Source organism: Centroberyx gerrardi, chromosome 6 (assembly GCF_048128805.1).
Source record: "Centroberyx gerrardi isolate f3 chromosome 6, fCenGer3.hap1.cur.20231027, whole genome shotgun sequence".
Classification (NCBI taxonomy): Eukaryota; Metazoa; Chordata; class Actinopteri; order Beryciformes; family Berycidae; genus Centroberyx; species Centroberyx gerrardi.
Window position 1 is genome coordinate 17,994,650 of NC_136002.1, and position 144,179 is coordinate 18,138,828.

A 144,179-nucleotide genomic window follows, 5' to 3' on the forward strand; every position below is an offset into this window, starting at 1 on the left:
CATCTCTCCACAGGGCTTTCCCTGAGGAATGCTGCTGACTGCGCCACCCATCCACACCACGCACTTTCCTACTGGTTGTGTTTTCCAGCTTCACTTCCTTTTAAGGCTCCAATAGTCACCATTGAATCCGGCCTGAAGTCATGGGTCGGCGTTGTCTTGTGTAGAAAAGGATCATGTTGCTTTATTTGTTAAATGGGTTATGATTTCTTATTAATAAGGCAGGCTGAGATTCCAATTTGGGCAACAAGCTCACAAGCTCAGTTCACAGCTGGAAGTTTAACTAAGAAATTTGCTTGACTCACTCTTTGAATTTAACAAAGACCATTGTACTGATTTGTACAGTATTCACCGCTTGTGGTGAAATGTTGGGTGAGGGAAACACATTTGTGCCAACATTCCTATAGAGGAATATCACTAAATGTATGTAGGTTACTGTTATTCCTATGATGTAGGGCAGGCCAAGGAATATTCTTAACATGAATAACTCACCCCAACGCCAGGATGAGAGAACTAATATTTGAACATGTGATATCACCAAGATGTAAAATCTGGAGCTGCTCCACAGAGAATGAATTGGGAGAGACGTTGAAGGAGAGCAGTAGGGACATAACGGTAGCTTTTCTGGGTCAGAATGGATAACACTACTACTGAATGAAGCCATTTTGGGTGCAAATATTCAAAATTATAAAATGATGCTCGATGCAACACCACTTAGCAAACACTTTGTAGTCTTTTCAGATGAGCTTTCGGTGCAAGACCTTCATCAGAAGTTGCGGGATAAATATTCAAACATTCACTGAGGCTGCAGAATTAGTCTGCAGCTCCAGATTTTACACTCTGATGACATCACCGGCTCGAGGCTCGGTTCACTGGTTTCTGGCTAAAACAAGGAAATAATATACATTCTTAAATTTTGTGCTATTCATTTGTTTCACCCATATGAAAGTGCCTCCATATGAGAATGCAGTATGTACTGTTCTCAGACTGAAAAGGCTTTCAAACCCCACTGTTATATGACACTGGATATCACATGTCAAACAGTGTATGTGTGTCTTGCATAATTTAGAAAAAGGTGGCAATCATGTTTAATGCAATGATATTCTTGACTACCACTATGAATTTGGCACTAGTGAACATGTGTTTTATTTGCCGGTGGCACCATAAACACACATTTTGACAATATGAGGTTGTGCTAGTGTATGAGCATGTATCTATTCTATTGTATGAAAACACCTGCCAGTCAATGGAATGAGAGATTTCTCTGCCATATGATAGTTTGTATTTGTTATCATTTGCTGCCATTTGTAATCAATTGTCTCCCATAGCCAGAATCAAGAGTTTGAGTCAGAAAAGACTGAATTAAATAAAATGGATAGTGACCGTTTTCTGTAACTGGTTACAATAAAGATAAACAATCAGAACTTATTTCTCAGTTGGATGCATGTTCAGACAATCACTCTGTGAATACAGGTCAGTCTAGCTATAGCCTGAAAATCAACATGCCATCACAGGCCAAAGGCTTGGTGCTTTGTCTTCGAGTTTGTCATAGGTCATAAGATTAAACATAGGAAAATTCCTCTTTCTTTCTGTGCGGCTATGTGGTTTCCAGGAGACATATGCTTTTAAAGTAGAAGTAAAACAATAGCAACCCTAAAAATTAACTTTGCAAAAGTGTTATGAGGTAAGATGTTTATTCTGCTTGTAGATTAGACACTTACAATACACATAGTCTTCCTAGATAAAAATAAGAATGTGAACAAATCTGAGGTGCAGCAAAAGACACTGAAGAGTCCATTAAGTGATCAAGTGATGCAAAGAGGACCAGATTGAGACTCAACACAAATCCTGTCCACTCATCCCCTGTCACTTTCCTCTCTCTCTCTCTTTCTTAATCTCCAGCCCACCATCCCCTCTGTCTGTCACGGGGCAACAGTTTGGATCGGCCAGATGTTTCAGCGTGATTGCAATAAGGGGGCACACAGTGAAAATCCAAATAATTACACTGGAGCGTGGGTGGCAGATGGGTGTCTCAGACTGCAGTATACTCCATATTATGAGGTTGGTGTGCCTGAAAAGAAGCAAAACTAGTTTCTCCACACAGATGGGGCGCTCATAAGATGTGGATAAGAACTTTTCTTTCAACAATTTTCAGGCATGATATGAAACAGGTGATCAGCGCTTGGCGGAGTTAAAAATCAGTTTCATGCAGAAAACAAAATGCCTTTGATATATCTGTGACATGGTGTTATTCAAAGAGGGTTTACTAGTCTGGACTGAGGAGAGGAATGGAGCTGGTAGATACTGAGTGTGTGGTACTATCTTTCAGACAGACATACCAAGTAATATATCATACAGTATATGTGAAATGGAAGCTACAGGAATGAGCAAACTTGAATTGACCAGTAGAAAATGGCAACAGAACATTTCCTCCTCCTAAATCTAAACTATGCAGAAAGAAATAATTGAAAGGCAACGACATATTCATGCTCAAGTGTTGGCACATGAATGATCTGCCTATATGGACCAAAAAGGGTAAAACTCCCTTGACATGACGAGCTGAGCCAAAATTGCTTGTTTTACGACTGCTCTAAAGTAAATAAGCAAACACTCGAGCCTGTGTGGGATTTCATGCAGCCCTCGGGGAATTCTCCATCCCGGTCCAGCCCCGAGTTTATCGGTATAACAAGCAATCCATCTATCTTGGTCCAGAAATAGTTTTGTGTGGCGAGTCTTGGTACCATTCTTGCATAACTATAGAATTACAGTGTGCTGCCTGCCTCCCGTGTCCCGTACGAAGAGCTGCTCAAACTGCCGGGGCTGTTTAGGGATTTTCGCTAGCAGGACGAAGTGTTCCCTCTCTGTCCCATATATATGATTTCTGCGCAGCCTTATGAAATTTGCAACGCTTATCCTCGGCTATCAGCTGACAGCTTACAAACCTGGATACATTGGGGCAGGCCTACTCCAGCAGTAATAATAAAATGTGATTAAAATGCACAGTGACGCTTTTTTTTTTAGGGGGGGTGCAGACAGTGTTGCTGCTCTGCAGCCTGGATGAATAAAAACAAAACACTGACTCTGCTTTGGTTTGGGCCAGTCCAGTCGAAATTAAATGTACCCCACTTGACGACTGGCAGCATCACTTGAGTAACATCCCATACGCAATGGCAGTACAGTACTCACCGTGGTTGAACATTGCGGACCGAAACCGGTTGTTGCTGGACGAATGTTCCATTTTTATTTTTTTTTTGCAAAGTTTTAGTCCGCGCCAAACGCAACCGACGCCTTCAGCCCGTCCTGGGTTTGCTGTATTCCTTTTAATGTCGTCTCCAACTCTGAACTGAACTGTGATCTGTGATGAATTTACGGCCAGCGCGTTGTGTTTGACCGGCCAGGCTCGTCTCACTGCGCTGCTGAGAGCGTTTAAACGACACACAGCCTCCTCCTGACAGACCGGTGACGTCACGAGACACCCATCCGCAGCAGCGTCGGAATGAAAACAATCGCACGTGGACGCGATGGGCAAGGGTCACGTGCACCTGCGAAATGCACCCCTTTCCGCGCGAAAATGAACAATGGAAATCGTCTGATTAGGGTGAGAAGGATGCTGCACAAATCACAGTAAAACTATCATGCAACTGTAAGTCACTATATACCATAGGAATATTTTAATGAAACCACAGGAGCTGAAGAATACCAAAAACTATTACTATCACTATTGAGTAGCTAACACAAACACATTGTAAATTTTTATAGGATTATTGTAGGAATATAATAACATTATGGTCAGGCATAAAACCCTCCTGCATTGAACAGGTGGCTAACATGCCATAATGTTTCTTCTTCTTCTTCTTCTTCTTCTTCTTCTTCTTCTTCTCATCATTATTATTATTATTATTATTATTATTATTATTATTATTATTATTATCATTAGTAGTAGTAGTAGTAGTAGTAGCCTAGTAGTAGTAGTAGCATCAACTCCAAAAACTTGGACTGTGTCCATTTTTTTTTTTTCAGCTACAGATTCCGTTCCAACTTCAAAATGTTCAGGTTTTTAGGAGATGTGCAGATGCATTTGACTTTTAGATACTTTTTAATACCTTTTTAAGATATTTCACTTTTATTCTTAATTTTTTCCCCATAGAAATGAATGGTAGAGATAGATAGTGACATCTGGTGGTCCAGTACTTACCGTTCCTTCACAGGGCAGCTGAAATTATGGCTTATTAATAGCCAGCCATGTATACATTAGTACTGCAACCGATGCTTCTGCCGGCATCTTGCCAACTGTCTTGTCCTGCTTGCTTGTCTTGCCTCTAGTATGTGTATTTGTCTTGTTCAGTGCATGCTATTGTCCGTGCTGATGTGTATGTGCTCTAGTGTCATATTGCTTTTACTGTAGGTGTGTTTGTTCTGTCCGACGCATGCTATAGTCTTATGTTATTGTGTCCGCCCTGCTTTAGTGTCTTGTACGCTATGCTTATATGTGCATTTGTTTTGTCTACATACCATTGTCTGCTAATCTGTCCTTTCTTGTTTTATTGTCTCTCTTGTGTCACTTAATTCTTTATCTCTGTAACACATGCATTTTAATTCTATCTTATTTGAAATTTTAGGCTGCCATTTAAACATCTGGCCAGGGACAGCAGATGAAAACTAGCCTTTCTGGCCAACTCTGGCTCATTTACAGTTTGACTGTTGATTGATGTGCATTGTCCCTGAAAAAATAAATCAATAAATAAACAAATAAATAAATATCTAACAGATTTCTAATGAATTCACCTTTGTGACTTTAACTTTTGAGCTGAAGCGAGCCAGTTCCTGCTGCTTTCATCTAGCCCACACATTTTCTCTGGGAAATGTACATTTCTAGCATGAACTCTTTGTTTCAGTTAATTCCTGGTGCAGTGGGCAGCCTAAGAGCCAGTGATGAAGCTGGATCACACTGTTCCCACACATTCACACTGTGTTCTCTTGACCAGAGTAAGTGCTACAATGCATCATGGTGGAGGAATATATAGTAGTGGTACCAAAACTTGTAACTGGTTATCATCCGTTACAATGGTACTCTGGCTTGTAAATAATGCTAAAGCGGTGCATCATCTGGCTCATTTGGTTGAACCAACTCTTCACCTGGGGTCGCTGTGGTGTGAGGACTGTCATTAGAAAGACGAGTATTACATGGATGATACCGTGTGATAGGGTGAACTCACTCCTAAATTGAAATATTCCTGTTTTCAGCTTTAGAAGATCCTTCCCAGCTGGTGGAAGAGATGCAATGAAGAGTGGTGGTGGTAAGATCCTATGCCACCTTTGTTCCCCCTTGCAGTGCAAAGCCAACTTGCATGGTCAGATTGCATTGTTCTGCAGAAGGTGGAGCTTTGCAGTTTAAGCCAGGATGAGGTTCAGCATTGATACTGTGAGCTTCTTAATTCTTAACAAGAAGTTTGTAATGTTACTTGATAATAATTATCTCAAAATAACGTGATTTAATTAAAATGCAGACCAATGTCAATGACCTGCTATCTGAACCTGTGCTGCTTTTGTTTGCAATGAATGAGAAGTAAACTCATAAAGACTCACAATGAGTGAGAAGTAAAAGACATCAGAATTAATTAAGAAACACTTCAAGTCTTGGTTTGTTTAAGGAGCAACAGTTTTATTTCAGCTGTGACAAAAAACAGTCGCCTCCTCAGATTCTAAATGTTCACGTTCAGGATTAAAGTGCAGAATTGTTTTCACAGCTTGTGTAAAAAAATTAAATAAGACAAAAAAAACAAAAAAGAAATACAATCCTAAAATATCAAAACTTACAATGGAGATCTGGAAAATATAAATATGATACAGAACAAGATGAAATCTCATAAAACATAATATCAGCAATGATATTCAATCCACTTGAATCAGGCTTGCACTTATGATACAAAAAAAAAGGAAATCAGTTCAAACGAACACGTTTTCGAGTCGTTGGCAAGGCTAGCTTACAACAAAGGCACAGCATTGTTCAGAGGTAACGATCCTTTGCAAAGAAGTGCTGCGGCAACATTCTCATCGATCATCAACACATCCACACAGACACGTCTAACATGCTAACATGGCTCAGACAGGAATGGAGACAGATACGGGGCAAAGCCGCTCGCGTACATGCCCACCGACAAACACATCAACCAGCATGGGCTCACTTTAGAGAAGGATAGTTTGCGTATCGGGTTGCATGCTCTTTTGAGTCTTTTACTATACTGTGATTGAAGAATACTGCTTTTCTATGATGTTGCTGCGTTAACTGAATAGTAGAGTAGCTCCAGAAAATTTACGGCCCTGAGCCAAAAGGGTATGATGAGGAGGTGGAAGGTGAGAGGAAAGGCCGGTATAAGTGCTCTATTTATAAGAGGGACCAACAGTGGTTGAAGCCTCTATGGACATCACATTGTGAAACCGAGCAGTCAGTCAGAAACAACACAGAACATCATTCACAAAGGACCAGTCTGTAGGCAGCAGGCAGAGCTGGGCCAGCACATCCTCTTGGTAGCAAAGACCAGAAAACCTTGTCTCTCAACATCTATTAAATTGGATGTGATGCTACTTTTAGTTGAGACGTTTTTTTGTTGAAGGCTTGAAAATGAAAATAAAGTCAATATTACCAAAGACGTATGATTTTAATTCAAACAAGCTCATATTTGTAGCATACAGTCGATGGTAAGATTGCAGAAATCGAGCAGTATTTACAAAGGTCCTGCCAAAATTGCATTTGCAATGTTTTGTAAAATGAACCACGGCCAAAAAATGAACCTAAACAAGACACATTTTCTGTAGCTTCACTAATCTCCACGTGGTCCAGTTTGTTATCAAGAGGATGTGTTTCCCAGAACCCATTTTTACAATTGAAAGGCTCTATCAGTGTCTTGCATTCATATATCAACCTGAACCAACATAATTTAATTCCTTATCACAAGTAGCCCAAGAGAGGAAAATAAAAAACATGGCTTCAACCAGCCATTTGGTAATATAGTGCAAATAAAAGTACTCAAATCTATACAAAAAGATTTCAGTGGTTATATATAAAAACAAATGCTGTGGTTTTTTTTTCTCATTTCCTTTTTCGCCTGTCTTTTTCCGTTTACTTTTTGTCTTTCATTCTTTGTTTTCTTATTTAAAAGTCACAATATTTAGAGACAAAAATAGCTTGGTTTAGTAGCAGAAGTAAATACGCCTAGCTAGTACACCATGCAGCTCAGAGTAGAAAATAAAACGAAAGAAGTTTAGAGACAGAAAATGAACATTAGAAGGTGCAAGAGAGAAATTTGACAGTGAAAGAGATCATTTCTGAGGAGTGCGAAAGCGCATATATAAGCAATGCACACAGACAGATATAAGGACAGACGTTTACAGCGATATTTACAGCACGCATTTACATGTAAACAAACGGGGTCGTCCACAGAAGGAGAGACAGATACAGTATGTGGACAGACACAATGAGGAGGTACCTGTTCCCATCGCCGCCACACCTGAACTACTGTACAGCATGTGAGACCAGAGCTAAAAACTCTCAAGTTGCGCATCATTAGACTTGATCATAATACGCGGATTTGGTTCAACAAGATCATGCTGAATGAAGTGATTCTCAACTATTCTGATGTGACAATCTAGATAGATAATCCGGCGTTACGATTGTGTTTGCTGAAACTCAAGTGATATAGTTGCTACACAGGTTACATGAGAACTCCAGCAGGACCAATTAAATGTTGAGAAATAAACAGACTTGGTGGAGGGAGAGATGCAACAGAGCATAACACTTACTGTATGTGAGCTCTACGGGTGAGCTTTAGGGCGCCAAGGTTACTGTTTCATCTCAAATACTTAAAGCCCCTAACCTGCCACCATGGTGACAAATGTCCAAAAAAAAAATGTTTGTCTGTGCCCTATTAACTGCAGTCAAACTTTTCCTCTCCTTAATTTCAACTGGTCAGCCAATAAAAATATGGCAATGTAGCATACGTATATAAAATATGTCTGTACATTTACAATATTTAAAACATTTACAATGTCACCAGCTATGTACATTGGTATGAGTTTGAATGCGTGAGATAACCACGTCAACAAGACTGAGATAAGGTTAACAGCTTGAAAGATTGGGAGACAATGTACCAAAGTTATGCAAAAGATGTGTACCTCAAAGTTAAGTCAGTGCTACACAATGTGAGGGAGAGGGGCAGTGCAGTAGACACAAGTAGACCTGTATTAACATTCTACTGTAAATGACCAAACGAGGTCACCGCATGACGGGGGGGGAGCGGGACACGATGAGCAGAGATATGACCTGACAGGATTATTTACAGTCATGCACGTTTAAGAAAGCTATTTAAAGCTTCAAAGGCTCTGCTTGACTATATTCTACAACTGGACAGTAAGTGGATCTCAACCTAAGTGTCTTGCACGCAAAACCAGCCCCTCTCCTTTGCATTTTTCACAAGTCGGAGTTTTGATATCCAAACCAAAAAACAAAATCAAACCAAAGTCACACACAGGAACACTTGCAAACACGCACTGTACAATGTACTCTGTAGAGACCCCAAGTGAGGAGGCTGAAGCTTTGTTTTATGCCTTGTTTTTCCCCCATGAATATACACCTTACAGTAAGTAATCTTGAATGGTATGAATGGTGAAATCCCATTGATGTTAAATCTACAATAGACACGATTCAGGGGTGGAGTCATGATTTCAAAGGTGGGTCTGATTGCATATGACCTGCTCCTGTTTAGCTTAGGGTGCAGCAGAATCAAGCTATGTTAGTGAATTGTCTCTTGATGTGACTTTGAATGTGTGTGCGCGTCTCGCACAGGTGGCTTTTCAGATCCACGTTTTCCCCCTGAGTCTACTCGTTAAGCCTGAGCCAGCCTGCGTCCGCTTGGGCACGGAAGGGAATTTACATTACACCTCCCCCTTAGGCAAAGCAATCCCAGCCACTGCACCGCCCGAGGTAGGTGGTTGCTGCGCTGCCCTTACCCATGACCGCTGTAACGCTTTCCGCCGCCCTTTGTGGGGTTCATTCTAACTTCCTACGCCTCCTGTCCCACCCAGCCTACTCTGGCTGTTCGGGGTGGGGGTGCAGGCCGTTCTCGGAGTGCGTGACGCTGTGGTTCCCCCAGAAGGCCTTGTGCAGCTGGTCCAGTTCGGACACCATGGGCAGGCCGATGTCCAGGTGCATCTTCAGGTTCTCTAGCCACTCTTCCAGTTTAGTGAAAGCAGGGCTGAGGATTAAGCAGACAGTTAGCGATCTTGGTTTCCTGATAGCTGGTTATTTGAGATTTTTGTTTTTGCTGACACACTAAAGCTGCTGTAGGTAAGTTTGGGAGGAAAGAGATCAAATCTCCATAAATTCAAACACAAGGAATGACATGCTTCCCACTCCTCCTGTCACTAGTGAGTGACAGGAGGAGTGATTGACAGGACGGAGTCAGACTTCTCCTCATTGGTCGGATGGGTTTCCACACATTTCATTTTGAAATGAGAATAGCAGAGGAATGGGGCAACCGCTGTTTCTGAGGTTCTGATATTATCCTGCTCGTCTTTGGCCACCAAACGAGGCAATTGATTTTTATTACTTCTAAATAATTGATAATCCATAAAAGTTACCTACGGCAGCTTTAAGCAACATTTAAAAGTGAAGCTGTTTAAGATGTCTGACCGTTTGTCTGCATCAAGATCACAGCACACGGCAGCCATGGGGAAGAAGGCGGGGGGACAGTCGGGGGGACAGAAGTGCTCCAGGAAGCCAGACACATTCAGTCCAAAGTCCACCGCCCGGGGGAGATAGTCTGGGTCGGCATTCACCCTGCCGATTATCTGGTGAGAAAGATAGGGGGCGGATGAAGAGAGAGAGAGAGGGAGAGAGAGAGAAAAGAGTTAATGATCCCTGTCTTAGGGAAGGGAGTCCCCTCTGTCCCTGTCACCAGCAGGGCCAATCTGTGGCGAACCGGCAGTGAGCCCACCAAGCTGAACCTGATCATTCCCAGCAGACCACAGCCACCGTGTGTCTGCCTGTCAGTAGCCACATGAAGAGAACCTTGCTTTTCCCCTCTCTCTAATCCTTGCCCTATTCTCTGGCTAATGGTGTCCATGTGGGGAATTCATATTCTGAGAGACTGAACCAAGCTGTTGAGCCCAAAGTGTGTTTAGGGTAGCCGGGGCCGAAGATTACCACACTTTGAACTTTGAAGGAGAAGTGGGGCTGGAGTTTCAGTTGGATTCTAAATACCTTTTACCGAGCTCAGGATGGGCCCTCCAGAAATACATATTATTTTGGAGCAGCAAGATTTTTTGGTCACACTTTAACACTTTTGTTAATACTCAACGTCCTATTAAGGGACTATATAATGTGTCAGTAAAATAGAGTTTCAGGTGATTCTCACAAAAGTAGTCTGTAGATATTCAATGTCTTGGTTAGGGTTAATCTTAGGGTTGGGGTCAAGGTTAGAAATACAGTCAACAAGTAAGGTTTGTGGGTTAAAAATGGGATTTAGAGTTAGGGTGAGGCTAAGGTCAGTTTTTTGGGTTACACAGTCTGTAGAGATGCAGCGGATTGGCAAGTGACACTTTGTTGAACATCTACTTTTTGTCATCGTTGATAATCAACACTGGACTATCCAAATAACCTCAACCAATGAATGGATACCTTCAAGCTTTAGAAGGACTTTTTATAGCAAATAAGGACACAAAACACTTCACAGAAGGTGACAAAAAAAATCTAGCATTTTTTTGGTTACACTAATCAAACAAAAAACATCTGTGTAATCCTAGAGGACTGTCTGGGGTATCATTTCCACGGAGAATTAGAGAGCGGGGGCCACTCACCTCGCAGAGCATGATGCCAAAGGAGAAGATATCCACTCTCTCATCATAGCTCTTCCCTGGGAAGTAAAAAGGACAAAATGAGGCTGTTGTTTACTTTGGCACGCAGATTGTATAAAAGGGTTCAAGAAAATGTAAGGAATGAATATTTTTGGGAGGTATGTCATGTATAGTCAACAACTACTGTGGAAGTGCACTTGAACTTAACCCCCAGTTGACTGTAGATTTTACTAGGTAGCTCCCAGGTGTGAATCAGTGTATCAGTGTAAATCAGTAGCTAGATATTACTGAAAAGAGCATGCAGACATCCCCTGGATGCCGGTCGTACCGTGGATCATCTCGGGAGCCATCCAGTAGGGGTTTCCCACCACTGTGTACCTCTTCCTGCGGTCGGGCTTCTTCAGGCCCGGCAGCTTGCCCTGCTGGGACAGCTTGTCCTGGTGCTTGTCTTCCACCATGAGCCGAGCCAACCCAAAGTCTGCCACCACCACTGTGTTGTTCTACATGCGGACAAATTAGACAGGCAGCCATGTCATAAAATGTAACTGTTGTGCTACAAAAAGACATTGTGCAGAGGAGCTTATTATACATTGAGAGAGGGAGAGAGAGAGAGAGAGAGAGAGAGAGAAAGAATGCAGTGAAAGAGAGAGGGGACAACCCTCTATATGCTTTGGCAACAAATGTATTTTACATGTCATGCCAAAAAAGCAAGTTTAAATTGAAATTGAACATTGAGAGAGGGAGATACAGAGAGAGAGAGAGAGAGAGAGAGAGACAGAATGTGAGCTAAAAGGAATAAAAGCACCAAGGGAATAGTAGTGTTCAGCTCCACCAATCTTCTGCCCCTAAACACAGGCTGCTTGAAGTTCAAGTCCAAGCTGCTCGTAGAAGAGCTCTATAATACAGACTTTTTGTTTCCATATGACATGTGTACAATACTCTCTCTGTTTTATTAAGCTAAGCTGGAAGTTTACACTACATGTTACTCATGTGGAGTGTGTTTTAAGAAGGCTTAGCCTGCTGTACCTAGCACTAACAAAGCTCTTCTGTGTGTTTGTGTTGCAGGAATCTCTCAGGTTGGCTCCGAACTGTCTTCACAACAGACAGGTGCAATGTGTTAATCCTCAAAGTACACACACAACATGCATGCACACACACACACACACACACACACACACCCTAGTTCTTACCTCTCGGACCAGACAGTTGTGTGAGTTCAGGTCTCGGTGGATTATGTTCATGGAATGCAGATATGACTGGATGACAGATAGATAGACAGATAGAGGAGGACAGAAAGTCAGGAAGAATAAAAAAGAAAAACAAGGTTTAAGTGGTAATCTTGAAGCCATGCCAAGAGGAACAATCTGGCTTTGTTTCATCTCATACACAAAAGCCTTGGGAGTAGCTAGCGCTGTAAATGCAGTAATCCAGTCATGTGCTACATTCATCATTGTACTCATATCAAAGGAGAACATTTAACCCATGGTCTAATCCTGCAGGAATTCATGCTGTGATTTCCATAGGGGGATGGAAAAGACTGCGCATGGGACGTGCGCCGGTGCTGTAGCTCACATACATGGCCACTAGAGGGAGATAGCAGTAAAGCTAATAGGAACCACTGCATTCACTACTGCACTCATCAAGGAATTTGACTCCCTGGAGACACTCGACAGGTGAAACTGTTTTGGATTACAGAAGCAACTACAATTCTTTGTACTTTTCCTTTTTGAACTCACCATGCCAGCAGCTATGTCCTTTGCAAAACTGACTCGCTGGTTCCAGGGATAGTTGCTGTCCTGTGAATAAAGTAGATCAGACTAGATTAGACTTCAGACTTCAGGGTCAGCCACTACTGCCGACTCATTACTATTAATTAAAACTTTATGGCAAACTAAAAAAGACTCCATCCGAGGCAATCCGAGACCAAACCGCTTACTGAAACCGTTAATCTTACCCCAAAAAAATTTAACAAGCATTACGAATACTGAGCAGAGAAACAACAAACACACACAGACACACAAATGTAGATACACTAACATAATGCCTGCAGGCACACACACACTTCCCCTCACCATTTTCTTGATGATTTCCCTCAAGGTGCCTCCCTTGATGTACTCTGCGATGAAGTTGAGTCTCTTGTCCTTGTAGAGGACTCCGATGAACTTGAGCACGTTGGGGTGCTCCAGGCAGCGCATCACCTTCACCTGGTGAAACAGCCACAGGCATTTTCACTATCACAGCATCTCAAAACAGGAATACTGGTCAAGGATCGTTTTAGCGCAGCGGATCTCAAGAGCTACACTGTGAAATGTGTCCTGTGAAATGAACTCAACTGTGCCTTGATTCTGTTATGAAAAATAAAGTCAATTATTCTACTTTCTTCATTAAAATTGTATTCAATAAGCCCTTTGGTAAACTTTTTCCTCTAAATTAATGAGATGCTCATTGTATTTGAAAGCGTTATCGTACCAATTTAAAATTCCATTAATCCGGATAGTCTCTGAATAATGTTGTTTGCCTTAAAAGTTTGATTCAGTGCTCCAGTCTATCCCACTTCTAGACTGAATATTCTCAGGTGAACTAAGGTCTTGCAGAATCACCTGCTGTATGACTTGAGGGCTTGAATATTAGTTCAGTTCCCATTGCTTTGGTGTTTGAATCAAAAAAATGTTTGATTCGTTCAACATTCACAACAGGATATTCTGGTCTCTTTTACAATTTTCTGCTTTATTTATTCTGATTTAAAAGTCAACAGAGGAACTATATGCGTGGTCCAGTGAAGTTTAAAGGAGGTGGATTGGGAGCGATGAAGTGTTGTATTTTTATTTCTGCAGAGCTGGAGGCTGAGCTACCCAGAAAGCGTGGTTAAAGAGGCTAGAAGGACTCGGTTTAGAGGACTACCCTGACACCTCGTAAAGAGCTTCCCTCCCTGAAGCTTGGACTGTGGAGGAGGAGGAGACTGGTCATCATTACACACACACAGACACACACACACACACCCTTAATTCCTTGCTTAAATCTAGCCCTTCAACAGAACCTTAGAGTCTGTGTGTGTGTTGAAATGTTTGGTGCGTTCTTGCCAAATCTTCATCAGCGATGCTATAGTGCTCCAACCAAGTTCACTACCATAACTGTTTTAACTTCACAGCAACATGTTAGACTTGGACCACCTACAAACAAACAGCCAGAGGGTGTAATAATCATGCTTATTATGGTCAGGGGTTTGTTTTATAGCTGTTTTTTTTTTTTTGACACCCCAATTACAAAGAAACGACTCCCTGTTCTAGTAACTAAATAAAAAAAACACTCACATACACACGCACACACACTGGAACAATTTTCCTGAACTTAAGACGTCTCAATTAGAGGGTTGTTAACTGGCTGAGTGAGACTCAACATCAAACAGCGAGTGCTGGCCACAGTGTCCATCCCAAAATAACATACAAGCCGAGGGGTGGGCGATCCCCTGAGGGAGTAATTCATGCCACTTAAAGGGTAATAATCCCCCCAAAACTCTTACAGAAGTCTATAACCTGGAGGTATGAGTCATGCCCTGCTATCTTCTTGACTTTATGAGAGGACAGGAGGCAAGTTAAAGCTTAGAGTGGAACATTTGAGATGAAGGGACTGCATTCACACTCCTTTTTTGCCCTAGATCAATGCTATTTTTCTTATATTTACTGTAACTTTCATTTATTCAGGGTAGAACACCGAGAGCACTTCCCTTTTTACAGAAATGCCCCACATTCACAGCGAGGAGCTGCTAAATTTAGCCTCATCTTCTGCTTTTGGTCAGAGACGAAGAGAATTATTCATTTACTTCCCCAGCCCAGATTTTCCCAGCTGGTCCATGAAACTGAAACCTGCAGCCTTCCAGCAACAAGCCTGCTTTATAAAGTTTAGACTACTGCCTGCTTTCACTGTAAGAGAAAGGCTGGTTTTGAACCATCAATAATATTTCACTTAAAGTTAGATTTGTAGGCAATGACATGGTTTATGAACATATTGCGGTTCGATCATCTTGTGATGAGAGTGCAAGACTCATCGATTTCAGATGTCAGTTTAACAAATGACTACTTTCTATTGCAGAGAAGAACACCGCAGAGATTTATTGTTTGTATTGATTCGGCCTCTGAACAGATCTGAGTACATTTTATATTCCCAGATAATACAAGCACTGGGCTTGTCTGTCTCCACTCACCTCTTTCAGGAAAGTCCTCTGTGTCTCGTCATCAAAGCGGATCAACTCCTTCATCACCATCACCTCCCCTGTCTCCCTGTGGGTCACCTGCGACAACACAAAACACAACATTATCCCACCTATGTCAGTGTGGAGGGCCAAAATCTTGAAAAGTCTGGGATGTGTTCAGAAAAGATGAAGTTTAATTTTCACTGTATCTTACACTCTATCCCACTTTCTCTCTCTCCCTCTGCCACAAAATTATCTCAATGCTGCCATCTTCTGGACATTATAAACATGACTCAATTGCTCATGTACATACAGGCTGGCATGCAAATGTGTTGGCAGCGCCTCTGTCTCCAGACTAACCTTGATGGCCTGTCCGAAGCAGCCCTTCCCCAGCACCTCTCCGTGGATGAGGTCAGAGGGGCGGAAGATGCGGTGCGTGCGGTTGGAGACGACGCGGAGCGACTCGGAGCGGTTGATGTCCTTCCTCTGAGAGAGAGGGGATGCCGCGTTACTGGAGCACGGCGACTTATCGATGCTGTAGCTCCGCCTGGGGGGTGAGAGGGGAGAAGGGCAGAGTGGCGAAAAGAGACAGAGAGAGAAAGAAAACAAGAGAGAGAGAGAGACAGGGAGGATACAGTGATGGAAGGGGTGAAAGAGAGGAGAGTAGGAGGAAAGTTAGAGATATCCTTTATCATTGGTAAGCAGGCATGTTGGCTGTCAAAGTGTCAAATATCTGCTGCTAGCATTGTCATAAAGCACCCGCCTCCTAATTAACACAATGTAAAGGGACAAATACCATGGGTGCATATCCAAATCAGCACATTCTGTACATATGTTACCTGTGTATCTGTAAAGTGAATATATTGACAAGCAGTATTGTTTTTTAAAACATACATCTACATGCCTTGACACTTTCTGTATGTATGTAGTCTGGTTTACAGTAAATTAGTCCACTGGAGTAACATCTGTGCCCAGTAGCTATAGTGTCATGATGACTGAAATGTCTCATTACAAAATGAGGTATCGACTCCTACTGCCTCTTATAAAATGCTTGTTGGCCTAAAAGCAACACTATATCTGTCTGTTTCTTACGTGATGATGCGGGAGCGCAGGCTGCTGATGTCGGGGTTGGGGGGCTGGGTGATGGGCAGGATGGGGCTGGGTCCCTCGGACAGAGGGGTGGACAGGGGCCCGTCCACCTGCTCCTCGGCCTCCAAAGAGCCCCCCTCCTGCCCCTGGCTGTGGGGGTCGTGCTCGATGGTGAGCTGGAGCAGCCGACTGGTCTCCTGGATCAGCAGATCAATCTGGACGAAGGGGAGGGGGTTAGAGGGGCTGGTCAGTCCAGAATTACAACAGCAGTGATCTCTGTTAAAGATAGTGAAATGGTCTAGTGGATGAAGTACATCAGAATGCTACACATCGCTTGGTTTGGATGAGTTACAGTAAATTCAGAATGAGATTCTACCCTCTGTCCCTGGATGGTGTGAGTACATATAAAGGATCGTTCTGCCCCAGGGAAATCTACTCTGGTTAGGTGGATATTCAACAATACAACATTGAAACGCTGCACATTGTTCAGTCGGGATGTGTTTAGAATGAGATTCCACCCCCAGGAGCCCAAAGACTGAGTTAGGATTGCTTAGGTCCTTCCAGATGGATGAACTTGTTACTCCTTTGTGATTTCCCTCTCACAAACAGATCCATTTCTTTCATCAACGGTTAATGGAATATCAACTTTTCTCTGCTCTGGTTCCCGATAACTCAGTTACTGTATAAACCACCATCCAATTATACTGCGAAAGCTACTATTGTCGCTCTACTTGTCGGAGCAACTGAAAAAAGGGATAACATGAAATGATAATCTTTCTTCACCAGGTACTTCATAATTACTATCTAACTGAAAAAACACTGGTTAGCGTTCTTAGTGTTTAGGGACCCTAACAAGCAGGTTTTTGGATAACTGAAGGATAAATGCTCACACTTTTTCCCCCTCAATAACATTCGAAACATCAAGGTATTCCTTTACACTTTGAAAGTCTAATATTTCTGACTGTAAAAATGTGACAGTGAATACCTCATCCAGAGGAACATTGTGAATGGGCGTCCCATTGATTTCCAGGATCCTATCTCCAACATGAATGGAATTCTTCACGTCGGGACTGATGCAGTCTGCGTCCACCCTGGATAAGGAACGACGATAACGATAAGGACTAAGCATTTCAGAACATATTCAGATACATTTTCAGCTCTTCAATTGGACACTAACATGGTATATGATGAGTTTTCAGTTCATTTAAATGACAGTAACTTCTATTTCTTATCATTTCCTTTTCCTTTCATTCTGTTCTGCATGAATTTTAAATAAATCATCCATCCCATCTATCGCCCTGACCTCCATTTTATTTAATCTTCCCTCCCACATCCTTTGTCCCCCACCCTTCATTTACTGATCTCTCATAATGTTTCCACTCTCCATCAACTTCCCAAAGGAGGCTTTTACCTTCCAGTTCCTCTTGAGCAGCTCTGTTCTCCATCATTCAATTTCAACATCAGCACCATCTGTCTGGCGCTATTCCACTCACACTCTTTGTCACTCACACACACACTACGATACATCTCACCCACAAAACACACAGGCAGATAGACTCACTGGGAGACCCTGACAGTGTGTCCATGTTCGGGGCTGCTGTAGCCGTTGGTGGGGCTGAGCGGCTGGTCGATGGCCACGGAGAAGCCCCGCCCCCTGCGCCCATTGTTGCCCTCGGCAGAGGCTGGGATGGACACCAGGGTGACGGTGTGAGGGATCCGCGAGCATGGCGAGTCCGGCAGTGACACCGGAGTCACGATAGTCTGGTAGTAACAGTGGCCGCTGGAGATGGAGGGATAGGAGAAAAAAGCAGGAGGGAGAAAAAGACAAGAGGGAAGGAAGGACAAAGAGGGAATAAGGAAGGAGAGAGAGAAGGAGACAGAAGAGAGACAGAGAGAGGAGGGAAGTTATAAGAAAGAGTTAGTCATGTACAGAAAATGGGAATCCTCGTGGGGTTTACGCCTGTGCAATAGTAATCAGAAGGGGAACTTACAGTTCTCATTACGACACTTTTCATAGCATCACATGCTGTTGAGAAGATATTGCTTTAGCTTGGGAAAACACTGAGGCGGTCATTGTGCAGAGGGGATGGTCAGAGAACAACGTTTGAGAAGCCAAAACATATTTCGTAAGTTTGGGTTATAAACAAGTCTCTTTCCCAAAAACTGGGAATTCAGTGAGGACTCATGAAATAGCTATCAAGTGATGCAAAACCAACACACCAGTGAGTGGCCCCTTTTTACAGGAGATATGTACTGAAACACACACTGCACAACAGTAATTTTCGTAATTGCCGATTTCCATTCATGCCGTCACCTGAAAAAAGCCAGCCTTGTAACACACAAATCTCTTAATAAATGCAGAGAGGCTTTTGAGTCGATCACTCATCACCCACTGAAAGTCAGCGAGAGGACAAAGCCGGCTCTGTATGTATCTCCATGTAGTGCAATTTGTACCAGTTTCACTTACTAGAGCCTGTTTCACATTGTACCCTCTGTTATTTAAGCCTGAAGCTAATGACAGGCACATTAACACAAGCCTGGAGCTGCACAAGCCAACAACAACCTGATTACTCCAAACAGAGACACAACAAGGCCTTTAAGCGACGAATGTTCTCAACTCGTTGCGATCATAATGTTCCCGGTCTGAATCTGCAGTTTGACTGCTATGGATATTAAAATTGAGAGTGAAACTGGTGCCAGGAGATTTGATATAACTGGTGTGCTACTGTAGATTTGCCTTGAGCAAGCCAATAAAATCCAAACAACTTTGTCTATGTCACCAACAGTAGAAGAATGTCGCTCCTTGGTAGCTGTGTGTGTGTATGTGGCTGGAAAATTCAGTATGTGAAGCATTCAGTGTGTGTGTGTGTGTTGCTGTGCGTGTCTGTCTGTGCATCCAAAATAGACTTCTGTGTCAAATTTCACAACATAACCTCGAACATCCGCAGCAACACTGTGGCTGAGGTGAGTTCTCTCTCTCTTTGGCCATGATTAGCTCTTGAAGGGACATTTTCACCACAGTTCGTCATGAAGGAGACAACCAGCCTTTGAAGCCAAAAATAAGCTGGATAAATTTAGGATTCTGTCAATCAATGACTGCTTTAGCTTCTTAGAAGTTTTTTAGCGGTTTTGGTTAAACATCAAAGGCATTTGAAGAGGATTAGATTGGAGCAGAGGTAGAAAAACTAAAACTGTAACAAGGAAAATTGGCTTGGGTAAATTGGGAGGACACAGCATCCCCACCACATACTCCAATGTTAAGGTTAAGCTACGTGTTGCATAACATATCACTGCTATAACATTAGGATACGAGGTAAATAGACAGAGGAATGCAACAAGATTTAGTATTTTACACTAAACACTGAGTATCATGTTTACAACCACTCCAGACATTTTACAGTCTATTTGCACGATCAATATTTTATTGTAATTTGTATTTAGTTGACTTTTGTATTCTCATATTCCCTTGTGTGAATGTGATTATTGTCTGCAGCGGCTACCAGGTCGAATTCCTGGTACATGTGTGTCCATGGGGGATAAATTAGATTTTGATTGATTATGATAACCTGGTGTGTGCGCTCTACATTTCCCTCTGTTGGCAACCTTGTATGATGTGGCGTTCGAGGCTCACCAGTAGAGTTTGGACCGCTCCACCAAGGCATATGTGTCCCCATCACCGATGAACGCCCTGCAGTTCAGACAGGTGAAGCACTCTGGGTGGTACTTCTGTTCCCCCGCGACCTGCCCAACACACAACACAGACAGAGGTAAATGGACAATCTGACATTGGCATCATAACACACACGTGCGGAAACCTGGACACATTATCATCCAACAAGTCTCATTTAGGAGCATTTACTGTAAACATTGCTGTGCCCTTTAAGATTGACGTAAACAACACTGCACTGACTGCTAATTCGATGTACTAGGTTGCTCAATGTTCTGATATACAGAGAAAAAAATAAACACAGCAGTGTGTGTGTTGTGACCGGAGCAACGAGCAACGTGATGCCAGATAGAACAAGTAGGGCGGGATCCGGTCATCAAGGGCAATGCTGAGTTACAAGCCGGGAGATTGAGTTTGCTGCTGCCAGATCCCTTCCAGGGCTTACGGCATTTCTGCAAGCAAGAGAGGGAATTGAGTTATGGCCAAAAAACAGAGCAGGCAATGACAAGATTAAGCACACCAGCGGATCTGGGGATGATGCTGCTACTGGAGATTTCAGCTCAGTGCTCCGGGTGTCCATCAGATAGACAGCAGATAACCTATAGGCTGCTAAAATGGTTATTTCATTAAAATCATCATTGCATCATCTACGGTGAATTGAGAATATTGGCCTCCCATTTTACTGTTCCTCATTAAATCTGTTTGTCCTTGCTAGTTGTGTTCTGATCGACTGAGGATCAATAAGCCGAAGTGGCCCGCACCTCCATCTGAGGTCGATACACGACCCTTTTTAACTCCTTCAGGTAATATTGTGCTTTTAATGCAAATGACCCGCCCACTCAACTGCTTAGCGACGACTCTGATTAAACAAGAGCCGTACAATCCTGGTCTTAACGGCTAGAGGTTGAGGAGGTCTTATTAAGTCCACCAGCGCCAGACTCTCCCAAGAGGACCGTGTTGTGGTCTCATTTTGTGCTTTGAGTGGCAGAAAAAATTGGAAAGGGTGGGGCGCATGACAGCATCTCTGAGCTGCAATGATCTGCAATTCTAATACAGTATGCAAACACGGAAGGGGGGGGGTCTAGGGCGGTGAAGGGGGGGTAGCAAGGGGGAGTGATGAACAAAGAATAATCAATGAAATATAAGGGGAAAACAAAGAAATGGACAAATCAAATTCTTCTTGTGCAGCCCCATAATTTAAAGAAAAAAGAAAACTCAGGAGATATAATTTTCTTTTACGAGACAAAGTTAAAAGATCTCATGATAGAGAAAATTCTGTGATCTTAAAAGCTTCACTCATTTTCATTTGGAAAAATACCCTGTTTTATAGGGAAACTGAAGCATGATGACTGTGGGGCAGAATGTGGACATGGAGCAGACTCAGCCACAGCTGTCAGCTGCAGCCTACAAAGTCAGTCTCATGGAAATTTAAAGCACAACTGCCATTCGCCCAAAGAGAGAAATGCTGCTTCTAAATGGTCAATAAAACTGATAAAACAAAAGCAAGAGGAAAAAGATCAAAGAATCAATAAAATCAATGTCTACAGCCATATGTCTGCCCCACCCTCCTGGGAGCGTTTCCTTGGAAACCACCAGAACACACAGACACGGAAACACATGCAGAGGGCCCTAAGGCTGCAGGGAGGACGACACTGTGCAAGCAAATTAATTAATGACTTTTTAAGTAATTCATTTGAGCAGCTCCTTCCAGCTAAATACAGAACCAAAATTCTTCATCTGTTAACAAGTGCCAGCACTTGGCGATGAGAGAGACGGAGTAAAACGACTTCCTGGAGGCAGCAGAGAGAAACAAGAATAGAGAGACTGGGCTCCAAACCAGAGAAAATCTTAACACAGTAAAAATGATTTTCTGCCCTCTTTTTCCTGTATGTGTTTTTGAGTGGGAAAAACAAAGAAAAAGAGAGACCCTGCCATATTGAATAGATAGAGTAAGGCTGTCTACTCTATCTGGAGTAGTAGATAGAGTAGACAGAGAGAGAATGAGAGGAGAAAAAAAGAGATGTAATGGCTTCGTAATGGGACGAGGAGCGAGGCAGATGAGCAGAAAAAAGCAGCCTTGGGGCTTATTAACTGACTCACTCTCTTTTTTTTGTCCTCCTAGTCGCCTTATTAGACGGGGTCATAAACAACAATTACTGCCTGACATCTTCATGACAGTTATGATCACAGGAGTGTGAAGACACCGCATCACGAAATAGGGAGGGCGGGTAGGAATGAGACTGTAAGGAGAGGTGAATTTAGAGTTTAAGTGTCTTAACTAAATAAGACATAACATTACTGTGGGGAAGAAAAGATCATTTGAACAAAGATTAAATACTAATACTTGATGTTTTGAGTTTTTCCAATTATAGCTTTTAGCAGTAGATTTGGTTGTAGGTAATTCTTGTGTCTCAGTTTTGGTTCTAGTGCAGGTTGTAGGCACTAAAACTGTTTTTATTTGGATGTTTTACTATGTAACTGCAATGTCCTAAAATTATACTGCATTATAACAGATATCAGAATTTTTTCATTTTCTCCAGGAGTAGTAGTAGTTTTCTAGCTGTGGCGGCCCACTATTGTGCGTGTGTGTGTGGAGGGGGGGTTGTGTGTGTGTGTGTGTGTGTGTGTGGAGGGGGGGTTGTGTGTGTGTGTGTGTGTGCCTGCCACTCAGGTGCGAACCCCCACAAATGGGAAAGACAGGAAGAAAGGACAGCTGGACGGAGACGAGGAGATAGTGGGGTGCTGCACAACCCGACACTGTGGCTGACATTTGCTTGCCCACAGGCATGCAAACACACACACAAACACACACACACACACACCCACACCCACACACACATACGCCCTCAATACAACCACATCTGACAGACAACAGCTGCTGCGCATGCACTCAGGACATAGCTACTTCCACTTCAAAGTGTAGAAATCGAAATAGATCGTAAGAGCGTGAGAAAAAAAAGAGATATAAAAAACAACAACTGTGCTATATGACTAACAAGATGACTCATCTCTCATTTCTATTGTAGTGACAAACCAAAACAAATGGACACACTATGTGGTCTCAAACCACCTGACTGCTTGACCAACTGTTTCCAAAAGAGAGAATCCAAAAACCCTGAAACGGCACGTACTTATGCACCACTGGTTCCTCTTTTTATCTTTGCTTGACGAAGGGGTGTGTGTGTGTGTGTGTGTGTGTGTGTGCCTATGTGTTAAAAGCCTGGGTGCATCTAATTCAGAGTATATTTTGTGTGGTGTCCACAGTCTCTCTCTCTCTCTTTCTTTCTCACCCCCTCTCCCTCCTTCTCTCTCTCTGTACAGTATGTGTGTGTTCATGCTTTCTTGTATTTACGCCTGTACTTGGGTGTGTGTGTGTTCATCATACTCATATGGGTGTGTGTGTGACTGTGTGTTAGCCGGTCATGTGGCCTCCTGGCCCTCTTTAGTGACAACAAACCAAATCATGAGTGCATGTTTCCCTCAGGGGAAGAGCGAAGGGGTCGATGGGATCCAGGAGCAACCAGGTGAAGCTGCCGTGCATGTGGGAACAGTGTGTCGTTTCGTTGCCGCGGGTAACCAGGGTCACATATTTAGTCTGACCCTAGATAGATGACTGTAACCTTCAGGGCTTTGGATATCACTCACAAGAGAGTAGAGAAAGGAAAAGCTCCTCCTGTGCTCGTGTGTGTTCACTGTATGCTGTCCAGATAAGCTGCACCACGCAACGTTTTCCCGACATGCATGCAGCAGTTGTGGGCCCCCAGCACTATGGCACAACTGTTTATAAAGGCAATAGATCCGGTATAAAAAGAGAAAAATCGTGCGCTTTTATTTTGAAGGAAAGATCGCCTTACTTTTGGTTAATAAATTATAATAAACGAATGCAGTGGTAGTGGTAACGGTAATGCTAGTTTCAGTTTCTATCACTTGGCAAGATGATAAGACATAATAGCAATGTTTACACTTCCTCTTGAGCTGATTAATTGATTCACCTCTAGAATAATGGTCAAAGTAATCAATTATTAAAATAATTGTTTGTTCCAGTTTGTTCTACAAATGTGCCAGAGATAGCAACAAGGCATCATTTTCACTTGTAATTTGCTAACAAACTAAAAACAATAACAAACTAAGCCAGGGGAATGCTTGTAAGAATAACATAAGCTTACTTCATCTTTAGGTCTATGTACTCTTTATAAAAACACAAAGAGGCTTTGAGTATGTAGGAAATGAGTAAAAGCTGTAAGATTAACATTTGCATAATGACTTATTTTCTCTGTTCAATCATGTGGCAGAGAAATGGCATTTCCTAGAAGCGGCTCTCATGATGTGCGAGTGAAAACTGTAAATGCTTTCACACTCATTTAGTGTTAATTCTGTTATGTATAAATGAGGAAAGACCCAAGGTGGAAAATTTGATTGTGCTGCACTTTAAGTTTTGCATTTTTAATGAAGGGGCTGATTTATGACTTATATGTGTATATCATTTATATATGTGTGTTAGTGTGTGTGTGTGTGTGTGTGTGTGTGTATGTGCGTGTGTGTGTCTTCAGGTTGACTGTGGAATGTAAACAGACCCTTTTAAGCCAATTGGGGGAATTTATGACGGTCTTCTACTGCACGCTCTCAGCTTCACTAAACAACATGTTGGTGGCAAGTCAGGGATTCTCCACAACGGATTTGACCCTCAGTAGCCTTGGTAAGAGCTGTGGTTGTTTCTTGTATCCTTTTGTATCCCACTTTGGGGTACTTTCCTGCATCGTTTGGGCACAATCACTTCTCTTAAAAAAAAGTAGGTAAATTGAAACCTGGACAACATTGTAAGTAGTCTAAACAGCAAATGTTTAGGGCAATAACTTCAAACGTGGAGACCTCAGCTGTAAATTCTGAGTTGTCTACAATGGAAATAACTCTAATCTTAATGTCACTATTAAAAATATAATTTGCTCTATAGCTAACCCATACGTGGGTTTGAACAGCAATTGTATTAACCTCAGTTTCCTCTGTTTACACCGTCTTTCACTGAAACGAATACATTCTAGGCCAAATGGCAATTGGCTAATATGAACCATATGAGAATAACTATGTGGATGTGTGTGTGTGCATTTGAACGCATGTGTGCATACGTGTCTTTATATGCAAAGAGCCAGAGGACTCACGGTGAACTCTACATGCTGCCTGACCCCTTACATCAGCCAGTCCCGTGTAAACACCAGCCAGAGCCTTCTGACTTCACTTAGGCCGGCTAAATGTGGAACGCTGACCTCACATCGACACCTTGATGTGATGAAGGAGCTGCTGCAGAGGGGGGCTTCCGATTGGCCTAACCAAATTATAGCAGATCTGGCTCTGCTTAACCTCATGTTTGATGCAATGAAGTTAACTCCAAGATTTCCGGAATGATAAAGCTGAAATTCATATGAAAAGTCTGTATGAGGTTAAGCTCGCAGGATCAACATGCAGCTAAAGATACTGTACATGTCAATAAAAACACACAACATTTACCTTTACCTGCATTTGAAGCAATACTATGAAGCAACACATGCATCAGGTATCTGATGCATCTGTCACTTCTAGGTCAGATTCCAAAAATGTGCAGGGGGGAATTCATAAAGTTCCAATGAGATTGATAAAAAAACATAGGCTATATGATCCAGACTGCACAATCCTACCAGACCCATAGAGATATAACTGTTATATCTCTATGACCACACCACACTTTGGCTTTTCGGAAGGCAAACAGGACTGACATAATCCTGAATGCCTAATACACACGTAGGCTTTCTGACTAGATGTCATTTCAGCTCTGGTTCATGAGGAACTCTTTTTAGAACCAGGGCAAATACAATTAGACTGAGAGACAGAAAGAGAAGACCAATAAACAGTAGACCACACTGAGGCTCGCTCAATGGAAACCCCCCTCTGCCACACGCAGTACAGTACCACAGTATATGCAGGCCTTCGCTAATGGATTCAGCCTCTTTCCTCCTATCTATCTTTCCTCCTATCTGTAGGCCCGGCATCCGGCTGAGGTAAAATGAGGCAACTATTCATAATGTGGACTGTACGTAATTGGTACTCAATCCTGTGCGGGACCACAGTTACATGGCAATTATCATCCATCTCTAAACAAACCCCTCTGACTCTAATCCTACTTTTATCTGGGACAGGACGCTCTCTAAAAATAGCACACGTGCCATGGCTCATCACTTTTTCATGACATGAACAGGCAAAAAAAAAAAAAAAAAAAAAAAAAAAAAAATCTAGAGCACCTTACAGAAAGAGAAGAACAAATCTGTAATTACTAGGCGACACACTGATCCAGTTTAAGAGGACACACACACACAACACAGCAGTACACACAGTATCATGCTCAAGCTCAATTTCAGTATTAAAGAGAGAAAGATGGGAAGCGTATATACGCAGCAACAGCCGGCAAACCCTCCTCTCAGCCACTTGAGACTGTCTGCCTGCCTGCCTGCCTGCTTCCTCGCCTGCTCGCTAGTTCCCCCTCGGTCTGTCATCCACACAAGTCCCAACAACCTAAAGCAGGAGTGAGCAGCCTTACCTTCTTATCCCTTTTCCACAGCCTGAGACAGCAGAAGCTCCAGAAAAACAAATCTCCCACCATGTCAGCGAGAGCCGGCTCCTCTCTGCCCCGCTCTAGTGCATTCTATACTGAGGCAGCCCCGCTGTCACAACAAAACACCGGCAGTAGCCAAGAGAGAGAGAGCGAGAGAGATGCAGGGGGAGGGATGGAGGGAGGGAAGGAGGGAGGGGAGTATGTGTGTGTGTGTGTGTGTGTATGACAGAGAGAGAGAGAGAGAGAGAGAGAGAGCAGCCCACGCCTTTGCAGCTGAGCTCATCTCTGAAACGATGTCACTGCTCTACTCCCTCCCACCCTCCTACCCTCCCTTCCTCTTTCTCTCTCTCTCCCTCTCCCTCTCTCTCGCTCATTTTTAGTATGACCTCATCGTTTCCTGTTTGGCCCAGCCCACCCATGCACACGCGCCTGTCGGCTGCTCTCTCTTGGTGTCTTCAGAAAATTCCCCACCCATCCTCCTCCTCCTCCTCCTCCTCCTCTTCTTATCTCCCATCCCCCTTCACCCTCTCCCCCTCAACACCCCCCCCCTCTTTCCAAGCCAGGTACAGTCATGGCCGACCGGCAATCACACTTTGAAAAACAAGTGAGAACTAGCACAGTGTTAGTTACAAGCTTGCCACATGGGAACGTATGGGTGAATAATGCAATATTGTTTTTCATTAGCTGTGTTGATGTTGTTATATATACAATGTTTATTTAATTTGTTGTTATGCTTAAAGCAAAACAAAGGCATGACAGCTTTATTTCAAGGAGTCTTTCAAAAATTAGTAGGCCAACAATATCAAATTACAGATATGAAGCAGAAGTAAAAAGAAAAAAAAACTGGTTGCTGTACACTGTAGCAGACAGTGTAACTTATATACTTGTGTACTTGTCATTCTCTCCTCTACAGCAAACCGTGGTTGATCATCATGAATAATTAAGAGATTTCTTCTTCAAGCTGAAGTTATGTCTTGTAATTGCTTCTAAAGGAAAGGCTTTAGACAAATTTCAAAAATCCTGTTAAATATTGGATTGGAAAATATTTACGTTTATCCAACTAATAGTTTATCCGACTAACTTTTGTGAATGCAGCTTCCAGTTGTAGAAGAGTGTAGTCAGTTCACACACACACACACACACACACACGCACGCAGAGATCAGAAAAATCTGAGCGCTACATGGTGCCAGATCCCTGGGTAGACACACCCCCAATAAAGAGACTTTGATGTAACTCCAGCTTTTGCAGTGTTTACTTGTGTATGTGTGTGTGTGTGTGTGTGTGTGTGTGTGTGTATATGCATGTGTGAGTACTGAGTATGTATATAATGAAGCACAATTCCAGCCACTATCCTATAGAACCAGGACCTACAACATCTACTTAGCGTCAGACCAAGACCTGTAAGATCTCACAAACCTCTAAGAATACGCCAAGAACTTACAAAGACTTACAATGGAGACACAGGCGTTTAATGTTAATGTTTCATGTTGCCGTAATGTCTTTCATTTAGGTGTAGTGTACAGGTCGCAATCACGCAGCGTTGGCTCAGAGTGTAAATCAGGACATCTGGCATGCTTGTGTGATCTTTATTAATAATATCCGGCTGACATATTAGCCATCATTCCTCCCTTCCTCCCTTGTACGCTCTCCCTTCCCTAGTTCTGTCTTCCCTGCTCCGTCACTCTCCTGCTATCTCTCCCCCTGTCTACAACTCAGTGCCGGAGGCCATCTGAGTGGGCAGATATTAATAGTCGGACAGATGCACTCGCTGCACCGCCTGTTGGTTCCTATATTAGAGCGGGCGAGACAGACTGCAGAGAAAGCTGGCTGGCAGGAAAAACCCGATTGAGTTACTGTAGGAGTTATGGGAGTTGCATCAGTAACTGGATGGTGATGCCCAAACCGATAAATCCACACAGGCAGCAGCCGGGCTGCAGCTTAACAAGCTAATGACACAGCAGCCTGGAAGTCCAGCAGTGGAGCTTAACTTAGCTGTAAAAGTGCAGGCTGTGTCTGAAAAAAGGTGACTATAATGTGATTACAATGAACAGCAATTGGTTGTAGTATGGTTGTATGGTTTATGGTGGAAAAAGTAATAGCAATAGTATGAGCAAGACAGCGAACAAGATAGAAAAATCTGACAATTGAGAGTTGTTCCCCTTATTCAAATGCACCATGTCTCGTGGCTGCGTTTCATTATGGACTAATGAGGCTACTGTTGGGTGAGAAAATTGGTCTCTCTACTTCTTCTAAGATGGATTTCTCCCTGTATGATTGTTGAATATAAGTGCAAAATAGTGAGTCTAGACAGAAGCCTTGATCTTCAATTCTGAGGGACTGACACCAAAATCTGACATTTACCTTTGATGTTTTAGATAGCTGAATATATTCTGCTATCACACTCCATTGCTGTGCTGGAAATGTGCATCTACATTTGACCAGTTATCTGCAGGAATAAACAAAATGGACCCAGAAATGCCCAGTACATTACCAATAGCTTTTTTTTTAACAGCGTTTCAGAGGGTGGATTTTTCTCAGAATCACTATCAGCAGAGAAAAAGTGGCGTCAGTGCAGCCTTATATGAGGTAGTGAGGAAAACAGCAAGATAGCCAAGTGGCTAAATCAAAACCATAGTCCAATTTAATTGAACATTACGCAATCAGGACAGAAGTGAAACCTCCCCTCCATGGGGGGATTTCACTCTTCAGATGCTGCTATGTTGGAAAGAGGAATTGGGAAAAGCTTGGTGAAAACACTTCAGCAAAAATTCCCTGACAGGTGGTTCCCACTCTAAATCTCATTGAAAAGCTAAAGTCTTCTAATGACAAGGTAAACAACAAAGTCTTACTTTTGTCAGTGTTGCCACATTGTTTCAATATTACTTGGACACTCAATTGCAGTGAATCAGTTCTCCATAAAGCATGAGTCAATCAGACACAGGCAGTTCTCTGGTTCAAGTGATTATGGGCAGCAGGGTGACATAGTGACTAAGAAGATCAACCTTTAACTGGAAGGAGCAAGTTCATGACAGCAAGCATCCATCCTGCTGAAGTGTCCTTGAGCAAGACAGTGAATCCCTGTGCTGCTCTGTAGCTGACCCTGACCTTTGACCTCCTTGTGGAGGCGCGGAAGGGGAGAGAGAACCTTCCCTTCAGAAATCAATAAAGTAGCACAAAAAAGAATATGCCGAACAAGTTCTTCCAGTGTTGCTCCTGACAGACAGTGCTTTGTTCAGACCAGACCAACCACTCTGTTCAACATTCACTGGAATGACGGGATCGAATCACCTCCGATGGCCAGCCTGCTGCTCCCTTTCCTGGGAAACTGAGGAGTAGGCTGTGTGGGTGTCGAGCTGATCAACATCTAGTCCTGTTGCTAAGACAACTCCATAGAGACAAACAGAAAGATGATAAAATCTGAGCAGCTACAGTATCTTTTCAAATACCTTGTCCCAGCACTTACTACACACTCGTCTGCCCTGCTTTAGCACGTAGACAAAACAATCATCAGACATTTACACAAACAGCTCCAGGCAGACTCCCACCCAAACAATGTGCTATCTCACACCCGTGGGAGTTGCTAAAACTATATTGTAGAACTGGGACTTTCCATTGGTTTGGTGGCTGACCAGTGTCATCATGAAACTGAAAAATATGTCCATTGCTCACTATTAATCTGCACACTTGTATTCATAAGAACCACGTTAAAGTCAAGCAGGCACTTGTGTATCTGAGCCTAAACCTGCTGTCTCTCACTGCTGGATTGCTCATGGTTTATCTACTTAACTACAACTTTGCATACACAATCTAAAATTAATATCTAGTACTGGAAACACCATGATATGGAAAATCTATTTGACACAAAGGCTCTTTCTGCAATGTCATTATTGAACTCATATGTCGCTCTGTATTCTCCTGTCATGTCCATGTTTCATTTATTTATTCAGTATTTTAATTCCCTTTTACTTATGCTTTCACTTCCTTTGTGTGTAACAAGGCACTTTTGTAAGACAACTTGCTCTCATCGTTCTGCTCACCCTGGATGAATAAAGGTTTGGAAGGTCATTACAGGATTAAAACTGCATACAGCAAACCGCATTCTGTCGTGTTTAAGATTTGACACTCCACCAACATCCAAGAACAAGAGGTTTGGGTTTTCAGAGCTGGTAAAGGTCGCTATGATGCCAGAGATCTTGAGGAATCATGAGGACTTGTGATTTCAGGGAAATCCTTGGATTTCACCTCCTACTGTTTGAGTATTTCTTGTAACAACAGACAAAACAGAAACATTTGGAAAGTCCCAGGGATTCAATGATAACATTTGTTTCAACTTGCCCAGTCAAACCAGAAGAAGGACTTCCATTTGCCTCTTGTATTCTCACTGGCACAGCAGGCAAAAATGAAAATAACCTTTTTATACATTTACGTAATTTAATACTATAAAATGTAAGATGCTTAAAGTTCTTAATATGCAGCAGCAAATGAGTAGAAAATAAACAACAAACAGTATAGAATTGATTGTGAATCCATTTGAAATGTTTGATTTTTAACAACTGTAAAATTACAAAATATGAATTGGAACTTGTTGTACTTACTGTATTCATGGATGAGCCGTGGATAACCTACTGATAGAAGCTTTTCTGTAAATGTAACCAGCAGTAACATGATAAATATAAACCAAAGAGCAAATTTATGTGCCCGGTAAGACTCTCTATCCATCTTGCCAAAATATTAATGGGAGGTTCAGTGCTGCTGGCTCTTGTTGTGGGCATGGAGTGTGTGTTTGCTGTAACTGTTGATTTAAAAAACATAAGCCAACTCGATCAGCCTTCCTGAGAAATCACTGACAAATGACACAACCAGTGAGGGTCTGATTCATCATTTTCAACCCAAGGAAACTGTTGCTTCCAAGAGGAAAGAAACAGCCTCTCTCTGACTTGTCGCTTTGCAATTCAAAGTAGTGGCTGCTATGTCCGCCCCACATAACTCTCTCACCCACTCGTTGACGTCCCATCTGATTGGCCAGAACGAGTACAGGAGAGAGTGGGCCAATGGCAGAGCAGAGAGGCAAAGATAACGGGCTTATCACCGGGTGAGAAACAGACAGACCAGAAACTTCTTTTCAGTCACTTTGTAATCAAATGGTCCAGATCAATCAGGCAATCCGTACTGTTGAACCCTTGTCCCATTACGGCTATTTGGCTATCGGCCCTAAGTTGTTTTAAGAAAAGCTGACTGAACCTAAACTGAATGTGGAAACGGATGGAATTATTTAGGATTCATCAGTCAGTAGGGGGGATGGATGGAAGGATGAGAGGAGAGAGAATCAATTACAGCAGTTACCTCAGTGTTCAGAACATAAATCAGCCTCAGCAGGGTAGTAAATAACTGAGTCACCCCTCTACCTGAATTACGACAAGTCTCCTTAAGGCTGAAAATGCTGACGAGAAGAGAAGCTACAGACTGAGACAAACTGAGACTGAGACAAACACAAGCACAAACAGCCCCCCCTTAATGCCCTTTAATGTAATTATATTTTGAGATATCACCTTCAACCTAGAGTGAAGCTTTTCTGTCCTGATGGAAGTGGTTACAGGACAATGGCCCCATCCCCTGGGCAGCAGCTGTTACTGAATAGTTTGTTAACCATGAAAATGATGTAAAACATATTTTATTACTATCTCAGTCACCAGATCGCAACCAAATTGAATATTTATGAGTTACTTTATACTTTATACATACATCAAATACATAGTGTTGCATCCTTTCAGTAGAGATCCAGATATTTGTATAATCTATCAAGAAGAGTAATGAAGCTGCACTGTCAGCTTGTTTTGGCCCACCGCCATATTAAGAAAATGTATGATGATGTTTCCTTTATTTTGAAAGCTATTTTGAAAGTCAACTATTATATTGTCGATATAATTGATGGCCTGAACGCAACATACTGTATTGTGTATACTGTACACACATCATTTTGGTCCATCACATCATGATATCATAAGCAAAACAACACAGTGACATAAAAACAGTTGTGAGCACACACTTAGATAAAGATTGTTACAAAATATGAAAAAAACAACAACAAAGCGAGGCTCCCATGGCGTCACTGCGCTTAGAGTGATGAAATCCCATGACAGGCAAAGATAATAATGAGAGGGTTGACCTAATCAATTCAACATTTCAGTCCGCAGACTCTGACTCATCACTGCATCACAGAGTGTTTTCACTGACTCTGACGGTGCTGTGGCGTTCGTGAGGCTGACAGATGAGAGCGTGTTGCCGTGCTAAACCGGACAGCTGTCAGGGCGGCCGTGCGCCTCGTGTCCTTTACAGGAAGCACAGAGACGCAGCAAGTCGACCTTGGTCTGTCTGTCTGTCTGCACCGTAATATGATTGGTCCGACCATCTTGGCAGTACAGCGTGACTGGCTGACCCCTCGCAAATTGACCGAAGTGTAACTGCAGAGACAGTCAATCAGTGTCTTTGCACTGTAAGGAGAGCAATAAATGGAAGGAGTAAAGAGGAGAGGAGAACGGGTGCAGCCAAGTCTGCAGCTAATTCACTTTAGAGTCTCCTATATGCCTCCATGCCTGTCTGCTTCATTACTGAGATTGCACTGCGGAGGGCAAGCTGGATGGATGCAGTGTGAATGACAAAAATACACACACATACACACACACACACACACACACGATTTCTGACAGATACCATGAAAGTGGCCATGACACATGCCCTGCAAGAGGCTGCTGGCTGCAATAGCTGACGAAGAGGCGAATGTGTATGAGCAGATACAGTAAGTGCAAGGGACTCAGCTTTTTACATTAACCAGGTCTCGGTTTTAAACCTCAACCTAATCTTAATTAATACATTAATCTATTTTATGGCAACATGAGACCATCAAACAGTAAACAACAATTTCCCTTGAGGGAACAGTTACATTACAGGCCTGCAGTGTTGGTGTGCAGAGTCATGGAAGAGCGATAACGCATATGAAAGCTCAGTGGGGCCGCTCCATTGTGAGGATACTGTAGGTCAAGGTCGGCATTAAAAAGGCTCGACTGAGTAGGTTACAATGAAGCAGAGATAATGAAAGAGGTAAATGTGACATTCTCATCCACTTCAGGCAATAAGACTCTTTTCATGCTCTAAGGTCTATAGGGGAAAGGCAAAGAAATCAAAATTGCCTGTAGGGAGAGAAAGACACACTTTCACATACACTGGTCAAATCAAAATGATTTATAGATGAGGAACAGTTGCCATTATGTTGATATTAACCAAAGGTTGCAGTGACTGGTATTGTATTGTAACACTGTAAAATTCTCATAACTCACTCTTGGGTGAATCCAGAGCTTAAACAGCTTGTCTCAGTAATAAGACAAGGTGCATAAAGCAAAGATGTTATCAAATATATTTGGGCTAATAAGATCAAGATGGCAGGTAATGGAGGAAGTAAGATAGTGTCTCGGTGTTTATAATCAAGGTAAAACCTTCAAAAGACATTACAGTTCAAAAGGGAATCTGCATTTCAATAAAATCCTGTAATAATAAAACCAGGAATGACCTATTATTTTAGCATAGTGGATACTCTCTCTCTGGCTTGTTCACTGGCCTAATTTGCAACACAAAAGGATGTATTTCCATTTTGATCTACCTGGCTCCCCTGAAGCAATGCATGCATAAGTTCATAAATATACATCCGGGAATTACAATATTTCTCATTGCATATAATTGACACATAAATAGAGATCCTTTAGGTGAAATCCCATTTCAAATGGCACACTTGAACTTTTCACACTGCTAACTAATGACACCTACTAAAATGCAAATTGCCGATTAGTGTTTTCTGTGGAAACTCAATTTCCCTGACATATAAGCTTCATGCAAATTAGACAGGCAGGGTAGTTTTCTACAATGTGAGCCTTACATATTTCCAAATCCACTTGGCATAGCTTTCATATCATCGGCTGCCATGGCTGATAATGCTAATTTTACCTCACTTGGCGCTGTGAACACAACAAACAAGTATTACCAAAAATATCTCTCCAAAGTGTACCAATGGTGAGTGAGCAGGGAGGAACATGTGCTCATCGCACTGCCATGCTACAGTATCATAAATTATACTGTACTATTGTACACTGATATGCACCCTGGCCACATTATTAGATACACCTCCCAGTTTATGCAGTTTGCTCCATCATGTGGCTGTAAACAACCAGCATGGAGACAGGTTTGAGAGTCTCAGTTACTGTTCAAATAAATGTTAAAATGGCCATGATAAGTGACTCTGAACATCAAACACATTAAGACATATTAAGATGACATATTATCATATTAAAACGACATATTAATCCTTTTCTTTATGCTTTCAAAGCACATGATAGCATCATTAATCAACAAATAGACAACTCCCCGTTGATCCCGGTATCCATTCCATTCTATAATGCAACACCACTTATCAGGAGAAGCCAAGTTGATTGTCTCTCCGCTCTCCATATCCGCTCTGCACCTGGCCCTCTCTGCTTTCCTGTATCACAACAACAGCCAGTGACTTTCACTGGTGGTCTGTAAGACGATCCGACAAAACTATCAAAGGCATCAGGGTCAGTTACAGGTCTGGAACAGATCCTATGTATGTTTACACAGACCTAGCAGTGAGGCTGGAAATGTATGGACTAAGGTGTGTGTGTGTGTGTGTGTGTGCGTGCGCATGTATGTGCGTGGTGTAAGGGACACAGCTGTAAGGTGTAACTCTAGGTTTGTCTGCAAACAAAGAGCCGGGGAGGCGAGGAGAGATGCGAGTGTACTTTGGCCCACAGAGGGATCCTCTTACCATGATGAGGCCGGTGGTGATGGGGTCGTTGCAGCCGTGGCACAGCTCCCCAAACTTGGCCCAGTAGTCCTTCTTGCAGAAGAGCCGGCCATCTTTTTCATAGTACCAGTGGGACAGAGAGGCACTGCACTCACAACACCTAACAGAGATGGAAAGAAATATACTGTATAAGTGCTTGTGTGGTTAATTAATTAGCATGTATCTGTGGGTCATTAAGGAAAGGAGAACATCATTAATCATTTAGATCAAATTTCAACATAATTGTCACATCCAAATCAGCAGCAGACAAACAAACAGAAACAAGAGCGTAAGCCAATAATAAGCAAATGATCCCCTGCTGTATAATATTATCCATAAACGTCACATATTTTAACATATTTTTTACTTTTGAGTGATACATGCGAAGTGTCTAGTGAAAGGAGCGTAAACAAAAAGCACAGTGCCAATAATGTCACTGGTATGCCACAAAATCAGCAAGTTAGACTAAACTTTGAAAGTGCACACCAGATGAAGTTGTTATTGTGTTGACACCACTAGACCATTATGTTGTATTGAAGCCCATAAAGCCATACTTTAATCCGAGTAATGACACCCTACAGGGCCCCAAATGATAGTTTTCCTTGTGATAATAAGTCCCTTTGTGGATCCACCAGACACCGCCCCCATGTAGGTGGCACAGGCAAATGAGATCACACCAAGACACGCAGCTATGACTCGGCCTTAGAAAAACACAGAGTAAGGGCAAAAGGGACGAGAGCTATGCAAAGACGTAATAATGTCGATGCAGCCTAAACATGACAGCCACTAAAACAACATGCTTTTTACTGTGGAGGGTGCGTATTCAGTCACACCCATGTGTTTGTGTGCGCATGTGGAATGCCATAAATAAACATTACATCAACCAATATCAATCTGTGTCAGATTGAATTAAAATAAAATTAAAAAGTCAGTTAAAATTGGACTGTCGTGGGGATTGAACATGTGTCCTTCTAGTCATTGAACAGTTCTTCCAACTAATAATAACTTTTATTTATATAGCACTTCTCTAAAAAATGGTTGACAAAGTGCTTTACAGACCAGCATAAAATCAAGATGATACAGTGGTAATAAAAAGCAGTAAATGGAAGCAATGACAACTGTAAGAAGTGTAAGAAGAAATCAGTGGTGATAAAACAACAGTAAATAGAGACAATGGGTACTGTAAGAACAGTAAAAAGAAGCAAAATTAAATAAAATAAATCAATAAAATCAAGTAAACTAGTCTGGGATGAGCCAATAACACATTTCCAAGTACTGAACTTTAAATACTGGCTGATCAACCATTCCAATCTATTTACTTTACTAAACAACACAGTCTGATTCTGGCCGATGCCATCCCAACAGCATCAGTATCATCATACATGATTATCTACATTGAGCTGTAATGTGTTATCAGTGGATTGTCTGTCAGCAGAGTTGGTGGCTGATAGCGAGCGTCTCCTGAAGCCCAGAGAAGAGCAGAGTGACGTCAGGCTGATAGACATCAGACGCTGACAGAGACAAGGAGTGAAGGGCAGACGACAAAGAGAGGGAGAGAGGAAGACGGTTGATATCACGACGCCGAGGGACAAGCGTAGGACAAACACACACACACACACACACACACTCCAAGTGCACACAAGACACACATTGGTCTGATATTCAAAACAACGATAAAAAGCGAGGGAGGGAAGGTCATTTCCTCTTCAGTGCCAGGAATGACCAGCGATAAGAACGATTCCACAGGCTGAGGCTATTCTTAATCACTTATCACACTGGCTCTTCTGCTCAACACCTCAAGCGGAAAAACACTCCACAATAAACAAGTGGCATCAGCTCAACTTCACTAAACTGTCTATAGGAAGACAGAAAATGTGTGTGTGTGTGTGTGTGTGTCTGGGTGTGTGTGTGTCTACACTTATAACTTGTTTGTAAACAAATTGTCTGTGGATACAGTATGTACAAGCATGCACATTTTCTCTGTGTGCGTCTATAACTTGAAATGTGCGCTTACCCCCCCTATGTGTGGTAAATATAATGTCTTCGGTACATTTGGGTATATTTGCTGTGTGTGTCTTGCTTATATGTGCTTGTGTGTGTCTGTTTGTAATCTGTCTAAATCTCTGTGTCTAACGGCCATGACTAAGTGAGTGTCTCTCCTCTCCTTCCCAGTGGATCCCCCCCCACCCCCACCCCCCCCATCAGCCAGCCGTCTGGCCGAGTCCCACTTCAGGGGCCGGCTTAAAAGGATGGGGAACATTTTCACTGTGGACAGAATAAAACAGAGTACAGGACTTAAAAGGAACAGTTCCCCCCACATCAATTGCCTCGTAAATGCCTGCTGTTTACCTTTTCAGACGATTTATATGTCTTTATCTCAGTATCGTGTTGAGCTTACCTCTTAGGTTCATCATTATTTGAATAGAGTACAAAGCAATTAAGAAAAATTCACACAAAGTATCCTATATCCACATGAACCTGGGGGAAACACTGCACACTCATGTGCAGTGGGGGGGGGGGGTTAAAAGGTGGATGTCTAAGAAGTACTGGCTATCAATCTTCATGTTTCCTGGAGGACAGCAGCTCTCCAGGGCAGGGAAAGGGAGGGAGAGAGAGGGACGAGACAGAGAGGAGGAGGCAGGTGCAGCTGGGATATTGGTAGAAAAAATAAATGGATGGGGTTTTGTGTTTGTAGCACTGGCCCAATTGTTGAGAGGACTAGTGCTTTAGACTGAGAAATCATGCGCATACTGCGACTGCAAGGGCTCAAACCAAGCCCAAAGTATGCGGTTATCATTTTTCCCACTCACTTTCCTCCCCGTCTTCACTTTAGAGTTTGAAAAATCATTAAAATGCTGAGAGAAGACAGTCTGCTCACTCTCTTGTAAAACACGGTTGTGGCTGGTTGTAACGTGCAAGACTCATGAGGCCGAATCCCCTCTCACAGGAATCTACAGGGGTAGAAATCTCCTTTGACTTTGCCTAAGGTCATGCACCTAGGTGAGCGTATACATACACAAGTACACACATACACAACCTAATACAGACGCATGCAGAAGTACACACACACACGCACACTCCCGAGCTCAGCATATTGTGCCACAGCCTGCTTCAGTATGCAGGGTGTTTGGGTGGGTGCTGGTGGGAGGGGAAGAGCTGGAAGTGGGTCAAGGCTATCAGAAGACGCCCGCAGCACCGAGCCAGTCGCCACTCAGCTGTCTTGGCTCTCTGCCTCTCAGTGACTGACTTGCACCGCTCACAGCCATCCTGCAAACCCCTGCTGGGACAAAGTCGTACCCGGGGCGGAGACGTGCAGACACACACACACACATAGATGTTCTTGCATGTGCATGTGTGTGTGGATGCACACCTTTGTTGCGCAGACACACGCTCCGAGGTTGAATTCCTTCATGGAAAATTCTCTCCTAGCAGAACTGGGAGTGGCAGCAGAATATTAAAGATATGAGTGAATACATTAGTAAGTCCCAGATGGAGACTCCACATTTCTAGCTGCAGGACAAGAATCTTATCGCAGAGGTACGGGAGAAAGACAGGGAGGGAGTCAGCGTTGCAGATCCAAGACGAAATGAGACGAAAACTACACCACCGCAAAAAAAAGGAATGCTTATTTTAAGAATGACTGTGGAAGTGTATATGTGTGTGTGTGTGTGTGTGTGTGTGTGTGTGTGTGTGCGTGTGTATCACTGCGCTTGTGTGTGCACAGGCAGGGACATGTAAGAGGATTAGCAATGTGAAAGACTCAGACAGGGTCTCTGCCCATTCTACTATGACGCTCCAAAAGCTGACTGGCTGAATAACTTAATATTTGGTAAACAGTTTGGTAAGCTCTGACACCTTACTGCGCAAAACAAAAATGATACAATAAAAAACAAATAAAAATGATGTTAAAAGGTATGAATAAGTACGAGTAAATTAAACATGACACATGATACTGGCAAAATTTGCACAAAATTTGCCCTTAGGAGAAGCAATCAATACCAACATGATGGTCAAGTTCAACAGAGAGAGAGAGAGAGAGAGAGAGAGAGAACGAGTGAGGGCGGGGCAGCAGAAGAGTAGGTGAAGAGAGTAAATCCAGAGAGGATAGATAAAGAGTAAATGACAAAAAAAATGGATAATCTAAGCTATGAAGGCCTACAAAACAAGGAAAGAGCAAAAGACAAAGAGATAAGAGCAGGATGCTCGTACATAAATAACTTCCATGAACAAGCAAGAGTGAGCAGGGCAGATTTGAGACACCATGAAATCCAGCTGTATCCCCCAAGGGCCAGGAAGCAACCAATGATAGTGAAAAGCAGACCGGGGGAGAGTGGGGTCAGTAAATGTGCAGCTCCTCTCACCGCCTGCTCCGATCCCTGATGGAATTAGCCCAAAGTGCCTGGGAGGGTAATAAATTCCTCTCTAGCCCCGTCCCGTCACCTTACGCCCTCCGGATCCACCACCCTTTGGCCCGGGCTGACCGCTGTGACATTTGCTCAGTGAAAGAAAACCATTTGTTCTTACGGATCTCAATGTGTGAATGGTGAAATCTTGAAATCATGTCCTGCCAGTCCTCAAGAGGATTTTAAAAGTCCTATTGAATCTACCTGAGTTGAAGGATTAGGATTATATATTCAAACTCAATCTTTTCCCTCAATTCCAGCTCTTTATTCATTAATATAAACAAAGGTGGGGGAGTGGGAGTGGTAATGTGAGAAGTACGTTTAAATTATGGGATGGCAGATGAATTATCCATGTGCTGCTCTTTGTGGATGTGCCGTTATTCATATTTATTATGCCCAGTGAGATTATCTCATTTGGGCCATTTCATGATGTAATATGTTTTAAACTACTGTGCATCCTATTTATCATGCGGACCGCTTGACTTGAGTCAATACCTGATGTGATTAACTGGTCCCAGGTTGAAATGCATGAGCTGATGATGAATGGAAAAGCAGCAGGTTTGAAAGGATGAATGGAATGAGGAAATTCCCTGAGGAGATTTGCTGCTGTGGAACGTGGAAATATAAACGTATTTGACAAGACATGAGTTACATGTGTATTGGGTATTAACAAATAAGAAAGAAAAATATCTGTCTTGTGTATTAATATAAGCACATACATATTCAGCACATGCACATACACAGCTGCACATGAAAAAAAGGAAAATAAAAGGAAAAAAACAACCAGCTATAAGATAATAATATAATAACTGGCAAAATTAAATGATATATTACCAGTTAAATGGAAGTTAATTCAAATTAGGTTAAGGGCCTGCAGGCGTACACACATACAAACACAAGCAAACAGGCAGACATGCAGACAGATGCATGCAAGTCATTTTTTATTGGAGCTAATTAGTGTAGTTTCCATTAGTGTAGATGTGGTCTGCTGGCCAAGCTAAGCTGACATGCAGGCCTTCGTGGTTTGATATGTCAGTTGCGTCCTTCTGGTTTGAAGCCCTCAAATCTGGATCTGTCCTGCAGCAGCTGAGCTGAGATGGGTACTGACATGACAAGCTGTCTATATTATTTTCTGCTATCTGTACAGTACATGTGCCCTTGAAAACACAGCAATATATGTCAAACTACTGTATCTAAACATGCAACTCTTTTATTTTAGTCATTATTTCTGTATTTAATCTGTGTATTCACAATGTAATTAACATCTCCTTTTCAAATGAGCCTTGGAGTGCTTTATAGTAGAGTAAAACATCCCAAATTCTACCCAGATTAACCTTGCTAACCATTCATTTCTGGTCAGCATTTTTACGGTGTGTGTGTGTGTGTGTGGGTGCACATGTGGCCACAGGTCAGTAAATGACGTGCAGGCAGACACTGCTACAGGAAGCAGAAGGTGTCAAAAGGAAACACTGTGTGTCCTCAGAGGGGTTTGGAGGAAGAGTGTTAAGGTGAGAGGAGCAGGATAACTACTAACTGACAGATGCAAAGATGAAAGATTTATCAAACACACACACACACACACACACACACTGATGAGTGTATCTCTTTATTAATTATTAAGGCTGTCATCCATCATTTGTGTCAGGCCCAGAAGGACATCCAATTCCCATCCATCTGCAAAGACAGCAGAAATACATTTGACCACCAGTGATCAATAAGCCAATACACCAGTCTCCCCTGCCTTCAATGACAATCAGGGGAATTAGACCACATTATCTAAGCTATTGGGCCTGATGGCAGCAAAACAAATGACATTGTTCATTTTGTGGGTCAACAAGTCTGTCGTAGTATATGAAATTGAAATTGGCTGCTGTTATTTTCAGGCTTTCTCACCGACCATGAGAAAACATGACCTCTGGGAAAGAGAAGGGGGTTGGGGGTTGTAGGAACAGACACACACACACACACACACACACACACACACACACACACACACAAGCTGAGGAAGCGGCAGACTGTCTGGGGGAGAGCCCCCTCTTCATGTTTCTTCTCCTTTCTAATGACTCCCCCCAGTGGAAGACACAAACAGAGGGGGATTCCTGGTCAGCGGCAAGCTTTCCATTCCTGATCATTTCCATGAGATCAAATGAGGATTTTCCCCGAGCAGACAGGAATTATATTTGTGCAAATAATGCAACCTATTAGACTGATTTGGTTGTACAAGAGATAAAGCAAGGTAAGCCTATAAACACACCCATCAACCCACACACACACACACACACACACACGCACACGGCGAGGACACATTCATCACATTCCGCCCCTTTTTGCACCCCCCATTTTTTCTTTCCATCTTCTCCACCCCCCCAACACACACACCACACACACACCACACACACACCACACAGAGCAAAGGAGAATTCCACGGCGATGATGTCACCCCTCTCGCAGAAAAAAGAAGCATTACCTCATTACCTCATGCTACCCACTAAGTCCCTCCCCATTGGGCGATTTCAAACTCCACCAGGAAATCCCTCAGCCAATGGGGCTGCCAGTTGGCCCCCTGTCTTTTCCCATGGCCTTGGCAAACGCAAGCTCAGCAAGACCGGCGTTGGCATTAACCCCTCAGGTGCTGTGTTGAGGTTTTTGCTGTTCTTGAAGCACAAAAACGCAGTAGGGGAAAGCAGGTTGTGCATTTTAAATGGTGGAAATATTTGTGCCAGCTATAGCCTTGGCTCTGAAATGGTTGCTGAACAATTGCTTCTGTCTGTGGGAGGCACTTTCTTTGTTTGTCGGCCCCTCGGTCCATTCAGCTCGGCATGGAGCAGGTAAACAGGAGCAGGCTAGCATTGGCAGACTGAGAGTGAATAGTGAGCGTGGCAGCAGTTCCCTTTGTGATTGCTAAGCCCCCTTGACCGACTGACTGTCAGCAACTCCCCGCACATTCAGTCTGGGGCCTTCTCACATGTTCCACTGTAGGAAAATGATAAGAGGGTTTCAATGACCTACGGTGCTCAGTGTGGAACCAATGGTGATTATGGTTCAGCATGATTCAGGAGAGATAGCAGTGCTGCGGTTCATTATCAGGCCAATGTCAGGCTATAATAGGGTATCTCTTTTAGAGAATAGAGCATTTCCCTAATTTTAAAATTAAACACCAAAGAGCCACAGATAACATGTGAGAAATAGAAGGATATTGGGTAATATGGAGGGCATGAAATTTAGCTCACCCAAGGTGAGTGATTTTGGTGGCAGGCCAGTCCAGAACAAGGACCACCAGTCCAGTCAAATTCCCATGCATGAATCCACATTTAGTTAAGGTGTCAGAAGTTTCAGCGCCTCTCATTTCATTTGTCATTTGCCTGTATTGTATTTCTTCAATTCCACCTTAAAATGACAGCCTATCAGAACTCTGCACTGTTGCCATAGTGCCAACGTTCAAAGCTGAAATGACATCATCACAGACAGGCAGGCAGATCTTTAGTTTGTTAGCTCACCAACAGAAGTATCTAGCTAACATAAACGACACCAGCAGCAGTAGTATACAAATGAACCTCATCCAAAAACGAAAGGTATCGTTTTTTGGCAAATGTATGAAGAAGATGTAAGAAACCATCCTTCAAAAATTACGAGTTTTATTAAGAGTGTTTGTTGAGAGCAGGAAGAGACTGACAGTCGGGACGCACTGATAAACTCACTATGTGGTGTTTAGCCTGCCGATATAATTTATGTAATATATTTAATATTGTAATATGTAAATAAATGTAATATAATGGATATAATTTTGAAGCATGGTTCACTTTGAGAAACTTGAACATTACATTACTTTCACTGAGCCAGCAATAATAAAATATGAAACACAAACTTTAGATTTTCATGTGTGTACATAACTTTCTTTTTTTCATGTCTGAAATGATCAAGGTCAAATATGTGAATGTGAAAGTGACAAATCCCACAAAAAAGAATGAAAAATGTGGGTGTTAATCTTCCTTTTTTTAATCACATGCAGGGTTTAAGTCTGGAGCTATCTATTCTGATAGGTGCAATAAAATTGAATTTTTGAAAGTGTGATTAAAGTACTGCAGTGTGTGCCAAAGGTGAGAGCTTGGGAGCGGGCGTTTAATCAAAACGCACCCACACACAAAGTGACTCCTCTTTCTCCTTTGTGAATGTTATCATTAGGAATGAACCTTGGAAGATTATGGTGGAGAGAACAATGAGTCCTTGGCAGAGAGTCACTGAAAAGCGTCGCTGTCTGAGTCTAAAAAAGGAATAATAATCTCAAATTTCAAAAATGACAGGCTTCACTCTGAGCTCTAAAGTAAAAAAGCATACAGGGGAAATTTTGGTTCAATATTGACAGGCAATGTTTGCTTCAACGCTGATTAAACAGCACTGGTTTCCTAGATAACCACTCTAAAATAACCCAACCCAAACACTGTCATCATGAAAATGTATTATTTAAGTGTTTATTATTTAATTCCACTTATAAGTAAGCCTACAATGCACTGAAACATATCTTCACCATTCAGCATTGCCATATTTCACACTCAAATCTCATTTGTATGAATGGTGAAGAATATCTACAGAGATAAGCATGATCTCATGACAACTTAAAAAACAAAAACTTTATAGAAAGTACATTTTGAGAGTCTGAAGTCGATCATTTTCTAGATGGAGCATAAAAATTTGATGCGTGCTCAAGGCAACAACATTCAGGTGAGAGAAACCGTAAAGCAGATAGGGAACAATATGAACTCGTGTTCAGCTGAGAGACAAACTGAGAGAAGAAAGAGAGGGAAGAGACAAAGAACAGACAGAAGAGAAGAGAAGAGGGGAGAAGCACCCCAGCCACCCCCCATTTAGACCCTCATTAGCCTACTCCACATTTGCCAAACACATCACAGCCACTGTAAACAGCTATTCATTAGCATGGGGCGCTCATCCAGGACTAAAATAAAACACGGTGCTGCTGAAAAGAGAAAATAAATGAATAAAGAGGGAGAGTTCACCCTGTCAAGATAATGTTCCACTCCTCTGATGAGACTGTTTACCCAGCAGTCAATAACCCAGTTCATACATAAACACACCTGTACTACATGTGACCCGGCCCTTAACCTACATCTGATGAATCACACTGTTCTCGGCAGCTGCTGTATGTCAAAAGAAAATATTGCACCATTCATAAAGCTCTGAACAGAGGCATGATGTGAAGTTTCATATCCTCGAGCTGAAATGCCTCAGCACATGAACATGTACCTGCTTTATATTCACATATCTGCTTCTTCAGTTTTTCATCTCCTTTCAGTTATATTATTGTTATATTTGTGGTGGTGGTATGGTTCCACTATTTCATACTGTATATATACTTATATTTTTATATTTCATTATGTTATACTTATGCATAGATACCAAATACACTTATACATTTGAGTAAGCTATTGTGTCAGCCATGTAATGTCCCAACTGTTTACATCCTGTTTACATTCTGTTTTATTACTTCATTGTTTTCTTTTTTTTTTTTTACTGTTTTCTTGCTTATTTTACACTCTCTTTGTGTGCTTATATTGTACTTGTCTTTTTTCCCTGATGAATCCTATTGCTTTTGCTGCTGCAACGACCTAATTTCCCAGCGGGGATCATTAAAGTTTTATAATCTTATTTTGTACCACATCCGTATTCTTAAAATGAGAATCAACTGCGATATCTTTTTGAGCAGTTTCAGAACCTCGTAACCTGAAAGCTGCCATTTCACCTGCCATGGAAAGAGCACTGGTACACGGAAAGGGAACTATTTTAAGCACTATTACACCTGCCAACAGGAGAAGCCAGACAGAGATGACTTGAAAATCACTAGCGTAAAAGTAGGAGAGCAGCAGCGTCTTTGTCAGTCTTAGGTTTAGGGGATGGTCCCTTTTTAATCCCATATAAGAGTTAGCATGAATTACGGCAGGTGAAGTCCAGAATGTTTGAGTCTTACTGTAAATGACACATTTTATTAAAAATCGACTCAAATGCAGTGACTGGAGGAATTCTAATGAGTTAAATCCTCCTCTGCGTCCTCACTGGCTTCTACACAGGCTTACGCTTCATTATAAAGACAACAACTACGACACAACAAGCATGACATATTCAGGAGAGATAATGTAAACATGACACTACATAAGACCCATCTTATCATTCAACCCCTCTGTTAAAGATAAAGATAAAATAAGAGAAGATGAAACTTTTTTCATCCCCGTGGAGAAATGAGGTTGCTGCAGCAGCGAAAGTAATGGGATTAAGCAGAGAGAGAGAAATGGATTACCAACATTTACTGTCCCAATTTACTTACAGTTGATACTTACAGATGTTACTAACAGTCCCAATAGCTTACTTAAATATGGATTATTAAATATTAAATGTGTTGTATATGCAGGTAGAAGTAGATTAGATTAGTATATATGAATATAAGTATAAACCTACAAAGTTATAAACATATTTGATATATATATACACTAGGTGTGTACCCATCGATCAGCCACCAATCGTAATAATAATTCAACTGCCCGATCAAAAAAAAATTACCAGCCAAATTGCAGCAGTCAGCAGAGTGTTAGTGGTGCAGCCATGTCGTCCATCTGGCACTGGCACTTCATTTCTGATGTTGTTTTGAATTTCACATGCAGCCTCTGATCATTGATTAGAACCAGTTCAATACACTGGACAGAAGGCAGAGCCAACGCTGCCGCAGTGAAGAACTTTTCATGAGCTACCAGTGGTGATAGGTGAGTAAGCACCTCAGTCTTCAAACACACACGAACATGTAATTACTATTTTTGGATAAAAGCTATGATTTAATTACACATGGATAGGTTGATATGTCATGTAGCCTATCAGAACAATCTGGTAAACACAGTGCTATGGTGGAATTTTACTATTTATGCATGCTGTGTACTTTTACATGATGAGCCGCTGCTTGGGTAAAATGCATACTTTCAATGGCCAATGTAATATAAATAAATATTAGTATGTACAAAGATACTGGCTATATATGTATAAATAGACTGTAAGTACAAGTATGTATAAGCACAATGTTATAAAAGTGTTCCAAAATATAAAAATATCAATATGTACACGGCATGAAAGACCTCCCCCTCTTTTCCACTGTCTTCTTAGGAATTATGGAAGACAAACCAGACATTATATGATAGGGACGACTAACAAGTTTCCCCTCTGACAGCCTGGCTGCGCTGGATAACATGCTTATCTGCTCCTGCACACACACACACACACACACAAACCAACAAAGAGTCAGCTTAGAGTCAGTGCTGCTGTCGGCTTACTACAGCCTTCATCCTGCCTGTTCATATAAACTGGTTCCCACTGCATTCCTCATGAGACATGAAAACCAAAGTTACATTTGAATTGCACACAAGCTTCACTACAAACTGCCACAGACTACAACCTCCACCCTGCAGTCAAGGGTAGGCCTGTAGTGTGTACACATGTAGAAATTTAAATTGTTATAGCTTATCATAGCTATATCATATCATTAATATTATCGTTTATCGTCTTTCAGTGAAATCATATTGTGATGTTATGGTGATTTTGGGATATCGAGCCATATAAAAACTGACAAAATGTACAGTAGGAAAATCATTTGAAAATTTCAGTTTTGTTTGACATCACACTTGACATTACCATTCAGTTCAATGGGATTGCTATTAATGAATGAATTTGATTATTTAACATATCGAGGGCTTGGAGCCATAGTGCGATTCTGCGTAAGTGCGATTTTGGGCGAATATGAGTATTATATATCAATTGAAAGATCTCAGTGAGATCTTTTCAGTACCAAAAGGACACAACTGAAATCATGACCCATAAGTTTTAATTAAACAAAAACTGAAAGCCGTAACAGTAAAAGTAGGGTTTTGTTTGCTGCCAAAAGGGCGTAACTGCACTTACGCCCTTTTGACACCAAACAAAACCACACTTTTGACACTGAACAAGCATTGTGGGTAGAGGATTCTAACAGCACTTAGGTCAACTCAAAATGCATGCTGACGTAAGTAATGCTAGCATGGCAGCATGATCACATCATTTTTAGTATCCTATTCATATCCTAATTAATATTCTAGGTCAATATTAGATGAATGTAAATATGTTAATATTCCCATTAAAAACTTAGGCCTATAGATTCAAAATGTTATTTTATAATGTTAGGAGTGTGAACTGGTCAAGAGGAGCTCTGATAGTAAGACTGCTGGTAGCTGAAGTTATCCCTCAGTGTTATGAGGAGTTTTACAGGTCTTTGAATGTGTCCCAGGACACATACAAAAATGTATTATACTAGGAAAAGAAAAAAAAGTAGTAGTTTAGAATCAAAAGTAGTTTCTTATGTCTATAGAGGTTTATTAAAAAGGTTTATTAAAAGTTTTTAACAGAAAAAATGTATCAATCAATTTGATATGTTCCATGTAGCCTACAATTTTAAAGGCCTTGGTGAAAGTTGCTGAGCATTACTTCAAGATAAAGATATTCATTCTGATCTTGTTTTATATTTCAGTGTTGATTGAAGTGTAATTGCTAGATTTGTATTAAAATGAATGTGCTTTACAATTGTTTACTTACATATGCCCATATTCTGCATGGCTGTATTGGGACAATGTTTGTGCCAAAAGGGTGTATTTCACTCTTTTGCCATTTTTAAAAAAGTTAACAAATATAATTCAACTTAAACTGTAGCAGTATTGTTTTTATGGTAATGCTCAATCTGATAACACAAAAAGTTAAAATATTGTGCTTAGTATGTGGTAATGGCAGCTGATCCAAGTTTGATCAAAATTTGTTTTGGCTCTCCTGTAAAATTTACTATAACGCACTTACGCCCCTTTGGCTCCAAGTCCTCGATATATATATCAATATCAAAAATATCCTTATGATTTTCGTGATATTGATTTCAACCATATAGCCCAGCCTTAGCTTACCATCTAAATGTAGGTTAGCTACTATTCAAGATTACAGGACAGTGACATTCAACAGCAGCGTAAAGCTGTACAGACGATGACTACATGAGACAGCAAAGCCAAAAGTCACATGCTAGACAGCAGAGATTGACACAGACTGCCTTGGAGGAGGGAAGTCATTTAGAAACTAGGGCTTTTCAGACATGAAATCCCCTGCGAATGTTATAGTAGACCTGATGCGTGCTACACCATCTATGGTTAGGGAAGTGATAAATGACTTGAAGAAGTAATCCAACCCACAGAGTGACACATCTGAATATACCGTTAGTTTATTTATATAGCCCTTTATCACAAGCATGTCTCAGAGGACTTTACAGAGAATATCTACAGTCCATCCTTCTGAGAGAGATATTAGTGGATAAATACTTGGAGGAAGGCATTGAGTTTAACACATGCGTTTAACACACCAAATTTATGCAGTCCTTGATGTCACTTTAAGAGCTTAAACCCACACATGTGAAAACACAAAGAAAGGGAAGTGAAACTCTAACTGCACTGAGAGTCGGTCAAACCACTTGACTGTGAGCATCCAAAAACAGAGAAGACCATCAGTGTCTGTGGTTTATGGGTGTTCAACTTCTCCATTGGCAAACAAGCAAACACCTCAAACTCTTGTTCAGTAACAAGTTGTTTTTGTCAAAAATGATTGCAACCATTTTGTTAAGTTCAACAGACTGCACACATCAAAGCAACAGGGTGGAACGATGCAAGTTCAGTTTGACTCTATGAAACTGAAAACGTCAACGCAGCCAGATCATTCTTACCCTACAATACAATGTAGCATCCAACCGCATAAATTCACCAGTCAACTTACTTTTTGTGTCGAAAGCGATTCCTGCAGCGTTGGTCCTTTCGCGACATGTCACCCGAGAGCGAGAGGGCCTTGTTGTGACAGCCAGGAAGCAGACTCATGTTAGCGGCACTGATGTTGAACCAGCGCAGCTCAGACCTCGACTGCTACACAGCCTCGCTGTCACAACCATGAATGCCACTCTCTCACTGCCCTTCCTCTCTTGTCTCTCTCTCTCTCTCACGGTGCAGCTGCACAGTGGGGTCACGCTTCTTTAGTAACTATTTCCTGTCCTCTGCCCTTCCTCTGGGAGCCGTCGTGACCCTGTGACATCACAGGCTCGCCTCTTCCCTCCTCCCGCCCCGCAGCAGCTCATTTCTCCTTTTTAACCTCATGCAGTCTCTCAGTGAGTTGTACGGAGCCGCCTCTCATCCTTGTAATGTACACTGCCCACTTCCTATGCTATCTGATACATTTTACGATGCTGGAAGCAGAAAAGCAAATTTTCCTATTATCTATTATCTATTAAACCCTTTTATCTCCCCTCAACTAATTCAATTTACCAACCTCCTCCTCACATCAACCGCTTCATTTGGGGTGGATGAGGCAGGGCTGTTCTCAGCCAATCAGGTGACAGTTTCAATTGAGACAGCATCTTCTCTTTTATCTAATAAGATGAGATCTTAAATGTAGATTGTGCCATTTTAAGTGTAGCCTCTTTTTTCAGAGCAAAAGGCATCTTCCCATTTAAGCTGTAACCTCTGCAGAATGAGACTGTATAAGAGGATGAAATACTGACAAGCCAACTGAGTCTGAATCTTCTGCACTTCTCTCTCTGTCTGTGTCAGCAACCAACCACTGAGTCTGATCCAAACATGCTGACGCAATCTGAAACACCTGTTTGTTCAAAATCTGCTTTTCTCTTAAAGAAGTTGGTGCTCACACAATGCATATGGTCAGAGACAAACGATGTAAAGTATGTTCAGCAATAAAAGAATTACGAATAATTGTAACTGACCTACAGCTCAATGCGTTGCATATTCCATTTACAATATCAGCATTTCCCTGAAACATTTATAGCAGAGGTGCAGCGCCCCTGCTGAATTCCTCCAACATCAGGAAAAAGGAATACTTTTTTTTTTTAATGAAACCTCAGACTCAGAGAAGCTCCAGAACAAAAGACACAGAGGCTCTAGTTCACCCAGGAATGACCGCGTTGTTCAGGTCAGGTTAATTGATCTCAAAAATTGAAACATGTCAGGTTCTGTCAGTTTCAGTTTACACATTACCAAAAATTTGATTGGTTACGGCTATCCATTACGTGTTACAATTTTTATCAAGGACGTGAGTCACAAAGTTAGTGGGGAAAACTAGGAAAAGTTAATTACGTTTTTTGCAGTCAAGATAAGTCCAGAATGGATCACTGGTGACTACAGCAGCAATCACTATAGATCAATATACTGTAGATCAATAAAGCAGGAGGGCGTATAAAACGGAACACAGTGAGCTGATTGTATTATTCAGAGGACGTTGTGCAGACTGTGCAGGACACACAGGCAGAGAGTAAAGCGAGGTGTGGCTGAGTCAGATAGGCAGGATGACTGAGGCGGCGTCTCGCTCATCCATCAGCTATGAACTCTCATCTGTATCAACTGCCACACATCAGTAAATAATCCCTGGCACACGGGCATCATGAATCCTCTGCCGGGGACGAACAACTTGTCTGTCTGTCTAACTCCCCTCCCTGGCAGGCAGCCTCTGTTACTAAGCAGAGTTCGGCTGCAGGTAGAAAACTGCTGAGTCACTGGGGCCCTTCATCTAGTCTGTTTCTGAGCCGAACTCCGCTGTACCACAGAACCAGGACGCCAAATTGGGTCCAGATGAGATTTAACTAATAGGGGCTCACTCACCTCATCAGCCAGGCAATGATTCAGTAACCTTCAGTATTGAGTAACGTTTTGTATGCTTGTATCTTTTGCTTTATCTGTTAGGACTTACACAGTGATCATCATTTTCAAAATGGTGCAAAAAACAACAGATGAGCAGAGGAGACGTATTTTCCTCAAAGCTGTGGCTGTAATGAGACAGAAATGTGTGAGAGGAGGAATCCCTTATCTTACTCTACATGAAGGCAGAGGAAAAGCTCTGGGCTTTGTGTCAGCTTGTCCTTCAGAAAGGACAATCTTGCCCAAACTGTATGCGCTTACACATACAGTGTTTGTCATGACAGCTGTGTATCTGTTGATTATGCATATTGCGAAGGTGTGAAACACATTCCCAACATTAGAAACCACTGTCTATTATCAGAAAGTATGTTTACAATCTACACATAATCGGTGTATGCATACTAGATGTAACCTATAGAGTGTACAAAGAGTGGTTGTCCAAGTGCTGACAAAGCAGCAGCATTTGCAGCCCTTTGGGGCAGCTGGTGGGACAGTGACAGTCAAGCGGAAATAGTTATACTGGGAACAGGACAGAGCTGCACTGTACTGCAGTGAGACTGCAGAGAGCAGAGGAGTAAAACTAATTACATATAGAAGAGATGACCATTAGTATGTACATGAACAGTGCACAGAGTTAAGCAGGGAAAAGGTATCTGACTCTTTATCCTGTTTCATCTACGTTCCTTTAGCTATTTTATTAATCTAACTACAGTAAAATGGAAATTAACTTGATGAAATTAAGGATATGTGTGATATTCAGTGAAATGAGAAACGGAAGATAAACGGATCAAAATATGATGTGCAAATGTGAAATTCTGGCCAGTGAATAAATAAAGCACTAGAACCTTATACTAATAAGCTTAACACTCTGATTGGTTTTGCACTCACATCTGCCGTTGTGTGGCGGCACGAATGTCAAGTGCTACTCTCATTTAATCCTCTGAAATCCATAACGAAGGAGGTGAAATTCACCCAGGAGCTCCTTGATGAGAGCTCTTCTTTTGGAGAGCCTGTAGTCTTAGTCCTCACAACCTGTTCAGAAAATCTGAAGCGCTGTTCTGTGCAGCTGGAAATTGAACAAGCCTCAGAGAAATATGACTCTGTTTTACACTGTAAAATTGATGGGAACATAAAACGTCTCTCTGAGGAGGCGAGAGGAGTTGGGGGGGGAAGAAGTTACAGTACCTTAGTAGTTTCAAATTGAAAACTCAATAAAGTGAAAGCACAGCATTGTGCGCTCACAAGCAGTGATAGGAAAGTGAGGATGTGCCGCTATAGTAGCTTTATTAGTATTGAATGTTAAAATCACACCAGGTTAAAGAAGGGTATTTGGGAAATTCCCCAATGTTAAAATGTCAGTGGAGTTGCAGTCATTGCTGTGATGTTTTTGCAAAGCACTTCCCATAGATCATTTGGCGATCACACACAGTTGCCAGTATAATTGTTTCCTTGGAATTTCTGTTGATGAAGTTTGGGTTTCTGTAGATGTCGCTTTTTTCTTTATCTGTTCAGCCATGGTGGCTGTTTCTGGTCTTGTTAACTACCCAGTTCTTCTTCTATCTGCTTCCAGTAATGTAAAACGCATCACTTCCCGTGCACCAGAGCATTTTTCCCAGGAAAGACCTTCCTGACCCATATTTAAAACAGCAAATGTAAAAAATGTTTTCAATAACTGGGCACAGGATGAATCACAATTGTGTTTTATCAGTTGACAATAGACAGTGGCAAAACTGACATTTATTTATACAAAAACGTCAGGGATTATTACTTCAAAATCCAATACCAAGAGAGTATGTAGCATGCCAGAGATCAAAGAAAAACATGTTCTGCTTTTTTCTCACACAGCAGGATTTTAGACCTCCATAATGTAAAAAAATAGATTATACATGTATTTTTAGTTTTACTTTTTGTTGAATGATGCAAAACTAATGGTCAAAGTCTAGTAGTAAAGTACTGTATCAGATCAGTACTCTGTATCAGCCACTGCTTTAGTAGTCAGTATCAGCAAAGAATAGACCTAAGTGGTCTGGCTACATCCCTAATGGGAAGAAAGTAGTCTGACTCTCTGTGGTGCTTTGAGGTCTCTAAAGTTGAGCTGTGGGACACACAGGCTCAGCCGCGAGCTGGAAGTCAGAACAAACAACCAATGGGAAAGCAGTTTTCAGTGAGAGCGCTGCAGCATTTTCCCATGAAGCCTATAGCACGCTGCTGCGGGTATTTTCCAAAGAACGCTGTGTTTTCTGTCCACCCCTGGGACTCTACCCCACAGCCTCCAAATAACACTCTCTGCACTTTCAATTTGTCATTTCCCCCTTGTTTTTCCATCTCCATTTCCATTTCATTGGAGTAATCTACCATTGCAGCAGCGAGCGCTGCAGTTGGGCCATTTTGTTTGAGGTTTTCTGTTTGGATTAAAGCTCCGTTCCCCAGTGCCACCAGTCTGGGGGTTGGGAGCACAGGCAATTTTCCACGGAAGTCTTGTCTGACTAGCAAAGCCATCTTAAATCCTCCTTTTCCATGACAATCCTTCCCTCGCCGAGGACTTGGATCAGGGTCAGAAAACGATTCCCCCTAAATTCTAGACACGGTGTGTTCTCAAGAGAAACGGTAGACAGAATGATGATTTCTCGGAGAAAAGAACAGTGTCTTTTCAGCAGCGATAATGGATCAAATGGCCTCAAATCTCAAAGGAGTCTGGAGGAGCTGGCACAGCGTTCGGGTTTGAATTAGAAGCACGCAGAGCTCTTTGACAGACATCCCACCTCATGACACTCTCAAAATATAACATACAGTTGTGCATGTATTCTCAGTGAGTGCACTGGAAAAATGCACAAAATCTGCATGCAAGCAAAAGATGTAAAATGTTCACACACACACATACACACATACACACAAAGAGAAATACATAAACTGCACACACTTAACAAAAGACACCCCACTGAGACCAACTGCAATCCTTGATCTACGCAGGAGCAGCCAGATGTGACTCGCTCCCTCATCTCTGGTCCATCTGTACTCTAGCGTACGACACACACACACACACACACACACACACACACACACACCATAAAACCGTCATGGACTCTCCCCTGTGCCCCAGATACCCTCCTCAGATTTCCTGCTCAGAGGTCCAGCCAGTGGAAATCATCAATGCCAGACGGAGCAGTGCGGCCAGTTTTCCACACTGCGATAGCCGATCTGCCAACCATCTCAGCTTAGGGAAAGTGAAGTGAAGCACCGGTGACGCTGCAGCAGACGCAGCTGGACAGCTCCTACCTCACAGAACTGAGGCAGGCCGGGATAAAGCAGGAGTAGACAAAAACAGCATCGACATCAACTGACATCGACTAAATCTGAGCTGATGTTGTCACTGGAGGATGCTTGCTGGAGAATTTTGAGCGTATGCGTTTGACATGGACTCATAAAAGAATCACGTAAAAACGGATGCAGTCAGCTAGTGTTCAGAGCAAAAGCAGGTTGATTTCCAGTGGAGCTGAATATGTCGTGAATAGAAGAAACGACAAAAAAAAACATTTCAGGAGAACTCCACCGCGAGAAGTTGTTTGATCTCCTGCTTGTGTTTCGGAAACAAGGTTAGTCCGCCGCAGGAAATAAGAGAGAGAGGGAGAACAGGCAGGAAAGAGAGAGAGGGTGGGGTGGGGTGGGGTGGGGTGGGGGGGATATTACATAACAGCACCACTAACAACAACAGCAGCAGCAACATCAACAACTCTGTCCCATTAATAATATCTGGAACAGTCTCGTAAAAACCTGGCCCCACTTTCAAAGCGCACGACTTTTCCTGGCTCATCCTAATAAGCTCGTCAGCGCTAATGGGAATTATCAGTTAATGTGTTTGCCGCCGCATTTCATCTGAAAACATGACGAGACAAACGGAAGCACAAGGACGCCTCTGAATGAGCGAGGGTACGGGTCGACGTTTTGAAAGAACATTATCTACTCATATTTTTGCATTTTAGCAAAGGGAAATTGCACCAAAACAACCTTTTGGTTTGATCTGTTTTTTTCGAGCGCGAGCTAAAAATCAAAATTTCCATTCAAGAATTTGACAGGGCGAGCTCTTCCTGGCATGGCAGATGCTACAGCGGATGTCTCAAATTGCATTTCGGTGCGCCAAGAGAATTGACGGCCATTAGCATGTCTGACCCATCTGTGAATCCATTCTCATTCATGGGCTCAGATGCATGATGCCATAAAATAGGAGGTGGCAGCCTCTATCGATGTGAAGAGTAAATGACCATATATATTTCTCTTCACGCCTCGACATATCCGGTTTTTATACATATAGCATGAACAGTAATAGCCACAAAAATGAGAAAAGGGCAGAATAGGCAGCTTTATAATCCGAGCCCTCCAGAGAAGATGCTAAGAGAATTGACAGAGAGCACTTTGGGAGATTTGAGCAATTGGATTTTAATTTGCACGGTTAAATGCCTCAATCTCTGGAAAAAATGTTTGGATTTTCTGGAACGGACGGAGAAAGAGAGACAGAAGTGACTGGCAGAGAGCAGACCAGACCACACATGATCATTGTGCATCATTATCACAGGTTTCAGTGTAGTGTAGAGTGCTTTCTGCCTCTCTCTACCACAATCAAGCTGTCGGAATGAACAAAATTAAAAAAAAACTTAAAAAGACCTTATTTAGTGAGAGTATTGTTTTCTGTTTTAGGCTCCCAAGAATCGTCTCGCTGGACTAGATTTGTGTTTACTTCTTAGAAGACAAGATACTGGTTTGGCTGAGGCAAAAAGGGTAAAAATCTGAATAGATTTCTTTCACAAAGAAACACATGCAATCTCACCACCCACACACATACGAAGTGGGAAGCAGTACAAACACACACACACACACACACACACACACACACACTTGGGCCATACAGTGTGTTACTGTGGTGAAACGGTGCAGTATATTCTATCATGAATTAGAAGAAATAGAGGACATTCTGTAAAAAGACACACACACAGTCTCCATAACGCACACTCTCCCTCTACAAACACACTCTTCTAATCACATCAATCTGTAGTTACGCTACAGTGAAAGACATCTACTGCACTCAACCTTCCTAACCTAATGTACAGAATAACCGGCCCAAGACTGAAACACTAACCTGCCTTTTCTCCTCCACACACAAAAGCCTTTCGGAAAGTAAAACCGAGCACCCTGACTGCCGTGTAAATGTTAATCATTCTGGCAACTACAGGTCCGCCGCTGGAGCTCGACCCGGGCCGGCTGCTGCCAGCAGAAGCTTTATCAGAGTAACTACAGTTGCTTTTGGTTGATTGAGAGGAGGGGTTCGGTTCCACTGAAACCCAAATTACTTTCACACTGAGTGGGAGAGGCGCTTTCCTACCTGTGTGCAATTAAACACAAGTCTATGAAAACAGCGCGACAGGACTTCAAAATCTCACCAAAGGAAAAAGAAATCTGAAAAAAGTCTTAAAGACAGTGAAGCAAAAGCCACATAATACCTTCAACATTCTCTGTGAGTTTTTCTGAAAGAGCTGTTGGTGCTGTGAGTCTCACATGACCGTTTCGTCCGATAAATAATGAAATATCACTAGTGTACTTACAGCTTCGCCCGCTGGGGAGTGTGATCTTGTACCAAGATTGGATGCAGACCTGAACATGTGAGCGTGGTGCGGCGCTGGGTGTTGGGCGCTCTACATGGATAAGGTGGCTGTCTGTCCTCACCTGAACTCACCTGTCCAGCACTACAGCCTGATCCGCTCTGCTCTACCCGCCATGATAAAACTGACCCAGCTCAGCATCAGCCCCAATACGTTACAGCTTCAATATGCAGATATTTTTACATTAAAATAATAAATAAATAGGATTTGATGCCTTTTCAGTATGTATCTGTGACCCTGTGTGTACATGCCTAAATCCCGAGGTTGCCTGAAATTGGCTTTTCAAATGATGTTCGGGATGTTTTTTGGGTGTCTACATTTTGCTGCGGGCCAGCCAGCGGTGAGCTATATGTGTGGCTATCAAGGGCAGGAAAATCATAGCAACAACTACAATGTCAGAAAGCGGTAAGAAACTAAAGAACAGCGAAGCTAAATGTGCAGCTGACAAGACCCGTTCAAAACACTCAGGTGAACATCGGCATTGCGCTTTCTTTCTTTTTTGAATTGCCCGCGTTTGCTTCTGTTCTCATGTTGTAATCATGCAATTGTCCCTTTTTCCATAAACGGTAGACAGAGGGAGGAGGAAGAGAAGGCAGCAGAGCAGATTCTCCTGTTACCTGAACATCAAAGAACATCAAAGAGACGGTTAAAATAAGGGTCTTTTTGAAGGAGGAGGAAGGAAAGTGCACACTCTCGCACTAACAAGTTCAAAGATCACCTTGACTTTGTGAAACTTCGCCCCCACTCAGTACCTTTAGCCTCCCACCTCTTCTCCACAGGGAGATTTTATCAAGACCACACGCAGTCTGAAATGTATGTTGGGTTGATATTAAGCAGCAGACTGGAATTCAAGGTTAATGATTCAAGGGAAGGTAACTAAAGCGAAGTGTGTCAACATACCACAGTAAGGAAAAGAGGCTGGATACAGCACAGGTACATGGTGATGTCAGGAGATTCAGTGTCCACCCAGGTAACAGGGTTTAGCGTGTAGCTTACACCTGAACCGCTCCTCCACTCTAACAGGGAGACTCGCTCCACCGCTGCCCTTTGAATGCAGCTGTGAACTTCTCAGCAACCGTTCATGAGTTTCACGTTTAAATGTTACAGGATTCCTCTGCAGTTGGTGAAAGGCGGCCTCATTTTCCAGATTGGCATCTCTCCCTTGTGAAATCGCTGTTGTTGTTTTTTTATTTTGTAGCTTCAGATAGAATAAAAAGTTTACATGTCCTACATTTTACTTATTTTACGTTACAGCGGAACGGCTTGAAGAAAAAACACAACCCAACTTCTCAGGTGAAAGTTTTGAGCTTGAAAAAGGGGAACTACTTCGTCACAAACTACTTTTTTTATTCACAAATAAAATGTATATTGTATGCTTCTATACTATTGTTTTATGCTTACACCATCGACCCATAACTCTCCTCCATGGATTATGTTACTACACATCTCTGAAGTTCGGATTTGATATCATGAATGGGATTGAATGGCGTCTACAAGGCAGAGAGCACCAGTTTCGTTTTAGCTAATTGTGTGATAACGGTGTGTAAACATCCACAGCCATTTTGTAAGGGAGAGACAGGCCAAGCTGGAAAATGAGGCTTAACTTTCACCAACACCAGAGGAATCTTTTAAGGCCAGTGAGTTTGTGGTTCACACTACCTGAAGCAGATGGTGTGCCAGTCGGTGTTGAGGGCCTGGAGGTACTGCTCATCATAGATCCTCTGTTTGCATCCCGCACAAACGGGCAAGCTTCCGCCAGCTGCAGGACACAGAGACAGAAGCAACACACACACACACACACACACACACACACACACACACACACACACACACACACACACACACAGACAAAGTCAGGGATGAGATAGAGGGCAAAGGACATATGTATACATTTTTGATTTGCATGGTTTTACAGTTAATGATGCAGGAAATCAACAACACTGCTCATGATGACAAGCAATAACAGATGATCTGTGTTTGCGTGTGTGTGTGTGTGTGTGTGTGTATGTGTGTGTGTGATGTGATCATTTTCCCACTCTGCTCCCTAGGCAAATCACCACCTCCAGCTGATAAGCTCAGCTGAGGCTCCAATAAGACCATAGATCTAGTGAGAGCAGACTGGTGAGCTTACACAAGCCACAGTGCTTCTAACAAACCTTTCACCAATACTGGCAGACTGGAAACAGACAGCATGAATATAAGCAACTTGTGACAATGAACCATTAGTCAACATTTTTAATTGGAGCATTACTCAGGCCGGAAAATTTGAGCCCAATCTGACCCAAACTAAGAAGTAATTCATTTTTGTGAGCCAAAACCCTACTAAAGCCCATAGTTTTGATAATAACTTCTACTTTTCAAATGTATTTCTGTATTTTTAGGCTGACCCGACCCAAACCCACTTGGTACAGTCAGGCTTGTCTTCTTTTAGCTCACTCCAGTATAAAGGTCTTTCTGAAGTGTTGCCGCCGCTGCCAGGAGAACGCACCAGGCTGTAGCTACGGTGTTGGCCAAATGTGCTAAACTGCAGCTATATAAACCATAACACCAGACGGCTAAAAATAGTTTCCAGGAAAATGACCCTCATTAGCTGTGGACCACGAAATCCCCCCGTTCTATAATGAGGAAAATGGTACTTATGATAGACGAAAATGAGGGATACTTTGAGGAAAAAGCAATTTGGCAGATCAGATTTTGGAACAATTTATTCTGCATTGCATTAAATGGAGAACACAAGTGTGTGTGTGTGTGTGTGTGTGTGTGTGTGTGTGTGTGTGTGTGTGTGTGTGTGCCGGTCATCAAGTGTGTGAACATTGGCTTAACTGTTAATGTAAATCTGTTCACTGGAAAGGAAGAGGCGGCGACAGCAAACACACAGCAGACATTATAGCCTACATACTGTAGTTATCATGATTTCTACAATTAATTTGCATAAGAACACATTACACCACCTCTTCACATCCACACTGACAGGTGGCGGTGCATCAGCTGGGATATTAAGTACCAAGAAACGGATCAGGAGTATAAAGATGGCGGTTTGATGTTATCACTCATCCCTCACTGTGGTGTAATCATGGTGTAAATGCAATTCATCCAAAGTAATCCTTTTCCATGCAAGCGGTTACACCACATAACGCCAGTGTGTCCAGTACAAGCCGGACTAATATCTGTAAGAGGAACAAGGAGCTAAAGATGGTTTTTTATTGCTACTTCCTCATGTACTTACTGCATTATTATGTACTACTTCCTCGCCCCGCTTCCCTGCAGTTTAAGTGTCCAGTGTGATCTGTCTGTCCCACACTGCAAAGCATCAACAGTCACTCTGCCAGTTCACAAACTGTCAGAAATACCAACTGGGCACTATGAGACAAGCCTGGGAAACTGAATAATGTTATTCCAGAGCCACTTTATGCACATAAATACATAAATTTCAACATTTTCAACATAAAATTGTTATTTTCTTCAACATGTAGGCCTAAATTGTGTTTTCGGATTGAAGTTATCAGCATGGGCCTTGACTTCAGATGTGTTGGCAGAGGTTTTGCATGGCTGGCTCATTTCTGTACTGCTTGGGCAGTCTTGCTGTAGTAGTTTTATTGATTGTATTGGCTAGAAGAAGGTCTGGTTTGTGCTAACGCCGTTCCTTTCTTCTACTCCCCTTCCCTCACTTCTCTTCTCCTTCCCCCTCCTCTCCTCTCCTAATCTTCCTTTTCTCTCCCTCTCCTCTTCATCTCCTCTCCCTCTCCTCTCTTCCCCTCTTCCTCTCCTCCTCATTAATGAAGCATTTCTCTCCCTGACAACTGTGCCCCCTCCTTACTGTCTGCAAGGGTCTCAGAGATTACATGCACACCCTAGTCACACACACACACACACACACAAACGTGCACAAACAAGCACACACACACACACCTACATTCTTACACACATATGTATGGATGCCCCACCCGCCCCCCTTCTCTCTCTCATCCAAAAACACATATTTGATACCTTGAACACCTTCCACCAGATGAGCTAAAGCCGCTGTAATGCAATGTGACTCATCACATAACCAGGTCCTCTGTTCAGCCTGAACCTGACTGACAGCTCTGCTGGCACCGTAATCCTACAGTCAGAGTGTTTCCCATGACGGCCTGTACTCAGGTCCGCCAGCAATGAAAGATAACATCACGCCTTGTGCTAGAATAACTTTACATAGTTATCAATCGACTGATACATGGTGATACATGTATATTAGGCCAAGACTAGTTACAGAGGAAATTCTACACTCAATGTAGAAAATATTAGGGACACAGTGACTCTTTTCATGAAGTCCACTGATGAGGGAATCCAGGTAAAAGCCATTATCCCTTATTGATTTCCCTTATTAAATCTATACCAATCACAAAGGAGGAGATGTAGATAAACAGAAGCAGACGAGTTAGAGAAGGATATTTAAGCTTTGAGATAATTCAGATGTGGATTGTGCAAAACGAGCTGCAACTCAATATCAGGACGACATCCCTAATATTTTGTACATTCAATATATATGACGAACTTTGTAGGGCCTTCAGCCAGCAGAGGGTTATATAGGGCAAGCCTGCTTGGCTGGGAAGCTGAGAAAATAACTTCAAGCTGCTCTTTATACCGGGCAGAGATATGGTGGTGATTTTCCATCAATCACCCCATTTAGTCCTTATTTTATTGCATTTCTACAATGGCCTACTAATAGGCAAAATATCTCCAACTTGTGAGTTTGTAAACGAACAGTTTCGTTAAGGGTGGCATGAGGATAAAATGCACACACTGCAAAACATGATGGGTGCATCAACTCGGAGAGAAAACATGGCTTCAGTTGCAGCAAAACAAGGACACAGCCTGGCGCTGCCTGCAGACACTCCGTTGTAACGCTATTTAATTTATTGCAGGCATCACACGTCACCCAAAGTAAAGCAGAAAGTGGAACGCATTTTATTTATGGCGATTTTCGGTCGAGCATCCTCTGTCCCCCCCAGCACCAAAAGGATGCTCTGCTGCTCGCTGCCTCTCCCGCCCCGCCGCCCGTGAAGGCAGCACGAGCCCGCAGCACCCACCGGGTTTCGGTTTCTATCAAAAAAATCACTTTACCTTCCTCCTCTCCCATGCGTTCGTCCTTCCAGGTGCAGCACAGCAGCATCAACCTCATTCACTCTCCGACACGGAGCTCTGTGAGAGAGCCGGCTGCCTCTGGTCGACAGATACCCGGTGTCCGGCCACCTCAGCCCGGCGGTCGTGTTGCTCGGTGCGTCGCTCCCGGCCCGCAGCTTCCTCCTGCCTGCCTCAGAGTTTATGCGGCGCTTCATTCAAGAGAGCTGCTGGCCAATGAAGCGCTGCAGCTGGTAGAGGAAGCTACGGGTTGGCCGACCAACAACCCTCCCTGGGAAATGCATGTTTTTTTGTTTTTTTTTTGTCCTCACGGCGCCTATAGCCCTGCAGATAACGCAGTGTGCCAGTGCGCCCACAAGAAGGGAGAACTGTAAACATTACAAGAGTGTAATAATATTACAATAACCGTGATAATTAACCTACATTCCTTAGCATCGGTCTTATTGTTGCTTTCTCATCCTTTTGAAAAAAATAAAAAATAGAGAAAAAATGTAAAGCAGCAGGAAGTCAAGAAAAGCGACCAACTTTAATGAAAAATCACTCCCTGTATTGACCTGAGTTTGTATATTTGTCTCTTATGGCACCACTATACTATTTCTAATATTCCCATGTTATTCCCATAGTTTTACTGTATGTACCGTATGTTTTGTATAGTAGCCTACTGACATTTATTATAGGATTATTAGTCCTATAGGGGCAATATAGTGCTACAGTTCTAAAGTGCTATAGGCATGAAGATAGGATTACAACTTTTGCTCATGGAAAAAATGCAAGCTAACTTCCACACTTCCAGTTTGTGGATCATGGGCCGGTGGTTTCTGTGGGCCCCGAGGTGTCACAGTTGGCCTCCAGTGGACATGATTTTAGCATGATTTTGTCATCATTGGCACAACGAGAGTTTATCTATTCATCATTTTGAGGTACTATATTTGGCACTGGTACTATACTGGTACTGGGGTACTTTGCCTTTGATAGTTCACAGTGGAGAGAGACAGGAAAGATTGGGAGAGAGAGAGGGAGAGAGAGAGAGACATGCAACAAAAGTCCCAAACTGGACTCAAACCCAGGACATTATGGCTACATGTGAAGCACCTCAGCCAACTCAGCCACCTGGACACCCTGATTGTTCTAATCAGCAGTCTGGACAGTTTATATCACCTTAGCTATGAGATGCACTTTATGAAAAGAAAAAGACAACAAATAAGGCAATCCCAAGTTCTTTAAAACATTTTATTTTGTTATGTAATGAAGCAAATAAAATGCCAGGATATCCGGGAACAAGTCACATGTGTGTCGTGGAAAAATAAAAAGTGCAAAACCCCACTGTTCCTCCTTATAAAAAAAGTTTTAAATAAAGATGAATAGTATCCCACGGCACAGAAGACAAGGTCTGACCCAGCGCGGCTCAAAGACAGTTCTTACACAGCACCGAGTAAAGGAACGTAAGTGAGCTAGAATCAAATTAGTACAAAATACAGTACACAATTACACAAAGAGATGGGGTCACTTGGTGACAAAGCTCATGAACCTTTGGTCAGAAAGTGTAGGAAAGCCGTTTTAAAAGCAACTCAAGTAAATAAAGAACAATGGGAGCTCATGTCTCACAGACAAGGGGCTAAACACATAGGCGCACCCATTAAACAAAGTTCTTATTCAGTATTACAGTTCTTAACAGTGATTAAATGCAAAAGCAAAGGAAAAACAAAACATCTTAAAATTGTTCTCATTTCTTGTTCACACATTTCCGTTAACAATAAAGCTATGATTCAAATAAAGAATGGTGCAGAAAACCTTGAATAATGATGAAATGACATGTTGCATAAATGTAAATAACTGCAGAGAACCTAAAATGAGACTAAACATTTGAAGCTGACTAAAGCACCCTGCCCTCGACTTTAGGACAGTGACACATAATTAATACATCAACATTTTGCAATTCATACATACATAATGTACATGCCAGAGCAGTATCTGAATGATTTGTCTTAGTTTTTAATCTGTGATATAATCTACTTGGAACTAAAAGCATAAAAATGACAATACTGCTTTTCCAAAGGATTTGGGCTTTATCCATTAGAATAAACATACTGCACTGAATGAAACACCTTTTAATTGTCTTCAGCATACCATACTTCAGAGCAGAAATCGCTCTTCATACATCACAAGTTTGGCAACACTAAAGGTAAAAACGCTGAGGAAAACTTGAACCGCATGGCAACTAGAATCGGCAACGTTACTGAGAGCAGATGGGTTGGCCGGAGCCACGATCCCCCGCTGCTTTTTGCCCATGCAGGCCTAAAAATAGCAGCAGAGAAGATAGGGAGCCAGGAGCAATTCTGGGAATGGCCAGAATTCATCAGTTCTGGGACAGGCGTCTACCGGCCCAAACCCTTTGACATGTCAGAAATGTGAAGACCGCCGGCTGATAAGCTCGGCACAGAGAGGAGATCGGTGCTGAAGAGGGAAGCACTGGACCACTAAGGACAGAGCGCCTCCCTGTTCACACAGACTCCTCAGGTCTTGCTTAATTAAAATGGGCAGGGCAACCTTTCACATTCTTGCCCCCCACAAGGTAGGCAGCCAACAGTACAGACAGTCTTTCGCACAACAGTACAACCATATGCCCAAATCACACACACACACACACAACACACACAACACATACTCGCATTGGGAACACAAATACACAAGTTATATTTTATGTATGCTGATACAGAGAGGGGAGAAACCTTGAATTGCCTGTAAAAGCTGATTAATTTGACCACATTTATGATTAAAGGCACTATCAATAACATAAGTCACATCAGAACGTGTACAAAATTCTGGGTCGGTGGGTTTTTGTATAAAAACAGACGTTGAAGTCAAGTAAGTATAAAACATCTTTACAGATTCTCTAATGGGGGATTTTTTTTCATATAAAATGTACATTCTAGATCATGCAGTAGCACCATGGTTTCTCGAGGTCACACTGTATCTCAAGAGATCCTCTACTTCCTCCTCCCACAGTATTTGCCCTGGCATCCAACAACAGCACCTGGAAGGAGGCCATCAAAATGAGAGTCTGAATTTAGTATTTTTGCAGTATACATGTAACAGGAATGATGCAAGTCCATAAACATATATGTGAACCTGCCCAAAACCCTTTTACCTCCTTTATGTGGGAATCTGCATCAACTCTGGGTTAGGTTTTTATTGCTCATCATGAATTCCCCAGTACTTTTTTTATGAAATTCTCTAAATGTTTTGCTTTAGTGGACCATCCCATAGACTGTGAGATGCTGATGTGTGTAAGTCTTCATACCTCTGTAGACTCCTCCCCCTGCGCCCCCGAGGAAACCCTGCAGTGGACCGTACTTGGCTGCTTTGGCTGCAAAACAAGACAAGAAAAAAGAAAGCAATACAAGCTATTTAGTTTAACCAAAAACGTGCTGCTGGTCTACAAATGTTTAATGACTTGTGGCGTTCCACAAGAGGTTTCCTTCCTATCCCATTACAGCTGAGTGAGCTTTACGACTAGTGGACATGTGGTGTTTGACCACAGCGTCCAGCCACCCAGCAGCGGCCGGCCCTCCCGGAGAAGCAGTTACACTAAAGACAGGGGGCCAATTGATATTCACTACCATTGCACCGGGCACAGATACTGTGAATCAAATTACAGATGGATTTATCGACATAGGTAGCAGGTACGGAACAACATGGGACACACGAGAGGTAAGTGAATGTTTGAGGCTGTTAATGTGGTCAGCGTTGTATAAATAAATGATGCATACTGATGTACTGGACAGGGATTGTAGCTTATCCCATAGAAAATTGGTGTAGCCAACAATATTCAATGCATCCGTTCTAATATTGTATATCCATTAACACTGTGTAAATAACTATAGATATAAAACTGAATTCTGACATTTATCTGTTGGTGAAATGCTGTCAGTTTATTCCCACAAAGTCAGACGTGCCAAGAAAAGGCAAAGCAAGTGGATTTTAATTAGTGGAACAATATGCTGACCTGAGTACTTTCTCCCTTGGCAATGTCATTACGCTGTGTGCCCCTAGCAACCATATGGACTTAAAGGGGAATGCCACCCATTTTAAGAATTCACATATGTTATTTCTGTGCCCCAGAACAGTTCAGTCAGTGTTTGTGAACTTGCGCCGCTCTTTCCTAAAGCTAGAAATCAGAGAGAGAAGCCTTGAATTTGTGGGATGTCACTGGGATGTAAAATTGGTTGTTGCTCCGTATACAATGAATGGAGCCATATGGTGCGAAGTTGAGCTGTCACACCAAAATGAAGTTTATATTCTAGCTATCAGGTATGAACCAGAATTTAAACCTCATTTGGGTACAAGAACTCACACAAAAATCTTACGGGTGAACAAAGTCAGCACCCCATTCACTGTCTATGGATCAGGGACAGATTTTACATCCCAGTGACATCACAAATTCAAGGATTAGCTCTCCAGTTTCTAGCTTTAGGAAAAAGTAGTGCATGTTCACAAGTATTGACTGAATTGTCCTGGAGCAACGGAATAACATTAATTCGTAAACTGGTTGGGTTTCCCCTTTAACTAGAAATAAATTAATTTGGGCAGGGAATGTCATATAAATGTGATAACCAACCACCTAGTTACATCCACAGGCTACATCAAAGGCCACTAAAAACCTCAGATACCTCAGATACTGTTAGAGATCAAACCAGGGAGTGTGGTTATCTAAGAAACCAGACGTGTTTTCCTTGAAATAATCCCACCGGCAATAATCTCCAATGTTCAGGAAGATGCAGATTATTATGCGCTCGACATAGTGGTTGCACTGTGCCATCTGCACTGACAAGCACACCCGGTACCACCCCACCCCACACCCCATCCCTTTCCAATCCCATCCAAATAATCTGACATGTGGCCGTCCTCTGCCAGTGAGCAACAGAATTTATGAAAGGGAGACTGAGAGGCAAATGAGTTGAGGTGCAGGGGACGTTCAGATGATTGAAACGGCTTTTTATTCCTTCTTAATGCGGTGTTAAGTTAAGAGTGTTTGGTACCTTGTTGAGGAGTCAGTGGGGCCGGGACATATCCACCTGGAGAACAGACACATCAGAGACAAGGAGAAATGAGAAAAGAGGTTTAAAGACGATGCCAAACAGACGAACGATCAAATGAGCCAACTTTGGATCTCTCACAGCAGTTGACATTTGAAAATGATAAGTTTTTTTCCTGAACGGGATGTGGTAAAGAAAAACTGCTGACATTAGAGTAGATCTCATGGGAGGCACTTTGTTCTCCAGCTACTGCTGTCGCATAGCTGCATGACCCAGAAATGCTCTCTTCTGTATTTAAATGACCAGATACCACACAGAAAATAGTGTTATTCTGTCTGAATTTTGCATGAAAAACATACAGACACACTCTCAGTTAGAGCACAGTAGAGAGAAAGAGCTTTTTGGCCACCGAAGCAGCTGAATCTGAATAAGGTGTGCTTGGACATAGATTACACAGCATAATTTTCTTTGTAATATTTATTTTGCAAATGACAGAAAGATTGTGTTTAACATCAATCTAATTTTAATTTGCTGCACTGTCTAATGTCATCCAATTAAAAGAGGCTCAGAGGAGTGAAATGCAGTCCATGGTCATTCAAACACAATTTAATTCCCAAGTGCAAAGCCAGCCTCAGATGTGTTATTACCAAGTCAGATGTGTTATTACCAAGTCAGATGTGTTATTACCAAGTCAGATGTGTTATTACCAAGTTGGGTGTGAGTAATTTGAAATCAAATGTTTTTATGTGTTAAACTTGAAAAGCCCTTAATTAGATTTTGCTTGTTTTAGTGAATATGAATCATTTCCCTTATAAACATGTGTAATCAGAATTGTATGTGTATTCAGGACCAAATTAATTAATATTATCAAAAATATTCAGGACTTTTCAAATTTAATCTGATATTAATAGCAGTGGCAGACATTATCTCTATGTCATTAGATTGTAAAAAGGTAATAATTCATATTTCTGCATGGGAACTTAAGATAAAACTAAACCTACATAGCGTAAGTGTGCAAAAGCTGGAGTTGCATTGTGTAAAGGTGAGAGTTACCGGCGTAAAGGGAAGGAGAGTGAGAGGGGGTCGAAGTCTCAATATGACTTAAAAAAACAGTAGGGCTAAAGAGCCATAAAATAAATTTTGAACATGTGGTTTCCTCATCCTCTACTGGATGTCAGGAATCTCAACAATAAATTGGGGAAGGTGGCACTTCCTTTCATTCTTCATCAGTTCCCCTCTCCCTTTCTTTTTGATGTTAGCTCTGTAGGGGAAGTGATGGGTCAGTTCGCCTGTCAATCCGTTACCTGGCTGTCGACAGTTGGGCATTAATCCGCCTCCTGATCCAGAAACAGGGATGAACAGTTTAAGAATCATCTGTGCTTTACTCCGAGCCTCTGGAGGCAGGTTTTAATGCCGGCTAACTACTAGACTCTAATGTTTGGCTTCTGGTAACAGTAAAAACAATTATGCCCAAATTAATGCCATGTAATGATGAACGATGATGGCTTGAAATCTCTTCAGTAACTACACTGAAATTAACATGGTAAATGGTACTCCTGTGAAGTGTATATTTTATATACTGTATATATAGAGTCATCAATCCATCCATCCATCCATCCATCCATTTTCTATACCTGCTTATTCCTATTCAGGGTCATGGGGGGCTGGAGCCAGTGGTAGATACAAGATTAAAATCATAGTACACAAAAATTTTAATTATGTCAATAATTCACTATCCATAGTGTGGTTTCTTCTTTTTCCCCATTTTGTCTTGAGAGAAACAGTCACACTCCAATTCCTCTCCTACCAGCCAACACCCTAACGTTCTTCTCTTCCCCTCCACCTCTCTATGATAAATGGCTCTATCCTGCCTCATTATGCTCCTTGCCACTGATTTATGGCACAATGGATGGTCCTCAAGGGTCACTTTACAGAATGGTGTTCACCACTGGACCCTGAGGGACTGACGATATTATGTTGCACATCTGGAATGGTTGAGTCCACAAGTCACTAGCTCATCAGCTAAGAAAATGTAACTAAATCTTTGTTAGAAAGTACACGTGTAAACATGTACTTGCAGAAACAAGTACATGCAGAAACCCACGGGGAGCATTACCTGCACCTGGGTAGGCCTGCTGTGGGTAACCTCCATAGCCAGGAACCACACCAGCACCTGGAAAATTAATGGACAATTAATGCAGAGACTCAACAAATCCATCAAAAAAAGAACAACATCACTGTGTAAACTGTTAACATGAGCCGGATCATGTAACAGAATAGTTACAGTGTTGAAATCAGCACAAAACAACTGAATGGAACTAGCAACTATTGCAATATAGCTGCATTAAGCCACAAGGTCTTGGTGAATATACAACCGGATAACACGTAGACTGATAATAAGTACAGTGAATATGCCAACCTAACCTTATTTACAAGAAGCTAATAGAGTTAGTTCTCCATTGGACAAACTACATTGGCAACGGAGGAAAGTTATGCCATCTGCGGTAGCATTTCACACAGGCAGTGTGACTGGCTCTGTTCCAGTGAATATCTCTCGGACCATTGGGAGAAGGATTAGGGCTACGAGGCTCTCTGACCAGCCTGCATCTGTGGGGCTGCGAGAGGAGGCTACAGGCTACAGGCTGCGGCTGCTGCTGCTGCACGAGTACGCTCATCCCTCACTGATGGGGAGAGGGAGAGGGAGAGGGAGAGGGGCAGGACCAGAAGCTGCACTGCTCAAAGTGAAAAGCCTGTACTGCTGAAATGAAATGTGTTACATATGGACCCACTATTGTGTAACAGTTTTTTTTTTCCTGATGAAAGCATGCCAATTGGCATCTTTGATAAGTTCAGAGGATATTATAGAGGGAGAAAGGGAGTGAAGAACATGGCACAAATCAACAAAGCATGCACTGGTCCTCCACCTGGTTGATAAACGCCGCCAGCTCCAAGACTGCCGTAGCCTGTTGGAATGCAAAGACAATAAATCAATCATAAGAATCTGTCTATTCATTAAATGTGCATAAATCATGATGATTTACCATACAATATGGACGACCTATAATCAGCTTTATACTTCTTTAGCTTCCTCAGCTTCTTACAGTGTTTATCACTCTAGATGGGGTGTTCAGGAACCCTAAAGTGCCATTGGCTCAGCTGAGGTCATTGTAACAACCTCATCCAACTTCCCCTGGTAGAATATTGCCGTTACGGGGCAGGGCCCTCCAGAGGATTATGCTATCTTCAAACAGTCACGCTTTGATGTTGTACTTGTTGTTATTAACAGTAATCAGTCTCCATAGGGAAATGTTGTGTGTTGCTGACTTCCTCCATTTGTAAAAGTCAGGTCTTAACAGTACTGTAATACTGGAGGGATCACTGTCTGTCTTTAATGGGGGATCAGGACTCATGAGATGGATTTTGTAAAATAGTCACACTGAAAGTAGAAACAAACATACAGATACAAACATACAATATAATATATTATTCTGCTATGTGGCTAATATGGCAGCATTTATAATGCTATTGTTAAGCCATCTCTACTAACACATGCAGTTTCACTCTGTGGCTTCTCAGGCTCTAAGAAACATTATGTATGTCTCACACTTATAAGGATACTTTGATATTCTGAATTTTAGTCTGTTAAATTTCTTCACCAGGGTCTTTATCACAGTAAGGGAAAATGCTTCCAAATCTGCACTTGATTAATACTAGATTAATACTAGATAAATAAAAACAGTTTACTAGATACAGTATTTAACATGCAACTTCCAATAAGATTAAAGGGGGAATCATGGTGGAATAGTTAGTAGGGAGGAACCAGGTTCAAGCCCCAAGCAAACATCCACTCTACCCTGCTGAAATGTCACATTATTATTGTTATGGCTATTATTGTCATTGGAGGGGTTTAGTCAAAAAACAAGACTAAAATTAAAAAATGTCTAGCTATCCGCCTACAGAAACACAATGCTGTGTGTGCTATCATAGCAGCCGGCCTGTTCCAGTACCTGGTTTGGGTGCTCCTGCAGCTCCCAGTCCAACTCCAGCAGGATACAACCCACCTGTCACAGCAGACAGAAGGCTGGCTTAGACATGCTGATAAAGAACTGATCCTGCAAATAAACAGCTACACCTACAGCCACTCATCTAAGGATTGTAGGCTGAGGAAAGAAAGACTACATGAAGTAAATCAGCCGAGTCACCCAGTAGGAAAATGGTTTCCCGTTCAGCAGATATTAATAGAACAGTCCTGTATGTCGAGTGTCTTTGAGGAGACTTGACAGTTCCTGCAGAGTGAATAGTGCTTCCATCTAAAACACCAATGTCTTCCTTTGCCAAAGTGCCCAGCTGGCATCTCATCCCTGGTCCTGTGCCCAGTACAGAAACTGCTATCAGCATGTTGGCCTTTTCCCTACAGAGGAAGTGCGGTACGATGGCATCTCCTGACCAACCGTCACTTTGAGCGCTAGGCAGAATTATTATTTATTTTTATTTTTTTAAGTCGGGGGAACATTGTGTATGAGTGCTGTCGGCCGCCTCCCCTCTCATACATACCCTGTCCATAACCTTGACCATACCGAATGTATCCGCCTGAATCATGATGACAGAGAAAAGCAGCTTTATTTTCTAACAAGTGACCTCATCTCCAGGGAATCAGTGACTGGCTCATTCAAAGGATGGTAATAATTAGAATAATAACATGCTAACAACCTCATAACAAAGTTCTGATGGTCACAAAATCTAGTTTAACAGAAATAAAAACAAAAACAAATTTAAAAAAAAAAAATCTGAAAAATGGAAATAAGGGGTTCAATTATACTTTATTAGGATCCTCATTAGCTAACACCTTAGTCTAGCCTTCCTGGGGTCAACAAAAAATTCAAATTTCACATGGTAACTGAAATTGTTTGTGTTACAGAAATGTGGGTGAGCTCCAGTATTCAAAGGGTAGATTAGAATACGAACCTGCTCCAGGTCCAGCTGCCAGCGGGATGCCTGCTCCTGCTCCGCCCGCAACTACAAAAGACACAACACAACAACATATGAGCCTACATGCGCTTTCACGTGTTATTTGGTGGGGTTGAATGAACCCTGGGTTGCTAACCCCCTTAGTTCACTTTGTTTGGGGAGGTGAGAACACCCCAATCAAACTCTGTAATAAGAAATCACATCTTGGTTTGTGAACCTTGGAGTTGTTTGTTTTCAGTGAGAATGCAGCTAAGCCAAAAACAGAAAAACAGCCAAGCAATCACACAGTTAATGAGGCTGACTGATCTGTTTTTGTTTTCTGAAGCTTATTTATGTTTTCTCGTGCTTTTCTGAGCGTCTTCATACTGTAGAGCATGTGTATCAAGAAAATCCCTTTTTGCATTTAGTTTGTTGGAAATAGACATATAATGTCATAGCATAATGCTTAAATAGAAATGACAAGCTTTGTTAACTTCACACATCTGACTTTGTCCAACAAATGACTGACAAGCTTTGTTTATTGCACACACAGACACACAGAATCCCCCCCCCCCACACACACACACACACACACACACAGACACACAGAATCACACAGACACACCTGGGGGCTTCAAAGGCTTAGCTCCAGGCAGCAGTCCAGCTCCAGCTCCAGTCCCAGTCCCAAGGCCTGCACCAGCACCGTAGGGAACTGAAGCACAGAAAGGATGGGAGTGATTTGGACAGTCATGCCTTCTAAACATTTACTCAATGGAGATATTACTCGGATTTAAAAAAGTCTTTAAGTGGCAGACAGTGTAGGACTCTTACTTGCGTAGCCTCCTCCATAGGGGTAATAGCCTGTTCCGACACCTGTCGTCATACAATGAACATTATTAGATAAGAGGGGTGGCTCTCAAAGTGAAGTCCCATTAAGTAGAAGATAACCCATGACGATAAGGAATGAAAATGTGGCTGTTCTGGTCAGAGGTTTCATTCTCTCCATTGTTATCTCCCCAACTACAATATACCGTAAGATTATGTTTTAAAACATATTAAAAACCAAAAGGCTCTTATGGGTCCTTGCCATGCAAAAGTTGACACACTGACCCCTATTACTATGGGTCTATTTTCTGATTCTGCTGACTAGTCTTTTATCCAGGCTGGAGCGTGGGTTGGATATAAAAGTATATATGAGTGACTGCCACTGAATTTGATATTTTAGGATCTACAGTATCAAAAACGCAACAACCTTTAGGCTTCTTATTGCATGCTTTCGTCCTATGCCATGTAACTGTCTTTCAATGCGTTTTAGGTATTGACAGAGATGACTGCAGGTCAGAGGTCATGGTAATGTACACAAAATAATCATATCATAACACAGTAATCACACATTATTTGTTCTCAGCACAAAGGACAACTGCAAGTCTGTGGATGTATGCTGAATTGTTTCCATTCAGAATGTGATAAAGGCCGCGTAGGTCTGCTTTTCTGCTCTCTATCTTTATTTTTTATATCAAATCCACGGTGAACTTCATCATGTATTCGACAAATTATGCTGACAAGCTGCACAATTACTGATGTACCTGCACCTGTATAAAAGTGCAAAATTGCCAAAATACACTAAAAATTGCAAACCTGTAGATGCACAAAACTGATGACTCTTCAGTCAAACCGGGGTATAATTAGGTAGAGAAATGCCTGATGCAGCTTTTCACTGAATATCAACCACTGGTATTATTGATTCAAGTTGCGCCATTAACTCAGTTGTCTAGACAGAATGTGAATAGAATGTGTATAGAATAGAATAGAATAGAACAGAATAGAACAGAATAGAATAGAATAGAATAGAATAGAATAGAATAGAATTGTATTGTCCATCCTAGGCTGGAAATTTGTTGTGCTAAAAAGTTACGGTCATCCATTCGCTTTTGCGGTCTGCCTATTATTTTTCCAGCTGTATTAATCCTGTTTAAGTTTCCAAACCAAACAGAGTGTTGAACACAAGGATGCTCTCCACCAGACTGACATAAAACTCTCTCTAGAACATCCTGGCTGCCGCAAAACCCCCCTGGTGAGATAAATATACCTGGGTATGTGAAAATAATAATATCAATAACACTGAATATGTTATTGATCTCCACTAAGACTATGAAATATTAATGACAACATAAGAACGTTTAGAATCTGAAAGGATGTGGTGTGTGTGTGTGTGTGTGTGTGCGTGCAATAGTGATTGTCTCATTCACAGAGTGAGAAATGAAAGTTATGGAAGTACAGATATTAGCTGACAAGAATTCTGTATTATAATTGCACTACATACTAGTCAGTTTAACTGTCTTGCAATCAAGCAAGTTGCAGTTTTGTCAGCCTGTAATTAAAACCTTTCAGGAAACATGGGGTTAGCATTATGCAAATTATATCTTCTAACAGGTAATCATAATTCATACAGAAACTGTGTTATTGCACCCTCTGTGGGTTGTTAAATGAGAGGACTGATGTTGCATGTAATTCCTGCTATTGATTCACTTGGATAAGGGATAGTCATTTTTGTAATCCATAACAACAGAATATTCAATATGTATATGGGCAATTGACTGAATGTTGACCTTTTGGTAGGGGATTGTGCAAGATCAAATGAATGTATGGTTAATGCATGTAGAAAATTTAGCAAGACCACAAGCAAACAACTGGAGATGTGGAGATTGTATCAAAACATGCAGTGATACGGTTGCCCTTTAAAGGCAGATACTAGCCATCCTCACCTGCTGGTAGGAAAGGTTTAGGTGCTTTGCCACCTGTGCCATCTCCAGCACCTGAAAACAGCAGTGTTGTGCCATCAGTATCATTACAGTCTCACAGACTGCAGTGGACACAAACAACTATAGTTGCTCTATTTATGTTTGTCCCCACCATGTGGCCAGATGATGTACTGTACTCTTTGAGGTTTCAATCATATAAAAGAGCTTTTGGGCTAAAAAAAAAAAAAAGTACAGTACTTGAATCAATAAAAAGTATACATTTTGGCCTACCTGTAGGCTGTTGCACTCCAGGTGCAACTAAATGAGAGAAGAAGGAAGATAGTTACATCAACTATCTAACATTCCATATAGCAAAATGTATAGAATTTGGTTCACTAATTAATGCAAATGAGCCAAAACATGGATGCAGCGACACAATAAAAGAGACCGTGCTTGATTTTAAAACAAAGAAAAGCAGTACAAGAAAACTCATAAGTGGTATTTACAAAGGGTTCCAAAGTAAAACCAATTGTGTACTGATAAATAACTCTGCAAAAACCTAAACACACTTTGCTAATCTGGAAAATTGGTGCTGAAAAGCAGTGTGGAAAAAACATTTTTGTTTTTGTTTGGAAAAACATTCTTAAGATCAGTACCAAGAGGTGACACTTACCAGGCTGACCTTGGCCTGTTGGACCAACTAAAAAAAAAGTGGTAAAAAAGAGTGGATCAGTTTCCTCAGTTGACCTCCAGCATTAAATGTGTTGACCAACAGAGACAATAATCTCAGTAAGAATAAATAAAATGCAGGCAGTACAAAAATGTATTCCTGTACAATATGGTAAATTATGCTTGATTAATAGTATAAAGCAATACACATACAATACACAACAGTAAATGAAAACTGCTCTTACCACCAGAAGGTACTCCTACACCTACCCCACCTAGAACACAAAAACACACAAACACACCTTGGGTTTTATACCATATCTAGTCTAAATAAAAATTATACAAAATTGTGAATGAATAACCATCCTTTGTAGGTTAAATGGGATGATGATAATATGAGAGAATGTTTGGCTACTTACCAACACTTGTTCCAGCTGTGAAATAAAAACAAGAATAATGAAGTTTAGAAAGCAATCCAAGTATATTTCATTGTGGTATACTGTAACTGTCATGAGCAATACTACAACAATTTATTGAAATCTGTTTCATATCTACTACTTACTGCTAGGTTGAACAACTCCAGCTCCAACTGTCAAAATAGTCAGTCATAAAAGTAAGTTAGAAAAGGCTGAGACATACTACAGTATTGAATGGAGTAAATGCAAAAAATATGAATTTATTTCTGAACTTACCGCCTGGTTTCACAGGTCCAACACAAGAGCACAGAGTGTAAGAAAGCAAAATTAGTCAGATTCTGCTACAGCAACATGCATTTGTATACACAGTTGCTATTGATGAAACTATAAAACAGCACTTAATTCTAAATATTGAAATGGACAGACATGAGGATAACAAACAGAAACAACATAGCCACACATAATACTCTCAGTATAATACAGAACAAACATAAAAGAAAACATAACAAAGAGAAAATCATGTCAAAAACAGCAGACGTACGAAACAACCATCTACTGAAAGGTAATATTCTAAAGCAGGGGCTTCACAGTACATACTGTATATAACTGCACTGTAGATCAAATCTCAATACAATTTCTATGTCACTTTCATGATAACAATGGTTTCAGTTACGTTAAATTTAAATACTGGAAATATTCCAAATAAAAATCCCCTGCTCTAGAACTTAAAGTAATGTAAGACTACAGCTAGTTCAAGAAAAGTGACTGAGTGCAAGCATTTACATGGTCAGATCTTTGCAAACACTGTCTAAGAGCGATTGAGGGAGGAAAGATTTCATTCCAGCATCAAACTATCACTACCTCTTGAATGACTATTCATAATGAATAAATTATGATTAGCAAGTATCCAGATTTTAGCTATGATGAGCATAAATGGGACATATCAAGTGCAGCAAGCTGTTAGTGAAAGGAAAAGGAATGTGCAAGGCAAATAGGGTCTAGAAAAAGAGAGAACCTGAGGCTGTAAGAGACAAAATATTTGGTGGGGCACAGACAGGCTATATCAACACCTTTTTGAGCATTGCATCACACTTGACATTTGAGGACTGCCTGTCTGAAATACAGCTGGCACGCTGAGATGTTCTTAAACTTTTATCTGATGGGGCACAAAAAAAAACCTTTGCAACAAATTTGATAAAGTGCTCTTGGCAGAAAATGCCAAATCCATTGGATGTTTATCAGTGTTAGGTGTTGTGAAATGCTGAAATAAGGAATTGAATAGTACCTGTACTTTTCCCTAAATTAAAGTGGAATAGTCCAAGATAGTCCAATCAATATTTGAGAAGATAAACAGCTCCCCTAAAGGCAGAAATCAGAGTGCCAAGACTCAAACCTGTAATTTCATTAAGATCCAAATCTGGTCCAAAGACAATAAATTGGAGAATGATTTTGTAGACCCACAGAATGCTTAGTTTTTATACCCAAATGAGCTTATATTCTATTGTAATGTTATCAATTTTCCAGAAAATATACCCTTATAAAATCTTGCTGGATCTATGAAAGGCCAGCGATTCATGTTCATTCATTCATGTTCACAAATACTGGTTGGGCTGTCCTACACTATTAGCATAACATGCTGTATACACAATTCTTAATTTGAGTTGTTTTCCCCTTTAAATGCCATAGATTTCACTTAAAGGTCAAAGGTTGTTCATGCAAACAACAAGTCTTACTGGGCTGTGGGACCTCGGGGGCCTTGCCAGTTGCGGCAATAGGCGTGGGCCCTGCCAAAAGACAACAGGTTCCAGTTTGATCCATTGTGCTTTAAACAGACATAGAGTGGGGGAAACTAGCATAGGCAGAAGCCATAAGGTGGACCTTGACACCGCCACAGCCGGGAGGCTATAAGCTAGAGGTGGTCAATAGCTGGCAGCACTAGCAGTACAGACAACATGTCAGTTTTGTGGGCAGGGAAAGGGAGAAGAAAAATGTAGAGGGGATATAAGAATGAGGGCACAGTACTGGTGCAGCGACCCCGAGGTGGAGTGCAATTGCCAGACAGTAGTGGAAATGGTGTGGCGGGTTAGCTGTCTATGTATTGCTGAGGTCCTGCTAGGGGTCTGCTGAAGAAGTCTGAATGGGCTTCTGAAGGTTAAAAGCAAACAAAATTATACTTTATGGTTTAATGTCTACTGCCACTGTTAGATAATACTGGGCTGTTGGGTATAAACTATATGCTGTACCTCAGTTGAACAATATCACCAACTAATCACCATCTAATTAAATTTTTGGCGGTACAAATCTCCTCCCACATAAGTTGCTAATGCAAAACTGTACTAATAAACATGTGTACAGTATATACCCTTGGAAATGGGAAGTATTGCTGAATACTTCAACTGTACCTGGGCTAGGAGTTCCAGCAGGAATTAGATCCTTTGCTGTAAAGAGCAATAAAAAGTTCACACACAGTCAAAATAAAACAGCACCAGCTAATCAGCAAGTAAAGAAACTCTACTCTACTAAGGCTTACCTGGTTTTACAGCTACAGGAACACCCGTGCCACCCGGTACCACAACAGCAGTACCATCTGGAAGACCGCTGACGCCTGTACCTGGTGTGGCGCCCGGCACTGGCACTCCTTCTCCTGTGATGCCTAATCCTACAGGGTTAGCAAATTTAATCCAATATTATGCTCCAAGAACATGCAGTATTTTACTTTCATTTTAATAAATTAGGTAAAGCCTAATGATATGTCAACTCTTAAACTTATTTTTGGGATGTGACTGGGACTGACAGACTCTTGTCTTCAACCACTGCAGTTAAATTAAGCAAATAACATCAAGCCCTTGCTCTTTGATTCTGAGGGACTGACACCAAAACATGACATTTACCACTGATGATTTAGATAGCTTTCTGAGATTAAACTCCATTGTAGCTGCGCTGCAAACATCTCAAAGTGACATCACGTCATCTACCTTTGGCTAGTTATCCGCAGGAATAAGAAAAATACATCACCAAACAACAAAATGGGCCCAGAAATGCAAGATACGTCGCCAACAGGTGTTTTTAACAGTGTTTAAGTGTTTTAGGATGGATTTTCCCTTTAAAGGTTATCAATATAACAGTTTCAGGGTTCTCCTTACCATATTTTGGTGGTTTCACACCCCCTGGATATCCTGCTTAAAAACAAAGCCTTATCAATAGTTTTATCATGACACCTTCCATGTCGAAGACATCATATAGTTTCTCAGTGAAATAATTAGTCCTTTACTGTCTTTTCATAGTACATACCTCCAACTCCTCCTGGTACAACAGGTCCTCCTGTTCCTCCCAGTCCTGCTCCTCCTGCAACTCCTGTAGTAATTAAATGAAGCAGGGATACACTCACAAAATATAAACACAGATAAGTGAATTTTTTTATTTTGAAATATTCAAAATTTGTACTAAACCAATCAGAATCATATTATGCACAACTGAATGTGTCTGAATGTTTGATATTTCTATGTTTAATGTGCATTTATTCATACTACCGTATTTAGCAGCTTTGGCAGCAGCAGAGTATCCTCCTGCTCCTCCCAGTCCTCCAGCTCCTCCCAGTCCTCCTGCTCCTCCCAGTCCTCCTGCTCCTCCTGCAACTCCTTCAATAAAATATTATATTTTCACTTGTGCACTCTAACCAGTGCTGTTAAACATTGGTAACACTTTATTTGGATAGTCCAATGTTGATACTCAACTAACTATGAGGTGACAAAAAGTAGATTATTAGACTATTAGACTATGTAACCCTAACCTTGATCCCATTTTTAACCCTAAACTCAACTCTAACCTGACTATTTCTTCTTCTTCTGACTTTTCTATTTCTAACATTAACCCCAACACTAAGATTAACCCTCGCCCAGACACTGAATATCTATAGAGTACTTTTCAATTTAATTATGTGTATCATTTTAAACTCAGTAGACTCTATAGTGACACATTATAATCACTTAATAGGAGGTTGAGTATCGACATTGGACTATCTAAATAAAGTGTGACCTAAACATTTATCAACTCAGATATACTTTGCATAAAAAAGAAACAGTGAAGATGTTTTTTCAATATTCCACCTGTTCTTAACTATCCTTGTCTTCATCTTAAGAGTATGCGATGTATGGTCCACAGAGCATTTGGATGATTCTGATCACAGTTGACGAAGTAATCCTAAAATAAATTCAGAAACTACTTAAAAAACTTCTTACCATACTTGGGCGGTTTGACTCCAGCACCAGTTCCATAACCTAACAAACAGAATGTTTGCAATTGAGAGTAGTATCTAACATTTACCATATAATGGAAAGTTACACAGCAAAAGTGCTTTACATTTACAAAGCATTTTTATAATTTTAATAATTTACCTCCATATCCACCTCCAGGTCCTACTCCCACCACAGCTGCAACATAACACCCCCGGAAGAAGTTAGATTAAAAAGTAATGATTCTCTCACACTAATAAAATCTCTCCTTGAAAGCACAGCTAAATCAAAAGCCTGGGAATAATGCTTACATCCATATCCAGGTAAGAGCCCAGGGCCTCTACCAGGAAATACACCTCCACCTACACCGCCACCTGGGACTACCCCTGCACCTGCAATGCAAAATAAATCATGTAAATACCTATAAACAGGTGAAATGCTCCAAAGCATTTTGGTCTACAATATCTTTTCCATAAAAAAATGTTCTTTGCAGCTACCGTATTTAGCAGCTTTGGCAGCAGCAGAGTATCCTCCACCTACTCCCCCTGGTACTCCACCAGGTACTCCTCCTCCTGTTCCTCCCAGTCCTGTTCCTAGGCCTGTTCCTAGGCCTGTTCCTAGGCCTGCTCCTGCAACTCCTGAAAGTCCCCATGAATGAAGAGAGGGGCACTCACTTCACTATAGAATTTTAAATACTTGACACTAGAGATATACCGACTGCTCATATGATTGTGTACCAATGCAAACTGAATGTTATGGAACCCATGACTCCAAATTGACTGAGGTTCAATTAAAGTCACAATGGAGAAGCATTTTGAGAGCATCTTGCTTCCATAATTTGGCATAATTCCAGTTGGAATTACATCAAATTGGAATTGGAACGTGGAGAGGGACTGTTCAAAAATGGCCAACAGTGTAAACTAATGGGACAGCCGTATCCGTCAGGGAGAGAAAGACAGTATTATATGATGGGAGGAGCAGAGGGGGGGATTGTTGGAAAATGTGTTATTGGTTGGAATTTTTATGTATGTCTACTGGAACATCATGAAATAACGACTAAAATACACATTTTCCAAAAAGGAAAGGTAATTGGGTTTTGTTATAAAAATACGAGAAAATATTTTTTTGTAAATTTTTGGCATCTATTGTTAAATAATGGAATTTGAATGAATACTATGAATGAATAAATGAATGAATGAATGAATGAATGAATGAATAAATACCACAATTTCATATACAGAGAGATATCCAAGAGAAGAGACTGTACCATATTTGGGTGGCTTAACTCCAGCCCCTCCGGCTACCCCACCTGGCACCCCTCCATATCCTCCACCAAGACCCCCAGGCACACCTAACAAGATGGTTTACAGAAAACATGAATCTAATGTTGCAAGCTGGTTTGCACAAATGTCTAAATAATGTGTATAATAATGTGTAATAGTTTGTAATATGTTTCTGGGAGAAGATGGAAAATGTACTGTACCATATTTGGGAGGCTTACCAGTTCCATAGCCTGGGACTATAAATGAGGAAAATGTATATGATCACATGCTGAAATCAGACATAACCCCTGCTACAATACGCTGCTATCTTCATAAACATTTATGTAAGCACTGAACATGTCTTCATCCTATAGCTACTACTTACTATGATATATATCATAAATTTAAGTTAAGGTTTATGCCCGCCTTACAGAGGTGCTCTCCTCTGTAAATAGAAGTGAGTAAACTGAGCTTGCTTGTACCCCCTTCCCCTCTCTACAAAATCCCTGCCCCTCTCAGGCATCTTCCTTGGCTTACCGCCTGGCCGTTGGTATCCTCCGCCTAGCACACCACCGGGCACTCCACCTGGGACTCCATAGCCACCCGCAGGCACCCCACCGCCAGCCCCGAGACCTGCAAACGAACACAACAGAATCAACAATAATCCACACATTATACTGAGACACAGACAGTTCAATGTGCAGACTGAACGTGTCAGATACTGTGTTTACTCTTATTACCGTATTTAGCAGCTTTGGCGGCAGGAGAGTATCCTCCAGGTCCGACTCCTCCTGGTACTCCACCAGGCACTCCTCCTGCTCCTCTCAGTCCCCCTTGTCCTAGGGCTAGTCCTGCACCTCCTGTTCCTATGTGGAGGACAGATACATTTGTTTACCTGGTACAGCTAGTAACATGAGAGTGGTGTGGTCAAATTAATCTGGCGTGACTCAGCTGATAGGGAATACGAGACTGAACAGGATTAGGAGACTTGACAGAACCAAAGGTGGTTGTGGGGGGTTTGTTGCGAGAACGATTAGCACTGCCACAAATACATACTATATATTATATCGGCAACAAAGATCAAACAAAAATTGATGAGTCCACAAAGTCAGCCACCTGTACATTATGAATGGAGCAGCTTGGTTCTCTACTTTTAAACTTTGAGTGAGTGCTGATCATGTTCACGATTACTGATTTAACTGTCCAAGGATCAAACAAATTCCAAATGAATCTGGTTTCAATGTGGACTTTCCCCTTAATTCTAATAGAATGTACCATACCATATTTAGCAGCTTTGGCTGCTGGTAAATATCCTCCTGCTCCAGGTACTACTCCTGATCCTGGTACTCCCCCTGTCCCAGCGACTCCTGTGGGGCAAAAGAGACATATAGGACCAGTGAACAAAGGCAGAGAGAAATTTCACTCAATGTGCAGAATCAATGCATCAGAAACTGTCTCTGTGTGCTCATCCCTACCGTATTTTGCAGCTTTGGCGGCAGCAGAGTATCCTCCAGTTCCTACTCCTCCCAGTCCTCCTGCTCCTCCCAGTCCTCCTGCTCCACCCAGTCCTCCTGCTCCACCCAGTCCTCCAGCTCCTAGGCCTGTTGCAAGTCCTGCTCCTATGGCCGGGGGAAGACAAGGTAATAGATAACATGTACAGAATGTGCAGATTTGGGTAGGTGCATTAGCTGTGTACCTTATCCAAAACTCCAAATAGAGGAATCATATGTGCAGTAAATGACAGTGTCTGTTCCGTCTGTTCTCATTATCACTATCAAAATCAGAACATATAGATGGAGACAGCATATGTACAGAAAAAAAAGTACACATACAGTATATGTACAGATTCATATGAATGTAAAGACATACTGTATGTTCAGATCAGTTTTAGGGCTCATAACCTAGGTAGTCCTAAAACTGTACATAACGTTAATACCAATTATTATTAATACCATATTTAGCAGCTTTGGCTGCTGGTGAATATCCCCCAGCCCCTGGTACTCCTGGAACTGGTATTCCTGCCCCTCCAGGCCCCACTCCAGCTCCCAGCACCCCCCCTGCCCCTGGGACTCCTGTAGAACAACCAGGTCAAAAGTGTCAATACAGTTGTAGAGCTTATACAGTGCATAAGGTAATATGAACTACTTATGTGGAAGCTTTACTTTTAAGCTAGTGATAGCATAAAGGTATAGATTATGTGAAAAAAACTTTGAAACATGCTTAGGCCTAGAAATATGCTTTCATGATGTGCAAAAACTTAAGTTCTCACCATATTTAGCGGCCTTGGCACCAGCTCCATAGCCTGTTGTAAAATATTTAAAGTTATGAAAGCATAAGATAGCATTCTGTTCCAACCGAAAACAAAAAACAGACACATCACAACATGAAAATATATATTTTTTTAATATAATAATAGGAGATGTCTTCTCAACAATGAGACTAATTATTATACCTCCTGGCACTTGCCCGGGATAGAGTCCTCCTGTTCCGGGTACAACACCTGGGACACCACCCACACCACCCACACCACCCAAACCTGGAACAGCTCCACCTATGTATCAGAGAAGAGACTTCAGTCAAACATAAATTGCATTTATGTTGCACAAATCATGTAACTTTTTTTTTGATGATGTGTGTGGTACCATATTTGGCAGCTTTAGCCTGAGCAGGTGAGATGCCTCCTGGCCCCACTCCTGCAGAAAGTGAAAAATGAGGACATTAGCACACCTATTTTGTGTTCTTTTATATGTTTCTACTCCACGCCACTATAGTATATTAGTAAAATGCCCACCAGTTCCAATGGGATACCCAGGCCGAGACCCAGGGCCACCTTTTCCTCCTGGAAGTCCAGTTCCGCCAGTACCAAAGCCTCCATACCCTGAAACATTGTGATGGGACACATGCAGTAATTAACTCTTGCATCCCTGTTGATGCTGTGGTTGTGCCAAATCAATGCAAAAAATGTGAACAACTGTTTGTACCAAAGGGAAGTTTGCCACCACCAGGTTTTTGACCATAGGCACCTGAGTAGAAAATTGAAAAAAAGGAAAAAAAACAACAACAACAACACTCAGTCTGGAATGATGAGACAGAATAATGGTTCTGTGAATACACCAACATGTGCACATGCACACATATACAAATACACAAACTACTTTAATGACATGTCTAAAGCAGCAGAGTCGATTAAATAACAGTTATCTGGTACATTGTTCATATTTCCAAGTACAATGTTATTATTTTGAATGACATCAATTTGAGTTGATTACTCCATTGCTCAAAGCTAACATTGAGGCCAGATTCCTTCAAAAAAAAAAAAATGAAACTAATTGCATACAATTACATTCAGCAGTACATGTTAACACATTAAAGGGGTTAGTGAGTGCAAGTAATAGTCAAGGTTTGAGCATAGTAGGTTATTGCTAGAGCAGGATTTGATGTTTGAGAACAGCTAGGTTTGCTGCTCACCAGATAGCACTGACTTTTTTTTTTTTTTTAAATAACCAAACTATCAGCATGCGGTATTGGCCATGTTTAGACGGTCATACTCACATTCAAATGTGCACCACGTTCTTTATTAGTACAGGTTTGCAAAGGTTTAAGTCAGAACAGCAAATTCAGCGATCATACGATTGTAATTACATGACCACATGAATAGTTCAACCCATATATGTATATGTATATGTATATGTATACAGTATACTGTATATGGTGGAGTGGAGGCCAAAGCAATCTTCATTCTGCAGGGTAGTACGCATGGCACCCTTCCCTGTAAGAAACACTTAAAATGATTAATTTTAATGATTAGGTTTTGTAAACCTGGTCTGCTTCTTATTAATGGAAATTTGCAGAACCCTGATCGGATTGGATGAGTTGGCAAGCTTACTACTTCATAGCAAGGTTTACTAGTCGCATTGCTATGTGATTCTTCTCTAAATTCTCTACAAAGCAGCCAATGGGGGCATAGTTCTGATTTTGAGGCCATCACAAACTGGATGAGTGGAACAAAATGAAATGAACAAATTTGTTCATCCTTTCTGGGGCCCCAAAAACAGATCTCCCTCCCCCATTGAAACATAATCAGTAATAAACCCACCATACACAACCTTAGGGGTGTACCCATAGATGTGCCCCTTGGTCAGGCCATAAGGCGAGTAAAACTTTCTGTACACTGGAGAAAAAAGAACTACAACACCAACAGCGGTCAAGAGTAGTGGGCATCAGGATATCAGTGAACACAAGGATGCACCACCTGGAATATGCAGTTATTGGCTAGATTCAGATCACATACCTTGCACTTTAGGTGATTTGAGAGGGTATCCATGGAACACTCCTGGCTGCATTGGTCCACCATACACACGGCCTCCTGCGTTACAAGTTCAGGAAAAAAACAAAAGTTTGAATCCTGATCAGCCAATACCAGCGATATACACAATAATACTAATGAATGTGTTTGTAATACTGCAATAATCATCAAGAAAGCTACCAGTTCCTGGTCCTGTCTGGCCTCCTCCTGGTACTGTGTAATAGAAATCATATCAGCCAATCAGACACAGATGAAGCAAGTTCACTGTTATTAATGCAGATTAATGCAGATACTACAAGTGCCATTCACAGGCATGTTCCTACACCTTTTCCAAAGTCAAATTCAAGCACTTTTCAAGCATATTCAAGGAGCATTTTCAAGCTTTTCCAGCACCTTCCAGTTGTGGTAAATTACATATTTATATACATATATATACTCAAAATGATTATTTCACTTCTTCATCACATTAAATCAGATGCTATTGTGCTATAAACAACCAAAATTATGTTTCGTGACAGCAATGCTGTAACGATTATGTAGCGACCATTAATAACAGAGATAGTATTAGTGGAAATAAACGGGATGTTAAGTATTGCTACTCCCCTGGCTCTCGCATTAAATTTAGAATGATATATTTGGGTTATCATGTTCTTCTTAAGTTTGTAACGCTCTTTTGTGAAGGTGTGTTTCTTATAGGAATATAATATTTGATTTAAAGGTCTGGAGCTGTAACCAATCAGTTGGTGAATATACGTCTCATGAAATAAAATAAGTGCTAATATGATGATTGGGGTGATCTCAGGTTGGGCTGGAGCTGCATTACGAACGAGGGGAGAGGGATTTAAAAAGAAGTGGGCATTTAGGAGGCAGGAGGGTCTACTGAAAGATAATATGGAGCATTATGGAGTACAACACCACCACTAACTATGACCTCAATCAGGGATGCAAACTCATGGAGAGTGGAAAAAGGTGACAGATACCAGCGCAGACACAAAACTACTCAGAAATCATTCACCTTAAGTGCCCTATTTTGGGATCAAAAAGGCAACTGTCACCTAAAGGTGACTAGTTTACATCCCTGCTCAATACTAAACGTATAATTGAATTAACACCTCTATGACAGTGTCAAAAAAACACTGAACATTATAGGCATCATAAAAGTAAACTTTATGGCTTTATGGATTGTAGTATAGTAGTAAGAGATCATGACAGGACAACAAAGGGGGAAATGAAGCAGAGTCTGTAACTTAGTTTACATTTCCAAACTACGTTACCGTTAACATTATTAACTATGTCATTTAAAGGTAATGTTAGCTGTTACGTTGCATATTCCATAAATGAACGTGCCGTAATTGACATGCAATACTAGTACTACCATATTGTTTCACCCTCGATCCCTCCCGAAAATCGACTATCATTTGTATTTTTCGTTTTCAAGCCAACATTCATTGAAACGGCAACCTCCCGACATGTCGTCTATTAGCCTCCCACTCACTTCACTGTCCCATCAGGGGGCACACATCAAAAAAGACTGACACACATGCGCAGAGTGGCAAGCGAGGCTCTTGCTGACAACCGGCTGTCTTAATTTTCTGCGAAAGGCAAAAGCAGTTACGCTCTCTCTCTCCGATTTATTTTATTTCTTTATCTATAAATCGAACTATTCAGTCAGATAGCGATTTATTATGAAAGTAATGCAATTAACGTTACAATTTCAAGCAGTTTCAAGCACTTTATTCAAAATCCAAGCACTTTTCAAACCTTGAAAACACCACATTAAAATTCAAGTGCTTTCAAGGATTTCCAGCACCCGTAGGAACCCTGCATTCAACAGCCATGAAAGAAATACCAGCCAACACTCATGAATGAAAAGCACTGAAATTATTTTAGATCTTACATGATTTGTGATTCAGGCCGGTTCCAATGGGCACCCCAGGCAGAACTCCACGACCACCAAACCCTAAAGGAGCCATAAGCATAAGGAAACAGCCGCAGTTAAACTACTGTACAGTATGAAAATTACAAAGACAGTCAATGGTTTGCACAACCGGAGGTAATTCACATATGGTGAAAGACTTATTGACAGAATGGTGACTGAGACCCTTCTGTGGAAGAGACACACCTTGTCCTGGCACCACGCCACCTTGGTAAAGTCCAGGCACACCGACACCTGCCACAGCCAATGAGAGGACAGCACTTCATTTTTGCATCTACAGTGTTTGTCAATGTAAGTGATATGTGGACATAAATCATTCAAATGCATGACAGTGATCTGCTATATCTAGGCACTCCTGTCTTCTGCATACCCTCTTCATAATAACCCGTGACTAGGACAATTCTGTGTGAATACTGATGAAAAAAATGCTTATTGCACCTACCCAATAGACTGTTAGTTGATTATTATTTTTGACTCTACACAAACCTGGCACTTTAGCAGCTTTCTTTGCGGCACCAGCAGCGCCCCCTCCTGGAAGACCTGTCTGTGGAATAACAGGCACTGAAAAAGAGATGTTTAAGTTAGAGTTAGCATGACAAACATAAACATGGGTTGGAGCTAACATCAGTCTAACTTTAAACAGACCACTCTGTAAAATGAAAAAGAAATTACAAAATGGGCAGAATGATGTGGTGTGTGTGTGTGTGTGTGTCTTGCCTCCAGCAGGCACTGCAGCTCCAGTCCCCGCCCCTCCAGGTCCTCCTCCAGCCCCTGTTCCCAAGCAAAGTGCTCAGATATATGTATATGAAAAGAATTTAAGACTTGAGGTTAAATACACGCTCAGTTAAACCACAGTCATGATCACGTCTGTGGATATCAGAATAATCAAAACCCTGCAGTGAGAGTACAGTATAGCTGTAGTTCCCATGACCACTAGAGGGCCCTGTGCCATTAGAAAGGAGTAATGCAGAGGTTTTGGCCCGTGCCAGACTTGACCTTGCACAGGGAGCCAGATCCCTCAGACTGACCAGTGCACTGAGACTAGCTAATCTGGCACCACTAGCCTGTCATCGGCCCCATGATCAAAAGCAACATGGCTGACTTTTAATCTAATCAGGAGAGACGGCCAGTATGCATGGCATTTGCCTTGCCTCATCAAATGCTTCATTTCTTTGGCGATCCCTTCGTGCAGGAAATGAGCTGTCAGTTTCACTTGTAGGGGAGCTTGGCAACTGGATAAAACACATTGGTTTATTTGTTTAACCTTCCTTTTCAATCTTAAATTCCATACTTTGCCGAACAGACGTTGCGCACTGCCTGTAAATATGTGGCCTGAGAGATTTGGTGGGGAAAATTCTGGCAAGAGAATGTTTTGTTTTAGCTGTGTTTTTTCAAATGAATGGGTTGTTATTTTGAGTGTCATGAAAAGTTTTGTCATTTGCCAACCAATACTTAAGAGTAGGCTCTCTGCCATGGTACAGTGTCTGGCCTTTTTTGACTTCATGCTTAATCAACCTGCCTAATTTAAAGTAAATCAAATGCACACACACAGCACATGCTTTGAGGTCATGCCGGGCTTTACTGAAGTTCAAGCTCCCCAAGGCTTGCAGGTACATGATAAAAATGTACATTTGCTTGCCAACCTGCGTTTTTCATGCCGAGTTAACATTAATGTGAAACATTCGTTTTGGCTTTCTCGTAACATACAAGCATGCAGATCTATCAAAGACTTAGAAGGCTTTGTGTCAGTATTCAGCACATTTCATTTTTTCTAGTCTGTCAACAAGCTGAGAATCAGCTTACCTCCTTGTGGTAGTTGAGGAACTCCTCCTGCACCTGTGAATAGGACAACCACTGTGAATACGACAACCAGAACATCTGACGCATAATATTCAACAGTATTTATGAAAATAGATGAGCAAGATTAAAAACATGACCCCCAAAGACCTTCATCAGAATAATCGTGTTTTCCCATGTTACTGTTTCTGCCCCACTTCCTTGGTGACACAGCAAAACATTTGCATGGTGTGACAATATACTTGAACCAAATGTTATGTAATATCTGGCCAGTTTAGAGTCCTGATCACTTACCTAGACCCGGCTGGAGACCACCACCATAGCCTGAGAGATACAACAGTGAACATAGTGGTGTCACAGTTATGTGGATGATATACTAATTACTGATTAAAATTTGCTTTTTTTTAAGAAGAGTGTGGTGTCCTACAGGCAGGCAACCTACTCCGTGAACTGAGAGAAATGATACAAATGCTAGTTGCTGACTGGTAAACTGGAATGATAAAAAAAAAAAAAAAAAAAAAACCATCTGAATTATGAGAGCACATTGTCTCAAATCTCAATCTAACTAAAACAAAAAATGAAGCTATGTGGCCCCATGAATGTCACATGGCCGAGTAATTGATTTGAAATTGAGCATTTGCTCATGTTTGTTTTTGAAACCACAACAGTAAGTTACTGGCAGTTACTCTACTGTGTTCTCCTTCAGTTGACTTTGTATGACACCTGCCTTTCAGGTAGAAAGGACTGGTCAGCACCTGGGGAGCCCCGTCCGCCCCTAGGGGTATTCTGACCCGTGGTGGCCTTCTTTCTTTCACTATTTAGCTCCTCAAGACTTGTGTGAAAGCGCCCACCTCTGGATGTTCTGAGGACTGCAACGGCTTAACTGTTGCCCTAGAAGAGGGATTTCAAACCATGTACCATTTAGGGCCGACGATTCACTCCACCAGGTGATTTCACTGATTAGTTCTTCCTCTTTGGCTAAAGCTGTGTTAATTATTAATTATTCAGCCTTTGTTGAGCGTTGTTGCCACTTCTTGGAATATCTCCATACTTGCAGCCAGAAGTTGATTCTTCCCTGCTGTCAGGTGAGTAGCAGCTGCACTTCCCTTACTAACTAGCTAACAGCACTATCTTGAATGAATAGTGCTGTTAGAGCCTCCTCAAGAATTCGTAAGTTGTTTTGATTCTCCTTTGTGATGTGACTGACCTCACTGGTTTTATCACACCAGCTGCTATGGCCTGCTGGTCAGTTTTCCCCACAAGGAACTTTCTCTATTCTCAGCATTAGCCAAAGAGCTTATAGGCTGGTCACTCTGCTCACTGGACCCGAAGTAAACAATACTAGTTGGCCCCCCCCGTCTGTCTGTCCATCTCTCTGTCCGGACAGACAGATTTGTGTAACAGATTTTTGTGATTTGTGTCTCACTCCGCCCTTCTCAGAGAACTGAGGTTATATTTGTAACAAGACATTATCTGCTATCTGCTGTACCTTTTTTGGCAGCCTTCTGTGCAGCTCCTGGGAAAAAGCCCCCTGCTCCTCCTCCATATCCTCCATATCCGCCATATCCTCCATATCCACCGTAACCACCTTAATGAGACAAAGGGGACAAGGATGAGCGACAGATAGTTGTACTGGCTTCTAGTGTAGTGTAAGTCTTTACTTGAGACATTTTACATCTTTGGTGTGAAACCTCAGCAGAATATGTAATGCCAGGAGGAGGGATGATTAATCCTACTGGCATTACATTGAAAATTGGGCACAGTAACCTAATGTCACACTTATGTTGGCACGCACCTCCCACTCCGGCTCCAGCTCCAACTCCAGGCTTCAAGTATCCACCTCCTCCTAGGCCTGCAGCTCCCAGGCCACCAGCCCCATGACCACCAACTCCCAGACTCCCATAGCCTGGATGGAAGAAGAAAAGGACAGACAGATAAAGAAGTAGAGAGAGAGAAAAAGAGAGTGAGGGAGAGAAAGAGAGTGAGAATTACTGTACACCGGACCATAAAAGGGGGCAAGAAGAATGAAAGCAAACAAAGATCCTTTCCTCAAGCCCTGTTTTTTCTTCATAGTGGCTATGATGAGTTACTAGTGCCTAATTCTAATTCCATCTTCAGATAAAATCACTCAGACATTTTCCAGGGCCTGTAAGAAGGTTACTGCATAGATACAGACAGATATGGTACAATCTCATGTAACAGCGACTAGGGCCCTGTCAAACTGCCGTAATGGCCTACAAGGTCACTACATCTATCATTTCTCTTCAACTTCTTGTACTACATAACTTCCATACCTACAATCATCCAAAATCTGACAGGATATTAGCATTAGTTTATGATTTGACATCAGAATATCATGATTATTTTATTTCTGGGCAGGAGAGACCTGTGAACGGCAACACATAGGAAAGAGGAGAAATTTTCACCAAGTTACGGCAAACTGAAGGTAGCAGATATGTGTGCTTACTTAAGATCCCTTTAAGTGAAAACACTCACATTTATGTTTCCAGTGCCAAGAACTGTACCTTGGCAATTGGGAAAAGAGCTGATCCTTACTGATTGGAAAACAAAACAGTCTACAAGGGTTGTCCAGCTGGTGATGCCATATTCTAAACACTGGAGGGAGCAATCTGTTCTTTCTGTGACCAGAGGCCCCGAGCTAATCTGTGGGCGGCAACAGCTTTTGGCATGTCGTCGGAATATCCACAAGAAGAAAAACGTCTCCTTCCCATATGGTAGTTACGCATGAATAAAGTCATATCCCAGCTTGGGTTTCTGCTTGCTGACAAGAACAAAGAATGCGGGAAGAAGAGGGGGAGAGGGAAGAAAGTGGGGAAAAGAGAGGAATGACGTGGAGTGCACTGTTCACCACCTGCATCTTTTTCAAAATCTTTCATGGATTGGAGGAGACTGAAAGATACTTACAATAAGAACTGCAAATGGAGATGTGGGGCCTGTTGTTACAGACAATGTTCAGGATAACATTCCTACAGTATTAAACCTAATTTGTGCTTTAATTCAGCTATAAATCACATGTTGAAGCATGTATATCCAAGAGCCAAAACATCATATACAATCATATGGCTTTATATTCAAAAACTACCTGCAGGTTTGAGTTGCCTAAATAGGGCTATCAGGGAATATATTCATATGGAGAATAAAATCTAATATTGACAGACAAAAGACTGGTGGCAGTGACAGTGTAATTTAGTTTTGTGTAGGAGCTTAAGAACGATTTTGATTGTATTTGTGTGTGTGTCATGCCACCAACCTGGCCAAAAGCACATTAAATTGCAGGTTTCAAATTTATAATGAACATTATCAGTTATAAAAACATACATGGGTTTGTGTATGTTTAGTGGATGGTATGAGCATCATCTAAAAAGCACCATAAGAACTGACAACAAACTGCTACCTTTCCTTTTCACCTATAAAGGTTAGCTATCATGAATATCCAAATACATTAAAACAGGTAAATTAATACATTGTGAAAATTGTAATTAGAGTATTGCCTAAGAATGATATGCCTATAAAACATAAAACAACAACATTCAATGTGGTGAAATACTTTTCTATGTATACTGTATATATGAGTGGAAGGATGAAGAATGAAGAATGAATAACACATAATGTGAAATGTTTTTCCAGTGAGGCAATATAGGCCAAGCGAGTAAAGGGGGGAATACTATTGCAAACTAGATTTATTTTTAAGTATCTCTATATCACTGCCAAAGCGATCCCTCCCTATCATAAAGGCTTAGCATACAGGACTTCATGGTTTGGAGTAGGTGGGGGAACATGTTCCTCAGAGATGTATTAGGAGAAGCTGTGAGTTGAAAAGGAGCCTCAATCTGAGGTAAACATATTGGAGTAATAAATATTCTTAAACCGAGTAGAAGTTCTAATTCAAAAGGCTGCCAACAAGCTAGTCCACTACAGAACTTGTTTTCATCAATACTTGTAAGCTCTGGGGTGAGAACAACTAAGCATGGGAAACAGGCTGAACAAGGGGAAGAGTGGAGAGAGAGAGAGAGGAGGGTGAGAGCCTGGAGACGGTCCAGCAGTCAGCAGGGTGCAGACAGTGATGCTGAGGAGCTGGAGGAATGTGCTGGGAGAGAGAGAGAAAAAGATGGAAGTGTGGGGTTTCGTGACCTAGTCAAAACAAATGTGGGCACTGGGCTTGCCAAGGCCTTGGCAAGCCCAGTGAGCATGCAATGCGAGCTCAGACGCTAAGCTAAACGTCCTTGCAATAATCCATCTCCTTCGAAGCTTTCAACCCGATTCTCCTCGATTGCTCAACCGTCCCCAGACACACCTCGAAGTAATAACAACAGCAATGACTTATAGTATAAATCAGACTGATCGAGGGCTTTTCCTTCTCCAGTGTTTCCAGCACTGACACAAGCAATCTGTCTCAATTGTTACCAATGTGCTGGACATACGATAAGAGTTTGTGTATTGATAAGGAAATTGGAATTGACACGAAATTGACAGGAAAAGGATAGTTACAAGATATATGAGACACTGCTGACGCCTCACACCCTTATAAACTGTAAGTCTCCAAATGTTTCTTTTTTTTCAAACTGGAGTAAGTCTGGTCTCCCCTTCCCGGGGAGACAGAAGATGATGGAATGTCTCATTGGCCAGTTTGAGGTGTGTGTGTGTGTGTGTTGGGAATGTACAGTATGTGTGTGTGAGAGAGAGATTATACTGTATGTGTGAATGAGAGCGAAACAGGGAGAGAGAGAGTGTAGACAGGCGGTACTGTGGAGAAGTTTAGCTTATCCATCCATCATCTGGCCCACCTGCGCTCACATGTGCATGACCCAACCTGGCTCTGGCAGGCGTGCTCAGGGTCGACCACCACCTGCCACTGTGAGCTCAACTCTCTGATCTGAGATCCTAAGACAAGTTGCAGACACCAAGAATTCAGCCTGAGATGCTGTGTGTGTGTATGTGTGTGTGTGTGTGTGTGTGTGTGTTTGACCATGAGTGTAGGCTTTGGGCAGACACCAGATTCAAAGGAAAAACTAAATTTTCTCTGGTTCCGACATCACTAGACATTGGGAAAATAAAAACGCTCACAAGTGAAAAACACTGCCTTGTAGGTCATGTGTTTTTCAGGGTGAAAGCGAGAGGACACATTAACAAATTCTGGACCTTTGCTGGTTTGGCATCTTTCCATTGATTGTATATTTGAGAGATGGCGGGTACAGCTTGTACAAAAGCTCAGTGTTTTAGTCATATTTACCCCGAACTCAGCTCAAACAAGCAGGCTTTTGTTTGAATACTATTATTACAGCATGTCAGCTCACACAAATAGATCTGTCTTAGCTCACACATTATTGGAAGTCTACACCAATGTTGTTTGTTGTAATGAACTGCACTCATGGAAACTCTGCACCATGACCTTGACAGCGAATCATCGCTTTTCTTTGGTGCTGCTCCCAGTATTTAGCCAATGGGCTTGCTGATTCCTGACAAGTTGGAGGCTTTCTGCACACCAGTGTAGTGGCTGTTTTTCTTGGTGACCCCCAAACCACAGTAGAAAGGCTGGGAGACTAATTGAAACCCCAACTGCCTTTGGACCTCAGACAGGGGAACACTGCAAAAGGTCAGATGCTCTGAATACAAGATAGAAGGGACAGAAACCCAATACTACACAAGAGGGAGAACCGAGGGCCAAGGAAATTGGAAGGTAACTGATGCAGTACTTTAATACATCATAGTTTCCCTCCATTTGGAATTCTAAAGAAGTGTGACACGAACATGGTTTTCCATTCAGACAAGACCACTAGCTTTCACAGCTGTGCAGTGACAAGTGTACCGGAAGGTCGGTGAGGTGAGATCTAGCACTGTGCGGCAGTGAGTAATTCAGCATCACAAACAACTGGAGTTATTCATTTGTGGTAGCTGGTTTGAGAATGATGTCAGTTTGGGTACAAGTGTAAATGCAAGTCTAGACGTTCTTTGACAAAGAACCAGTCTTCTTTTCAGAGAAATTAAAATGTGACGAGGGACAAATTGGACAAGCATGCAGTATTCATTGCCCACTACCAAGGAGTGTGCTTTGGTATTAAAACCGAAGACTGACATTGGGCTAAAACTGGCCAGACAATGTGGCTAGTTCTTTCAGTCACTAGTCATGTTCTCAAACTCAGGTCCAGTACAAGTGATGGATATGAGCCAGTGTGAACAGAAGGATCTGGTTTCAATCTCACCACTGAAACATCTTGCTCACTCTCCATTGGGGTTAGGTAAGGTAATCCTCTGTTTAAGAACCAGAGGAATACGAGACATTAATCAAAACAGTGTTTTCGGCTCTCGGATCCCTTCTCCCATTCTTTCCCTTTTTCTCCATCCCACTCTTTGTCTTTCTTTTTCTCTCTGCTTCCCCTCCAGTCAGTGTCAAAGGGGTTGCGCGCACCAGACCTGAGGTGTTAAAAGCAGCAAACAGAGGAAGCCAAACGTGAGGAGGGAAAGATGGATCCACTCTCTCCTTTCCATCTCCTCCCTTTTCCTCCCCCCCTCTCCGTTTCTCTCTACTTTGTGAACCAGCTGGGGTTGGGTGAAGGGTTTAATTTAAGAGAGCAAAGAATTCCATGGCAGGTTTCCACCGTAACCGACGGCAGACGCGCAGAAAGCAGACCTCGAATTTGGCGCTTTGGAATGTCCAGGAGATTTCTGGTACTTGTTTCTCACTGTCTTCTTAGTTCTAACTCATATTTAACCAGGCGAGTGGACTAAGAGCACACTTCTGTTTACAGCAAAGGCATAGGGGTCAAAGTCAATGTACAAAAATGACAGGAGCGTGATGTTATGTGGCCACGGAGGAATAATGAGTCTTGAGAGTCTTCAGTTGAACTAAAGTCACGTAGGGCTCACAGTATAAACTGTCTGATCAGCGTGTGCTGATGGGAAGTTGGGAGATGTATAGAGAATTGTTATGGAAAATGCTGTAATTATCTGTAATGTGATGGGAAACTCACATGATAACTTCATCTTGAAAGGCCCTCCAAAGGTCTCCAGAGAATCAGTGTTTTGCTGTGATTGACAGGTGGAATCTGTTCTTCGGCTGTGGTCCCATATAAATCTTCACTTTGAAAGCTAAGCCCATCATTATGTCCTTCACTGTCATGACACCAGATTTTTATCAGTATCAAATTATCACATTGTGGCAGTTCCAAGTTGGTGGATAGATTGCATTCTGATGAGGTAATGCAGGACAAGTAGGATGAAAGCAGGATGATGCGAGCTGCCGCAGTGATTCCAGATCGCGTGAGACAAGTGGACATACTGAAGTTCCCCTCGCCTCCCCTCCTCTCCCCTCTCCTGTGACCTCCCCTGCTCCTTGTCACTTCCAGGTTCTCTGTGCTGTCAGTCACGGGCACCCAGCTATGAGAAGCAGAACTAGTCACATGCTGGACTAATTAAGCATTCACAAAGTCACACCAATACACACAAACTCTCTCTCTTGCTGGCTGGTGTGAGCCAGCCAACTTTGGCGGCAAGCCTTTTATTGTTTTCCCTTTCCTTTTCCATGGAGTCATTGACACTATCAACGAGAGGTCCCAAAGCCTCAGCCCTCTTTGTTGCCAGATGACCCCAAGTGCACAACTATCAGAGCTCCTACAGACAGGCAGAGGAAGGCTCTGAGATTCTCTCTTTATGTATCTGCTTTTGGGACAGAGTCCAGGCCAACATTAGTGGAATGAAACAGGTATGTTGGTCTGATTACTCACAGTTGGTCTGGGTGGTCATTTTCACTTTTAGAGGGGATACAATGCAATCATACAAAAAAATCAGATAAGCTGTTCTGTTTTGTTCTGTGGTTGGCACTTGCACTGAAGAAGAGTCTTCAGTGAACTTGGGAGCATCCCAGAAAAAAAGACACACTCAGTCATCACTACACACACTTTGACACACGTACTCTGAGGGGGTGAGCGGCTCTTACGAATGGCTCCAAATTAAGTGCAACTGCAAAACGAGCCATTGCACGCATTTGGACTATAGCACTGCCACCATGCCAAACCAGGCTGCCCTGCCCAGTGACGTCTATGAGTGTCTGCCTTCACCAGCCTCAGTGCTTGTGAGTCCTTCACCATGGCACAACTCCACCAACACATGCCTTATTACACACACTTCTGTGCAAAGAACCTTACTGCTGTTCCTAGTTGTGCTCATTCATATACCATGCATTACAACATATCCACTGAGCTTGTGATGACGTCGATGTTTATGCTGAAACTCATATGGAGCAGAACACGCCATGCTATCAGTTTTCAAGCTGACCACACAGTTTTCACTCTTCCTTTTTTCTGTCAGAGAGGTTCTGCTATTCTTTTTTATCCACTTCTAAAGGAATGCCACAGTTGCTCTGCCAACACTGAGCCCTGCAATGTCTACAGAGTATACCTTGACCCACAGCTCATACCGTGTGCTCAGCCTGGCACACACTTTCACAGCATGCATAAACATGTAAACAAGTAGGCATGCACAGACACACACACTGCAAGCATTATATGTAAACGTGAAAGTACATACAGCAACCAAATCCTCATGGTCTATATACACACACCTACCACAAACAATTCCTAATTTCTGACCAGTATTTATTATGTCTTGAGAAGATCAGTGGTGCAGATCATGCATAGGGCGAGAAAAACAGTCAATAAAAGGAGCCCATGGCCATGGTATGTAAAGTTGGCCAAGTGTGTTTCCTCTCCCAGATGGTCCACATATGCATCTCACTGCCATTCCACTGAATACTTTTCTGACAAGTCAGGGTTGAGAAAAGAGACCAGCATTAGACAGGTCGGCTCGCCTCGACACATCAAGGTTAGGTTCATTGAGTCAGCCTCAAAAGCATTTTCCGAGTTCCTCTGTCATTACGCAGACGATGATCATAGTGCAGCCATCTGAGGCATCTCACTATGGCAAACACATGGGATGCTCCACTGAAGTGGGAGAGATGAACTGTGTCAGTGCTTTGGCTGTGGAAATGCTGTTTAACAAATTGCATATCAAGGTATTGCTGCATGGGCTAAAAGGCCAGGACAGCAGGTAAGGTGTGGAAGTGCTCCAATGCACCGACACAGCAGATCATCAACTTATATGCCCTTGTTAATTCATTCAGTCTGGTATAGAGTTAGCCTGGTTCCAGACTCCTGAATTGCACCCCACTCACTTTTCAGATTTTGTCATGCGATTCAGAGTCTGGTGTTGCTCTTGTCAACGGCTTGTTCTCACTCTGAGAAACAATCGAGCCAATCAGCGGGTGGGACTAAAGTTTGAACCGTTTGTGCAACGGTTTTTCATTGTCGATTCAGCAGAATCGATTTGTTGAAATCACCCCCTTCACCAACATATTGTCTTTGCAAAACCAATATTTTTGTCAAAGTCGACCAACATTCTTGGTAAAGTTAGTAAATACCCTGGCTAACCATGGATGTAGTGGCTAACTGGTTGCCCAGCATCAGTGTCGACTGAAAAACGTCAGAGTGGCCGGATACGTCAGTGACTGATTTAGGGGAAAATAAACCGCCCCACACAGAAAATGGCTAACTACAAGGCAATCTCAGGCTGAATAATGGAGTGGTAACGAACTGGCCATTCAGTCTGAATATCAGGCTAGTATTGCATCTTAACATCTTATTTTTCTCAAAACGGGAAAAAATATGCCAGCGGGGTGAGGTAATTTCACTTGTTTCAAGAATTTTCTTTAATCAAGTGACTTTATTTTGATACTAATAGAGTGATCCACCTTATTTCAAAATAAAAAAAATCTTGAAATAGGTGAAACTACATTGGAAAGAGACTCAATAGAGAGAAGTCAATGCTACAATAAATTACATTAAGGTGGTCATCTTTTGCAGTGACTAGCTCAAGGGATGGTGCATTTTCCTGTGCCCAAGACAACAGGATGTAAAAAGCAATACATTATTATTATTACTATTTTTTCACATTTTGAACACATTTCTGCAGCTAAGAATTACATATCTAATGATCTACTGTAAATGTAGGCCTCAGCTTCAGCATTAACTCTGAAAACAGCACTGCCAGGCTTACTCATGTCCAGCCACAAATCTAAAAGATGAATTCTGACCTATGAGACCTTTCAGTCCACCTCTACCAATAACTGTAACAAGGTCGCTCCAGGGTTGATCTGTCTTCATGGACGCTTAGGGAAATAAGAGCGAGAGATTTCTCCATCGCTGTATAAACATCACTTAGGCCCCGCTGCCAGATGGACAAGGAGAGTGCTCCATGCTCCAGACCTACTGGCAAACGGAGCAGGGGAGAGGTTGTGGGAGCATGCCAGGGGATGGCTCATCAACTCACACGGCGAACATCAAAAAAATAACTTATAGTGGTGAGAACATGGTCACCAGAAGACAACCGCTCAAACATGACACTGAGCAGGCTGCCACAGCACGGGAAACTGTGGTTGACCAATAGTAAAAACATTGGTTTATTGTGGGAAAGTTACAAACCGTACCGTATGGCTTTGGTGACGGATTTGACACCATTCAACAACTAATGAACCTCTTATCTTATCATGCTCTACCTCTTATCGTTTCAATTAAAGTGGTGGCAATGCTAAATGTGGTGTGAGCTGTAATTCTTCAGATGATTTAATGAGATTCTTGAAGAAGCTGATAATAATTTCTGGTGACGCTGACTGATGAGAAATGAGAAAATAACAGACATATGTAATGACAACAAACAAGATGTGTGTGGGGTGTGCGTATGGTGGGGATATGTGCGTATGGTGGGGGGGGGGGGTCTGCAGTGTCTTTGGGTTCCAGTGATTCACAGCTTGGCACCATGCCAGGCATAGGACAGATTAAGGGGAGGAGAGGATATAGGTGGGTGAGAATAGGGGAAAATGCCATCTTTCACATAGTTCTCTTGTGTCTGAACGATTTATGGTGTGTGTGTGTGCGTGCGTCTGTATATGTGGTGATGGCGGTGGCGGGGGATATGTCTCTAAACCAATGCCAGGATACACATAAATAAAACACTTGTAATAACATACATATGAAGATCGTAAACATATTTGCATACACTCAAACGCTCATGCACATTCACATGCTTCCCTGTCTCTGACGGCTCAGAGGACAGGTCTGAGCTCCAGTAATGAAAAGCATATGTGTTCCAGCAGACAAAGCCTCCTCCTAGCTCATCTTCTCTTGGCTAACCGCTCTCATCTTCACCTCAATCTATCAGTCTCCTCTCTCTCTCTCTGCGCAAGATCTCCAAGTGTGTGTGTTGCGCGAGTGAGTGTGTATATATGTTTTATGCCTGTGTGTATGTGTGTTGGTGTATGCGTGTGTGCTGCATAGACACATATATGTATGCCAGAGTTATCGTTCCTTTCCATCCTCCTCGCTTCACCTTCTCTCCTCTCTACCGCCCCCCCCCCTTCTCCGTTCCATCTTTCCATTTCTGCGCCATTCCTCCGCTCACTCCTCTTCCTGTTGTGAAGCCTGCAAGTGCACTCAGCACGTCTTCAAACAAAGACCCTGATATATAACAGAAGATAAACCAGCCTCAGGTATATTGGTGGGCTGTGCTTTCTAAATCCCAGGAAGATGCACAAAGTCTTACATTCAACATGATCGCATTGTTGTAATCAAAAAAATGTGGTTATGAATAGTCTAAGGGTGGTGAAATAGCAAGCGTTTTCTTGGTCAGCGTAGATGAGCAATACTCCCAGCAACAGCCACAGAGTCGGACATAGGGTCAAAAAGTGATTCAAGTGTTGGCAAAAAGCTGTGACAACTCCTTGGATACTCTTGCCTGCTAAAACGGTCATCCTGTGGCGCACTGCCTTGTAGAAAATAAACTCAACTATTTATTATGATTATTTATGACCTAGTGGGCCACTTTAGTGACTGCAGCTATTTCATATATCTACTGTATGATATCTATAACCTATGAAGGGAGATGCTATAAGAAATTGCGCCCAATGCCTTATTTCTCATGTAATTCCTCATAGGTCTTAGACTGATGTAGTGTTATGTGACATTGCTACAGTCAATACTCAGACAGACAGACAGAAAGGCAAGCAGACAGCCTATTCTCTTTGTATCATCTTCAATTTCTGTTGCCCTCAGAGAGATAACTGGTAAGCCAAGTGTGGACACATGGATATCCCACCCAGACACATCCTTCCCCAACCTAAAACAGACTATTGTACTGGTACAATGGAATTACAGCAACAGCTAAAACAGTAACCTCTATGTTTCTTGTTAACCGCCTCCACACTAACTGTTAGTGACAAGAGGCTAGTCTGAAAAAGCCTGTCTAGTTTTGGCAATCACACTATGTCTGAGGATTGAATCCACCTTTGCTTGAGGGAACACAGGGAAGGAGACAGAGTCCAACAGCTGTTCAGAACGAGAAATTTCCCTTTTTCCAGCTTCCAGTGTCTTGTCAAAGCTGGATGCTGACAGGATTCACAATTAGTGTAACATTTACAAGGTCTTGCATGAGCAACGCTGCAATTCACTGCAGTCACGCCACTCACATCGCCAGCTGCTGTTCTCCATTACAGGCCAGGCAAGGTATATCTGTGGAATGCAATGACATTACTCGGCACCCACATGAGAGTGAATAACAAGTTGTGTGTGTGTGTGTGTTGGGGGTGTTACAGGTGTTTGCACGTGTCTTTAGCAACAGGATCCGCCTTTACATATTGAAGGTTAATAGAGAGAGGTCGACCATTTCCTATATGCTTGTAGCATATAATTTCATTTGGCAAGTTTTCTGCACCACAAGCCAAACACTGACTAACTGATGGATTCAACCTGCCATTGTGTGAAACCTACAGTACATTTATACAGTAATGGAAACTCCATACTTATATGTAGAAAGTCTCTCAAAATCCAAATCTGAATTGTTCCAGGCAGCTGATGGAATGGAAATCTTTCATCTGAAAAGTCACCTTTGATGGAAACCTATAATCAGTGAAGACTAAATCCAATTACAGCCATGAAGGGGAACAAGTTTCAACCCCTTTGTGACTACCGGTCTCTCCTTCCATTTCAAAAGGCTGTGCAACCTTAGCCGACCCTAAACTGTTCATTCAGCGAGGCGTTAGAAGTTTTCCTTTCTTCCATACTGAGGTGGTGGTGTTAGAGTGCACTTATTTATACAGTTACAGGACCCACATTGCCCTGATTGCAAAAGGACAAGGAGCAGCTTGTAACAGCCTTTGCTTCCTTTTTTCTCACTAATCTAATTTCTGCCATGGCGGCCTGGTGAGAGAGAGGGAGAATTCAAGTGCATACAAAAGCCAGGGCATTGCTTCCCAAGAAATGCTCTGTTGATCCCAGCCAAAGTCAACTTCCATCTAATACTGGATATTAGGTCATTTTCACAAAATGGCTCTCTTGCAACTCAATGACTTGTTAGACAAGGGGGGGAAACCACTCAAGAGGGACCCTTCTGTAACCCGCTCCATCTCTTATCAGGACTATAAGACGATTACTTGGTTCCTTATCTTTCTCAACACATAGAGGTAGGCTGAGATTGTATCAGCAATGCTTATGGAAGTTAAATGATGGCTAAACATTGCTAATGCACCAATACAGTGCAGACTGAAATACAGCAAAGAAAAATATTTACCGTACAGTATCGGAGAAAAGGGCTGTGGTAAATTTCAACAAGGAGGTTTCCAGATATTGTAAGGGCCTAACATTACAATAACATTAATCAGTGCTCTGGCACCATTGTTTGGCAGGCGCTGATGGAAGTTTGCACTCTGCCAATCATCACTCCCTAATACAGTAGAGGTGTAGGAGTGGTGGAATCTCTGTATGGTCCCACCCAGTCAGGACGTCCCACAGCTGCCAAGCCAGTGTAAACCAACCATGACGAAAACACAGGGGTGATAAGGAGATGTTGGTGACAACCAATCAAAAGAGATTGTTGTTCCTTAGTTGTTGCCCTGCGTTTGTACAGGTCTCACCCTTCTGTTGGTATGTGAACTTAATGCATTCAATACACATTAACATACTTTATCTACCTCACAACAATACATTTTATTTCCTTCCTTCCTTCCAAAGCACTTCAATATTATTTGCTCAAAGGAATGCAGAGGAATTTCCCATGTTGTGAATAAAACGATATGTTTTGCTTCTATTACAGTATCACTTTGCAGCTATTACTGTATGATTACTGAGTGACTACATCTTTAAATTATTCAATAAACCTGGTAAAATAAAAAACACCAATATTATGGAAGCATTTGTTAACCCTTGTCATGAGAAAAGTTTTAGATGCTATTTTTTAATACCTACATTTATAAATCCTGCCCACTCCACTACTACTGTACAGCAGTTTCCTGAAATACGAATGCAAAAATGTTCTAACTTACCTGGTTTGGGGGCTTTTCCACCTGCTCCTGTTGAGTGAAAACAAACAGACAAACAATTAATAACTTATGTGAGGCTACGCCTTTGTCTTGCAATAGCAAAACACTTTTCATGCCAAATCTGATAAGATACAGATGACTTACAGGCATTGTGACTTTGGTGGAGCATTTTCACTTTTTAGCACACATGCCTCAATAGGAATTCCTAAAGAATCAATGACCAAAATTGGCCGACCTCAGGATCTGCAGTGTCCATCACTAATTTCCCCATCACCAATTTCCCCATCACTAATTTCCCCATCATTAATTTACATTTTGAAAATTTACTGTTTATATGTTACAGGCATGATTTTGCCCACAGGTTTCAAACACTGCAAAATAGACACCTAATTTTTCATTCTATTCCCAAAGCTGTACTTAGCATTATTGCCTGTTTTCAGTTATTAATATTAAGATCTGGGGAAAAAGACCTGAATACCGGTAAGGACAGCAGAGCCACAGGGCAGCTAATGCTGGTGGTTGATTGCTAAAATGAAAAATCGTTTCAAGTTTTTTATTTTCATACCTGTTCCCAGTCCTCCAATGCCTAAGCCACCAGTCCCAACACCTCCTGGCACCAAACCCCCTGGGCCCACACCACGTCCCCCTCCATAACCTCCTGCTGTCAGGGTCATACAGAGACAGGTGTGACCATTATCATCATCTTTATTAACATTGTCATTCATTTCAGATCATCTTTATCATCATTTAAAATCATTATTGTTATGATCATGATCATGATTATTGACCACTGAGCTTTTAAATGTGTGAGAGAAATGTGTAACAGACCTCACACCTCCACACCTCACACCTCATAATGTCTTCCAATAAACTGGCTTAATAACGGGGGTTGGCACTGAACACAATGTTTATTGCTACGGCAATATCCTTAGGATTTAACTAGTATTCTTAGCTTGTGGTGGTGTGACAACGTGGAAATGTCACCATATGTTCCTCACAGCTCTTACCAAAGTACGTCTGAGTGTCGACAGGGAACAAGTCTGAGCGCTAACCTTTGTTCTTCTTGTTAATGTAAAGGTTACACTGCTGTGCGCTCCCGACAGTGTTTAAACTTTAGTATGTATTTGGCACTCAGACTAACGTATTTCAACTTTCAACAACTAATAACTTTCAACTTTTATCATAAGTCCACCACATTTCAAACAGGTTTTCAATAGTGTCATCGCAACAGCATTACCAGTTCTTCCTGGAAGCGTCTGTTTAGCGCTGCTAGCTAAAAAAAAAAAAGGAGGCGCCCAGGGGATACAGGGTCAAACTTGTTCAGCAAAGGACATTGCCAGTTCCACCACCATGTAAAAACGGTTGGGAGTGTGCAGAGTACCGCCCCAGTCCTTCATGTTGTGCTTGGTGTATTGTAGCTACAGTGGAGTATGCATGCAGTGCCAAGTGTGTCTGCTATGAATGTGTGATATGACAAAGGCCAGACAGAATATCTGTCATTCAGTGGCTGTGCTTTAAAGCCAGTCGAGGCCGTTCAGACAAGATAATCTGGGCCTAGAAGGAGCAACAGCATTTTCACACTTTAATCATAGAACATTTGATTGACCATGAAGTCACCTTAGTCCATCCACAAATTTCCCTTTTCCCATTCCAAACTGTTGTCTGAATATTTCACAACATAGCAGATTACTACATAGAAAAACCTTTCTTAATATTTTTTCAAAGAAATGCTTTTCAGCTTCATTGACTTGCTAACAAATGGTAATAATTTCTCATATCCAAATCACTAAAGTATTGGTGCATGTGCTTTTTGGATGGACTGAAATGACTCCCAAGTTCATGATAAACCATACTGTAGGCTTCTTAAAAACCTGAACTACCTCTTTAAATGAGGAAAAAAATCATAAATCAAATGTCTGTTCTGCTCACCTGCAGCTTTAGCTGGTTTATAGCCTGCAGGGACTCCTCCAGCAGCCCCTTGTAAAACAACAATCATACAGAGCATAAGAGTTATGGTACATGTAGTGATGTAATGGACAGTTTTTTGTTTCAGCAGTTCCTCATTACACCAGCTGCCTTTCCTCTTACTTGCTGTAGGGGCACCAGGAGGACGTGTTGTGGCATCTTGTGCCGTTTGCTGATTACTGATTGTTTGTATGCTTGTCCATCGATTTTATTTCTTTATTTAATTAATGATTTCTAAAGGATAGCGGCCCACCCTCCTCAATTATGTTGTTAGTTGTTGTTGAGGGAATGGAAAGTGGACAGAGAGACGGTGTAGCATGATTGCACATACACAGGCCAGCACAACATGAGCCAAAAATCAAAACCACGCAGTTGCTGGTACATGGAGCTTTATGCACATTAGTAGACTGATCCAGCAAGGTTGCATTTCAATCCTGCTTATGAATTTGCTTTGTTGAAAAAGGTTAGGCTATGATGGGCCACAGCACCATATGAGGAGAATCAAAAGAGGAGTTTAGGTTTTGGGTTTTTGTGGGAGACAGACGAGTTACATGTAACTGAGCTGTTTTGGACCATTTGAAGCTCTAGCCTCACTGTCTGACCAGATGTCTGTGTTTCAACCATCCAGGCAGCTGTGAAATGCTTTGCATATTCTGTTTGATGACAAAACTTTGTCAAGTAAAGACCAATATTATTATATTTTTGCATTCGTATTTACATTTCCGTTACTTTGATGGGAAACGATTTTAGTTTCAGGATCGCATGCACTTAATTATTTTTATTTCATTGTAGTAATTTTTCATTTTTGTTCTGTCAACAGCAGTATTAATCGTAATGTTACATTTATTTAACAATAATAACTCTGGAAAAGACAAAACAGACTTTGTTTGTTGTGGCTGTGTTCTGAATTATTTTTGTTTAAACAGTATCCAGACAGACATTGGAGGCTGTGTTACCTGGAAAAAATCCAGTTCCTTGGCCGACACCTCCTGGTCCCACGCCTCCTGGTCCGACTCCAGCACCAGCTGGTACATACACACCTGGAACACACAGCAGAAATCATAAGAGATAGTTCTCTACCAACAAACACTTGGGCCACTGGCTAAAAATGTGGCCAACACTCCATAGACATCATTGATTTTTTTTTTTAATCACAACCCTCGTAATAGCGTTTCTCAACAATGACCCAATTCATTAGACAAACATTCCCCAACACATTCATCATCTGTGACCCAGACAGCAAACCTGAAATCTGTCCTTGGCATGCACCTCTGCCCAGGGTCATAGCAGTGATGGAGCGCACATTAAAACGTGAATACAACAGCTCCAGCACGACTCAAAGCAAAAAAAACCTTTATGAGCTTGATTAAGAGAAAATTCCAATTGTTTTCATTCTGATGAGGTATTGCAGTTGGAAACCTTCTTTCAGCTAACCGCAGCACTGTGGATCCCCCCCCCCCCCCCCCCCTTTCCCAATTTCTGGCTCCAACCCAGAGTAACTCCTGAGATGGTCGTTCTGGATCCCAGACACGGTGGCCTCATGTGTGCAAGGAACAACAACAGAAACAAAAGAAAGGGAGGATGAAAAAAACATGACTCCAGTTGTTCTGGGACAACTAACAGCTAAATCCAACGGGACCGGTGAGCTAAGGCCAAAATTACACAGTTGTATTTTTTCAAGGAAAAACCTGGTTTGTATCACTAAAAACACGACGCAATGGAGAGAAAGGGGACTGCAGGACCACAATGATTATGTTTAATGACTCTTACATGTGTTGGGAGGCCAATTAATTTAAACCACATGTCAAAGGCGTTCCTGTGTTTATTAGCGAGTGCTGTGTGAACGTTGCGCTGTGGTGTTCTGTCCACTGAGTGTGGCCATTAGGGGAAGAACATTACAAGGTATTACTGTCTGGTCTAGTTTGCTTGTACGCATGAAAAATGTCTTTAACACTGATTTGAGCTCATGGGAAAAGCAAAAACCCGAAAATCTATGCAGTATATTAAGTGCATATGCCTGCCTATTGCTCTATTGCATTGAGGAAGGCTTTGACCTTGCCACTAACAAGCGGTGACATGCAAAATGGGTTTGTGCCACCACAATAACATCAATATTCTGTCTATTGCACAGCTGGAGTTAAGCAAATGAGTAGTCAGGGCCAATCACCACAGGAAACCAGTCTGGTGTGAAATTCAGAAACATACTGTAAGAATCAACTGTTGGATGGGAAGTGGTGATATTGTAGTGTATATGGGAGAACCACAACGTTTGAGAACAAAAAAGGGGCGGGGGGGGGGGGGGGAGGGTGTTAGTGCACGCTAGAGCCAAACTGGCTCATGAAGAAATGGAACAAGGAACGCTAATAAGTTCACTCATGTCTTCATTTCGTGTGGAAAGTTAACATAAACTGTGAAAGTCTACACTGGAGAAACTAAAAGTGTTGATGCTCTGAGTAGCTTGAGTTGAGGTTAGCGAGGACAGCACTGTCATATTTACTTAGATCCGCTAAAATTGCACACCAAATCTGATTAGAACGAGGCAAAAATATTAGGTCTACCCAGTCTGTTTTTGTTTAAGAGGAAAACTCTTTTCTCAACCAACGAGGACTGGGCCAACAGCGATTAACAGAATAGGGTCATGTGCTATGGAGGAGACTCTCTCTTTTCGTGATTTACTGTAAATCACAGTGTTTGGAAGTGTAAATAAGGGGGTGTGCTTTATGTTTTGAGCAACAGTTTATGTTAAAGAGCATGGCAGCTGCGTCTTTGTTTAATAAATGACCTCATGTATGAACCCAAGGACAGATGAGTGCATTCTAACTGGTCCTAACTGAGATGGTCAGGGAGCTGGATGATGGGAGAGCCAATCAGGTTTCCTGAAGTTTGGCCTTGTGATAATGAGTTCTGAGTGAGAAGAAGAGAACTTGAAATCATGCAAGGCTCAAATAAAACAAAAAAAAAGCCCTGACCTGATTGAATGGTCAAAGAGTAATGTCCACAATTCTGTATTTCATTAGCAAAAACATAATTCAATGCAAATGTGAATGTGTGTGTGTGTGTGCCCATTAGCCCTGTAGATGCCATTGGTTGCATGGCAGAGCTCTCAGGTGCGGGCACCACACTACCAGGGTGGAGTGATTGTTCTCCACTCTGCTCCTTCATTTCACAATCAAAAGAAGGATTTCCTGTCTCGGCAGTGCGAGCGAGGCAGAGGGGAGTGTGTCTGCTCCAGTTTCCCTCTGGTCGGGATCCCATCACACTACTGTACCACATTCGCAGGGCAACACAGAGAGTGCACTGGGTTCACACAGCCCCGCCAAATAAGGCACATACTGACCTCTGCCAAGTGACCCGACCTGGCCTATAAATTCGAAGATTTCTTTCTGATTGTCCTAATTATCGTCATCATCATCATGCACTCGCGTTCCTCGTGAACTCATGGGAATGTGTTGGAATGTGTGTGAAGGGCAAAATTGGCTTGCAGAGCACAAGTGATCAGCCGAGGCAGAATTTATTTCACAGTTGACTGCAGTCAAGAGTTTGCTCTTTGAGTGTTCATGATATGATTAATGCCGGTGAATTTTAAGCCCTGGGAAAGAAGATCTGAACGTTTATTACTATGCAGTAACTCTTATTAGTAATTTGATGCTGCTGAAACAATGGCTGATGGAGGAGCAGGTAGAAAAGGTCAAATACAGCCTTACATGTACAAGCCCAACAAAACACAGGATGACAAGTTGGAGTTCTTTAAACCTACATTATATAACCTTTTCATGATAAAATACAGCCTTATTTTCAATCTAAGTAATGTGTTGCAACGTGAGAGGGATTTACGAACTGTTAAGATAGCCGATGTGACGAAGGGATGATGAGGAAGCGTCAATAAATTATTGCAGGTTACACACTAACATAATAAGCCCTCTTGCTATCATGTAAATAAAATGGCTGTGGGGAGTTGTGGGCTGAGGAAGAGTTATTTTCACTGCTGTGGAGTGGCAGCGTGCTCGCTAGGAAGTGGAAGTTTAGCCGGTTAGCTTGATACCCTTGGTTGCAGTTATAAACTTTCCAATACTCTGCTGTGCCTACTCCTTTGGCCAGAGAGCGAGAGAGAGATCGGTCCAGTTGGTCTTGAATGGGGTTTGACCACAGGACTTAAAAGTGCCTGGAGCGTCAAGCTACAAATGCAGCCAGTGTATCAACAGAATGTAAACAAGACAGACTGATATTTGAGTGATGGGGTCTGAGAGTGCCTTGAAATGTCTCTTAGCCAATCACATTGCAAGATTAGGACTGGCTGTTAAACAATTTACGTTAATACGTAATGAAGAAGGAAATCTTTATTTGCGTTTTGGACTGTATTACACGTGTTAGCACTGGAGTAACGCCGTCAGTGAAAACCTGAGATGAGGTTAGCGTAAAATTCCAGCCTCGGACACTGTTATTCTGTTATATATCATCAGTAATGTTCAATGCATTCCAGGAGTTATTTTATGATGAAATGTTGTCATTTATTTTGCCTCAACCTGCCTGGTCTACTTCTACTTCAGTTAGTGATTTCCTACATTTCCCAGAATGCCGTTCTACAACCCCCAGAGAACGGACCTGAACTTGTTACATTTCATTTGTGGGTTTTAGGTGGAGGGAACAATAGTGATTGCGTAGTAAGAGCAAGACAGCAAGTTTGTGGTTGAGAAAAATTGAAAAATTGAGAGCTGCACCCCTTACTCACAACGTAACATGTCTTACAGCTGCATTGCATTATGGACTATTAAGGCTACTATTGGTGGAGAAATTGGTGTCTCTTCCTCTTCTACAATGGATTTCTCCCTGTATAATTGTTGAACGTTGGTGTAAAATGGTGAGTCTGCACAGAAGCTCTTCCTCTTTGATTCTGAGGGACTGACACCAAAACTTCGCGTTTACCATTGATGCTTTCAATAGTTGAAAGTTTTTCTGCTATTAAGCTACACTGTTGACGCACTGGAAATATCTTGACATGACATCACATTGTCTATGTCTGGCCAATTATCGACAGGAATAAAAAAAATACAGTACTTAACAACAAAATGGAGAATGCAAGGTACATCACTAACAGCTGTTCTTTTCTTCTTTTTACCAATGTTTAAGTGTTTTAGGGTGGATTTTTCCTTTAATCATCCAATTACATGACAGCTTTCCTCCATATAGGAATACTGCTTCTTTTTTTCATAATCCGAAAAGGTAAAAAGACAATGCACTTGTAGAGAAATCACAGATTTCAGCTTCCAGTGGCTGGAAGTTTACATTTATACTGTATAAACACATGCAGCACCATAAAATGTATGAAAAGTCTTTGGCTCAGCTGTAAGAACTACATACTACATTCGTACCCAATGTGGGACCGTGTTTTGGTTTCTCCCTTTCCATTGTTTTAAATTTTGATAAGATCACGTAGTCCACCAGACACTAACTAACAGGTGGAAAGGGCGTATCCAACCTCCAGGATGTTTAGTTTTGTAGTATGTCATGTTTTGAGTGTTAGCCTGGAAAATAGGAAGTGACATATTTATCAACTGTTTAGCTAGCAAGAGAATTCATTTGATATTTTTGTCTGAGCATCAATACTGCAGATAGAGCCAACCCCAAAAAAACATCAAACAATCTAAGTACAAATAATACCTTGGTGGAAATTTTATACTGGCTCATAAGGCCCAATTTTATGGAGGAAAAGAGTTATTGAGCCCACAAATAAGGCCTTTTAATGACTGAATAGCAGACAAGTTATGGAATTTTAAGTCAGAAATTGTTCTGGTATTGAATCTAACCAAAGCCAATGACGGATTTTTCCCCTTGTACCTCCCATGTTAATGACACACGTTTTACAATTGCTGTTTGTGACTTGAAAGAGTGTCATTTTACAACAAGCTGGTGAGTAATATGACATTTTCACGACCCTGCACTGTGGGTGTTTAATAATTGGTCTGTTTTACTGAATAATTAAATGCCTGAGAGTTGATGGAACAATTTGCATGGTAGTCGTGCAAGACAAACTATATACACACGACTCACACACGCAACTGCACAAAGGCTAATTACTGTATTCCCCACCCTTCATTAAAGACTTAGAGAGCCATTACCATTCATGATTACACAGTACTGCACTCCTCATACTTTGCGGTAAGTCCTGAGAAAACTACATTGTAATGTGTTGTCACTGTTTCAACCACCTGCCGTTTACAGAATTCAGCACCAATGACTCCATCACTGTTAATAAAATGAAAAATGGTTTGGCTAACTAACAACTGTGCTGTGGTCAAACTCATTCAAACCACTGTCAATTACTGCTTTGCGTCAGATGTGAGAAGAGGAGGTTCTGTACTCCCTTTATGGAAAGGTCTCATACTGCAACGCAGACTAACTTGTTGCAGTAAAGCAAACCCTGTGGTTCCTGGCACCCTCACATCTCCTGTTATCAGACATGTGACAGCCGACCTAGTATTTGTCACCCCTTTCACACTGTATATTTTCCAGAGCATGTTGCAAGGAAATGAGGAAAGCACAAGGAGCATCTAAGGCAGTAAAAAGTGAAATGAGTAAATCCATCTGATGGTAAATCTCATTAACTCTCCCTCTCTCCCCCGCCTGTCCCTTCCTCCACCTGTCCTTCCCCAGAGCCAAGCCAAGGCCTGGGGCCTCAGCCCAAGCCTCTGCATCAGTGACACATCTGTGGAGCAGAGCGTCAGCCTGAGGTATTCACAGGCAAATAAACACACAACACACAGACAACCCTATTTTAAAGTGAGGGAAGACCTGATTCTAATCTTGTCGTTGTTCCATTGTCTGCCCTTGGGTGTCTTGGCTGAGGCCATCCCATTGGGAGCTGATAATGGATCACTACAGGATTAGGAAAGACATGCTTTTGAAACTGAAAAAAAGGATTTTTAACAGCTGTGGATTCCTCCTCTATAAGTATTTCAGATTTTGTATTGAGCATGACGAAAACATAAGTTACGGTCTACGGTTGCATATTTTGACTATTTTGATCGCATCATTCAGTAGGACAGACTCAGTTGAAGGACGAAGCAACTTCTCCAGAAACATCTAATAATTGCAATCTGAAAAATATTAGCTATTTACACTGTAAAGTTTCCACTTTATAGTTTGCTTTGCTCTTTTGGTGCTGTCCTATAAAGATGGTTATTCATCAGACGTGAAATTTCAGACCAAATACAAATAATCTGCTGTTTATAGTTTGCTTTGCTCTTTTGGTGCTGTCCTATAAAGATGGTTATCCATCAGACGTGAAACTTCAGACCAAATACAAATAATCTGCTGTATCTTATTACCTAAAATGGGATGAGCTGTTTTAATGAGACATATTACAGCCATCCAAGGCAAAGGCAAAAATGAAGTTTCATTCCAAAATTTGATATCCATCATTTGAAAAATGTGACACCTACTCAAACAAAATCAAGATCTTAGAACCTTTACTTACATTTTAGCGGCTTGAATCATCCTTAATTGTCAAATATTTAGTAATGGATATCAATAAACATTTATTTTTCAAAATGGAATGAAACCCCAAATATTGCAGCTCAGCATATGAATTGCGAGGAGGGACAGGACTGAATGAGGAATCATCAGTCATCTTTATTAACCTGATATGGGCATTTCCACATTTGCCTTTATCCTGGAAAGGATAAAAGCAGTTTGTATAATTGCCAGAGCACAAAGAATGCATAAAATCTGTGATTTCTCGTATGTGCAGAGGAACAAAAACCTTAAGATAGAACTGATCAGCCCACTCTGTAGACATTTTATATAGTGTATGTAGGAATGGGACATGACCCAAGGGTAATTCATATGCAGTGTAGTACTTATGGTGCTTCATTGGTTCAGACCTAAACTGATTGATGCCAAAGGCCTAATAAGCCATGTTTACCAAGGAAACATTTCTTTTGCGGGTATTGAAACTAATACAACACAGTGTATAACATTTTCATGCCAGAGGACTTTCATTAAATTGACGTAATGTGTTTTATCAGAATTTCCATTTTATCACCAGCTTTTCTAAAGTTCAGTTTAGTTATGGCTATAGCTGTGCTTTTGCAGTGATAAAAAATATACAACATATTTGTTTTTGTGCTCTTTTTTTTGTGCGCACAGTCCTTTTGTCATGAAAGAGTAATGGCACGAGTGCTTTTCATATGCTCCTCTTAATCATTCCAACTAAAGCAGAACACCTGACGTAGAGGGAAAAATAAAAAATGTCATTAGCCTGTCCCAAATAACAGGAAAAGATGCAGCTCCTTTACAATGCTTTATGATTGTAATAAAACTAAACCTGACAGGCCTCTTCAAATATCTCACAGATGGAACATTTTCATAAGAGCCACAGCTTGAGATCTCTTTTTCTAATTAAATACATTTCCTTGAGGATATACATACATTTACTCAAAGTAGACCAGGGAGAGCTTGGATAGTAGGCAGCGGTGGGTCAAGAAATGCAACAAGCTGAACACATTCCTGACAGGAGCCATTTCAGATTGTTGGCCCGGAGAGACTGCTCCTAACAGCTCACAGCCTGGTGAGGGCTGCTTGCAGAGTGGCTGGAATGAATCATCTGAGTTAATGTGCTTCTTTGTTGAACACTTGGCACTGGCTGATCACAGACCAAACATCTGACTGGGAGATGCTAGGACTGGCATCTACCCACAACCAAAAACTAAGAGCAAAACAAACTATGAACCGATATTTGCTCCTAGCCACGGAAAGGTCCTTTATGAGAAACCTGTGCCGTTTGAGTCATAAGCATGTTCAAGCACAAATCATGTCAGCCGTCTATTTATGAAGGAAATGGGTTGCATTAAACAGGCCATCTGTGTTACATAGATAGAGTACACATAGTAAAACGTGATGTGTGTATGCCTGGAGTTACACCCTAGACATTTCCAACACACTCTTTTTAAATTATGTGTCTATTAAAGCAACTCATCCATCCCAAAACTCTGGTCTGATTCTTACAAACACTTAACAATAATTACAGTGAAAATGGTGATTGGAAACTTGATAGCTAAAATGTTAGTAATCACTCCTGACTATGAGTTTTGATACAGTAAATGACTTCCCAGCCGGGCAACACGTTTTGATGTAAAACTGCAAAACATGGATCGATTGTCCAACCTGTTAATACTCTCCCAGCACACGTCAAAGTAAGACAAAAATATGGTGGAATAAAAGTTCTTTCGCAACCCCTGGTCGCCCGCTGCTAGTAACCCAGAGGCTCCAACTCAAGTCAGTACTGAATGAGGTCACCATAAAGCAAACTGCACCAAACCATTCAACATCAACAAATTAAAAAGCCTCTGTGGGTCCAGCATTGAAGAAGTCCTGATCCAATTACAGAACCTCTGTGTCTTCCTCAGGCAGTACTTTAAATGCCCTATTCCTTTAATTGCAGTGCAGTGCCGTTGAGCCATGAGACGCCAGGGTGTCACATTAATCCAGCTTGCTGTGGCTGGCACCAGACCTTGCCAAAAAAGGGATTAGGGCCAGAGGTGTTCACAACACACGCCACCAATAAACGCTGGAGCAGCACTCACTTCAAGACAATCAGATTGGGTATCTACCAGCAATAAGGGCCATGCTGCAATTCATCACTACTGTTGCCCGACAGCCAAGGCGTGCCATCCAATCCACAGTGATTTCATTTACCTTCAACTGCAGCCAGGGGAGTGTCACTGATGGGGAGAATTAATGTATTAAATTCCTCAGAAGTCTCGAGGCTGAACCTGGCCAAGGCCGAATGAGGCAAACTGGCTTCCAGCAGTACTAAAAAAATCACAACTTCTTTAATTCTTATGAGACTGTGAAGGAACAGAGCAGCTATTTTTCCTTTTTCATCTTCAACTGGCCTCTGCTTGTCAGAATTGTGCCATTAACCATGTCCGTCATAAAAACCAAACTGATGACTGGCACAAGTTCGCTAGTTGGTTGTTGAGGTTGTCTGGGGGAACACAACATACTGTACATGGAGGTGTGAAATAGGAGGGGAAACCTGATACACTCTTGGCATTTAATATGTAAAAAGCGAAGCTATTGTCATTGCATTACATATTTGATGGAGCCCAGAGAGAGCGACAGGGGAGCAAAGGGGCAGATGGCAGTTTACAAGCTGTTCACTATTCCATTTACACACTAGAAGCTATTAGGACGCTACAGAGTAAGAAATTCTGAGATCCAGCTTAAGGAAACGATTCAAAGAATTTTACCAACAGTTTGAAGAGCTTGTTAAGTTCTAGGCTTGGGTTTGATTGAGCTATCTAATGTAGCTCTCAAAAAAGAGGCCACTGAGCCCAAGCTGTCTCAACACAGATTTATTTTGATCAGAATAACATCCAACTCACTGTATCCGTCCGACAGATGTTGTTTGTTTGTAGAATGTAAGGAAAATGTGACTCCTTCATCGTACGAGGGGGAACCAACACACTCTACCTGCACATGGTTATAGGGTAACATGACAAGGGGCATATTTATTAACAAACTCCTTCCCAGATGTTCCCTCTAGGACCATAACTCATTTACACTTGTCGATGGAAAACAATCAGAAAGGCCTTGCAATCCAACCTGATCCCAAGGGTAAATTTTGCAAGCGGAAGCGGCATTTTCTGTGCCGAAACACTAAAAGGACGGATTGGGTGTTAATGAGGTTCATGTTACTCGCAGATAATTGACCTTTGAACCAAGCTGAGAGTAGGTTTTTCAACTTGTGCGCGGACACAGATGGAGCTGGTTTGAGCACCTCAGAAATGTTTGATATGGATGAGTTCAACATTCACTGGAGATCAAAGTTTTGCTCCTAAGCCAATATTGATATTTGTTGGCTCCTTTGCATGCTGTAAATTCTGTCTGAGCGCACCTCAAAATCTCAACTGAACTCTGATTGTTTCGGTCAACACAATGGACTGACCGTTAAGGCTGGCACAGAGAACTAGGGATAAATGTGCTGTGAGGGAGAAAAGAGCAAAAGCAATTTTTATATTTGCAAATCTATGACCTGACAGAGCCAGAATCCTTGGATCTAAAAGGCCCTGGACAGGTTTAATATACATTCAAAATGTTCAGGTGCTGAACAGACACATAAGTCAGGCACATAAGTCAAGAGGGACTTTAAAAGCATAATGTTATCTATTTCATGAAGCTTTCAGTGCAGTCTCCATATGGTAGGTGTCTATCTGCAATGTCTAATTTTTTCCATTAGTATTACAACTATGCTTAGACTTTGTCAACATCATCAAATCAGACCAAACCAAACAAGATAGCAAAAGTAAGACTATATATGGGCAAGGTATTCTTGTCAGGAATCTAGCAAGGACTGGGGTCTAACCATGACTCAATCTGATGCTTTTGAAAGGATGCTTGAACACTATCAGATGGGAACAAATGCATCAGTGAGCCAAAGAGATAATACTTTTGAGCAAATACATACAGGTAAAAGAGTTAACTTGACTCTAGCAGACCCGGACCCAGATGCTAAACATGCTTTCCAGTCGAGGGCTGAACAGCTCAGACTCTCAGCCAAAAAGCAGACGAAGAACAAAATCAAAGCAACGCAGAAAGGAGAGAAAGAGCAAACTCACGGGCTGAATGAGAGTGGGAGGAAAGGCATGCTCACAACCTCTGTCTCTGAAACTGATAAGCCGTAATTACAAACTGCGCGTGAAACGAACCCCTAAAGTCTGTGTACTGTTGCTTCAAGGATTCTGGGCAGAACAGTCCTGTAGCCTCGAAAGAAGCCCTGGTCGAAGCTGTCAAGATGACACTCACACACACGCTCGGATCTATGCAGCTGTCCACCTGGGAGTTCATCAAGGGTAAATTTAAAGTATGTGGTGTAGCTGAGGGGAAAGAGGGAGCAGCTGGAGTCTTCTCTTCCTGACATGCTATAGGAAAGGGCCAGAGTGTTACATGAGCCCTTTACAGAGTCCCCACACTGTCTGCAGCACATAAACATACACTGTTTTGCAGGTGCATGTGTAAGATGACGACTACATTTTCTGTTGTTCCTCCTGCCTAATGAGAGCTTTCCACTGTGGCCAATACAAGCTCTATCTGAAAATATTTTCAAAAAAACATAAATCTGATTAACAGTTATAGAGGATCATATCAAATTAATGTGCTTGCTTGGTTTAGAACTGCTTATAACTTAACGCACAGTACTGTGGTGATTTATCAAATCGATTAAAAACACATACTGCATTGAGTTAGTACAGTATGAGATCATTTTGCAACCTCAAAAAGTAATCATTGTAAGACTCCTCAATATAAATCATTTTCAAAACTCAAAGAAGATTTAAATTATGTACACAATAAAGATTTGAATGAGAATGCCAGAGCTGAAATAAAGTTATGATGTACAGTTATCTGCTCTTCTGTGACAGTACTATTAAACACAACTACAATTTATAGCCTCTGGCCACAAAACCTGGACAGTATTGAACGTCAAATCCAATACAGTAGCAAGGAACTTTCTAATTGTCAATGTCAAGAGATAGTGAGCTGTTCATCAGTAATGTGATGGAACAGAATGTTATTTCGGCCTTAGAGTGAAATGGACAGTTTGTTTAATACATACCGCTACTCATGGATACTTGTGCAGAGGATAGACTAAACATTCGTTAATTATCATACCTGCTGCATGAGAGGTTTATACTAAGGCACTAATATATTAAAATCACACCATCACACAATCACACATCTCGCCAGAAGTACATTGAAATGTAATTACAGCATTCTTTTTTCAGGGGTTAGCTGGGATTAAGCCAAAGGAGGCAATAAAAAAATAAAACCATCTAAGTTATCTTTAAGCACATGATTTGTATTTTATGCAAATTCACAATGAGTTTCACCTGCAACTGAGGTCAATTCTAATAGGGTTTATATGTTATCTATAGGGTTTAACTTAATAAGGGCAAATAAGTAACAATACATACCAGGCACTGTTCTAATCACTGATTAGCTGTCACCAAAACATGCTTTACTGACTTTAAATTCTGTTTATGTCTGAGAGGGACAAAGAGAGGCATAGACAAAAAAAAACTGCACTTGTTCTAAGCCTGTGATTGATGCAGCAGAGATCTCAGCTCAGTTCACCTGAGGCACACACTTACCTCCTTGAAGTGAGGGCTGAATCAGAGCTACGAGGAAGAGTCCGCAGAAGAGCAACAGAACGTTTCTGTTAGCCATCTCGCTCCAAAATGCACCACCCCTCTCCTGATCAGCTGGTTTTATTCTCCTCTAGCTAATTACCACTAGCCCAAAGTCTTAAAGAGTGGAAAAAAAAGTGAAAAAAGGGAAAAGATATGGGACACGACGTAATTAAGAGAGGGCAAAGACTCTGGTTCAATGGATCACTTTGCTTTTTTTCCTCCCCTATGTCTGGTGTTGCTGTTTTTATTCTGGTCACTCCTGCCAACAGTGCAGACTCTGCTGCCAGCAAGGAAAGAGAGAGAGAGAGAGAGAAAGACAGAGAGACAGAGAGAGAGAGAGAGCGAGAAAGAGAGAGAGAGACCCCCCCTCCCTCTCATCCAGAAGGAATTGAACTGTCTGCCAAGCATTTGCATGGATACGGAGCGTACTTATCTTTCAGAGTCAAGAGACTGAGGAAGAGCAAACCACATACCCAGATAATTACCTGTTTTCCATGGCTCTCCTTTTTAGCTGGTCGGTTTTCAGCACATGCAGTAACATTATTTCTTGATGTCTTTTCTGAAGCAAGTGTTCCAGAAAACTTTGAGGCTGAGGGAAAAGAACACAGCAACTATCAGCATGTGTCCACGAAATATCAGAACAACATACAAAGTCGCCGGCTGCCTGAGTGGGCTGGAAATAGCAGTGCTGTCTGCCCGGCAGCCCACGTGTGAAAGCCAGTCAGAGTGGTTCTAGTAAAGCAATGAGAAAACTGTCGGCATCACAGGGAGATGACAGAGAGCAAAGAGCCCAAGAGGCATCAGCCTGCAGGTCTGTGCAGTCTCTAAGCCAGTTCATCAGGATAAATATTTAAACAGACAGGCATGACAATCTCCCCCTATTGTGTGTCTTGTAACAGGGATCAGTAATGGAGCAAGGGCCAACCTCAGTCCATTCTCAACTTTGGCATGGCCTGGATGGCTGCCTGTACTGGATAAGACTGACCCCTGGGTCGTCAATCTTCCTGCGAAGCAATATACTGATGTTTTCACCGCCAGCCTTACGTATGAGCTCTCAACAGTGAGGCAGCAGGATAGAGATCTGCACATTGTGCTTATGGCCAGAATTCCTCTTTTACGAGTTTCCAGTCAGATTTCAACATATTGTACAGACATTAAGAGAAAAATAATCGTCTCTTCTTTCCTGATAATACCTGTGAATAAGTGATCACTTGCATCACCTGACGACCACAGTAAACAGGCTGTTGGAGTTTGATTTCTTTAACAATAAACATTTTTGCCAGAGTACTATTACATTTTGTCAGGTGCCTTTTAATGCACCAAAGCATTTGTTGAAAAAAACAGTTAAACTAGCTAAGTAGTAAAGAAGCTAAGACTACAAAATACCTCACTGTGTCTTCCAAACTTGGGTTGTAAAGACTCCCCTTCATTTAGCTAATATAACATCAATAAATCAGTTTAAAACAGCATTTTTAAGCCTCTGATTGATGTTTCACATCTATTGTGTCAACAGGAGGTTTGCATAGGAGGTCTATCACTGACAGGACACATCCTCTCCAGACACCTGTGAGCAGCTTCATCTTGGCTCAACACGTCTAGCCATTACTTAGGAAGCACCTTGTTGCTGAAAAGGCTGTCATTGTGCATCTTTCTGTTCTGTCCTGGGACACATTTTTGGGATTTCAAATAGAAGGGGCTGAGCAGAGGTACTTTTCCCTCGAACGAGTTGCAGCCAAAGTCATTACTCTCTCAGACACAAACCTGACAGACAAGGCTGTTGCACGCATACAAATGGGCCCTGCTTTCCAAGACACACAGTATCCTTCATAGTAGTGACGTCTACCATAAACGTCCATATTCCCTCATGCTGATTTCCATAAAGTTAAGTCCGGACTCCTACTAGTACCAGTTGTTAGAGAACTGTATATGCAACCAAGATTGTCTCAGTTATCCCAGTTAGTTGTAAGTCAAAGTGATTTTTTCATAGCAGTGGGAAATCGGTTTGTTTCTACCACAGAGCGGGACACATAAGAAGCGAAGCCAAATCTATGCATTATTCACATACTTAACCTAAATGGAGTTAATCTAGGGGTCATGACTAGGCTATGTGACCTAAATTTCAAAGAAATTAGCTTGTTCACTCATTTTCTAACTCAAAGTCCTCAAACAAATTTTGGTACTGAGGCACGCATAGGTGAAGCAACATTATGGCACAACAAATAACTGATTGCTTGAAAATGCACACAAAGCTGTGTATAAAGTGGGCCAGCAAGCAAATACAATGAGCTGCTTGACTTGGCCCACACTGCATTAACTTAGCGGAACAGGTTTGTTTATAAGCTCATTGAATTGTTTAAATTTGATTAAACAATTTAATTTAGCACCGCTTTTCTCAGGGAACACCTGAGATCCAATTGCACCAGTGTGCCTCACCACACCAGTTGATAGCCAATGGTAACTTAGAACTGCTTACAAAATATTCCTATATCATACATATTGGAATGATAATTTCTACAACGATGAGCAAAACATCTGTTTTCCCAGTGAACTCATCGGATACACTGAATAAGTCCAAAAAATCTATTACAGTCAATAACAAGGAAACATTTGAACTGCTCTCATCTCTTATGATTACAGTAAATCATTAGTTACCATCCAAACATTAGGAGGACACTGACCTAATGCTGTGTTCTGCACGGCACTATTCTTTCCATGTTTGATTTAAGACTGATGGCCCCAGCTGACTAGTCTGTTTGGGAAGCAAAAGTGTATTCTGGACGAAAGGAGTGTTTTCCTCCATTTATTTGTGAGTCTAAATGTCTATTTTAGCTCATGTCTGGTGCTCCTCCTTTGGGCTAAGCTGAATGGTGTTTTTGCCAAAAAGGCTGCGAGTTGTACATAGACTTTGGGGAGGATGGAGAGGGGTCACACAGAAGTAAATGTTATAAATTAAATTATAAATTGAGGGCTCTTCATAACAATTTGGAGAGTACCTGAGATGAGATACGCGACTAGATCTTTCTCAAGCAGGCAAATACATTCAAAATTCAGTTTAGAATAAGAGGATTATGATTTTATTGATTTCCAAGATGAAAAATAGTAAAATTCCAATGGCAGTTACAGTAGCATGTATACAGTTCATTAGTGTGACTATAGACACCAATGAAAAATGTTAAACAGTAAGATGGGAATTTTTTAAATTAAGAAAATTGTTATCGCATGACAATGACAATATTATTGATTATTTGTTTTGCCTTAGTTTCAGTTAATTATTGTGAGTGTAGACACAAACAGAAAATATTTACCTGTGTTAATAGCAATGTTATAGATCACTTGCATCTGGCCATTCAGGTTGATTTGGTTACTATAGTTTCATACAAGTCTGCTGTTTAAAGACATCTGTTTGGAAAAAGTAAAAGCATATTCAGCATCCTGATAAAATGCCTCTGCAGGATGACACTGCAAAATCCTGTGCTTTTTTGAGATACAGCTAATGCCATGCATTGTATAGCACTTTTCTCCACAAATTGTAAATCCAGCAACAACAGTATGGATGACCAGAACCAGATTCAAGTCTCCTTTGTTCACACCAGGTCACGGGTGCCACAAAAAAAACAACCGTCAATCCTCCCATCGGATTCCACCACAGTCCTGCACTAGGTCCAGACAGATTTTGTCAATACAAGGTCTTTGTAGGAACTCATGTGGCTAAAATTCAGCAGTTGTCTGAATTGGAGAGCTAAAGTTATCTAGATTTGCAGATTAATCCAGCATATTAGTGGTTTAACCCTGGAGGAGCTAGCAGACCTGCACCGATGGAATCATGGTTCTTCTTTCACCAATCACAGGTTACTGGCCCATCATGTTGTCCACAGATCATGAGCCTGATGACAGTGTGTCCAAAAAGCCAGTTTTTGTTGGTACTGCTTTCACATGTAGCTACACCTGGTCCACTGCGTCCCTTCATGGGGATGCCAAGCCAAATACCAATTCACCTTGTGATGCAGCTGACTAATTCACTGCAGAGAAACTACTTCTGGCTCAAGCTCAGACAGACTTGTTTTGATTTGACCTCCTAGACCTCCTGGAGAGTTTGTACAATGACATCTTGATGTCTTTATGACATTTCATTGCCCAATGTGGCAAACCATGCAGGCTTCTCTTTGGCAATGGTACCAACTCCACTGGAAGGGACCACAAGTTACAAGAGACATTGGCTGCAATGGCTCTGCATCTGCAGGCGCAGTTGGCTGAGCATCAGATACAATTCTGCTTCAACCCTTCAAGTGCTCCCCGATTTGGGAAAGGGAAGTGGAATCTGTGAACACAGCTCTTGAGGTCACCCACAAGGAACAGACAGTGCCAGAAACCATGCTGTCTCATCGAGGTAGATTATTCCAAACAAACCGCTGTTGTTGCTTCCATAAACATAAAAGGCATCACTTACTGTGATGCAGAGGATACTTCCCGGGAAAGACGGACCCCCTCATAGGTGTTTAGAATAGCAAATGTAAAAGCTTCCACGAACTGGTTATAAGTTGAATCACTATTTTTTTGGTATCAATAGGTGATAGAGATATATTCATATAAAAAGTTTTGGATTATTGCAATAAGTTGCTGGCACTTCTGACTACAGAATGTGGCTTCAATTTTAAATATGTATAAATCATTCATTTGTATGTATAAAACAAGGCCCCCACTGCCCCCTTCCAACCCACTCATATGGACATGATGTCACATGTGATAATGTAAATTCAACATCTGTTCCCTTACCAGAAACATATTGTCTTTATTGGTGGCAACTACAATGAAGTGAGTTGACTGCTTGGAATAGTCTCAGGTTCAAAAGATAAAGATGCTGATGCAGATGGTGTTATTTTCCGGTGTGTTTCTTGTAGCATGAGGGGAATTTACTGTCGAACAATCTGGCCATGGTGTGGTACAATGATCCTTTGTTCACTGGATAAGTGTTTACATCTTGCTGTGGGGTGCTGCACTGGCTCAGCTCTGAGATAGTTATCATCCAATAATCACAGACTGAAGTTGGCCAACCCTAGGGTGGTCCTGGCATAGTACCCGAACGCTACATGCCACAGTTTCATTGACCTTGTCTTCATTTGGTCCACAGGTGACACTGTCCAGATCGATTTGAGACCCATCTACACTGCATTTGTTGTAATCCACCAAACAAAACTGACAAGTCAACCACAATGGTCAGACCGCAGAGGAAGACATTCTCTTCACTTATGTCCACTTTCCCCATCTTTGCCCACTGGGACAACACAGAGTGGAAAACTGTCAGAGGATGGCAGATGACGAGTGCCATGGTACAGTGCAGACAATGTTCTCTTTGACATTTAATGAATTGTTGTGTCACCAACAAACACAGACGAGTAGACTGGCCTACCTCCAAAGTGCATTACAGACATCCAGACCGCACTCCAGATGTGGGTTCTCTGTGGTGACATTACTCCGTATGCGAGGCAGGTTCCAGCGTACATCGCATCCAAGCCCAGGCACCCGGGGAAAACTGATGAGTTCTGGTAAGACCCAGACCAGGCAGAAGGGTGAGTCATGTTTGGCATGAAAGTTTTCAAGACTACACTTTTAAGAAAGTTTTGCATGGACCCTAGTTCAATATCCCAGTGTCTATGTAATTACTCTCCTTCAGCATCTGCAGCCACTAATAAATTCAACATTTGGCTTTGAATTACAAACACAGTGGAGCTAAGGTTCTTACAGATTTTTGTTACATATACTGTGAAGCACAGATTTGGAATGTAGGTTTTGTTATAATGACTATCATTACTCAATTTATCTTATATTTGTCTGTTTCATGGAGCAATGTGTACTAGATAAATGAGCTTACAAACATAAAAACTAAATATTACAATTGAAAATAAACAATGATTTGTCACACCATCTTAGACTGTCCGAGTACCATAACCAAGCATAGTTATGGTACTCGGACAGTCATTAGGTGCTCGGGAGGAGCACCTCTATGAGCCAGGTTCTGTGTGTTTGTTTGTTCATTTGATTGTTTGTTTGTTCATTCATGTGTAATGCTTTTTGCCATGCACAGTGCTTAAGGGAATTACAATATGCACTGGCCATGTGCTTGTTCACCAGGCAGTACGGTAGAAATAAGCATCAACCAACTCATGGCTGGTGCACTGAACATCCACATACCTGGAAGTAGTTCAGTGATTCTCTTACTGTAGTGGCTGAGTCAATGCATGAATTAAATATTTGCTTGGCTTCACTGTGCTACCACAGCACTTTGGTGTTTACAGGTAGAGATTTTAAAGTCACCGTAGTTTCACTCCAATCACGCATACCCCAAGCACCTAAAAAGCGCAAGCGCACTTTTTTCAACTTATATGGAATGATGTGTACCTGACTTCATTTGCATTGTCTGAGCTCTAAATCATATGACCATGATGGACCATATTTTCAAATGTCTAGTGCATCTATAATATTTCATTCTGAACTATACAAACAACAAGAAAAACAAGTCATACAGTTGCAAAAGATATCTGGTACAGATGCAAAAGACTGGCGAACATGGCTACAGAGTCAGCATTGTGACTAGTATAGGCTGACAATAGATAACAATATTTTTAGAAAGGAAAAAAGCATAACAAAGGGATCTTGGATAATATTTCCCTTTAATTTAATTAAACATTTGGTGTGGGTGGCTTGACTCTGAAATCCCTGTCTTCCCATGCCATATTTTGCCCATACTGACGCATGCACCACCCAAAATTCCCACTTATGCCTCTATTCATATCTAAACAAAAAAGCAGTGTTGGCAGAGTGAAGCAATGACATAATTCACAGTGAAAATGATGCTAGTGTGTTTAGAGAATGTTTGACGATTTGAGTTTATCAGTATGTTTCTCAGGCCTTCTTTAAGACTCAGAGGCACGCTGATCCGGCATTGTGCCACCAAAGAGCGAGGGAGAGAGTGCAGGCCTTCAGCAGAATTCACGTGCAATATGAGATGCTGATGAAACCTCCTTTCAACATCTGAGAGGGTGTACAGCAGCAGACATGTTTAGGACACCACAACCATTAAGTGAGATGTTAACAACATGCTGATGTGGTTCTATCAAGACATGTGAAAACCGAATAAGTAAGCCTCAAAATAGTCAGCATTCCCATGCATTCCACAAACCTGAAACCAGCCCTGAAACCATCATGGAAAAAATACATGTGAAATTCCTGCTGCTACAGATCAAAGATACATACACCATACGTCTAAGTGAAATTCACTTAGGGTTAGGTTTGACCCATTTCTCAGGGCTCCATTAAGTGCACTGACACTCAACCTTTCATTTCTGATAGGCACATTAACACACTTCCTGGACATTGTTATAACTTCCTTATGTCCCCATAACGGATCCCTTGGTGCCAGCTCTGTGGCCAACAGAGGGGAGTGTACCGCATGTAGTGAGCACTTTAGTTTATTTAGCGTGTGCTCTTAGTGTGTGAACATGAATCAGTGGCTTTTTTTCATGAATACCCATGGAGGAAAGAATTTGATAAACTGCCCCAATCTATAGATAAGCTGGCAAGTTCTCACACCAAGTCAAAGTGGGTCACACCCTCTAAGGAGACACTTGCCAAAAATCTGCCTTTTCAAAACAATCAAGAGCAACTGCTACATCCACCTTGGGAACCAATTGAGGCCCTAATCAATCAAGAAATGGGCCTCTGTAATGACATGCAGCTCTCTCTCTCTCTCTCTCTGCCATGTTAAGTGCTTAGGGGAAACTTGGAGTACAAAAGTCCTTCAAGTTTTACAGAATCCTAAAATGGAGGGGTAGGGGGGGGGCAAGAATGACAAGAACAGAGAATTGAGCGACTTGTGCCACTGAGATCAGCATGCCAAGTAGTTTCAGTTACAGCAACGACAAAAGCAACAAAATGGTTCCCATCTGAAACTTAGCGATAAAATAAATATTATTGCAACCTATCATTTTTTAATAGGGGACATTAATCTTTGATGTCAGTTGCTGCTTCAAAAACTGCTGCAGTCTGTCAATTTCCCAAATCACAGTGCACATTAGGTAGGGTAATGCTCCAGTTTTGTGGAGTTTTTTTTATTCCGCCTGGAGAAAAAGTTTAACCAAGGGACATGAGCACCAGGTAGAGGGCAATGACTGAAAAACCATACATTAGACCCGGTCAGATCACTTTCCTACTGGCACTGACATCATGTTTATCCACCAGAGAGAAAACGTCAAATAGACACTGACAGCATAGTCTCCAAGTATGCCAATGTTGAATCATGGAGCTAAACTGAGCACTGGGTTAAAAGTCCTGAATTACATTTTTATCTTCCTTGACTGGCATGACAATAATATTAAATGAGACAACCTAATCAAGCCGTTGTTATAGTTGGCAAACTAACAGAAAAACACAAATTACAGGAATGGTCTATCATTCACCATCTTTAATAAAGGCAGGCTTGACATAAAATTCCCAGGTGCAACTGATTGATGACACCAGGGACAGCCATTACACTCAAGCCAAGTACTGTAAAGTGGACTATTTCATGGCATTTTCAATTATATATAAAAAAAAACCTGGGACACTGAACTCACAATGCAACATTGGTTAATGCACAGTACAGATATTACCCTGCACTATACTGTCAGATTATGAGTCATTATCATAGTAAAAGAGCATTTCAATCCAGGCAACAATAACTCAGACTTAATGGCACCTAATTAGAGATAACAGAACTGAATCATGGCAGGCAGATTCCAGTATCAACAAAGTAAATGATGTCCATGAACTTTGCGTAAGCATTATAGACAGGGAGGGTAGATAAATAATATTTTGAGAAGGAAAGAAATGCTACGAAAATGCTGCATCTTTCTATGGCAGATAAAAACATGAAAAGGGCAAAGACCTGCATCAATATCAAATAAAGTGATTTCTATTTTAGATATGGCCAGTTTTAACACAGCTTAAGTGAGCCATGTAATTCTTTCGATGTAGGCTGACTACTTTTATCAAACCTTTGCCAAGTCTGTCAGCTCTTCTGTTTCTCAGCATGATCCAATTCATTTGTATATTACAGTGAATTCAACAATGTTGGAGGTCTTGATGGTTATGATGAAATGCCAATCAAACCTTGACTAACTAGATGAATGCTTAACGGATGGATTTTGCTTGGGCTGCATTCTCATCTGGTTGTGTTTTAAAGCCCTTAAATCTCTTGATTTGAGCACTGGACTAAGCAAGGGGATACTCAAGTGAACTGTATTTACATCACTTGCAAATACATGATTAGCAAAAATGATCACACATCCCGCTTTGTCAACAATATAAGGCTCCAACCATCCAGATCAGTTTACCCAGCTGTGCAGACACCCCAAAAACGTTTTCCCCTGGGTCCTTAGACTAAAACTAAAATGCCCATTTAAGTTGCTTTACATAACGATTGCACAAAAAAACCTCTAAACCAGGAGGAATGTTAGAGTTTCACGCTGTAACCGAGTCAAAGGTATAATGTTTGAGGGTGTTTAGGTGACGTTTGGTAAACAATGACGACAGAAACATACACAATTACGTGATTACATTGTAATGGACATTTGAGACAGACATCTGTCTCTGACGTCTGAAACTGGACAACAGTGAGAGGAGCTGGTAGGGAGGCATGTCTCTGGACTTTGTCTTGGCTCGAAACAACTATCCCACAAAACAACATAAATACCAGCTCTGATCTGAGGGCGCATTTAAGCTGTCAGGAAGCCCCATGAGGACTGAAATAACTGCTGCAGTAACTAGCCTACTCATTTTTCAATAATTATGCAATAAAAGCATCTCTCTTATGTGTTTCTTTTGCCAGCAATTCTATAGTTATGAGGAGAGGAGTGATGTATGAGTACAGCTTATAAACATGGAGCCTGAGTGACAGAACGTCTCTATTGCCACTGACTACATTTACTACATTTACAATAGTCTGTACTCTTAATATTACAATACTCTTAATATAAATGTGAAAATACTTAAAATCTAGCTCATAAGATGTTCAAATGTAAACATCTCAGTTTAATTATGTTAGCTATGTTACTTACCTTAAGTATTTTACTTTAAGGTTATAACCAGAGTACTCATGCTAAACATTAAACATTATGGAATAGTGCAATATTAGTGAAAGGATTAGAGGTTTGTTTGGACATGTATTGTACATACTGTAGAATAATCTGAGAAAGGTTGTAAATCAGTAATTTTACAATTTGCAACCACAAACTAATAATTAACTATTGTATCTACAATATGTGATAAATGTAAAACAAGATGAGTTGTTAAGGTTTGCCTCTACTATGTTTGAATATATTCAGCCCTCACACCTGTTGAGTGGCAGTTATACGGATTATCACTTTAAGTAATGGTATTTACCATGCAAATGAGTTACACCAAGGCTTCTGCATGACAAATTTCTACAAACACACAGCAAATGAAAGAACTACCATGTGATACCATGTGAAATCAACCACCTAACACATGATAGGACAACATTTCTGTCTTTATAAGACATGCTCCTTGGTAGTACAGGACTCCTTTCACAGACAGTGTAGTGATCTGTACTGTATGAAGCACAACTGGGAAAAATAGAACTGTCAGTTGTTGATCCTGCTGCTGTAAAACTTCAGTGCATGACCCCTTATTTGCTTTTCTCTGAACAAGAAGCCATTGTCTCTTTGTGCCCCTTTTGGCAGAGAATGCAAGTTGATGTTCACTTATGACTTGGAAACCAATTGAGTATAAAAAGAGTTACAAAAACAGTTTCGCAGAAAGATGAAAGAGTCACGTGGAAGAACACTCAGAGAGGTCCGGAGCAGGGTGCTTCAGATATGCAAGGCGAAATGAAGAACAGGAGCAGCTGTTGTGCTTAGCATCCTCTGACTACAGAGGTGGACAAACTGTTTATTTTGTGTGTGTTTCCTTGTTTTTTCATCACAGTATGTCCTGCATATGCTGTAATACTGTCCCAAGGGAAGATAATATACAAACGTGTCTTTTTGACAGAATCACCAACAATATACAGTGCAGCAGTTGCAGTGCAGAGCTGATTAGTGGTTAACGGCTCTGAGAAAACCGCAGGCCGTGAAATGAAGATGAAGGGTGGTGTAATAAGGAAGTGCAGAAATACCTCACAGTTCTATACTTCTATGTTAACATAGAGGTATAGAACTTTATTTAGTGTTTGCCTGATTTTCTTTTCATCTCCCCCATCTCTGATATTTTGCCAATCTAAAACTGTCCATTTGACACTGGTCATAAACACAAACGGGACTGTCCTGTGCCCATTGTCTGTTCTCTCCACAAGGAAGGCAGGACATTCCCTGGGCAGCTGCTAAAAATCGCACGCCAGGTCGGATGTTTACCTAGACTGAGATCACATCAGATAAAACGCTAGCCCTCCCTGTGCCACAGTCTGGAGTATCACTAACACAGCACAGCCATGCTCTCTTTGAGGATGTACAGCGAGAGCCTTTCAAATGCAGATTCCCACCTGGGTGTAGAGAAATCTAACTTCAATAAAAATTCCACAAGCCCCAAATCGATGAACCCCCTTTGTTCTCTGCAGCCCTGTCTTTCTTTGTGCCAGTTCCAAATTTGCACAACTTTCCTCCACAAGCTGACTCCCCCAAAGCGAAAGTATTTTGCTGGACTGAGTGCCTTGCATTTCTTCATGAATCTACTTCTATTTTCCCTAACTTGCACTCATGTTTGCACCAGGCTTTTTAGCTTTGGTGCAGCTTAGAACAGTATACAGAGGCATCCTAAACATTTCAAGGAGAAATGTGTCTCAGGGCATTTTGAGATTAAGATATCTTTTCGTTCAAGCGTGTTAAAGAGTCTGTCAGTGACTGTCTGATCTGTGCTACACTTATGTTGATCAAGCTTATCTGATTAAAATGACAATAATACTAAAAAGTATGCCTCTCTCGAGTATTAGAGCGAGAAACGTCACTATACAGTACATAAAATGAATAAGAAGTGTTTCACTTATGGTTTGAGGCAGTTCATAGAAAAAAGCCACACTGAAAGAAAATGGAGAAGGTGAGTCATATGCTCAATGTTGAAGCATTTCACTAAAAATAAATGTGGCTCATTCCAAACATGTTAATACAGTGTGAGAATATAATATAGAGCTAACATCTAGGTGGAATTATTCAAATGATATTGTTGGCTGCCTCACTCATCCAAACAGGCAAACAGTGCACATGTCATAATGCAATTCCTACTACTTCCTACTTTATGAACTTACCTCACATATGTCTCTCACTTAAACCTCATGAACAACCGCCTAGATAATGCTGCCACTAGAAATAGTTCATAAGAATCTGGGTCCACGGTTGTTTAACCTATATTTCTAGACATCAAAACATATTTGCCTGTGTAGATGAATATGGTATTGCATTGGCGGTTGTTCTCTTCTTGTTTTATACTAATTATGACCGTTGGCCGTTATTATGTCAGTCTGCTGTAATATGTCAATGCTCATTAATGTCAGATCTGCAAAACCTTTGCTTGGGGAAGCTCCTTGAATGTGCATTTTTAAATGTCATTTTTAAAGAGCTTTTTAAAGTTCGCCTTCGTGCTTTTTTGTAACAGATGTAGGCTTAACGAAAAGAGTTTCTGCACCAGCTTGGTTTGGTTGCCATTAAAGTCGCACGGAGCTGGAAAGAATCCACAAGCTACATTAGCCATGAGCAGAGACATGACAAGGTGATTTGTGTTGTGGATTCACTTTCACAGCAATGCAAGATCCTTCACAGGATGCAACTGCAATATGAAATCCATACAAATTGATTTTGTGAGCCATATGGATCTGTCCTTAGTGATGAGGGGTTCATACACTGTATCATATATATTGGATTTGGAATCGAAATCTGACAATGCCGGAAAGGTTAGAACTTTATAGGAGCTTGGTCTTTTACTTGATTGATTTTGCATGGGGGATTCCTTAATAAAACGCAGACGGAAACATAGACAACTGCAAAAACGAACAAGAGTAACTCCATGCAGACCTTTTTTTATATGTTTCACTGACCTTAACACAAATTACATGTCATACACTTCAGCTTCAATTGATGCCGTCCCTTCACTGATGAGCCTTCCAGATCACATCATCGCTGTCTGCATAGTATTCCCCGGTGTAATACTCCAAACAGCTGCCAAAAAAGCACCAAACAAAATGGATGAGCACAGACTCAGACACAATACACTCCAGGCTTTGTATGCAACCTCCAATGGTCAAACCAATGGCAGGTTATGAAAATGATAAGTTGCACAACAACTCATTAAGCCAATTAATTACTCAACGTACACATTAATTCTGCCTGTTTGTTTCTCTGTGAGTCCGTCCACCAAGATATCTTTGCAGCTGTTCAAGACAGAGCTGTGACCAGGATGCTCAGTCCTGGATCCATGACCTTGATTAATTTGTGAAGTTGAGCAGGGGAATGTGCGATCATTGTGCAAGAACATGTGGTTTCTTTCTTTGAGAATCCAGACACAGTTTACACCTACCTGTACACTGGTCTGTACAGATTTTTATCTTGTGCAGTCAATCTTGCATCTTATCTGGTCAGACTGTTGAGCGGCCAGAGAAGTTGTTGAAGCAGAATCTACAGATTCAGCTGTAGCACTAATTGCTTACGATAAAAGCTGTTAGCAGAAAGTGAACTCTACTCTGGGTTGCATTAAGGTGAAGTTAGTTTTCAACAGGTGGGCGCGCCTGAGATCTATTCCAACTATACTGGTAGAAATCCAAACGTTTCCACCAGGCCAGGAAGAGATTTCCTGTGCCAGCATTTTCTGAAAAAAACAAAGGCATGAACCCAGTCCCTAACATCCAAACTCAATTGTAACATAATTAATTCAATCTTTTTGTAAATTTCTCACACTCCAGTGCATGTGGGCTCGCAGTAACTCAGGTTGCACTGAACAGCTGTGCTGATGACTATTTTAGCTGGCAATAAAGTTGATGAAATGTCTGCAGGACTCCTGAATCTCTCACTTTCACCAGTATTTTAGAAAACAGATAGCATTTTGATAAGTGGCAGCTGTGTGGATGCTTGACGGTAGCAGCACATCTAGAATGCGTGCAAAAATGTGTTATTGATACACACAGAAACACATGCTCATAGACAAACACACAATCTTAAACATCTCGATAGAATTATTAATGATTGGTCAGTGCATTAAATTCATCAATGATTAATTGCCCACTTGTGAAAAGCAAATTCATAAGCTGTCTGCACACCTGTTTTTCTCATGCAAATAACACTCCTCTGAGAAATAATGATTTGTTAAAAGTCGGGGACCATGGGCTGAATCTATGTGACACACTTGTATTTTCAGTCCTTGTACAACGGTACAAGATTAAATCCATCTTTAAGGTCACGTTCATACAGAATATATCATATTGGGGAACACCATTTGACAATAGACATAAATACATAGCTTTCTTGAAGTAAAAATATGTTGACCATATGTCTCGCAATATCCTTGCTGTATCTTGTGTGTCATCGCTGTGTGTAGTATACTTTTTTCTTTTTTCTTTTTTTTAGGGGGGGGGGGGGGGGGGGGGGGGGGGTTGAAATAAGTGCAAAATGAATGCCAAAAAATTCATAAGCCAACATTGTTCTCCAAGGTCGTCACTGTAGACAGGGCGGTGACATCAATTTACAGGCCGCTGGGAGGAGACATAAAGGATAAATTATTCATTGACATAATATCGGCACACTATTGAAGTTATGGTGTATTTACAGAGAAATTAGATGTTTATGAAAGTATAATTTATACTGTACATATGATTGCTGGGCCTACTTTTCACAAACTTGCAAGCAGCAAACACTGTAAACTACCTGTTTTTTACCTGCATACGATCTGATATAGCCTGAGCTGGGTTGCTTGCAGTTTTGTAAAAAGCAGGCCATGTGGTCATATAAACTACATTTTCACATGCAGCTAATTTCCCTGTAAATATCCCATAACTTGAATAATATACATTTCAGTATCATTATCCTAAATTAGTTATCTTTTACCTGCAGTTACAGTTCTAATTGCTTAATTGATGTTAATTACCAGTAAAATTATCAGATTTTTTTACTAAATGAACACTTCAAGAACTTATGAATTGTTGAGTAATTTAGGATTATAACTGCCTTCTGGCACAAAGTATCCAGTTGTTATTGTCTATTTCATGTTAAGTTTCTTTTTTCTATTAAGTTATGTACTAAAATATGTTTCCTAACCTTTATTTATTGCACATTATTGTGTCCTTTATGTGGGGTTAATGAGCCATAACAGTAAATTAGCAGCCTGTAAACTGATGCATTACAAACAGACATTACCACACGTGTATCATTTCCATGCACATTAGGCATCTTAATGAGTCACAGTAGTGCCTTTTCATTGCTTAGGGTTTCTAAGAGTCCTACAGCAATACCGTTACACTCTTAAAGATGGCTGTGTGCTCGTTGAGTTTTCAATCCCTCATTCCTGTGCAAAAAGCACCCCATTGCGTTTGACTAAATGAGCCTCTAAAAGCCAGGGAAAACCCTGGATGTAACACAATTTTTGTGTGAGAAATTCCATCATTGGTTGTTTTGATGATGATGGTGGAAAACTGTTGTAGAATCTCCCAGAAGTGGGAGTTGAGTTGATTCTGGTGACTTAATTAGGCATGGGATTTTTTTCATGCTCATCAAACCATTCAGGAGCCACTCCTATCAGCCAACAAAGGGTTCACAAGGCTATAAAATGAAGATAATCGCTTACAATAATGTTTTATTTACTACAATTTGCCTTTCCTTTAGTAAGGGACAGAGTGACCTAACACCCCAACTGTTTTCAATGTGCTGATGAAAAACAGAGACCATATCTGACAGGGCACGCTAACAACACAGTGCACAGCAAACCAAATGTTGGAGATTCTAAACAGTTTTAGTTAGATTTCCAAATGATGTTTGGTTTCTTCTTTAGTTAGAAGACTGATTTGAGCAGACCTATATGATATCTAACCATAGTTTTCACTATCACATTCTGTAGATCGATTTCCCTCAATAAAGCAAAAGTCTGGATTATACAAATTACCATTCCAAACACTTGCTCTTCCAAGTTATGCAGTAATGGAGAATGGTCAAGTCAGGAAAGAGCTTATGTTTGATCATCCGCCTTAAGCCTCAAAGGCGCCACAAATTTCATTCCAGCCTTCCAGTCTTGTAATATTTCCAATTTGCACAGCTTAGCATTGCGAAACATGTAGCCTAAAACTCATTCTGCAGCCCTGTTGTTAATTATGACCCCTGTTCCCACATGTCCCCAAGAGGTGCTGTGCATGATTTACACCATGCTCAAGAAGAACAGTGTGCTGTGCATCATCTAGCGTGCTGAGTATCTGGATTAGTACGGACTCCAAACACGATCAACCGAGTCCTGAGGCACAAAGTAAAGTCCCCCAAAACAACTTTGATTATCCAGTACGTTCCACCTATTGGTTTCTAACAAAAAACAAACACAAGGACTCTGTTTTTTGCTGAATAGCTGTTGGCATATGCTGTACTCCACTGCTTCACCAGAACCCCAGTTTGGGAATATCACGCCAGTATTTAAAGGGGCATTAAGTAATCTATGACCTATACAAACCTCCATCTGCAACCTCTATTCTCTTCTTCAACAGAAGTCTGACAAATCCCACATCCCCCAACCCTCCAGTCCCTTTTCATTCCCTTTCAATAACACTGCTACTGAGTAAGGTTAAACCAGTTAGCTAACACTAGCTCAGGTTCCTGCTGATGGCAATTTCATTTACGTGTCCCGTTCCCCTGGTGTGTGCGCACCTGTTCATTCACGTTGACACGTGTCTGTTCATGTGAGTGGGAATAAGCGACTGAGTTCGTCTGCTGTGTGTACAGGTGCTCTCCTACGTGTCTCAGGCTGTGTGCGCAGCTGGACAGTGTTGGCGGCCTTGTGGACCCCGACTCCTACAATGTTGGTGGCCGAGCTGCTGTTGATGCCCAGCCAGATCCGGAGGTTTCACCCAAGCGTTTACTGTGTTTATTCTGTGTATTTTTGTGTTCCAGTTTGTTATCAGTATTTAATCTTTGTTTTCCCACTCTCGACTTTGTTTGCCCTTACCGTCCTGGAAGGGGGATCCCTCTCAAGGTTTCTGCTATTTTTTTCTAGGTTTTTTATTTTCTTCTAGGTTTTCTTTGTCCTCAGTGAGCGTTAGCCAGCTAATTTAACCGAATGTCTCCAAATGCACGTTCTGTGTTTAAAAATGATGTCACCACTTTTATAGTGTATTACAAGAAATGTCAGACTTGGTAGACCACACGTTTCCCAGGCGAATTTACAGAATTTTTATTGACAACGCACCATTATATTACTGCAAGAAAAATTATGTGAGATTATGTGTTTTATCTGTTTAGGAAATCTACTGGCCCCAGTGGGCTACTTAAAAGGTTAATCTACTGGGAAATATGCCTCCAGGCCACCCGCCAAATGGCAATGTTGAGCCCTGCTTTGAGGTGTATCTTTGAAAGTGTATATCTACCCGAATAATAAAAAACTAAGTGTGTGTTGTTCCTGCTCCTTATCTGAATTTCTTTTGTGAATCGGTTCAGTTCAGTCACTCTGTAGGATGGAGTCTGAAACAGCCGGCCAGTCTGCTTCCAAACGCTCCCTCCATGGAGTGATGGTCACTGGGATAGCTCGCCATCAGGCCAGAGCATGGGATGGGACCACACTGAATCCATTCACAAAAAAAAATATGCAGATAGCAGTACAGCATAGAATAATTTCTATTTTTCTGCCCATATATGGAACTGTTCTCCACAACCCACACTAATAGATATAAAACCATAAACCATGGCTGTAAAGAAACTGTGCATATCACACAACTATAACCTGTGTTGAATAAAAGTCTGCTTGACTGTAAATTATTTTCCATTTGGCAAAGCATAGTATTATTTTAGCTTTAAAACAACATTGTTCAATGTTCCCTTCTGAAAATAAATGATAGTCCTGCCTAGAACTGATACAGTTCTTAATTCACACTTAACCATGTACTACAGTATATCACATTTCAGTTGCACGAGTTAACCTTTTACCACCATGAAATAAATGCTAACTTTTACCTCATAGGGCACCAATAGAACACAATTAGCTTAGCTAATGTTAAACGCTACATTTAGTATGAACACAAATAACACAAAATGCGCCAAATGCAATATACAAACATTTCACAATACTCTTAAATTACTCCGATTGGTTTAAGTATCAGTATGTGATCGTTAACACGCGGCATTTCCAGTAGAAATGTCCCTTTCCCAGACACTAGCAACAAGCTAGGCTAATGCTAGGCTAACGGACATGTTCAGGTAACAGCCACTCACCGGAGATCAACACTAAAAGCAACACAAGCAGTCTCCCACGATGCAGTAGTTGAGTTCCCAACAGAAGAGTACTTTGTCAACAAGTATTGGTATGATTTTACCGACTATCTTCAACTTTCTCTCATTTTTTATGTATTTTCTCCCAAACAATGCTCTGTTCTTAACAACTTCACAGTAGAAAGAATATATATCGACTGAGGTTAAAGGCGCAGCGCGCCCCCTACTGGACGTCACGTTATTGACGCTCACAGAATTAACCCTTTAGTAACGGCATACTTCGTATGGGTTACACCCACCCCCCTTAAATCATCATGAGTCCCTCCATGGTAAAACTGAAAACACCATTCAGTACCATCATACCACCATATCAGTACTGTGGTTGAAATGGAATTGTGACATGCCATTATTTACTACAGTGGCACCACGATGGTCCATGACCGTTACCATGGATGTACTATGGTATATTGTTTATACCATGACAGGCATAATACCATGGTACAACTGAAAATACCACCCAGTGCTGTCATACCACCATGGCACTTTGGCCTGAAGATTTTTGTCAATGATGTCATATTCTGGGCATGTTCACAGTGAGGTCACCCCTCAAAACTGAAAAGACTTCCTAGGGGGGATACACCTGTGTATCCTTTGTCGAAGGAGACTTCTCTTGTTTCATCCACTATTGGAGGCAAGCAACATGGTGGCACCAACTTCAGTTTCACAGAGGAACGGAGGAGGTAGTGGAGGACAGGAGCAGTGAGTTTTGCAGCTTTGGGATCGACCCTCTTACTTTCCATTGAACTATTAGGCTACTGTCAGACTATACCAGTTTCTAGTTGTGTCTCCCTTACGTAATCCTTTCATGATGGAACAACGTATTTCTCTCACTTTTCGTGCACAGAGCACGTATTTACATTTTAAGACGTCCTCATTTCACAAAATGTCAGGGGACCAGGCTCATTTTGTTTTAACATAGAATCAGGTCTCTGCATCATGAAGCCTGACCTTTGGTTCATTGACTCTATCCTATATGCACAATAGAGTAACTACAGAGTTCTGCTGTCAGGCCTGGTTTGCAGATTTTTCTAATGAACTTCTTTTCCAAACACACAATTTAGCCAACACTTACTGGCACCGCTGTCCTGCCAGATATGAGTTCGGTTCACTAGGGGTGGCAGTCAAAGAAAAGAGAAAATAATGGTTTCAGAGTGAACATTTCCTCACGAAACAGATGCACTGTTCAACTCTGTGAGAAATCAACAGGCCTTTCCCTGACAATCCTTTTGGCACTTAGTTCCAGAGCGGTCCCACATTCATATAGCTGGCCTGTTAATTGCTGGATGTGGTTCTTGGCATGAACGTATGGATGCTTAATGGGGCAAAACCAGTGCGTAATGTCTGTGATATGTCCAGTGAACATGCTCAGGAAGGGTTTGGCATTATTGTTCTGTGTGCGAGCTAATGAACTATGCGCTGCCAGCTTGGTCAGAAAGGAGGCACAAGGGAAACAAAAACACCCCCCCATTCTCTGTTACTCCAGTTCTCCTGAAGTGCCTCTTGTTGCAGCAGCTGCGCTCGCCTGGGAGGGAATGACGAGGGGAAAATGTGAACTAAGTTGTGCCCAGGATGTGCCAGTTTTTTTTTTTTAAACTTACTGATCCCTCTTTCCGCAGTCCTCTCCATATTCTAAATTGTTTGTTGTCATGTTTTGTAAGCAATATCTTTTATTGGTGCAACAGGTGGCAAACATTACACTTTTTAACACCACTAATTATAGTTATAGGTGTATTTGAGCAGCAGGGCGGCCTAGTGATTAGACAGACCAACCTGGAATACCCAAGTTCAAGGCCTTTTGTGGAGAAGCATCTGTCCTGCTTAAGTTATATGACCTGCTGCTTACCAACAAACAAATCCCTAAACAAATTACTTAGTAATTTACTTTTTTTATGACTTTATAATTCAGCAAGTACTATGATGTTACCACACAGATCTTTCATGTATTTCAGTGCTGTTATGTGACACTGTGGAGAGCGTACAGAATTAAATCAGAAGCACCATTGACCCTCTAGAAGAGGGAGCAACAAGCTCTACTTATCTTATGAAAATACAAAATTATTTGACGTGTATTCATTTGAGGATTTGGAACAGGATTACTGTCTTTCACTTAAGCATTGATTTTATCAGCTGAAAACAAAATGTAGTGTGTAGCTGGTCTTTAAGAATATATATCTGCCCTGAAGTTCACCAGGTCCATTGCCACAGTTGGTGTGGTGTTGGCATAGTTACTGTTTAAATTGCTGGAGGCAGGTGACTTACCAACATAAACTAAAAAGCTCACTAATATCTGCAAACTTACATTTTTTCCCACTTCTGCTTCAAGCATTTGAGACCTCCAATCCTTTTGTTCTTGCCAAAAGAAAAAAAAGCAATTGTCTCAATATATTTCAATCCTTTTATTAAAATGTAATTTACTACAGCAGGGTCAGACTCTCTCAGGAGTCTCAGCAAGCGCAGGGATCTCAGCAGAAGCTTCTTATTTAAAAAGCATCGCTGACCTTGGGGCCCCTCTCATATTAATGGGGATGTGTTTGGGTCGTGTTTCAGCAGAGACTCTACCGCTTCACAGCACTCAAAGGTAGTGTTAATTTTCAGGTTTGAGTAAATCCACTGTATCTTTTGGTTGAGGTTGCATCAGAACTCATTTCTTGTTTCCGCCTTCAGCTCTTTCTCAACAAGAGACCAAACCTTTATACTACCCAAGGTGGGCGTGATTCAAGATCTGGCAGGCTCCATAGATCTGGACTGCCACATCCTTTGCAACTGCTCTTATTTCAAAATGTGAATAAAATATCTTTGGATATCCGCTTACTTTACGATGTCTCTTGTTGTGGTAAATGACAAATTACAATGAGGGGCGAAAAAAAGCCCACCCTAGCCAGCGTAAATCCAAACGAATGCTGGCAAATAAGTTACTTTACAACAAACCAACATCAAGCAGCTTTAAGCAGCACACAAGAGAATGCAAATGGCTCTAAAAACAAATTAATGGGAACGAGGTAGATGAGACAGAAGAGATGTCATGAGACAGGAACATTGCTAAATATACTGCAGTGGCATCACGCAAACTTAAGTCATTTCCAAAATCATATCCAGGAATGCAGATGGACGGTTTTCATTGAAGATGTGATTATTCTTGTCATCACTGTAAAATCTGTCTGTTTCCAGCTGGATGCTATTTCAGTCTGTGATTTTTGACAACTGGCAATTTTCCTTTTTTGAGATCACCCTCGGCCTATCAGGAGCAAGTTGAGAGGGTAACAGGAATTCAACATTAATGAACACCAGCTTTCCAGTCAACTAATATCAGTAGGTACACAGCATGAGCATAATTGCCTGTACTTGTAGTAAAGCCTTCGGTGTGCCAGCCCGCCTCTACACTGATTGCTGCTCCTGTTCTCTTTATCTTATCGCTGGACGAGTGCTGGGTGGCCTGCAGGACTGCTGAGCCTTAACTCTGTCTGGCTATTTTTATAACTCTTGAACACACAGAGGGGTAGCAGTAAGAAGCAAGTTGTCCCCATTACTTCTATTGTCATTATGATCATTTCTTATAATGACAGAATATGGGACCAAACAAACACAACAACTGACTCAGCGTAGCTTATTGCTTAAGCAAGGAAACTTTCGGAAATAATTTAGGAATAAAACAACATGCTCAAAGGATTCTCATTGAAAGCAGACAGTCAAACTCAAAGCACCGTCTGTTGTAGAGATACAATGGGATTTGTACAGTATCTCTACAATATGGGACTTGCAATTCATATAATATTTGGAAATTGAGACAAAGCCACTTTGGTTCATTTTGAAGCATACCATTCATTCTAATCTTGGTTAATATAATGAAAAATAAAATACAAGTCTTTATTTTTATTTTATTCTTTCATTCATTTTCCATTTCAGTTAATTTTCAGTTCAAGTTTTGGTTTAGTTTTCATCCTAAATGCTAAGTTTTAGTTCAGTTATTCAGTTTAAAGTTTTAGTTTTTTCAATAATTACACCTGTATGGTGTGTGTTGGCAGTACCTGTTTTGTGTTTATACTGAAAGAAATGTACTTCGTTGGCAGTTGTACATCAGTGGTCTGGGCCCTAGAGGACTCTTCTCTTTACTCTTAGCTCTATGGACAAAAAACAAAATCAAACGGACTCAGATTAATTTTTATTTTATTGATTTTGGTTCCAGTTAAATTTCAGCTTTTTTCAAGTTAGGTTGTTAGCTTTATTTCAGTTTGCTAAAATGTTTTTGTGGCCTAGTTTCAGTCTTAGTTAATCATACTGAACTTGATATTCCCTGCGTTACACAGCCATGATAAACAGCACATGAGCAGTTTAAGTCTGATGCTAATTTGACCATCTCATGGACCATCTCCATTTTATTTTATCATCTTAAATAAAGTCATGCGTGTTTGGAGTTTTCAGTTTTATAAACTCTTGAATTTGGAGTTTTGCTTTTTTTTTTTTTATAAAAGACTAGTGAAGTGAAGAGAAAGTATCCATGGCGTTTCATATACCATACACTTCTATGATCATGGTTTTGTTGATTTCATATGGATAAGTCTTCATAGGCATTTGAAAATTAGATTCCAATTTGCCATTCTATGGTTCACACATGGCTCAAAATAACAAATCATGTACATGACTTAATGAATGACATGAAAATTACAAACATGAATGCTGAATATGCGACTGGTAAATGGTGAGTTGTGAAGCTGATTAATTAATAGAAGTTCACCAACCAAATAGTTGCTTATGAAATAACAGATTTAACCTGGACAGTAGAATCTGAGTAAGACTGACATGAAACCTTACAGGACATGACTAATGATAATCCCATCAAGGCTACTGACGGCAAGTGCGCATGCCTAGCTGTACGAAGCAATTGGGGTGCTACAGCTATTATGTCAGGTACAGTACACAGACTCTTTGGTGCTACTATTCATTATTAACCCTTTCAGCCTTTTCAGGCTTTGTGTGACGTTCTAAGAGAAACCGCCTTTCCAAGGTTTTTGAGGGAAACGTTAACAAGCCTCAGTGCTCTATGGGCTTCTATGGAATGTTGCTGGGTCAGCAGGTTCGGGCAACAGGGCCTCTGGGTGCCAGGTATAAAAGGAAGGCTTCAAACAGGTAGGAAGTCAGTTCACCACCAGCAGCAACAGCAGCAGCAGCAGCAGCAGCAGCAGTGACCAAACACACAGTCAAAATGACTTCCACCGGCATGAACATGATGAGCAGGATTGTCTTCTACGAGGACAGGAACTTCCAGGGCCGCTCCTATGAGTGCATGAACGACTGCGCCGACATGTCCTCCTACCTGAGCAGGTGCCACTCCTGCAGGGTGGAGAGCGGCTGCTTCATGGTGTACGACCGCACCAACTACATGGGCAACCAGTACTTCATGAGGAGGGGCGAGTACGCCGACTACATGAGCATGATGGGCATGAGAGACTGCATCAGGTCCTGCCGCATGATCCCCATGTACAGAGGAAACTACAGGATGAGGATCTACGAGAGGGAGAACTTCGGTGGCCAGATGTACGACATGATGGACGACTGCGACAACATCATGGACCGTTACCGCATGTCCAACTGCATGTCCTGCAACGTGATGGACGGCCACTGGCTGATGTACGAGCAGCCCCACTACAGAGGCAGGATGATGTACTTCCGTCCCGGAGAGTACAGAAACTTCATGAATATGGGCGGCAGCGGCATGAAGTTCATGAGCATGAGGCGCATCATGGATTCCTGCTACTAGATCAACCTTCTTTACTCATATGAGCAGATGAAGTCATGCAAATAAAGTACTGTTAATGTCATATAAACCTTTCAGTGTGTTTCTTCTGTGGCCATGGTTTACATATATTCAGCCAGTGCTACTAGCAACTTTGCCATACACTTCACCTTAATTTACAGTACCGATATGAACTGCAGCACTACATTAACATAAGTACAGATGCTTCATACACCTCAGCAAGACTAGACTCTGCAAGACTGCATGGCAGCATGGCACTGCATGGCAAACATCAATTTACCCAGCTTTTTGTCTGCCCACTTTACCACTATATCACTACTGTATAGTATGTATGGTTAGGTCTATATTGGTTATTGTTCATTTACAAAACAAAAAGACAGTACTTCACTTTTTGCTCTGTACAGAAAGAGAAAAAAAAAAGTTAACCATACCAAGCAATAACAAAAAAACCCATTAAGAAAAGCCATTCAAAAAAACATAATTCATCATCATAAGTCATCATACTTTAATTGAAATACACCTGATAAGTGGTCAACTGGTTGAGAAAAGTGCCAAGAATCTCCTCATGCTGTGAATCATACACAGCAAATTCTTGTACAAGAACAATTCTGGAGATATTCTAGAGAAACATCCTTGTACTTGATTACCTCACAAAGTTTGAAAGAGTCCTTACACCATTAAACAAGATACAGTTTTAAGAAATATATTGTTTACACTCATTGTAAAAACACAGTCATGAATTGTAAGTGAACAATGATCACAAAAGACCAAAAGAGCTGCCATATAATTTGACCCATGTGATGAGAAGGAATTGTTTTTTAAATCCTGCTTGTTCAAAAACCTTAGTTAATCAATATTCTATTCAAATTAATAGGTGCCAGTGTGCATGTTGCTTCTGGTAATATTAAAACTTTGCAC

The 144,179-nt window shown here is 41.5% G+C and overlaps 2 protein-coding genes and 1 pseudogene across 4 annotated transcripts; 1 reads left to right on the plus strand and 2 right to left on the minus strand.

Moving 5' to 3' along the window:
• Positions 1–5,644: 5,644 nt before the first annotated feature.
• LOC139912734 (LIM domain kinase 1) lies at positions 5,645–62,288 on the minus strand. Of its 3 annotated transcripts, XM_071900616.2 has the most exons (16): positions 62,130–62,288; positions 58,686–58,785; positions 35,208–35,346; positions 19,758–19,867; positions 17,688–17,906; positions 17,112–17,217; positions 16,130–16,341; positions 15,398–15,584; positions 15,050–15,136; positions 12,921–13,052; positions 12,585–12,644; positions 12,039–12,104; positions 11,177–11,348; positions 10,852–10,907; positions 9,686–9,843; positions 5,645–9,248 (listed from the first exon to the last, which is right to left on the minus strand). In XM_071900616.2, exons 1-16 carry the CDS (start codon positions 62,185–62,187, stop codon positions 9,080–9,082), a joined length of 2,031 nt encoding a protein of 676 aa, XP_071756717.2. In that variant the 5' UTR covers positions 62,188–62,288; the 3' UTR covers positions 5,645–9,079. The 3 variants fall into 3 exon arrangements, with proteins under 3 accessions (XP_071756717.2, XP_071756719.2, XP_071756720.2); XM_071900618.2 differs by lacking the exons at positions 58,686–58,785; positions 62,130–62,288 and adding an exon at positions 49,454–49,617; XM_071900619.2 differs by lacking the exons at positions 35,208–35,346; positions 58,686–58,785; positions 62,130–62,288 and adding an exon at positions 26,359–26,452.
• Positions 62,289–63,358: 1,070 nt separating this feature from the next.
• On the minus strand, positions 63,359–119,107 carry LOC139912810 (uncharacterized). The gene is made up of 52 exons (XM_078284265.1): positions 118,983–119,107; positions 106,791–106,874; positions 105,799–105,846; positions 104,435–104,530; positions 103,873–103,899; positions 91,285–91,395; positions 90,979–91,077; positions 89,784–89,813; positions 89,496–89,528; positions 88,410–88,463; positions 88,179–88,253; positions 87,879–87,926; positions 87,654–87,716; positions 85,937–85,969; positions 85,742–85,816; positions 84,432–84,473; positions 84,242–84,328; positions 84,093–84,143; positions 83,903–84,001; positions 83,720–83,752; positions 83,403–83,522; positions 82,926–83,063; positions 82,731–82,817; positions 82,191–82,316; positions 81,988–82,083; positions 81,456–81,539; positions 80,686–80,814; positions 80,500–80,580; positions 80,351–80,386; positions 80,195–80,233; positions 79,487–79,594; positions 79,248–79,310; positions 79,100–79,132; positions 78,487–78,615; positions 78,359–78,394; positions 77,690–77,740; positions 76,233–76,235; positions 76,103–76,129; positions 75,786–75,815; positions 75,545–75,571; positions 75,163–75,189; positions 74,896–74,946; positions 72,962–73,003; positions 72,756–72,842; positions 72,149–72,199; positions 71,738–71,773; positions 71,191–71,244; positions 70,108–70,146; positions 69,300–69,356; positions 67,187–67,222; positions 65,449–65,514; positions 63,359–65,181 (listed from the first exon to the last, which is right to left on the minus strand). The coding sequence occupies exons 1-52, from the start codon at positions 119,056–119,058 to the stop codon at positions 65,135–65,137; spliced, it is 3,300 nt and encodes a 1,099-aa protein (XP_078140391.1). The 5' UTR covers positions 119,059–119,107; the 3' UTR covers positions 63,359–65,134.
• A 23,507-nt stretch (positions 119,108–142,614) lies between these two features.
• Positions 142,615–143,264, plus strand: LOC139912819 (gamma-crystallin M3 pseudogene; annotated as a pseudogene).
• Positions 143,265–144,179: the final 915 nt, after the last annotated feature.

Excerpts from the sequence above, each read along its gene's own strand:
- LOC139912810 (XM_078284265.1), bottom strand. The coding sequence starts at position 119,058 with ATGGCTAACAGAAACGTTCTGTTGCTCTTCTGCGGACTCTTCCTCGTA. Across the intron at positions 83,064-83,402 it reads AGCCAAAGCTGCTAAATATG|GACTTGCAACAGGCCTAGGA; the intron begins GTATTAATAATA and ends CCATAGGAGCAG. Across the intron at positions 73,004-74,895 it reads TAAACCTTTCCTACCAGCAG|GTGTCGGAACAGGCTATTAC; the intron begins GTGAGGATGGCT and ends GTATGACGACAG.
- LOC139912734 (XM_071900616.2), bottom strand. The coding sequence starts at position 62,187 with ATGAGGTTGATGCTGCTGTGCTGCACCTGGAAGGACGAACGCATGGGA. Across the intron at positions 35,347-58,685 it reads TGGCACACCATCTGCTTCAG|GTGTTGTGAGTGCAGTGCCT; the intron begins GTAGTGTGAACC and ends CATCTCTGTTAG. Across the intron at positions 15,585-16,129 it reads CTGCGCTCCCGCATCATCAC|GCGGAGCTACAGCATCGATA; the intron begins GTAAGAAACAGA and ends CTCACCCCCCAG.